Source organism: Saccopteryx bilineata, chromosome 2 (genome assembly GCF_036850765.1).
Source record: "Saccopteryx bilineata isolate mSacBil1 chromosome 2, mSacBil1_pri_phased_curated, whole genome shotgun sequence".
In the NCBI taxonomy this organism is placed as follows: Eukaryota; Metazoa; Chordata; class Mammalia; order Chiroptera; family Emballonuridae; genus Saccopteryx; species Saccopteryx bilineata.
In genome coordinates, this window is record NC_089491.1 from 168,363,904 (window position 1) to 168,508,082 (window position 144,179).

The window sequence follows — 144,179 nt, forward strand, 5'->3', positions numbered from 1 at the left end:
CTCTCTCTCTCTTGCTAAATAAAAGATATATATATATTTTAAACAAATTTAGTGAAATACAGTTGACACAATAAAACTGCACATATTTAAAGTTTATGATTTCTTAAACTTTTGGGAGGGATGGACCATGTACATTATCTCAATTGTGATAATAGTTTCATGGTTAAATATGTATGTATGTCAGAACATATATTTTAATAGTTCAGTAATATTTCATCTTATGAAGGCATTCTAACTTGTTTTCCATTTCTCTAATATTGAGTAATAAAATTTTTTTATTTTTTCTCCCTATTATAAAAAATTATCTCTGTTAAGTGTTGAGATACAATACGGAGGAACAAAAAATAATGGATATGATTTGTGGAAGACAAGATATATGTTAGGTTGTTTGGCAATGCCATCATGTGAAGAATGAATAACAAGAATGATGCATGGGATGATGAGGAATACTCAAGCTGCACTGTGCTTCAGTAATGAGCTGTCATGTGTTTAGTTCTTAAGTGATAATATATGCAAGCAGCATGGCAAGAGGTGGTTTAGGGTGGTGACTGCTGCCTACTTTGGGTGAAATTGACTAAAGCAGGGAAAAAATGGCTCTCTTCTTAAAAATGGCTTTTAATTACATTTTAAAAATCAGAAAAAAGAGTCAAGCCTGTTTCAACTTTTAGCTGGACCTCCCCCCCCCAAAAAAAGATACACCCTGTTACTCCTGAAAATATCTGACTGGCATATAACATAACATATATTTCTTCCTCCCTTTAAAGACAAAAAGGGTTTAAATCCTAGATTTTTTAAAATAGTAATTTTCTCTATAATAAAACATAACTTTTCTACTTATCTACTGTTTGGGAGAAGTGAACAGAGACCAATCATTCTGGAAGGAAAAATAATTCCTTACAGCAAAATATATTGCCATTATCATCAACACCAAATTCAACTGCTGCAGAAGAACCTCACTTAGAAGAATTTGAATTAGGAGGAAATTTAGTACCTCTTTTTCTCTACCAAAAATACATTTCATGAAGGATATTTTTCAATTACTAGTATTTGATTAGAACAACCTGTAGAGGGCGTCCTTGCACCAAGAGCCATAGAGTTTTGAGCAATACTAAGGGAAAATTTTTCAATCAAAACCACACTTCTGTAGTCAAAGAATATGTCTATTGTGATGTGAAATTATCTTTAACTGGGAGACAACTAGCATCAGAATGCTGGTGCTTTAAAGAATGCTCAATGTATGCAAGTACATTACACAAATGAATAATTCTCTGAAATAAAAATTAAAAATTTTTTTAAAAAAAGGTTAACTATTTTTATTTTAAAGTTGTGAAGCTTTGGATTCAAACACTTAATTATGATTTACTTGTATGTATAAAGCATAGCAGCTAAGAGCATGGGCTTTGAAACCAGAGCACCTGGGATTTGAAACCTAATTCTGCCACTTACCAGCTACGTAACCACAGTCAACTTATTGGACCTTTTTGAGCCTTGTTTCCCCATCAATAAAATGGAAATAATTATAGTTCCTACTTAAGAGTTGTGAGCATTAAATAAGCACTTCAAATAAAAGTATCTTTAAATTTAAGGCACTGCAAGTTCAAATAGTTACAGTCTTACCTAATTCTCTTCAAAGATCAACAACTGTACAGCATATTCTGTTCTTTTTAGTAACTTCTCATCACCGACCATTTACTTAACTAGATGTGTATGCACATATTTAGTTTCTCCTCTGTTGTTTCTGTTTATTTTTCCCTCTTGAAGTGTCCACTCCTCTACAAAGCACTGAGTGAAACACCACCCCAGCCCAGACACTTAATCTTTGGGGCATTTGTCACAGCATCTGGGTGCTAAAGAATAAAGAGAAGGAAACAACCCTTTTCTGAGTCTGAAGTCTTTCTTTAAATAAACAAACAAACAAACAAGTAAATAAATGGAAATAAATAAATCTTTTGCTTCTGTTTTCTTTGCTCCTCTGAGGGATTAGTTAAGGGGAAAGTTAAGTCCTTTCTGCTGGGGACGGGTAGATATGTTAGGTTGTAACAGCTCACTGCCAGACAACTACTCTTCCCACAGGCAAGGCCAAAGCCTTGGTCTTGTCCTCAAGCGCTTATGATTTCAGTACCAGCACGTGCCTCCAAGTTTTTTGAACCGCCAGCAGCTATAAAGATATTCACAACTTCTGGGAGCCCTACCTGTCCGAGGTCAGGGACTCCTGTCATCCAGAACCCAGGGAACTCTTCCCGTCGCTGCAGGGTTAGCAGTGAGAAGGGCCTCCCCAACTGTTAAAGCACTCTCCATAGCAGGGGTCCCCAAACATTTTACACAGGGGGCCAGTTCACTGTCCCTCAGACCATTCGAGGGCCGGACTATAAAAAAAAACTATGAACAAATTCCTATGCACACTGCACATATCTTATTTTAAAGTAAAAAAACAAAACAGGAACAAATATAACATTTAAAATAAAGAACAAGTAAATTTAAATCAACAAACTGACCAGTATTTCAATGGGAACTATGCTCCTCTCACTGACCACCAATGAAAGAGGTGCCCCTTCCGGAAGTGCGGCGGGGGGCCTGATAAATGGCCTCAGGGGGCCGCAGTTTGGGGACCCCTGCTCCATAGTGTCTGACAAGTGTGGAGGGAAAGCCCTACGCCCCAGTCGAGCCCAGTGTCTGCATTCAGAGCACCACTGGACGCTGGAGTCTCGGCTTTTAAATGCGTGGCAACAGGCAAAACGCCAGCATAGCGCAGACCAGAAAGGGTAGTAGGGTAGGGCTTGCTGAGAAAGGAAAGGTAGGCGGAAAAAGAGAAGTGGAAGACTATTTGTCTTCATTTAGCACCGGGGTAGAAATGAGAGTCGTGGTGGTCACCACACCACCACCATCGTCATCATCAGTGCTCAATCAAGCCCTGAGTTCTCAGCTTACTCCATTTCCCTCCACTCACGCCTCGCCTTCCTGGAGGCACAGGCGAGTGTACTCCCAGGAATGCCTCCGAACACCCTTTACCGCAAAACCCCCGCCCTCGCGTCCCCTTTGCGCGCGCTTGCACTCGGCCCACCGGGGCCTGAAAGCAGCCTCCGGGTCCCGCGCCGCCCCGCCCCCGTGCTCCCCTAGCGCCCCCAAGCGGTGGCCGGCTGGGCCCCGTCACTCCTCGCACGTACCTCTCTGGCGCCCGCCCTTCCCGCTCTTCCTCTCGCTGTATTTAACCCCCTGACTGTGGGTCTCGCCGTGCATGCTGGCTTCTGCTGTTCTGCCAGTCTTGCAGCTCGGCTGTCCCCTCTCCCTCCCGCGCCTCTTCCTCTGGCCCGGCTCGCGCCCGCTCTTTCCCTCCTTCCTACTTCGGCTCTCCTAGGCTCCCTCGCACCCGAGCGGGAGGCTACGCGCCCAGCCGTCTAAGCCGGAACCGCTCCGGCTGAGGGCGAATTTAACCGCTGCAGGTTGGGGTAGGTGCAGCAGGAGTTTCACCGGCGAGAGCCACCAGCGAGAGGAGGTCCGGAGTAGCATGGCCCAGAGAAGCGCCTTCCCTGCCGCCGCGCTTGGGCTCTGGAGCATCCTCCAGTGCCTATGGGTGCTGCGGGCGGAGGTCGGGCAGCCGCGGGAGGAGAGCTTGTACCTGTGGATCGATGCTCACCAGGCAAGAGTGCTCATAGGTAAGGCTCCAGAGCCCGGCAGCTTCTTCTGCCTGAGTCTTCGCTCTCTTTCCAACTCTTCCATTAAAGGAGAGATTCATTCATTTAGTATGCTTTAAAAACTTAATTTCCAAGGAAGATTGCTCCCCTTTAATTAGCTCCTTTCCACCTGAAAGCATATCAATTTCTCTCTCAAGAAACCTAAGCTGATCAGTGTTCTGATGGTGCTGTTGCTAGTTTCTGCAACCCTCCGTTTTTAGGTGGACCCAGCATTTGTCAACACCAGTTAACTCCACGTCCGCTCCTTTTCCCTGAAAGTGTGTGCCTGTTGGCAAAGGAAAATTAATTGATACCAAGGCAGGTGCTTTGTGAAAAGAAATGACCCATACTAATTCTTTGGTATTCTTCTTGTATGCAGTTGTTGGGTTCTTTCAAGTCCACCTAGTTTGATAGTTTCGTTTATTTTCTTAAAACCAGGATTTGAAGAAGATATCCTGATTGTTTCCGAGGGGAAAATGGCCCCTTTCACACATGATTTCAGAAAAGCACAACAGAGAATGCCAGCTATTCCTGTCAATATCCTTTCCATGAATTTTACCTGGCAAGCTGCAGGACAGGTAGGTTCTGATAACCAGAAAGGGTGGAGAAAATTACCCTCTGATATTTCCACTGCCTAATGGCAGGTAGAAATAATATTGTAGTCTGGTACATTTTTATAATTTTTTAGAGTGACTTCTCATCTGATCTCCAAAGCAAATAAAGAATTAACTCCCATTTACTGGTGTTTAAACATGTCACATAAATTAAGGATTCCCCTTTCAAAAAGGGATAAGTATTGTGCCTAAGCTCACTATTTTGGTAAGACTCAGTGTCTTCAGACTGCTGGAATATAAAGACCTTAAATATCAACATCATTTCTTTCTGTGATTATTGACATTAAAATTTAACATAATATTTAAAACGCTTTTTCCATAGCATGTACTAATAACATGACATTTGTACTTTACAACCAATTTTAAAGCTTGTAAATATTATTGACATTGTGCATTTGAAAAAATTGGTATGTTGAATGTTACTCACTGGAATGATGTAAATGCTATCTATGTATTTCTGGTAGAAGTTCACAGACTCAAAAAATATCATTTAAAAACAGTTGTAAAATATTTTTGTACAAATTTTACAAAATTTATAAAAAAAGATGATTGACTTTTTAAAGTTACCATTTAAATAATTTTTATATGGAAGTATTCTTTTTATTTCCTAGTTCATTAGCATCTTTAAAATGTTACATTTTGTACAGTTTCAATATCATGTAAATGACCTCTAATGACAAATGGTAAGTAATCAGTTCTTTTGCTCATTAGTTGGTAAAATGTATCTACTATGAAAATCATTGTAATTTTAATAAAAATCACATTTTCAGTTCTTTTGAAATTCTAAAATTACTTAAGTCGATATTTTCATGAAGATTGTGATCCAGAAAAAACACTTTATAGAAAGTAACTTTTGAATTGAGAAACTGCTTTGGTTCCCTTTTAGTATCTCTTTCTCCTCAGACCTGTTCTCTCATCTTTTTCTTTTCTAAAGTAGATCAAATTTAAACCCTCTAACACTTCCACTGTTGAGATAGAGAGAGAGAGAGAGATGTTTTCTATCTACCGAAGTTCATAGCAAGAAAGCCATCTATTCTGATACACCCATTTTGCACTGAGGCTCTTACTGCTTTATGAGGAGATTATTACTTTTCTTCCTACAATTCCCTCTTTATAGATACTTTATGAACAATAAATTTTGGAATATTGTGAAACTAGTAATAAATCAATAAATTGCCTTTTTATTATCTTTGTGCTTCACCTGAATCTGTGTGCTTGTGTTTGACCAGTGTCAGATGGGATCAATATTAATTCTGTGTTTTTAAAAAGAACACTTTCTATATGTAAAAAAAACAACAAAAAAAGGAACATTTTTCTTACCTATACTTCTATACTTTATGGATTCACAAGAACCATTAGAAGGTAGCTTGACTTGCTCTCTGACTGAAAGGCTTTGGTAACTGTAGGAGAAACAGAAAATGTCAGTGGCTCTTATTTATTTATTATTTATTTAATATTTTTCATCTGAGTTTGTCTTCCAAAGAATGAAATTTGAAGCAAAGACTTAAATTTTATGTTATCTCCCCTGTTGCTTTATAATATAGTATATGTTTGTAAACATTGGCATATTGTTGAGTACAGAATGGATTGCATATCAAACAACCTCAGGAATATTTCTTGTAGAGAATTAGAGAAGATAGTAGAACTAGCATGGAGATGAAGCTTCTTTTTCTCTCCTGTTTGTGTGTTGATTATCCAGATTGGTTATCTCATTATGCAAGACAGTATTAGCAGCCTGACCAGGCGGTGGCGCAGTGGATAGAGCGTTGGACTGGGATGCGGAGGACCCAGTTCGAAACCCCAAGGTCGCAGGCTTGAGCACAGGCTTGTCTGGTTTGAGCACAGCTCACCAGCTTGAGCCCAAGGTTGCTGGCTCGAGCAAGGGGTCACTCGGTCTGCTGTAGCTCCATGGTCAAGGCACGTATGAGAACACAATCAATGAACAACTAAGGTGCTGCAACAAAGAATCGATGCTTTTCATCTCTCACCCTTCCTGTCTGTCCCTGCTTGTCCCTCTCTCTATCTCTCTCTCTGTCTCTGTCACAAAAAAAAAGAAAAAAATATTAGCACCTCAATTAAATTATCCACTTCTCTGTGCTCAGTCTGCTATGGATAAGTTACCTCAGGTAACTGTGAAATCTGATGTCTGTTTTTTTTTTTTTAGGAAGGAGGGTACTGAGGGTGTAGGATCTTTACAATGCCAAACAGCAAAATGTTTTAAAATATTATTTTTGACCCATTTTACACAATAAAGATATGTGATTCTAGCACCATAATTTTTTAAATGCTTTGAAAGTCTGAAGTTGGGAAAAATAATGACTTCAAAGCCAATTAAATATTTTGAAAGGCATCTCTGGCTAAAGCCAAACCACATCAAAACATCTACATAGAAAATGAAGAGTTTATCCCATGATCTAGTTATTTTATCCAAATAATATCAAACATTTAGGGATTTCAACACAAACAAACCATATAGCTGATTAATGAAAATTTAAACTAAATATTTAAATATTTTTGCAACAATGTGAAGAAAGTTAAAATAACTTTAGGATTGAAGACCTCGTAGAAGCAAAAGGTATTATCTACTTTTAATAAATGATTAGTCCAATAACCCAAAGTATTCTTTGGGGCCATTTAAAATAACTCATTGCCTACTTCAAACAAACAAATTACAATTACAGTGACATTCATTTATCCACATCAAGTTGGTCAAGTTTTTTAAAGGTGTATTTTAGTATGTGGAGAATTGTACATACTCATATGTGGCTAATGCATGCTAGCCTTGCTGCAGGGTAATTCAAATCTGATGGCAAAAGGTTTGATCTCAAAGATCCTTTGAGTGGGAAATTTTACTTCCAGTATTTCATCCTAAGGAAATAATCATGGATGAGTAAAAATTTAAGTGCAAGACTGTTCTTCATCATGCTAAGTGCTCACAGAAATTAGGGGACCAGGGAACGTGCAGATACTCCAGTACTTTCAGCCTTTAGTAGAGTGCATTTTCACCAATGAAATAAAAGTTGGTTTTGCATTTCATTTGCATAATTGAACAACTTTCTTTGACTTGTCATTTGCTTTCCTGGTGTTCTTGTTTAATTAAAAAAAATCGAGTGCTTTTTTTATCGCTTCATATTCATTTTGAAATATCCTCTAATTTTTGTGAGCAGTATATTTATAAAAGTAAAAAATGGGTAGTGCCTAGAGGACTAGTAATAGCGGCAGGAGAATGTAATGAAGCATTAATAGAAATATTTGAGACCCTGGCCGGTTGGCTCAGTGGTAGAGCGTTGACCTGGCGTGCGGAAGTCCCGGGTTTGATTCCCGGCCAGAGCACACAGGAGAAGCGCCCATCTGCTTCTCCACCCCTCCCCTTCTCCTTCCTCTCTATCTCTCTCTTCCCCTCCCGCAGCCGAGGCTCCATTGGAGCAAAGATGGCTCGGGCGCTGGGGATGGCTCCATGGCCTCTGCCTCAGGTGCTAGACTGGCTCTGGTCACAACAGAGCGACGCCCCGGATGGGCAGAGCATCGCCCCCTGGTGGGCATGCCGGGTGGATCCCAGTCGGGCGCATGCTGGAGTCTGTCTGACTGCCTCCTCGTTTCCAGCTTCAGAAAAATACAATATATATATATTTGAGACATCTACTTTAACCATGGAAAGATGCTCATGACAAATTAAGTCAGTTGTCCATACAGCATATTCTGTTTGATTGCATTACACAATCTGTAGGCAGACATAGGAAAAAACATTTGATAAAGGTCTGATCCTCTGAGATAACGATTTTCAACTTGTGTGCCTCAGAATTTCTAAAACATACAATATCTTTCTATTTAGTCAGGGGCACTGAACTCTCTTCCCTTAGATCATTAGATTAAAAAAGTGACAACAACCAACACAACAATTGCTGTCCTGTGTTAATGAATCAAAATTATACCTGTTATTTTGTCAGATTGGGAAAAAAATTTTTGTGTGTGCTGCAGAATTTTATTGATTAGCTTATGTGTGTCATGAGATGAAAAAGGTTGAAAATTGCTGATCCAAAGTATAAACATTAGTTATATCTGCACATATTATACTTGGTTTTTCCACAATGAATGTGTATTGATTTATAATTTTAAAAATTATTTTACATTATGTGTGTAAAAGGGTACAGAGTTTAAAGTTGTATGTTGTTCTGTATTATAGTTTATGTGTATTTATCACCTAGTATTATTTTCATACTATGCGTCACTCAGCAAAATGGTAAAACAAATGGTTTTCATGGCTGATCATAACTATGAATCCCAAATAATTCACTAATATTTATTGGATCATCACCATTATCTTTTGAGATCCTCCAAAATCTGCTTTGCAAGGCTTTCCTTCCTGAAATTAAATTACCAACCTCCTCCTTTCCCTGAAATCCACATTTTCCATGCAAAACCCTGTCTCTGCTTATCATCCATTTAAAATACTCATCTTATATCTTGACCCTTCTCAAAGCTCTTAGTTGAATTTCTACTAAAGAAGCTTACTTAGGCTTAAAAGATTTTTGGTAATTAAGGAAAAATACTCTTTGTTTCTGTATATAACTTTAAATAGCTGATATTTTTCAAGGAGGCATTCCTTATTCTAACTTTTTCCTGAATTTGAGACAGATTGGGACCATAAGCAACCATTTTAGTTTTTTAAACTATACACTGATTAAACATTTTATCTGAAAAATAACCCTTTCTAAACCTAATGGCTTTTAAATAAAATTGAATGAGAAGTTTTGTTGGACAAATCTGATTTCTAATATTAGGACACCACCACTGATTTCTATATGAATCAATTTAGTAGAAGGCCAAACTTTTAAAATTTACATAGGTCATACAATAAATGTTTCTTTAATAAAATCATAAAATTTATGATCATATAGACTTGATCTTAATAATTATAGTATATTCTATCACCTGCATTACAATGCTACAGTACTATGAAATCTAGAACCTAGGTAATAGGACATCGCTTTTTATGTTTGCTTTTTTCAGCAGTGGTAATGGATTTATGCTGAGCAATCTATACTGATTTTCCAACCTCCTTCTGACCAAATGCCTGGACTTCTGAGATGGTTGGGAAGGTCTGGATGAAATTGATGTCTATGAAATAGAAATTCTATGGGTGAAGATAAACTGGCCAATTAACTTCAAACCTACCACTGGGATTGCTATACAGAAACATGTCAAGCTGATATTTCAGAAACAATAGAATGATTCTATTTTTTAAAAAACAGCAAAAAATGTAAATCAACTGGGATAACATAGTAATCCCAGTTATACCACTTGTACCAACAGGCGTAGATCTTAGAATAAGTTTTTTTTTTATCATTTATAGGGGTCACAGTTCTTATAACCAATAGAAGTCAGTGATATAACTTCATTTTTCTCAATTTCAAGATGTTTAAAAACAAAAATTGGAAGTATTACTGTGGGTACAGGAAAGGAAGAGCAGAATTTTGTCTGCTGTCCTGGGGAGGTGGGTGGTCATGTGTATACTATTGTAGAGGGATTTATGTTATTGTGTTAAACTGCAGAATGTGTTCCTTTGTTTTATGTATAACCATTGAAAATAAGAATATTAGATGTGCTAAAGATACAGTGTATCAAGTGAAATATTTCCCCAACATGTAAGGTTAATTATAAATGTGTTCATAACCCTTACTAGCTCTCTATTAGTTAAAAACAAAACTTCTTGAATTATTGAAAAGTACCCAAAATAACAATAGTAATACAAAATCAAGTCTAAAGAAAGCTTGAGAACTTTGCTTAGATAGTCATATCTTTGTGAATGATTAGTTTTTATTTTTATTTTCTGAATGATTACTGTTAATAGAATGCAAATTCAGCTTTAAAATGAGGGAATGATAAGTTTTTATTTTTATTTTTTGAATGATTACTGTTAATAGAATGCAAATTCAGCTTTAAAATGAGGGAAATTTCATTGGGAAAAAAAAAGTAATAAACAGGCTATTTTCCTGACAACTGATTCACATTTTTTGCTAATTTAAAAAAAGTAGAATCATTCTATTGTTTCTAAAATATCAGCTGGACATGTTTCTGTAATACAACTGGATAATTCGATTCTGTCATTAAAATGACACTAAAGCTCAGGATAGCTTGTTTTGCTATGTAGTGTTTGATATGATGTAACAATGGTCCCATTAAATTGGCTGCAGTGTGCAGTCTCAAATTTCCCATTAGACTGGTTAAGGAGATCTGTATTAAAATACTTTTCCCCCCCTCCTTTATCCCCTTGACTAAAATCAAAGAAAAACAATAATGAATTTAAATTCAAGTACCTTCTCTCCCTCTTCAAAGGAACTGCCAAATATCCTTAAACACCTCCTTTCAACTCTGAAGTTATGGTAACACTATTATTATTATTATTATTATTATTATTATTATTATTATTTAAAGCCCTTAATGTATACTGTCCACGTTTTTTTCCTAATGGAGTTATGGTTTTTTTGGTAGTTACAATCCAAGTGGCCACATACCTTTGCACCCATGGGGTTTGCCGACATACCTTTGCGGTGGTTTCATATCACAAATGGAGGAAATGCCTTGTGTTTTGACCTCTGTTCCATGGTTTCAAAGTGGGAATGTGAATATGTTTACATACTGTGGGCACAATTTTTTTTTTTAAAAGAAGGTACTCCTATCAAAAGTGCAGCTTTAAACCTTTAATGTTTAGATTTGCTGTGCTGTGGTGTTTTGCATTGTGGTGTTGTGGACATGCCACTAGGGATCAAAGAATAATGCAGAGAGCCCATTTCATTTAGCAAAGCAGGCATGTGCCAGCCATCTGTTGTATCTGCTGATAGAAAACAGCAGTAAGTTCTCAAACTTTTTCAGAGAAAAATAAAGAAAGGCTTTATTGCTTAGAGGAGATGAGTTACAAGGTACCTTGTAAGCAACATCTGGTTCTGTAGCGATTTACATGGCATAACTGTAAACTCCACTATGTCTTCTTTACACAGTGGTGTAAGGCACGTAAACAAACCCTTCACCGCTCTCCTCTGTGTTTATTCCTGACTTTGAAGTGCTTGCACAAATAAAAATCTTTGATATTGTTGTGGTGAAGTGAAAGGTATGATATTCAATAAAGCATTTAGTTTTGGATTAAATTCATTTAATTTAAATGCCCCTGATGAATAAGATGGGTGTTGTAAAGGGAAAAACTTTGGGGATTAAGAGTTTAGTGAAAATGCTTTATCCTGTAGCCGGAGCTCTGTCAGGTCAGGGCTTCTTTTGCTACAGTAATTTAACCAGCTTGCCCCATTTGCCAACATGGGAGTAATTTGATTACATTCCCTAGTGGATGGGGAGTTGTTTTCCCATGCCACTTTCTGTCTGCCTCAAGCACTCACTCAATCAACAAACACAGATACTGAGTCTGGGAAACAAATATTCAATATTTATCACACTCATTGAAATGGTGTTAGAAAGTATAGAATTGACTGAGAGCACAAAGGAAAGGCCACTCTTTACCCTACTTGGAGGAGGAAGGGAGCCAGAAGCACTTCACTGAGCTCACTGAGCAGGTGTTGTCTGAAATAATTCCTGAAGGTGGTGTAAGCTTTCATTAAACCAGCAAGGGAGGCAAATGCCTTAAAAGTGTAGAGCCCAGAATGTTCAAGTGCATGGAAGTCTTTTTTTTTTTTTTTTTGTATTTTTCTGAAGCTGGAAACCCGGAGAGACAGTCAGACAGACTCCCGCATGCGCCTGACCGAGATCCACCCGGCACGCCCACCAGGGGGCGATGCTCTGCCGCGACCAGAGCCACTCTAGCGCCTGGGGCAGAGGCCAAGGAGCCATCCCCAGCGCCCGGCCAGCGCCCGGGCCATCTTTGCTCCAATGGAGCCTTGGCTGCGGGTGCGGGAGGGGAAGAGAGAGACAGAGAGGAGGGGGGGGTGTGGAGAAGCAAATGGGCGCTTCTCCTATGTGCCCTGGCCGGGAATCGAACCCGGGTCCCCCGCATGCCAGGCCGACGCTCTACCACTGAGCCAACCGGCCAGGGCCTGGAGATCTTAAATAGGAAGGCATATTCTAGGTAATCACGGGAGGGACCTCATATCTCATCTGAGAGGTAATGGAAATGCACTGAAGGAAACTTCAAGGTGAATAATGGAGAAAGATTCTGGAGGGGATAAGGAGATAGAAACAATGTAAGGAGCTTTCTTTTTTGCTGTGAAGAGAATGGGCTCAACATTTTGCAAATTTGTCCCACGGATGTATTAACCCTTTGGTTTATGTGTTGGGTGGACAGTGGCTTTTTCACAACCATTATTTAGCTCTTCTTTTTTTCCCCCTAAAATTTTGGAAGAGTTTATGATGATTGGTATTAGCTCCAGATTAATATTTTTAGCTGATTAAGACATGGAACTATAAAAAATTGCTTTTTTTAGTGCATAGGATTTTAAAAATCAATTCTATTTTCTAATGGAAGCTAAAACTTTGAATTTAAGTAAAACAAAGCTTAAGTAAGGACAATAATATGTTAATTTGAAAAAGAATTGACTTATCCTTTATTCTCAACTCTTATATTATGTAAAGTATCATGAGAAGTATAATAAAGGTATAGAAATTACATTTGGCTGGGGATTTTTTTAGTTTAAATAATGAGAGGTTGAACACTAGAAATAGATTTATTTAAAATAAAAATAATAAAAAAAATAAAATAGGCCTGCTTCCGGAATATTACTTGGGTGTGAAAAAGGAAATATTACCCATGGATGGATCTGGAGAGTATTATACTTAGTGTAATAAGCCAGTCAGGGAAAGACAAGTACCGTATGATTTCATTCATATGTGGAATCTAATGAACAAAGCAAACTAACAAACAAAATAAAAACAAACTCATAGATAGAGAATTGACTGACAGCTGTCAGAGGGGAAGGAAATTACAGGGTTGGGTGGAAAAGGTGAAGGGATTAAGCAAAAATAAAAAATTCATAGACACAGACAACAGTATGATGATTACCAGAGGGAAGGGGGAAAGAAGGAGGTAGAAAAAGTTGTAAGGGAGGGATAGTGATGAAAGGAGACTTGACTTGGGAATGGTGAACATACAACACTATACAGATGATGTATTGTAGAATTGTTCACCTAAAACTTACATAATTTTATTAACCAATGTCATCCCAATAAATTCAATGAAAAAGAAAGAAGAAATAAATGTTAAATAAATAAAAATAAAAAATAAAATAAACCTGCTTTTTCAAGTATCTTATATTTTTTTTAAACTTAATTAAACCTTGAAATTCACAGAACAATTTCTGTTCTTCCCTGTTTTTCTCAGATAGACATCTGGATGTCCATCCTTCTAAGCTATACATTTTGTCTTCTTTTTTAATTTTATAAATGAATAGGATTAAAGACTCTTGGAAGTTTTCAGACATCTTTTGAAGCCCATTCACCTAAATAAAATATCACAGGGCAGCTGTGTGTTGTGGGCCTGGGACAATGGACAGATTAGGGAGTAAGTTCTTAGCTGGCAACATTGGAAAGGAGATAAACCCAGTCATTGCTTAGCTAGCAGCTCTTGGCTAAAACTCAGATCATGCCCTGGGAAAAAATATACTTAAGAATTAATTCCCTACTCTTGAGAAAATTACAGGCTAACTGGAGAGGCAGATGTATATAAACAGATCACCTTAATAATTCCTGGTAAGTGGTATTGTAAAAGTACCCAGGCATTTCCAGGTTATAATGGGCACACAGAGAAGTTACTCTGAACTGAGCCCGATTTGAGATAGCTAAGGAAAAAACTGGAAAAGGAATGATTTTTAGGGAATGGAAACAGCTTGAGATAAAGCATAGAGCCCAGAAATACATTATTTGGGGAACTAGTACTCTGGTGTGGCTGGAGTGTATGTACAAGGTAGGAAATGAAGAGGTAGGGAGGAGCTAGGTCCTGATAGACTTTGTCCAGCATTAGGTTTTGGGATCTTACTCTATTATCAATGTTAAGTCAATCCATGGAAAGTATAAAGGAGAGAACAATAGGGTCAGAATTACATATTTAGATCATCTTGTCAGCAGGATGGAAAATAGCTTTGAGGGGAGTTGACTGTATGGGGAGAAATCCAGAGATAATGAGATATAGGATGAGGGAAGAAGAGAAGGGGGAAATGGATTGGGGAAACATTTAGGAGATAACAATTTGAAAGTCTTGGTGCTAGGAAGGAGTGCCTTATTTCTTCCGCTCTCTGCTTCACTAATTGGACAGTAGCCTTGTTAGCCTTTCTGTCCCCCACTCTCAAACTCATCTTTTCTGCCTCAGGGCCTTTGCACATGAAGTTTCCTCCACCTAAATGCAGTCCTGCCTGATTTCTATGTGGCTTGCTCCTGTGTTTCCCCCATGTCTGATCAAATGTCCCTTCTTTAAGAGAGTTTTCCTGACTTTCCTCTCTAAAAGAATCCCCACCCCCATCACTCCGAGTCTCCTTGTCTCCTATTTTTTTTCATGGCACTTAGTATAATTATAATACTTGATTAGATTTAATATTAGTTGTTTGTCCCATTCAGTGTAAGCTCATGACAGCAAAGACTTTGTCCTGTTAACCATAAAACTCGAGGTCTTGGAACAGCTCCTGACACATAATAAGCAGTCGATAACTATTTCTTTAATGAATGAATACATGAGGTAGGTCCCATTATTATTTTCATTCGATAAATAAAGCAACTGGGACAGAGAGGAGCAAAGGAAACACAGGTAGTAAGTGGCAGAGCTGGGATTCAAACCTGGGCAGTTGGTATTCAAACCTAGCCCTTGCTCTGATAAGTGCTAAATAGAGGTGTGAACACAGAGAGCACTCTGGGAATGCAGAGGAGGAAGCAGCTAATTTTGGCTGAGGAAGTAGGGGCTTCATCAGAGAAGATGTAACAATAGAATTAGGACTTGAAGGACATGCATGAAGCTGTTTAATCAGCTGAGGCTGGAGTGAGGCACAGGAAGAAGAGCTGTCTCAGAAAGAGGCAAAGGAGTTGTGAGAGTGCATTCTGTGAAGGGCTAATAATGGTGCTCAAGTCTAGGGCTTGAAATGTGTGGCAGGAAGAATACTGAGGATCAGGGCAGAGGACGACAAGGCTGGACAGATGGAGAATCACTAGAAGTAATGAAAGGTTATTTAATTCTTTTACCTATGAGCAAAGCAGTTTGGATTACCTCCAAACTCCTTCCAAATTCTAAAATATTATGATTTTATTAAGTAAAACATCTTCAGTCATATAACAGTTATGGTAATATCTTTAATACAAACTGAACCATCTGTTTCTATGTCTTCTAAAATCAAGAAAGAAAAAATTCTTCCTCCAAAATCTTGTCAAATTTAAAAAGATTCATTTCAGGATATTCCTTATTTATATCATGTTAATAATACTAATCAAAACTTCCAAAATGCATATTCTGGGCTGGACATTCTTCTAAGCACTTATACATATTATCTCATCAGAGCCTCACAACAATCATGAGGTAAGCGTTATTATTATTCCTAATTTATAGATAAGGAAACTAGAACATAAGGAAAGTCAAATTACTTGCCCAAGACTCTCTAGTTAAAAACTTACATACATTTTTATTATACACCTTGGAGATCTTTCTTTGATAACTTCTCATTTTAATTTCTTTACTTATTTGAGAAAGAGAGAGAGAGATAAGAGAGGGGGAAGGGAAGCATTTGTTTATTATTCCACTCAGTCATGAATTCTTTGGTTGCTTCCTGTGTGCCCTGAGTGGAGGGAATCAAACCTGCAACCTTGTTGTTTTGGGATGACGTTCTTAATGGACTGAGCTAACTGGTCAGGGCTGATAAGTTTTAAAATATCTTCTCATTTCAAAATATAACAGCTCAATAAATATTTATCAATTTTTACTAGGTCCGAGGTTCTGAGAATACAAATTTTAATTGCTCTAACTGCCTTCTAGGAATTCACCTGTTGGTGGTGAAGACTGTGGCATCAATAAGACAGTCATAATAATTGTGATAAGTTCTCAAAGCTGACGTGTACAATTAGCAAGGCTTTTCATTGCATAAGGAAACCTGACCAAAGCAGCAAATTAAACCCAACCAGGTTGAAATCTAGCCCACACTTAATTTGTTAAGTCTTATAGCTGGACACAGCTTCACTGCCCAGAAGGGACACTTCTAGGTAATTTGCACAGAGCCTTCATATGGGCTATGGCCCTCATTAAATAACCTAAGAAAAGGCCTAGGGGAGCATAAAACCAGAGGATTTGCCATTGATCAGGTAAATTTACAATTACATATATTCTGGAGAAGGAATCACAGAGGAGGTAACATCTAAACTGGGACACAAAAGATGTTCAGTGGGCAGAAGTGGCCACAAGGCAGGTGGGGATGAGATGGGCATTCTAAGGATATTGAATGAGCCAGGGAGGTACACAGGGTTCAGAATCATTGCAGTACTCGGAAAATGACAGTTTAGAATGGTTAGGTTTTATAGAACAGACCTAAATGTAGTAGATCTAAAAAAGTAAGTTTGGTAAGATTATGATGATGACTTGATGCCACAGTTGACTTGTCCTATAGAGAATGGGGAGCTACTTAAAGTTGATAAGAATGTGATAACTTTGTGGCAGATAGGGTATAATGATGGGGTGCCAGGCGGAGGAGTAGGAAGCACTTAGGAAGTTATTTAAGATACCACAGGAGATTATAAGGGTGTGGAGTAAGGCAAGCACTGGGCACAGAGAGAAGGAACAGATTTTAGAGCTATCTGTCAGTGTAGTTGACAAGACTTTGTGAATGTGGGTGTTATGGAAATGAGAGACTAGAGGATGACTCTGAGATGGTTGGACAGATAGTTTTATCTTAACTGACCATTTGATTACAGGAAATTGATTAACAGCTTGAGGTTCAAAGACAATGGGATCCATTTGGAAATTGCTGAACATGAATTTTGGCTCAACATTCAGATGGTAGTCTCACATGCATTTGAAAATGAGTCTGAAGGTAAGACATGAGGTGAAAAATACAAGTACTGGTTTTGGAAACCTTGGATCCTTCTCTTCCTTCTTCTCTTCCTTCTTTTGACCTCAACTCAATGAACATTTATTGAGGGCCTACCTGTGCCGAAGCTTGTGCTGAATGCTAAAAAACAAATATAAATTGTGTGTGAAGCTTGCCTGCTAGGAGATTACAATAATATAATTTTAAATGAGTTATAATTGCACTGTGAACAAGGTGCTATGAAAGTATGAAGGAGGAAAGCATTAACTCTTTTGGGAGAGGAGTGAATTACCTGCCTGGTGTTTTTCAGGCCTGAGAAATGTAAACCTAAGATATGCACACTTGGAACCACTTCTTTCCTTAACTTCATGGCTTGAGATAGTTTGGCCTAATGTATTCAGCCTTTCATTTTTTGGAAATGAATATGACAAGTTGACACTATGCTAGTAGGTGACAGTAAGTCAGCTGTCCCAAATTAAACATCCTGAGCTACTCTTAAGGAAACAGTCTGTGGGAGCTGAAGATAGGCTTGAATAAACTTACATTGTACAACTTGTTAGAATGCTCATTTCCAAGGGCCATTTCAGTATTAGTTGTGGATATAGCCGTGGAAGGATTCACCTTGGAAGTCAAGTCCAGGTAGGCAATAACCAGTGGATCCCCAATAGACTTGTAAACTTACTGTTATCTGGCTTTTGAGTACTTAGTGAAGCGATTTGATTCCTGTCATTTGTAAGTTCAGTTAATTTTCCTATTTCCAGTTGTAACTTGATGAGAATTTGAGATAATATTTATATTTGTCACTTATAGCAGTAGCCAGCAGATGGCAATGTAAAAGTTACTTCTTTGTGAAATTTTCCAACTTAACGTTTTTGAAGGCTGTGTGGGGGGAGGGGTACTCTCTAAGAGACCCATTTATAGGGTAATGTGATCTTTATGTAACTCATTTCAATAGACCATTAATATAGTCGGTAACCTAGAAAATAAACTTCCTCAAGTTCAATGCCCCTGAAAGCATTAAGACTCATCATATGTTGGAGATCTTATTCAGAATAACTAAAAACATGAATTATTTTAGTACTCACCAATCACCTGGTTCTTTCTATCAAATAATTGCTCAGTTTCATACAGGAATCAAGCTTTGAGTTATCTCTGTGTTGATCCAATTTTTTCTTTGCCTTTTCTGGCGGTATTTTTAGATGTTACAGAATAGCACAGTTGGAAGAGATCCCAGAGTTCATTCACCCCATCAAGCCCAATTTTTCCCTGAGCATTCATGAGTTATGGTCTGTCAGCCTCTAATTGAACATGCTCAGTAGCAAGGAACTTACTAAAGCAGAATTTATTTCATAATTTTGACTGGGTTAAACATAGAAAATTCTTCTCTATTTTGGGTCAAAACTTGGCTTTTCAGTGTAACTTGAATATCCCAAGACTACCAGTCTACAGACTTACATTTGAAGAGTCCTACCTTGAATTTATACCCTCACACTGGCTGATTGGTCACTTCTAATGCTGATGTAGGGCCTCTGATTCCTTTATTTCTCCTACTCCTCTAACAAAGACCAGCTATTTCTGTGACTTCTTAGAAGGACTTTGCATGCACCATCCTGGAGGGAGATGTCTTGACCTCTGCTGCTGTAGTGGGCCCTGGTTCAGGCTGCATCATAGGCCTCCCCACGCTTCTATGCTGTGAAGACTCAAGGGGATAAGCTGGTCTGCTTTCTCCACAGGCCTTATGGCCTCAAAGCAGCTTGGTATTCTGTGCAGAAATGAGGAGTCTAGCCCTTTCCTCAGTTTGGCATTGAACTTTGTCTCTTGGTACATAAAGCATCATGGCTTAAAATCCTAACCCTGATTGAAGACACCAACATTAACTTCCTACAACCCATGTCCCCAAAGAGGTTAGGTCGTGTCCTTAGGGCCACGCCTTAGACTCTGTCAGTGCAAATGTGCACCTCTGCCTCCCCAAGCCGCTGCATAAACAAACACCCTGTCAACAGGTCCCCTGAACCCCTTGCATGCCAACGGGTGCCACAGACCACTAGAGACAAAGCTGAACTCCAAACCTCAGTTGAGGCTCTGCTGGAATGTCTAGTCACATCTATAATTCCTGGCCTCTGTCCTCTCTCTGACCTCTGGAGCCTGTGGGAGTATGTTTTAACTTTTTTCTGATTGGCAGCCAGCCCACAGGCATTTGAGGACAGCTCACATCCCCTTCATATTGTCCCTTTCTCTGTGCCAACATCCCCAGTTTCCTCAGCTACTTCACATGAGCAGTGTTCGATTTCTTCAACCTTGACTCCTAAGTATTCATCAGAATTATTAAATTAATGATGAGGGATAAGCAATGAAATTTATTGGTACTTTACTCATTAGACTCTGATAAGGAAAGAGTTCATTGCTAAATTAGAGATTAACTTTCTTCCTTCTAGAATTGTGAAATCAGGTCTTTTGTCTATAAATCTTGTGTGTCGTAAAGGAGGAGAAGAAGATAAAAAGAGGAAAATAGCTAACACTTATTAAGCATGTTCTACTTGCCAGTCATTGTGTTAATCACTTTTTATCACTTTCTAGTTTAACCCTCACAACAACCCTTTGAGATAAGCATTTTTAATATTCCCATTTTACAAAAATGGCAGTTGGGTCACAAAATAAGCAACTTGCTTAAAGTCCCACAACTAATTAGGTAATGGACCCAGGATTTAAACTCAGGTGGTCTGACTCCAGAATTCATGATGAAACTGCAACTGGAAATTCAGATTTTCCTGAGCCTGCACATACATTAATGAGGCATCATATTTCATGTGTGCTGTGTGCTGTGAAACATGAGTGAGGTGAAGACCTTGACCAATGTGAACTCACACTGTTTGAGGAGGTTAAAATATCATGACTTTAGTAAATATTAGGTCTATTCAGTTGAAATTGTCATTTTTAGTAGGTCAAAATGGATGAATATCATGTAATTTCACCTAATAAGAACTGAAATTTATTGGGTGTTACTGTGTGCCAGCAATTCTTCCCAGTAATTTACATAAATTATCTCATTTAATATTTGGATCAATTCTATGAGCTGAAGCTAATATTTTTATCTCTACTAAAACATGTAAGAAGACTGAGATGCAGAGGAATTAAGTAACTTGCCCCAGATCATAACTTAGTCACCTGAGAGCCTGGCTGTGAACCCTGGCAGTCATATGGCAAAGTAAACGTATATATGTGTATATTATTTACCTCTCTGTTATAAAAGAGTAGCCAATTTGTCTGTCCAAATCAGTATTTGAAGGAAAGTTTCATTTGGAGAGTCCCACTTTACAAGGTAAATATTAAATCATCTAAGTCAAGATACAGTTCAGGAGCCAGATAGAACTAATAACAAAATTCACTTGACTACAGAATGGCTGAATGTCTTTAGTTCTCAAAGTTGAGTAATTAAACTCACTGATTTCTTGGATATCTGCAGGCTGGATTTTGGAGTTATCATTGCATGACCTGTGTTACCCAGGATTTGAGGGAACATTTACTCATAATTGAGGGAGAGAATATAAATTGTATAGCTCCCTTGAATTGAAGTAAGAGTTGTCCTATATTCTGCTAATAGCAGTGATACCTTTCTATAAAGCACTTAATATACCTCTCACAAAAATTAGGGGATATTTCAAAGTGAATATGAAGCAATAAAATATCCCCTAATTTTTGTGAACAGTATAGTTTAAACATGCTTTTATTTGTATTATCTCATAAAGTTCATTTAGTCCTCACAATAACTGTGAAAAATCACACATTAATGAAATTGTAGATAACTAAATGCAAGGAATAACTGTATAGTTTGCAGTGAGTGGCCCTTTGCCAAAAGCAAAATAATTCAAACCTGATCTTTAATAGCTATGCATTTTTCTGTAATGCACAAAAGATTTTTGTGTTTGTGATTTTATAGAAATGCTCTTGCCTTTCAATAAGAATAAATAAGAGTCTGCCCTGGCTGGTTGGCTCAGCGGTAGAGCGTCGGCCTAGCATGCGGAGGACCCGGGTTCGATTCCCGGCCAGGGCACACAGGAGAAGCGCCCATTTGCTTCTCCACCCCTCCGCCACGCTTTCCTCTCTGTCTCTCTCTTCCCCTCCCGCAGCCAAGGCTCCATTGGAGCAAAGATGGCCCGGGCGCTGGGGATGGCTCTGTGGCCTCTGCCTCAGGCGCTAGAGTGGCTCTGGTCGCAACATGGCGACGCCCAGGATGGGCAGAGCATCGCCCCCTGGTGGGCAGAGCGTCGCCCCTGGTGGGCGTACCGGGTGGATCCCGGTCGGGCGCATGCGGGAGTCTGTCTGACTGTCTCTCCCTGTTTCCAGCTTCAGAAAAATGGAAAAAAAAAAAAAAAGAATAAATAAGAGTCGATTCAATGAATACTATTTAGATTATAAGGAAACTTTCAGTAGAAAATGTAAGTAGATTACCATTTCATTCTACAGTAAGCATAGAAATAATTACCCTTACTCTGTTTTCATGCTTGGTATTTCAGATATTCTTTGCCATCAATTCCTTGAGAAATTGTGCATACCCAAGGCTCTTCTAGTTTGGTATTTATATTATTATAGAAAGTTGTTTCCCCAGTATAAAACACTTCAAGTTCAGAGAAGTGACTGACTGAATCTACCCTTCTGAGTGGGACATTGCGCCAGAACTAGGGTGAGACAGTGGGGCACTAAGGTGCCTGTGTGAACCAAGGAGTTGGTGCCTCGATAAATGTGTGCTCTGGGTGCCTTGCTTGCCTCCCCCCTAGTCCAGGACCTGAACATACTGGAAAGCACAGTGTATGATGGGTAATTTTATATGTCAATTTGGCTGGACCCCAGGGTGCCCTGCCATTTGGTGAAACATTATTATTGGTGTACCTGTGAAGGCATTTTGGATGTGATTAATACTTGACTTGGGTGGGCATCATCCAATCAGTTGAAGGCCTGAGTAGAATAAAAACACAGACTCTCCCAGGAATAAGAGAGAACTCCTGTCTGCCTATAAACTGAAACCCTGGCTCTTCTTTGGTCTTGAGCCTTCATGCTCTCAGACTGGGACTTACACCATCGGCTCTCCTCATTCCAAAGCCTTTGGACTCTGATCGAACTACACTGCTGGCTCTAGTTTGCCAACTACAGCTCTTGGGACATGTCAGCCTCCATAATCACATGAAGCAATTTTCTTTCTTTCTTTCTTTCTTTCTTTCTTTCTTTCTTTCTTTCTTTCTTTCTTTCTTTCTTTCTTTCTATCTATCTATCTATCTATCTATCATCATCTATCTATCTATCATCTATCTATCTACCTACCTGCCTATTTACCTACCTATTCTACTGGTTCTTTTTCTCTGGAGAACTGACTAATATACTGTCTCCACCGCCTAACAGTGGGAGAAGTTACTGTCAAAGAGGCAAACACGGCCTAGCGTGTGGAGGACCCGGGTTTGATTCCCGGCCAGGGCACACAGGAGAAGCGCCCATTTGCTTCTCTACCCCTCCGCGCTTTCATCTCTGTCTCTCTCTTCCCCTCCCGCAGCTAAGGCTCCATTGGAGCAAAGATGGCCCAGGCCCTGGGGATGGCTCTGTGGACTCTGCCTCAGGCGCTAGAGTGGCTCTGGTCGCAACATGGCGACGCCCAGGATGGGCAGAGCATCGCCCCCTGGTGGGCAGAGCGTCGCCCCTGGTGGGCGTGCCGGGTGGATCCCGGTCGGGCGCATGCGGGAGTCTGTCTGACTGTCTCTCCCTGTTTCCAGCTTCAGAAAAATGAAGGAAAAAAAAAAGAGGCAAACAGTAGCATGGGGCCAAATCTTGATCAACTTAAACTCTTGCAGAGACTTGGTTTTCAAGTGCTAGAAGGAAATCATTTGCTGTTTGCAGCAGCAGCAAAATGCCATTGCATAATGTGTACAAAGTACTTGACACATAGTAGACACTGAAAAAGTAGGGTCTTTTCTTTCCTGTGTATTAATGAGCTGTTAGTGCTAAGTGGGAGCCATGAGGCTGAGGAAAAGGAGTCTGCCAGACTCCTGGCTGGGGAGTGCGCTGGCAGGATGCCCAAATTCCACTCTAAGTGGTGGCGTTCCACTCTCTGAACTCAGTGTCAGACTGAGCCAGCCTGAGGAGACCTGGCTTCCGGCCGGCTCCCATACCGTCTATCTGGGACCTCAGACAAGTATTTTGTTTTCTTTCTCATCTGTAAAATAAGAGGGTTACTTTTGGTACTAAAAGGTCTGTGATTTATTATTAGTCATTATCATTTCCACATTGTTCTTGGTTTTGTGTTTGAATTCATGTCACAGAAAGAAATATAGCTTGGACAGTGAGGTTCATGTTAATAACAAAAAAATCTTTGAGCAGAATTAACTTTTCAAAATACTGTTTACCTGAATAATGCTAATAAAAGTTACTGAAATCTATTTTAGGCAACTTTTATCTGGTTTTCCTGTTAGCTTGGTTTCAATCCATTTAATTTAACTAATAAACTGACTTTAGTAAAAGACAAAAGATTTATACGATCTGAAGAGAACCCAGAGTATAGTAAACTGACTTAAGGAGTTACACTCTGAGGCAGCTAAACAGGATAGCTATATTACTAATATTTACCCTTTAAGGCCTTCTCCAAATACTGGCTCCTTTGTAGATACTTGAAACAGTTATTTCTGGCATGGTCTTTACAAAGAATTTAGGAATCAACTCTGAGATTGCCTTTCTGTTGCACATTGAGGTTTTTCACATTTTGAGCTGTCTTTGTGGTAGTTATAACTTGGAAAACCTGTTACTCACTCAGGAACATAAACTGGACTTCATTAGAGTTTGCAGTACTGTACTTAATTTCCTGGATATAACTATTTCTTTTTATGAATACTTACAGACCTTTATTTTAAGTTCATTACATTTTTCCATTGTAAATATACCCTCTAAAACATTTTGAAAAATACAGAAAAAGCAGAATAGGAGAGGAGGATTCATGTATAGTTAGCTCTTTTTTTTTATTTTTTAAAGACTTTATTCATTTTAAAGAGTAGAGAGAAAAATAGAGAGAGATAGAGAAAGAAGGGGAAGAGGTAGGTCTGGCTGGTTGGCTCAGTGGTAGAGAGCATTAGCCCAGCATGTGGATGTCCTGAGTAGGATTCCTTGCCAGGGCACACAGGAGAAGTGCCCATCTGCTTCCGCACCTCTCCCCTCTCACTTCTCTCCTTCTCTCTCTCTCTCTCTTTCTCTCTCTCTCCCTCCCTCTTCCCCTCCTGCAGCTGTGGCTCACTTAGAGTGAGTTGGCCCCAGGTGCTGAGGATGGCTCATGGCCTCTGCCCCAGACACTAGGAAGAGATTGGTTGCTGAGCAATGGAGCAATGCCCCACATGGGCAGAGCATAGTGGGCTTGCTGGATGAATCCTGTTTGGGGTGCATGCAGGAGTCTGTCTCTGCCTCCCCTTCTCTCACTGAAGAAAAAAAAAAGAAGAAAAAGAGAAGGGAGGAGGAGCAAGAACCATCAACTCCCATATGTGCCTCGACCAAGCAAGCCCAGAATTTCAAACTGGTGACCTCACTGTTCCAGGTCGACACTTTATCCACAGCACCACCACAGGTCAGGCTATAGTTAACTCTTGTAAGAAAACTTTACTATTTTGGTGTTTTTCTTCCCTCTAGTGTTTTTCCATTGAAGTAACAATTTGTCTTATTTATTTACTTATTTATTTATTTATTTATTTTAGCGAGACAGAGAGACAGAGACAGACAGGAAGAGAGAGATGAGAAGCATCAACTCATAGTTGAGTCATCTTAGTTGTTCATTGATTGCTTTCTCATATGTGCCTTGACTGAGGGGCTCCAGCTAAGCCAGTGACCCCTTGCTCAAGCCAGAAACCTTTGGGCTTTAAGTTAGCGACCTTTTTGCTCAAGCCAGCGACCATGGAGTCATATCTATGATCCCACACTCAAGCCTGTGACCCTGCGCTAAAGCTGATGAGCCCATGCTCAAGCCACACTTTGGGGTTTCAAACCTGCATCCTCTGCATCCCAGGTTGACGCTCTATCCACTGTACCACTGGCTGGTCAGGCTGTATCCTTTTTAATTTTTGTTTGCTTAAAGACAGTGGCAGTTTCTCATGTTATTACATATTCTAGAAATGATTTTGTAACAGCTGCACAATATTCTGTAGTTTATTTAAACATTCTCTTATTTATATTAAGTCTTTGGATAATTTTTCACTTATAAATAACACTATAAATACCAACTTGATACATAAAACTTTTTCTATATTAGGGTTACTACTTTGTTAGGACTGAGTTCCACACGTGGAATTTCTGAGTCAAAGCATCTGATCATTGTACAGGCTCTTGGCATATACGTTATGCTGAATGGCTTGTAACAGCTACTCTATACTCTCAACAGAATTATGCAAAGATATCCTTTTTGGTGTTCTTTTGTGGCTTATTTTTAAATCTTTAAATGAAACTTTGAAAATGGTATTGATGATTGTCGATTTGTGTCTGCATTTTTAAGTTCTGACAGGTTGATTTCAGTGGGAATTTCATACTGTAGGGGGCAGTGAGTGATCAGGGAATGACTCTGCTCCTTCTCCATAGAGGATTCTATCAAGTCTATCAAGGTGAAAATTCTGCATAAGGATGATTATTAATTGTGAACATAGGACTCTTCACATAGATATTAGTTATAAATTATATTTCTAGTCTACAAATACAAAACTAGTCCATGATTTCTAAAAAAAATACAATAGGTAATTTTTTTCTTTCAAATCAAGTGAGGGGCAGAAAGGTGGAGAGACAGACTTTCATATGCGACCTGACTGGGATCCACCCTGCAAGCCCCCGTCTGGGGCTGATGTTCTGCCCATCTGGGGCTGCTGCTCCACTGCTCAGCAACCAACCTATTTTAGCACCTGAGGTGAGGTCATGGAGCCATCCTCAGAGCCCAGGGCCAACTGGCTCATTCAAGTCATGACTGTGGAAAGGGTAGTAAGGGGTGGAGTGGAGAAACAGATGGTCACTTCTCCTGTGTGCCCTGATTGGGAATCAAACCTAGGACTTCCACACGCCAGGCTGATACTCTACCACTGAGCCAACCAGCCAGGGCCACAGTAGGTAATTCTTTTTAACAGAGCAAGGAAACGTTTTCTACTAATTTTAAGTGAATATGAATAAATATTTACATGAGTTTCTCTACACATATGACACTGTATTTATCCGTGTATTTTGAAATAGTGATTGGAACATTTCTTTTTGCACATATAGTCTTTCATTTCTTAGATAGTAAGTAATTTATTCTCCCAACACTCATTAGTTAATTTCCTTAATTTTCATAGGGGCAAAGCAGACAGAGATTAGCAAGTAGAGAGAGAACTTGACTGTCATCAGTGGCTAGCACTTTCTAAAAGAAAGAATGGTATATTTGCTGCATTTATCAAATTAGGGAACTCTGAGCACATAAATATACCTCTTATGGGTGTTCCATATAAAGGAAGACAAAAATTCATTTGCCAATCAGAGCTCCCAGAGCTCTGATCCAAGTTGAAGAAGGGGAGAAAATAGCAAGATATAAGGAAGACTTTAAGAGAAAGTACTCAGGCATCCTGCAAGTTGGTTTCACTTGAACCAGCAGTCTTGATATCTAAGTGAATACTCTGCATTTTAGCCTTTGAAGTGTCTGTTCACTTCTGCTGAATTTACTCTCTGTGGAATACAGTATTTCAGGGCATCAGAAAAGTCTGGTACGTAGACACAAATTATTGTGTATAAACTGCTGGCTTCCCTGCTGCAGAGCATCTTCTGCAGCCACTTCAAAGACAGGGGCACTCATGTGCTTCTTTGAGCAAAAGTTCCTGTGGAGGACACAAGACAAACAGAGGAGAAATAGGCAGGTCCAATGGATGGAGATCACTCTCAGCAATGCTATATGTTTCACTCTGAGTGATCTTGTCAATTGTTTATTTAAATGTATCTCTACATTTTGAAAATACCAGAAATTAGTAAAGGCAAAAGTGTGTACCCAAAGACACCTGTGCAGCAAATTTCCAGGTTTGCATGGTTCTGAGGTCACTCATTAGGTCTAAGATCACTAAGAGGACAAAACTAATATACTGAGACTTTAATATTGAGGATTAACTCTTGACTGGGCTGGATTCTCTACCTTGTTATCTGTGTGCAGAGTGAACTAAGTTCTTCACAAACACCCCGACTGTTTTAAACCTTGGAAGAATTTGTCAAGGGTTACATCCACTTAGACTTATAAACTCTTAAAATGGAGTGAATCTTAAAGAATCCTTCAACTGGCCGCTGGCACTGCCGCCACCATAGAGACTGTAGCCGTGGAGATTGTTACTTACCAACGGAGACCAACAAGCAGCAGAAGCCACCGCCACTGCCAGGGGAGCCGCTGCCTAAACTCCCGACCCGAACTCCAGGCTGCATTAAACACCCTGTCCAAACATGTCTGTGCATGTGTGTATGGGGTGTTGGCAAGTTCCTGGAAGGAGATTAGAAGATGGCAGTGGAGTAGGCGAATGCACAGACGCCCAGCTCTCACCATAAAACTGGAATACAAATCAATTTAGGAAAAATCAGCATGAAAAACCAACTCTGGACTACAAGAACAGCTCTCAAAAACCAAGGAGCAAAGAAGAAGCCAAAACAAACCTGGTAGGGAGCGCCTGAATCTCCCCTGCTTACAGGAATGGAGGGGGAGTGGTGAGGCTGAGAGCCCAGAGGGGATCTCACTCCAGGGAAAAGAGCAGAAAATACTGCTCACAGCCACTTGCCTGGTGACAAGGGAGTGAGGTGTGTTGAAAAGACCAGCTTATCTCCCAAGTGGAAAGGAGGGAGAGAGGGACAGACTGTGAGGGGCTAAAGAATGCAGGAGATGACCTAAAAAAGCTGACTCATCCATGCTGGAGGTGGCCATAGCTGGGGGAGGGACTGCCCCTTCCACAAAACAGTACTGAATTGCTTCCAGATCAGAGATCTCCAGACATCTCTCCAGCTCCAATCAGCACAACAAGACACAGCTGAAAACAAGAAGTGGGGAGGAGGGGCAGTAACTCAGGTCTCCATGGAGATCTGAGATACACCTCCCCCTACTGAAGCTGAGAAAACACCCTGCCCCTAGAGAGATTAGTTGGTGGAAGAGGCCTTCAGAGTCTCAGGTTACACCAGGGGTCTCAAACTCACGGCCCGCGGGCCGCATGCGGCCTGGCCACCAATTTTGCGGCCGCCCACAGACTGGCCCGCAGATTAATCCACGAAGTTTGATTAGTCTGCAGGCCGCACAAAATTGGTGGGTGGGCCACACGGCCGCGAGTTTGAGACCCCTGGGTTACACCCATTGCATTCCTGGATACAGTTTCAAGGAAGCCCCCTGCTGAGATCAGTAAACAAGACTATCACCTGTTAAGAAAACAAACAAATCAAGACTTCAAAGCTGCCCAAATCCGAAAGTGAATTACAAATAATAGCTGGTACCAACCCAAGAAGACCTAGAAATAACACAACTGAAAACTGGAGGCAGACAACACCAAGCCTAGACTCAACCAACTCTACAATAAAACACCCAAACACAGACAATGAGAAGACAAAAAAGTGCAATTCAAATGAAACCACAAGAGACACCTTCAGGAGATGAACTGAGTGATATGGAAATAATCAAACTTCCAGATGTGGGGTTCAAAATAATGATTGTAAGCATGCTTAGGGATCTGAGAACAACAATGGATGGTCATTATGAACACCTAAATAAAGAAATAGCAAGTATAAAAAAGAATCAGTCGGAGATGACAAATACAATATCAGAAATAAAGACCACAATGGAAGGAATTAAAAACAGGATAGATAGAGCTGAGGATCAAATCAGCGAGTTGGAGGACAACTGGAATGAAGGCATGAAAGCAGAGAAGAAAAAAGAAAAGAGACTCAAAAAGTCTGAGGAAACTCTTAGAGAGCTCTGTGACAACATGAAAAGAAATAACATCCGCATCATAGAGGTTCCTGAAGAAGAAAAAGAGCAAGGGATAGAGACTTTGTTCAATCATATCATAGCTGAAAAGTTCCCTAAATTAATGCAGGAGAAACTCTCACGAGTTCAAGAAGCACAGAGGACTCCATTAAAGAGAAACCCAAAGAAACCTACACCAAGACACATCATAATTAAAATACCAAAGCTAAGCGATAAAGAGAAAATATTAAAAGCTGCAAGAGAAAAAAAAAGCTATCACCTACAAAGGAGCCCCCATAAGGATGACATCCGACTTCTCAACAGAAACATTTGAGGCCAGAAGGGAATGGCAAAAAATATTCAAAGTAATGCAGAACAAGAACCTACAACCAAGACTACTTTATCCAGCAAGGCTTCGTTTAAAATCGAAGGAGAAATAAAAAGCTTCCCAGACAAAAAACAACTCAAGGAATTCATTACAACCAAACCAATGCTGCAGGAAATGTTAAGGGGCCTATTGTAAACAGATCAAAGTGGGAAAAGAATATAGCAAAAAAGGAATACAGCTTTAAAGAATAAAATGGCAATAAACAACTACATATCAATAATAACCTTAAATGTAAATGGATTAAATGACCCAATCAAAAGACATAGGGTAGCTGCGTGGATAAGAAAACAGGATCCGTACATATGCTGTCTACAAGAGACACACCTTAGAAAAAAGATACACATAGATTGAAGGTAAAAGGATGGAAAAAAACATTTCATGCAAATGGAAATGAAAAAAAAGCTGGGGTAGCAATACTTATATCAGACAAATTGGACTTTAAAACAAAGGATATAGTAAGAGATAAAGAAGGCCACTACATGAATGATAAAGGGAGTAATCCAACAGGAAGATATAACTATTATAAATATCTATGCACCTAATATAGGAGCACCTAAAGATATAAAGCAGACTTTGATGGATTTAAAGGGCGAGATCACAGCAATACTGTAATAGTAGGGGATTTCAATACCCCACTAACATCACTAGATAGATCCTCAAGACAGAAAATTAACAAAGAAACAGCAGACTTATTGGACACACTAGATCAACACAATTTAATAGATATCTTCAGAACCTTTCACCCTAAAGCAGCAGAATATACATTCCTTTCAAGTGCTCATGGTACATTCTCTAGGATAGACCACATGTTAGGGCACAAAAGTGCTCTCAACAAATTTAAGAAGATTGAAATCATAGCAAACACTTTCTCCAATCACAGCGGCATGAAACTAGAAATGAACCACAACAGAAAAGCTCAAAAATTCTCAAACACATGGAAACTAAATAGCAGGTTGTGAAATAACGAATGGATTAAGAATGAGATCAAAGAAGAAATAAAATTCCTAGAAACAAATGACAATGAGCATACCACAACTCAAAATTTTGGGGACACAGCAAAAGCAGTGCTGAGAGAGAAGTTCATTGCACTACAGGCACACTTTAAGAAGCTAGAAAAAGCTCAAACAACTTAACCCTGCATCTAAAAGAACTAGAAAAAGAACAGCAAGTAAAGCCCAAATGTAGTAGAAGGAAGGAAATAATAAAGATCAGAGCAGAAATAAATGACATAGAGGCTAAAGAAACACTACAGAGGATCAATGAAACTAGGAGCTGGTACTTTGAAAAGGTAAACAAGATTGATGAACCTTTAACTAGAATCACCAAGAAAAAAAGAGATAGGACTCAAATAAATAAAATTAGAAATGAGAGTGGAGAAATAACAACTGACACAACAGAAATACAAAATATTGTAAGAAAATACTATGAAGAACTATATGCTAAAAAACTAGACAACCTAGATGAAATGGACAAATTTCTTGAAACATACAATCTTCCAAAAATCAATCTGGAAGAATCAGAAAACCTAAACAGACTGATTACACCAAATGAGATCAAAACAGTTATCAAAAAACTCCCAACAAAGAAAAGTCCGGGGCCTGATGGCTTCACAACTGAATTCTACCAAATATTCAAAGTAGAACTAACTCCTGTCCTCCTCAAGCTATTTCAAAAAATACAAGAGGAAGGAAGACTTCCAAGCTCCTTTTATGAGGCGAGCGTAATTCTGATTCCAAAACCAGGCAAAGAGAACACAAAGAAAGAAAATTATAGGTCAATATCTCTGATGAATATAGATACTAAAATCTTCAACAAAATATTAGCAAACCAGATCCAACAATATATGGAAAAAATCATACACCATGATCAAGTGGGATTTATACTGGGGAGTCAAGGCTGGTACAATATTCGTAAATCAATCAATGTGATTCATCACATAAACAAAAAGAAGGAGAAAAACCATATGATAATTTCAATAGATGCAGAAAAAGCATTTGATAAAATCCAGCACCCATTCATGATCAAAACTCTCAGCAAAGTGGGAATGCAGGGAACATACCTCAACATGACAAAAGCCATCTATGAGAAACCCACAGCCAACATCATACTCAATGGGCAAAAATTAAAGCAATACCCTTAAGATCAGGAACAAGGCAGGGGTGCCCCCTTTCACCACTCTTATTTAACATAGTTCTGGAAGTCCTAGCCACAGCAATCAGACAAGAAGAAGAAATAAAAGGTATTCAAGTTGGAAAACAAGAAGTAAAACTATCATTATTTGCAGATGATATGATATTGTATATAGAAAACCCTAAAGTCTCAGTCAAAAAACTACTAGACCTGATAAATGAATTCAGCAAAGTGGCAGGATATAAAATCAATACTCAGAAATCAGAGGCATTTTTATACGCCAACAATGAACAGTCAGAAAGAGAAATTAAGGAAACAATCCCCTTCACAATTACAACCAAAAAAATAAAGTACCTAGGAGTAAACTTAACCAAGGAGACTAAAGACTTGTACTCGGAAAATTACAAAGCATTGATAAAAGAAATCAAGGAAGATACAAACAAGTGAAAGCATATACTGTGCTCATTGTTAGGAAGAATAAACATCATTAAAATGTCTATATTACCCAAAGCAATCTATAAATTCAATGCAATACCAATTAAAATACCGATGACATACTTCAAAGATATAGATCACATATTCCAAAAATTTATATGGAACCAAAAAAGAACACGAATAGCCTCAGCAATCTTTAAAAAAAAGAATAAAGTGGGAGGTATTACACTTCCGGATATCAAGTCCATTGTACTACAAGGCCATTGTACTCAAAATAGCCTGGTACTGGCATAAGAATAGGCATATAGGATCAATGGAACAGAACAGAGAACCCAGAAATAAACCCACAGTTCTATGGACAACTGATATTTGACAAAGGAGGTAAGGAAATACAATGGAGTAAAGACAGTCTCTTCAATAAATGGTGTTGGGAAAATTGGACAGCTACCTGCAAAAAAATGAAACTAGATCACCAGCTTACACCATTCACAAAAGTAAACTCAAAATGGATAAAAGACTTAAATGTAGGGCGTGAAACCATAAGCATCTTAGAAGAAAACATAGGCAGTAAACTCTCCAACATCTCTTGGAGCAATATATTTGCTGATTTATCTTCACAGGGAAGTGAAATAAAAGACAGGATAAACAAATGGGACTATATCAAACTAAAAGGCTTTTGCACAGCTAAATACAATAAGAACAGAATAAAAAGACAAACTACACAATGGGAGAACATATTTGACAATACGTCTGATAAGGGGATAATAACCAAAATTTATAAAGAACTTGTAAATCTCAGTACCAGGAAGACAAACAATCCAATCTAAAAATGAGCAAAAGAAATGAATAGACACTTCTCAAAAAACAAAACAAAACAAAAAAACAACAACATACAAATGGCCAATAGGCATATGAAAAAATGCTCAACATCACTAATCATTAGAGAAATGCAAATTAAAACCACAATGAGATATCACCTCACACCAGCCAGAATGGCGCTCATCAACAAAACAACACAGAGTAAGTGCTGGCTACGATGTGGAGAAAAAGGAACCCTCCTGCACTGCTGGTGGGAATGCAGACTGGTGCAGCCACTGTGGAAAACAGTATGGAGATTCCTCAAAAAACTGAAAATCGAACTGCCTTTTGACCCAACTATCCCACTTTTAGGAATATACCCCAAGAACACCATAGAACAACTCCAAAAGGAGAAATGCACCCCCATGTTTGTGGCAGCATTGTTCACAATAGCAAAGATCTGGAAACAGCCCAAGTGTCCGTCAGAGGACAAGTGGATTAAAAAGCTTTGGTACATATATACTATGGAATACTACTCAGCCATAAGAAATGATGACATCCGATTATTTACAATAACATGGATGGACCTTGATAACATTATACAGAGTGAAATAAGTAAATCAGAAAAAACTAAGAACTATATGAATCCATACATAGATGGGACATAAAAATGAGACTCAGAGACATGAACAAGAATGTGATGGCAACAGGGGTGGGAGGTGGGGGGAGGGGGGATGGGACGAGGAAGGAGAGAGGGGTTGGGGGCAAGGAGGGGCACAAAGAAAACCAGATAGACGGTGACAGAAGACAATTTGACTTTGGGGGAAGGGTATACAGCACAATCAAATGTCAAAATAATCTGGAGATGTTTTCTCTCAACATATGTACCCTGATTTATCAATGTCACTGCATTAAATTTAATAAATTTTAAAAAAAGGAATCCTTCAACCATCTAATTTTTCAGATGGGAAAACTGGGAACCTGAGATGATGACCAACTTTCTGAGGATCACAGAAAGCTGGCAACGTAACAAGTAAAGACTGCCAGCTCAGAGCTTTCCACTTGGTTTCAGTCTCAAACAACACCACATCACAATTCAAAAGTACCATAAAATACAGGAGGAAAGATCTGCCTACAATTTTTCTTCCAGAATGGAGTATTAGGATGTCTGTTGATCTGTTACCCAGTCTAATAAACACACATACACACATGCTCTCTCACTTTTTCTCTATGTACCATTTTGAAGTGATAGCTGGATGGGCTGGTCACAGGCAGTGCTCAGTTTTGGCTGTGATACATTTCACCCAGCATAGTGCCTAGGATGTGGTAGACCGCAATGGTAGTCCCGCAAATCTCAGCTAATATCTGTGTTGGGTATTTTCCCTTTCATTTCAACATTGACATGATGGAAATGGTTGCTAGGGCAGCAATATGGTATCATGAAAAGCATATTGAGCCAGTCCTGATGGATGGGACTTGGAAACATAACTTCACTTCCCTGACCTACAGTTTCCCCACATGATCTAGAGTTTTTTCAGCTGTGAAGTATCTTGTTCTGTCATTTTACCTTTGAGGGTCTTTGTGAAGACTGACTTGTTTACAGAGATCTCTGAGATCCCTATTATGGAAATCCTAGCAACATCAAAAGGAACTACAGCCATGACCAGTTGGCTCAGCGGTAGAGTGTCAGCCCTGCGTGTGGAAGTCCTGGGTTCGATTCCCGGCTAGGGCACACAGGAGAAGTGCCTATCTGCTTCTCCACTCTTCCCCCTCCTTTATCTCTATCTCTATCTTCCCCTCCCGCAGCCAAGGCTCCATTGGAGCAAAGTTGGCCCAGGCACTGAGAACGGCTTCATGGCCTCTGCCTCAGGCACTAGAATGATTCCAGTTGCAACAGAGCAACACCTCAGATAGGCAGAGCATCGCCCCTTGGTGGGCATGCCGGGTGGATCCCGGTCGGGTGCATGCGGGAGTCTGTCTGTCTGTCCGTGTCCCCCCCTCCCAGCCACCCCCCCCACTTCTCACTTTGGAAAAAAAAATTTTTTAAAGGAACTACATATACAGATATACAGATTTCTCAATGAGAGTTGGAAAATGTTTAATATTAGATGATATATATCTTTTAAAGTAACATTGTTTTTGTATAACTTTGAAAAGTTGGGCTGACCTTGTGCTAACCTGTTTCTAAGAGCTGGGTTCTTAGATTGACTTTGTCTTTTATCTGCTGAGTATGGAGGAAGAATGACTATGTCAGCACATGTGCTGACCCTTATGTTCTGTTGTTGTTCTCTTATTCATTTTTAAATGTTGGTTTTCTTTTCTTTTTTGTGTGAAAGAGACAGGAAGGGAGAGAGATGACAAGCATCAACTTGTTGTTGGGGCACTTTAGTTGTTCATTAATTGCATTCTCATATGTCCCTTGACGGGACGGGGTTGGGGGCTCCAGCTGAGCCAATGACCCCTTGCTCAAGCCAGTGACCTTGGACTCAAGCCATTGACCTTGGGCTTCAAGCCAGCAACCTTTGGGCTCAAGTGACCAAGGGGTCATGTCTATGATCCCACGCTGAAGCCAGAGACCCTGCACTTTAGCTGGTGAGCCCACACCAAGCTGGATGAGACTGTGCTGAAGTCGGCGACCTCAGGGTTTTCAACCTGGGTCCTCAATGTACCAGGTTAATGCTCTATCCACTGGCCCTCATGTGGTCAGGCATAATGTTGGCTCTTTCTTGGAGATGAGTTCTTTTCCTCAGAATCCATCAATCCTAGACTTATAACCCCTCTCCTTTTCCTTCCTTCTTCTATTTAATAAACATGATTTTCTCCCATGATACTACAACTTCTATTACTTTAATTTCCTCTAATAAGTTTACCCAAAGTCATGTGGATGATATAGCACAAAAGAAAATTGAGGGAAAACACTAACAATAGAAATACATGAGATATAACTCCAGGTTGATTGTAAAAAAGGCTAATGGGAAACTCATCAATAACAAACAACAAGTGTTGATGAGGATGTGAAGAAAGGGGAATCCACATGCACTGCTGGTGGGAATGCAGACTAGTGCAGGCACTGTGGAAAACAGTATGGAGGTTCCTCAAAAAATTAAAAATGGAACGGCTTTATGACCCAGTGACTCCACTTCTAGGTATATATCTGAAGATAACCAAAACTCTATTTTGAAAAAATATATACAATACACCCCTATATTCATTGTAGCATTTACAATAGCCAAGATATGGAAGCAACTCAAATGTCCATCAATAGACAAGTGGATAAAAAAGTAAGTGGTGACACATATGTACAATGAACTATTACTCAGCCATAAAAAAGAATGAAATTGTATCATTTGTGATGGCATGGATAGATCTAGACCTAGAGGGTATTATGCTAAGTGAAGTAAGTCAGACAGAGGAGGGTGAATACATAGGATTTTACTTTTATATGGACTCTAAAGAGCAAAATGTACAAACAAAATAGAAACAGACTCATAGATACAGAGATCAGACTGATGGTTGCCAGAAGGGAGGCGAGTTAGGGGAATGGGTGAAGATGGTTAAAGGATTAATATTATTTAGTGACAAACTGATAGTCACAAAGTAGTCACAGGAATGTAAACTACAGCATAGGGAATATAATCAGTACTATTGTAATAACTATGAATGGTGCCAGATGGGTATTTGAAATATCCGGGAGACCTACTTGTAAAGTATATGTCTAACCACTATGCTGTACACCTGAAACTACTACAAAATAATATTGATGTAAAATGTAATTGAAAAATAAAAGTTAAAAAAGAAATGTTAAAAGAAAGTTCTGTGGAAATATTACTCTCTGAGAGGGAGATAATTTAGAAATAATTGTTAAGGAAAGATTTGACTTTAGGGAACAAAGTGATTTTGGAGAAATTGGGAAGAGTAATAATACAGAGTAGCATGAACAAATGATAAAGCTTGGGAGTGAATAAAGTAGAAAAAGAAGTAGACAGTGTATCAGTCCAGAGCAGAGGGGAGGTTGACAGGGGGGCTACTTGTGAATGCAAGTCTTTTTTTAAAAATTACAGTTGACATGTAACATCATATTATATATTTTCCTGAATACAACACAGTGACTTGACTACTGTATGCCTTACAAAGTGATCACCATGTCAAGTTTAGTAACCCTCTGTCACTACACGAAGTCATTACAATATTGTTAACTGTATTCTTTAAGCTGTACTTTATATCCTCCTGACTTACTTATTTTAAAACTAGAAGTTTGTGCCTCTCAACACCTTTACGCTGTTTCCCTCACTGCCCTGCCTTCCGGCAACCATCAATTTGTTTAAAAATAAAATGAATGAATAAACAAAACAGAAACAGCAAGAGTCTTTTAAGGTCAGCCATAGATCAACAGAGCAGGAAGGGATCTCTGCCTCTAATGGGAAAATAGAGGACAGATCTTGAACTGGTAAGAACCCAACCGTCACTTTGGCTATCCAGTGTTTTAACATTTTGATGGCCCACCTTTATCTCCATCCAGAATCTTCCTTACTACAATGAAATCTTATTTCTTTCTGTTATACTTTTCAGGACTTGAGAACAATGGCCAAAAATTTATTTATATCAAAGCAGTGCTGGTTTTTCAGAATGATATGTAGAAAAGAAAAGAAACCCATCAAGAACTATAGACAACAATGAACTTGAAAAACTGATCAACCTAAATGCTTAATTTTCAAAAATACTTCACTAGACTTTTTAAATGGTTTTCATAAACTTTGATATGTTTTTATGAATCCTTCTAATTCATTCATATCTTTAAGATTAATATTAGTGTTGTATCCAATGCATGGCATGAAAGAAGAATTTTATACACAAATTTCATAATCAAGTTGACTTCTTCCATGTACCATAAGATTGCTAAGTCATATTCAGCTGTGGTAAACTATGATTCTCCAAATCTGATCTGCCTTGTCTCAGTTGCCCCACTATGCTTCCCATTATGCAACCCATTATGCAGTTGGCTTTTTGAGCTTGAAAATCTTATTCTAGTTTTAATGTTATATTTGATTGGTTAAAAATTTTTAGATACTTCTTTCAGAGTATTAAAGTCTAATTAATTTAAGAAAGTCTACAGCTTTTGTGAGCACCTTCACATTTTGTATATAAAAGTTACTAATAAGAATATCTAACAGGTCGGTTTCCAAGACCGATCTGAGTTAAACATCACCCAGTATGTATACCAGGCTGACATAGGTTTATGCTTTGGGTGTGGCTCTTAAATTGATTGTTTAGCTATCCCATAGAAAGGTAAAAACTGGACTTCCCCATTGAAGGAATCAGTTGTGATTTTGAAATAGAGGTAAGATACTCTCTATTGCTTCCTGTCCTGTCTTTTGAGGAAGAACAATTTAGTCAGGCACTGTTTGCTTCTTGTTACTCTATGTTGATGTAAAGGTTATTCTTTTTTTTTTACATTCAATTTTTATTAAATTTTTAAATTTATTGTGTTAATATAGATTCAGTGTCCCACTCAATATAACACCTCACCCCCCCCCAACAATGTGTTCCCATTACACTCCCTTCCCTCTGCGGTTTGCTGTCTTGTTCTCTGTATCTCTGTGTTATGTATATGTAATTTTACTAATCTCTTCACCTTCTCTGATCCCGTCCCCTCATCCCCCTTTCCTCTGACTGCTGTCCCTCTGCTCCCTGTGACCCTGCCTCTGCCTCTATTCCATTTCTCAGTTTACTATGTTCATTAGATTCCAATATAAGTGAGATCATATGATATTTGTCTTTGCCTGCCTGGCTTATTTCACTTAGCATAATAATCTCCAGGTCCATCCATGCCATCACAAAAGGGAAGATTTCCTTTCTTTTCATGCTGCATAGTATTCCATTTTGTATATGTAAAACAGCTTTTTTATCTACTCGTCCATTGATAAACACTTAGTTATTTCCAGACCTTGGCTATTGTAAACAATGCTGCAATAAACACAGGGGTGCATATCTTCTTTTGAATTAGTGTTTAGGGATTCTTATGATATATTCCTAAAAGTGGGATAGCTGGGTCAAATGGCTGTTTTATTTTTAATTTTTTGAAGAATCTCCATACTGTTTTCCACAGTGGCTGCACCAGTCTGCATTCCCACCAGCAGTGCAGGAGGGTTCCCTTTTCTCCACACCCTCGCCAACACTTGTGTGCTGATTTGTTGATGAGCGCCATTCTGATAGATGGTATCTCATTGTGGTTTTAATTTGCATTTCTCTGATAATTAGTGATGTTGAACATTTTTTCATAGGCCTATTGACTTCTTTGGAGAAGTGTCTTTTTGGCTCCTTTGCTCATTTTTTGATTGGATTGTTTGTCTTCCTGGTATTGAGTTTTACAAGTTTTTTATAAATTTTGGTTATTAACCCCTTATCAGATGTATTGGTGAATATGTTCTCCCATTGTTTGGGTTGTATTTTTATTTAGTTAATGATGTCTTTTGCTGTGCAAAATCTTTTTAGTTTGATGTAGTCCCATTTGCTTATTTTGTCCTTTATTTCACTTGCCTATAGAGATATATTGGAAAAAATATTGCTACGGGAGAATCAGAGAGTTTACTGCCTATGTTTTCTTCCAAGATTTTTATGGTTTTATGATCTATATTTAAGTCCTTTACCCATTTTGAGTTAGTTTTTTTGTGAATGGTGTAACTTGATGGTCTAGTTTTATTTTTTTGCATGTACCTATCCAATTTTCCCAACACCATTTATTGAAGAGACTTTCTTTACCCCATTGTATACTGTTGCTTTTACTTCCTTTCTCAAATATCAATTGACCATAAAGGTGTGGGTTTATTTCTGGGTTCTCTGTTCTGTTCCATTGATCTATATGCCTGTTCTTATGCCAGTACCAAGCTGTTTTGATTACAATGACCTTGTAGTATAACTTGATATCAGGAAGTATGAAACCTCCCGATTTGTTCTTCTTTTACAAGATTGCTGAGGCTTTTTGGACTCTTTCTTGGTTCCATATAAATTTTTGGAATATTTGTTCTATATCTGTGAAGTATGCCACTGGTATTTTAATAATAATTGCATTGAATCTGTAGATTGCTTTGGGTAGTATAGATATTTTAATGATGTTAATTCTTTCTATTCATGAACATGGTATATGCTTCCACTTGTTTGTATCTTCCTTGATTTCTTTTTTCAATGTCTAATAATTTTCCAAGTACCAGTCATTTTTTTTCTTTTCAGTGAGAGGAGGGGAGGCAGAGATAGACTCCTGCATGTGCCCCAACTGAGATCCACCTGGCAAGCCCACTGGGGGGGCAATGCTCAGCCCATCTGAGGCGTTGCTCCATTGCTCAGCAACTGAGTTCTTCTTAGTGATTGAGGCAGAGGTCATGGAGCCATCCACAGTGACCAGAGCCAACTCACTCCAATTCAGCCATGGCTGCAGAAGGGCAGGAGGAGAGAAACAGAGAGAGAGAAAGAGAGAGAGAGAAGTGAGAGGAGGAAGGGTGGAAAAGCAAATGGGCATTCTTCAATGTGTCCTGACTAGGAATTGAACCTGGGATATCCACATGCCAGGATGATGCTCTACCACTGAGCCAACTAAGTACAAGTCTTTTACCTCCTTGGTTTCCATATTTTTCGCTCCATAAGATGCACCTGACCATAAGACATACCTAGGGTTTTAAGGAGGAAAATAAGAAAAAAAATATTCTAAACCAAATGGTATGTTAAAATATTTAATAAAATACCATATTTTTTGCTCCATAAGATGCACAGGCATTTTCCCCTCCACTTTTGGGGGGAGGAGTGTGTCTTATGGAGCGAAAAATATGGTAAATTTATTCCTAGGTACATTATTTTTTGTTGTTGCAATAGTAAAGGGGATTGTTTCCTTAATTCCTCTTTCTGATTGTTGGTGTATAAAATGCCGCTGATTTCTGAATATTAATTTTATATCCTGCCACCTTGCTGAATTTATCTATCAGGTCTAGTAGTTTTTTGACTGAAACTCTTGGGTTTTTTATGTACAGTATTATATCATCAGCAAATAATGACAGTTTTACTTTTTCTTTTCCAATTTGGATGCCTTTTCTTTTTCTTATCTGATTTTTGTGTATGGAACTTCCGGACTTATGTTGAATAAGAGTGGTGAAAGGTGTTATTGATTTGTGAATATTGTACCAGCCTTGCCTCTCCATAATAAATCCCACTTGATCATGATGTATGATCTTTTTAATGTATTGCTGGATCTGGTTTGCTAATATTTTGTTGAGAATTTTAGCATCTATGTTCATCAAGGGTATTGGCCTACAGTTTTCTTTTTTTGTAGTATCTTTACCTGGTTTTGGAATGAAGATAATGCTTGATTCATAAAATGAGCTTGGAAGTCTTCCCTCCTTGTACAGTTTTTGTAATAGCTTGAGAAGGATAAGTATTAGTTCTTCATTAAATGTTTGGTAAAATTCACCTGTGAAGCCATCAGGTCCAGGACTTTTGTTTGCTAGTTTTTTGATAACGGTTTCCATTTCATTTGTTGTAATTTGTCTGTTTGGTTTTTCTGATTCTTCCAGATTGAGTTTTGGAAGATTGTATGTTTTTAGAAATTTATCCATTTCACCTAGGTTGTCTAATTTCTTGGCATATACATCTTTATGGTATTTTCTTACAATCCTTTGTATTTCTGCTATGTCTATTGTTCCTTCTCCACTTTCATTTCTAATTTTATTTATTCGGATCCTCTTTCTTTTTTTCTTGATGAGACTTGTTAAAGGTGGTCAATCTTGTTTACCTTTTCAGAGAACCAGCTCTTAGTTTTATTTATGTTTTATACTGCTTTTTTAGCATCTATGTCATTTATTTCTTGTCTGATCTCTATTATTTCTTCCTTTTACTTCCTCTGAGTTTTATTTGTTGTTCTTTTTCTAGTTCTTTTAGGTTCAGGGTTAGGTTGTTTATTTGAGCTTTCTCTTGATTTTTAAGGTATACCTATAATACTATGCACTTCCCTCTTAGGACTGTTTTGCTGTGTCCCATAAATTCTGGGTCGTTGTATGTTTATTTTCATTTTTCTTCAAGGAAATTTTTTATTTCTTCCTTCATTTCATTGTAATCTCATTCATTATTTGATAATATACTCTTTAACCTCCAAGTGTTTGAATGTTTTTCAGCTTTTCTATTGTAGTTGATTTCTAGTTTCATGCTATTGTGATCAGAGACGATGTTTGATATGATTTCAATCTTCTTAAATTTATTGAGACTTGTTTTGTGTCCTAACATGTGGTCTATCCTAGAGAATGTACCATGAGCACTTGAAAAGAATATATATTCTGCTGTTTTGGGGGTGAAGGGTTATGAAGATATCTATTAAATCCAGTTAGATCTAGTGTGTCATCTAAGGCAGCAGTTTCTTTGTTAATTTTTCTGTCCGGAGAATCTATCTATTGATGTTAGCTGGGTATTAAAATCCCCTACTATTATAGCATTGCTGTCAATCTTGCCCTTTATGTCCATCAAAATTAGCTTTATGTATCTCGGTGCTCCTATATTAGGTGCATAAATATTTACAGTGATTATATTTTCCTGTTGGATTGTTCCCTTTATCATAATGTAATGACCTTCTTTGTCCCTTATACTAACCTTTGTTTTAAAGGCTATTTTCTTAGATATAAGTATTGTTACTTCAACTTTCTTTTATTATTTTCCTTTGTATGAAATATTTTTTTCTAACCCTTCACTTTCAGTCTATGTGTATCTTTTGTTCTGAGGTGGGTCTTTTATAGACAGCATATGTATGGGTCTTGTTTTCTTATTCATGTCACTACCCTATCTATGTCTTTTGATTGGAGCATTTAATCCCTGTACATTTAAGGTTATTATTGAAATGTACTTATTTATTGCCATTTTATTCTTTAAATCTACAATCCTCTTTCTATTTCTTTTTCTTTTGCTCTTTTTATAGCAGGTCCCTTAACGTTTCTTGCAGTACTGGTTTGGTTGTAATAAAGTTTTTGAGTCATTTTTTGTCTGGGAAGGTTTTTATTTCTCCTTCAATTTTAAATGATAGCCTTGCTGGATAAAGTAATCTTGGTTGTAGGTTCTTATTTTGCATCACTTTGAATATTTTTTTGCCAATCTCTTTTAGCCTCAAGTGTTTCTGTTGAGAAGTCAGATGTCATCCTTATGGTGATCCTCTATAGGTAATTAATTGCTTTTCTCTTGCAGCTTTTAGTACTCTTTCTTTGTCTTTTAACTTTGGCATTTTAATTATAATGTGTCTTGGTTTAGGTCTCCTTGGGTTCATCTTTAATGGGACTCTCTGTGCTTCTTGAACTTATGTAACTTTTTTCTTCAATTTAGGAAAATTTTCAGCTATGATTTTTTTTAAAAAATTCTCGGTCATAGAAATGGCATCGTGAGGACACGGACCAAAAAATCTCCTGAAAATTTCAACAAGTTCAACAACGAGAGACAGAAAAACGTATTCTTAGAGCATCTGAGAGTTTCACACCCTGAAGGGAAAGGGAGAGGCAGCAGCAGCCTCATAGCTGGATCATCAGGCTGCTAATTCAGGAAGGAGAGACTAGGAGAGAGGCTCCGGGAAAATGGACTCTCTCATTGTTGGAGCCTGCAAACGCTAACAAGCCTTGACTACCAACAAGACTGAAGCCTAATATATGACATTGCCGTAGAGTCTCAACTGCAAATCCTTACCTAAGCATGCCACAGGAGCAGAGCCTGGGGTACAGAGTCACTGACTAGGAAGAGGGAGAGGAAAGAAAAGGGAAGAAGAAGTTAACCTCTCAAATTCAAGAAAAATCCACAGACTTTATAATTTGTTCCACTATTTCTTTTGTTTCTTTCTTTCTTTCGTCCTCTTGCCTTTATTAGTATTATTTCTATTTCTTCAACCTTGGTCCTGTTATTCTCTGCCCATCTTACTCTTTCCTTTTCTTGAACTACACTACCCATAAGTGATTTATTTTATTTCTTTTCTTCTTCCTTACTCTCCATGAGGGTTACACTCCAAAACCCTTAACTATCCCTCTCTTTTTTTTTATTTTCTTTTTTCTTCCTTTCCTTTCCCCTTTTTCTTGTTTCTCCCTTTCTATTAGTTTCTTCTTTTCTCCTTTTAATTTTCCTTTCATTCAATCCTCAATCACAAACAAATTATTTAATTTGGGACTCAAGGTTTTTTGAATTTTTTGTGGCATTTTGGGTGCTTTTTACTTCGCTTTTTAACTCAGTAGCATTGCTCCCAACCCAGGATCTCCATTCTATTCAGTCTTTGCTCCACTTAATACAATAGTTTGGTTTTTTTTCCCTTTTTCTCATTTCTCTCTTATCCCTCTCATTATATCTCATAGTTGACCATTACTTACAAGCAAATCATTTTATACTTGACCCAAATTTTTTCCTTTTTTCCATTTTGTGGGTCCCTACTTCCTTTTTGGCCCCTTGAAGAGTTCCCTGCAACTCAGGCCCTCCATTATAAGCAGTTGTTGTTTCATTTAGCATAATATAATTCACAGTTTATCACGATATTTTCCTAAGGAGGAGAGAAGAGGAGGGGAAGAGAAGAAAGAAAAGGGGAGGAAATAAATTATTATTGGGTTTTTTGGTGGGGTTTTTTTATTTTTTATTTTTTTTATTTTTTTCTACTTTTTATTCTTTATTAATTCTCATTAGTGCTATCAACAAGACCACTCTCAGATGCCATTAAGAAAAAGGAAATCAAATATCATGGATACAAAAGAAAGAGAAGTAACACAGATAGATGTGGAAAAATCTATGGAGAAAAAATTTAATATATTGGAAACCTTGGAGCTAAATGACAGAATTTAAAATAGAAATCTTAAAAATACCCAGAGATATACAAGAAAACACAGAAAGGCAATATAGGGAGCTCAGAAAACAACTCAACGAACACAAAGAATATATTAGCAAGGAAATTGAAACTATAAAAACAAATCAAACAGAAATGAAAAATTCAACTCATGAACTGAAAAACGAGGTAACAAGCTTAGCTAATAAAACAGGCCAGATAGAAGACAGGATTAGTGACATAGAAGACAAGCAACTTGAGGCACAACAGAGAGAAGAAGAGAGACTCAAAAATTAAAAAAAAAAAATGAGAAAGCCCTACAGGAACTGTCTGACTCCATCAAAAAGAATAACATAAGAATAATAGGTATAGGCCCTGGACGGTTGGCTCAGTGGTGGAGCGTCGGCCTGGCGTGCAGAGGTCCCGGGTTTGATTCCCGGCCGGGGCACACAGGAGAGGCGCCCATCTGCTTCTCCACCCTTCGACCTCTCCTTCCTCTCTTTCTCTCTCTCTTCCCCTCCCACAGCGAGGCTCCATTGAGGCGGGGATGGCCTGGGCGCTGGGGATGGCTCCTTGGCCTCTGCTCCAGGTGCTGGAGTGGCTCTGGTCGCATCGGAGCAATGCCCTGGAGGGGCAGAGCATCACCCCCTGGTGGGCAGAGCGTCGCCCCATGGTGGGCGTGCTGGGTGGATCCCGGTGGGGCGTATGCGGGAGTCTGTCTGGCTGTCTCTCCCCGTTTCCAGCTTCGGAAAAATACAAAAAAAAAAAAGAATAATAGGTATATCAGAGGGAGAAGAGAGAGAAAATGGAATAGAGAGTTTATTCAAACAAATAATAAATGAGAACTTTCAAGCCTGTGGAAAGAACTAAAGCCTCAAATTCAAGAAGCAAACAGAACACCGAGTTTTCTTAACCACAACAAACCTACTCCAAGGCACATCATAATGAAAATGGCACAAACCAACGACAAAGAAAAAATTCTCAAGGCAGCCAGGGAAAAGAAGAATACAACATATAAAGGAAGGCCTATTAGATTATCATCAGATTTTTTTAGCAGAAATTCTACAAGCTAGAAGAGAGTGGACCCCAATATTTAAAGTCCTGAGAGAGAGGAACTTTCAGCCAAGAATACTATACCCATCAAAGTTATCCTTCAAGTATGAAGGAGAAATAAAAACATTCACAAATACAGAAAATATGAGGGAATTTATCATCAGAAAAGCCCCACTCCAGGAAATACTAAAGGGGGTTTTCCAACCAGATCCAAAGAACAAAACAAAACAAAACCACAAGTAAAAGCTCCAAGAAGAACACAATAAAACCAAATTTAAATTGTGACAACAAAAGCAAAAAAAAAAAGAGGGAGAGGACAGAGATTAACAGTAGCAAAAGACAAGAACTGCAGAAACACTCGCAAGATAGGGTACTACAATGAATACGGTAAGTACCCTTTTCATTACTTAATGGTAACCACCCTTGAAAAAACCACCACAAAAGCACATGACTTAAAAAAGGTAGCATCAGAGGAAAGAAGTATGGAATACAAACAAACAAAAACAAATGAAAGAAAAACAAAAGAGAAGAATCAAACAAGATAAAAAACTAACAGAAAGCAATTTATACAATGGCAATAGGGAATCCACAAGTGTCAATAATTACACTAAATGTAAATGGATTAAACTCACCAATAAAAAGACACAGAGTAGCAGAATGGATTAAAAAAAGAAAATCCAACTGTATGCTACCTACAAGAAACACATCTAAGCAACAAGGATAAAAACAAATTCAAAGTGAAAGGCTGGAAAACAATACTCCAAGCAAATAACATCAAAAAAAAAAGCAGGCATAGCAATACTCATATCTAATAATGCTGACTACAAGACAGAAAAAGTACTCAAAGACAAAAATAGTCATTTCATAATGATTAAGGGGATGCTGAATCAAGAAGACATCACAATCCTTAATATATATGCACCAAACCAAGGAGCACCAAAATATATAAGACAGCTACTTATTGACCTTAAAACAAAAACTGACAAAAATACAATCATACTTGGAGACCTCAATACACCACTGACGGCTCTAGATTGGTCATCCAAACAGAAAAATCAATAAAGATATAGTGGCCTTAAACGAAACACTAGAGAACCTGGATATGATAGACATCTACAGAACACTTCATCCCAAAGCGACAGAGTATACATTTTTCTCTAGTGTACATGGAACATTCTCAAGAATTGACCATATGTTGGGCCTCAAAAATAATATCAGCAAATTCAGAAAAAATGAAATTGTACCAAGCATATTTTCTGATCATAAAGCTTTGAAACTAGAATTCAACTGCAAAAAAAGAGGAAAAAAATTCCACAAAAATGTGGAAACTAAACAACATACTTTTAAAAAATGAATGGGTCAAAGAAGAAATAAGCGCAGAGATCAAAAGATATATACAGACAAATGAAAATGTCAATACTACATATCAGAATCTCTGGGATGCAGCAAAAGCAGTAATAAGAGGGAAGTTCATATCACTTCAGGCCTATATGAACAAATAAGAGAGAGCCCAAGTGAACCACTTAACTTCACACCTTAAGGAACTGGTAAAAGAATAAGAAAAACAACCCAAAACCAGCCAAAGAAAGGAGATAATAAAAATCAGAGCAGAAATAAATGAAATAGAGAACAGAAAAACTATGGAAAAAATTAATAAAACAAGGAGCTGGTTCTTTGAAAAGATCAACAAAATTGACAAACCCTTGGCAAGACTTACCTAGGAAAAAAGAGAAAGAACTCATATAAACAAAATCCAAAATGAAAGAGGAGAAATCACCACAGACATCGTAGATACACAAAGAATTATTGTAGATTACTATAAAAAACTTTATGCCACTAAATTCAACAACCTAGAAGAAATGAATCAATTCCTAGAATAATACAACCTTCCTAGACTGAGTCATGAAGAAGCAGAAAGCCAAAATAGACCTATTAGTAGAGAAGAAATAGAAAAAAACATTAAAAACCTCCCCAAAAATAAAAATCCAGGCCCAGATGGCTATACTAGCAAATTCTATCAAACATTCAAAGAAGACTTGGTCCCTATTCTACAGAAGGTCTTCCAGAAAATTGAAGAAGAAGCAATACTTCCAAACACATTTTATGAGGCCAACATAACCCTCTTACCGAAACCTGGCAAGGACGGCACAAAAAAAGAAAACTACAGACCAATATCTCTAATGAATACAGATGCTAAAATACTAAACAAAATACTGGCAAACCGAATACAACAACATATTAAAAAAATAATACATCATGATCAAGTGGGATTCATCCCAGAATCTCAAGGATGGTTCAACATACATAAAATGGTTAACGTAATACACCATATCAACAAAACAAAGAACAAAAACCACATGATCTTATCAATAGATGCAGAAAAGGCATTCGATAAAATACAACACAACCTTATGTTTAAGATACTCAACAAAATGGGTATAGAAGGAAAATATCTCAACATGATAAAGGCCATATATGATAAACCATCAGCCAACATCATATTAAATGACCTAAAACTGAGAACTTTCCACCTTAAATCAGGAACAAGACAGGATTGTCTACTCTCTCCACTCTTATTTAACGTGGTGCTAGAAGTTCTGGTCAGAGCAATCAGACAAGAGAAAGAAATAAAAGGCATCCATATCAGAAAAGAAGAAGTAAAGGTATCACTTTTTGCAGATGATATGATCCTATACATCGAAAACCCCAAAGACTCCACAAAAAGATTACTAAAAACAATAAACCAATACAGTAAGGTCGCAGGATACAAAATTAACATACAAAAGTCCATAGCCTTTCTCTATGCCAACAATGAAATATTAGAAAACGAACTAAAAAAAAATAGTCCCCTTCACGATTGCAACAACAAAAAAAATACCTAGGAATAAACATAACAAAGAATGTAAAGGACCTATATAATGAAAACTACAAAGCATTGTTAAGGGAAATCGAAAAAGATACAATGAGATGGAAAAATATTCCTTGTTTGTGGGTAGGAAGAATAAATATAATCAAAATGGCCATATTACCCAAAGCAATATATAAATTTAATGCAATTCCCATCAAAATTTCTATGACATTCTTTAAAGAAATGGAGCAAAAAATCATCAGATTTATATGGAACTATAAAAAACCCCGAATAGCCAAAGCAATCCTAAGGAAAAAGAATGAAGCTGGGGCATTACAATACCTGACTTCAAACTATATTATAGGGCCATGATAATCAAAACAGCATAGTATTGGCAGAAAAATAGACACTCAGACTAATGGAACAGAATAGAAAGTCCAGAAATAAAACCACATATATATGGTCAAATAATTTTTGATAAATGGGCCAACAACACACAATGGAGAAAAAGAAAGCCTCTTCAACAAATGGTGCTGGGAAAACTGGAAAACCACATGCAAAAGAATGAAACTCGACTACAGCTTGTCCCCTTGTACGAAAATTAGTTCAAAATGGATCAAAAACCTAAATATAAGACCTGAAACAATAAAGTACATAGAAGAAGACATAGGTACTAAACTCATGGACCTGGGTTTTAAAGAGCATTTTATGAATTTGACTCCAAAAGCAAGAGAAGTGAAGGCAAAGATCAATGAATGTGACTACATCAGACTAAAAAGTTTGTGCTCAGCAAGAGAAACTGACAACAAAATAAACAGACAGCCAACTAAATGGGAAGTGATATTTTCAAACAACAGCTCAGATAAGGGCCTTATATCCAAAATTTACAAAGAACTTATAAAACTCCACAACAAACAAACAAACAATCCAATAAAAAAATGGGAAGAGGACATGAACAGACACTTCTCCCAGGAAGAAATACAGATGGCCAACAGATATATGAAGAGATGCTCATCTTCATTGTTATTAGAGAAATGCAAATCAAAACTATAATGCGATACCACCTCACACCTGTTAAATTAGCTATTATTAACAAGACAGGTAATAGCAAATGCTGGAGAGGCTGTGGAGAAAAAGGAACCCTCATACACTGTTGGTGGGACTATAAAGTAGTGCAACCATTATGGAAGAAAGTATGGTTGTTCCTCAAAAATCTGAAAATAGAACTACCTTATGACCCAGCAACCCCTCTACTGGGTATATACCCCCAAAACTCAGAAACATTGATACGCAAAGACACATGCAGCCCCATGTTCATTGCAGCATTGTTCACAGTGGCCAAAACATGGAAACAACCAAAAAGCCCTTCAATAGAAGACTGGATAAAGAAGATGTGCCACATATACACTATGGAATACTACTCAGCCATAAGAAATGATGACATTGGATCATTTATAACAAAATGGTGGTATCTTGATAACATTATACGGATTGAAATTAGTAAATCAGAAAAAACCAAGAACTACATGATTCCATGCATTGGTGGGACATAAAAACAAGACTAAGAGACATGTAGTGGTTACTGGGGGTGGGGGAGAGGGGGGGGCATGGGAGGGAAGGAGGAGAGGGGAGGGGGAGGGGGAGGGGCACAAAGAAAACTAGATAAAAGGTGACGGAGGACAATCTTACTTTGGTTGATGGGTATGCAACATAAGTGAATGACAAGATAATCTGGACATGTTTTCTTTGAATATATGTACCCTGATTTATTGATATCACCCCATTAACATTAATTAAAATTTATTTAAAAAATTCTCTATTCCTTATTCATTCTCTTCTCCTTCAGTAACCCCTATGATGCAGATATTGTTCCCTTCATGTTGTCAGAGAGATTGCTCAGAGTTTCCTCAGTCTTTTTAAGCCTGTTTTCTTTTTGCTTCTCTGCTTCTGTGCTTATATTTATCTTTTCCTCTATATCGCTGATTTGATCCTCCACTTCATCCAGCCTGCTGTTGAATCATTCTAGTGCAGTCTTCATTTCTGATACTGTATTTGTCATTTATGACAGGTTCTTTTTTTTTTTTTTTAATTATTTTTTTATTTATTCATTTTAGAGAGGAGAGGGGGAGAGAGAGAGAGAGAGAGAGAGAGAGAGAGAGAGAGGAGAGGAGAGACAGAGAGAGAGAAGGGGGGGAGGAGCTGGAAGCATCAACTCCCATATGTGCCTTGACCAGGCAAGCCCAGGGTTTTGAACCGGCAACCTCAGCATTTCCAGGTCGACGCTTTATCCACTGTGCCACCACAGGTCAGGTGACAGGTTCTTTTTTATAATTTTAATGTCCTTTTTGATGCTTGCTATCTTTTTCTTACATTCTCATTATGACCATCCATCATAGCTCTAAGATTGTTGAGCATCCTAATAATCATTATTTTAAAGTCTGCCTCTGGTAGTTTGGTTACTTCCATTTCATTTAGTTCTTTATCTGGTGGTTTCTCTTATTGATTCATTTGGGTCATATTCTTTGTCTGACCGTTTTGTCTATGTATTAGGTAGCTCTGCTCTGACTTTGAAATTTACTGTGGTGTCTTTATGAGGAAGATGATCTCAGTGGTATTGACCTCCAGGCCATCTGAGTTCTTTGCTCTAGGAATGCTTCTTGAGGGTAATATTTTCCCTCCTGTTGTATGTGAGTATTGAATGCAGTTGGTCCTTTCATGGGTACAGTTATCCTTTCAGGTTGGCTGGCTCTAAGGGTTAACCTTGAGCATGTATATTACACACTGTTTAATGTCTATCCTGTTGGGTGTATTTATTCTCTGCAGTGTCTGGTGCCTGCTGGACTCCTCTTTTGGGTGTACTAGCTGAGTTGAATGTTGGTGCTGTCTGCCACTCTCTACTGGTTGTGTTGGTTCCAGGTTCTTAGGTTGGCATCAGCAGTTGTTTGTAACTTGCCATGGGCTACCTATCTGGAGCTACTGCCCTGTTTGCTGTTTATGTCTGTGCTTTCTGTGCCTGGGTAGTGTGAGAAGGGCCAACTTATGTATAAGGATCAGCTTTCTCTTGCTTAGAAATGACAGCAGCTCTGTAGAAGCCCTAAGTTCTGTAAGATTTGCCTCCACTTTTCTGCTACTCTACCTCCTCTTGCAGCTGCCTGGTCTTTACACAGTCTTCTGTAGAAAGACCATAGTGTGGCCTCTGACTGGCCTCACCCATCTAACCACTCTACAGGTTGCAAGTTTGGTAGGTTAGGGTAGCTGAGGTTGGGGATACAACATTAGTGAGACCCCTTACTTCAGGGGTCTCTTGGTCATGAGCTCAGTACAGGGAAAGCAGCCCCTACTCCAGAGCCTGATTCCTCAAACTGTGCTGGATACTCCAATTCTATTTCTCTCTAGCAAACTGAGCAGCAGGTTCCGATTGAGTGGGGACAACAGTCTCCTTTGTAGAGATTCTTCCAGCTGGTGAGCCCCTGGTCTCAGGGAAGAAGACTGAGGGAGTCCTCCCTTGGGGCTGACTGTGCCTCCTCCAGGAGGTATCTAAGCCCCTTGACCAGACCCAACAGTAGGCTCACAGGGACCCATACTTTGAAAGTCCATGGTCCCATCTCCTCTCCCTTCCCTCTGTGGAACATATCCCAGTGGAGCAGGATATCCAGCACCCAGGCCAACCAACTGTGAAATTCCACCCTGTCCAGTCATCATGAGTCACTGTGCTGGTGCTGATTACAGAAAGTGGACCTTGCCTGAGCTGGGCCCAGTGTCCGATGAGCCATCTAGTAGGGCATGCCACCAACAAGATTCGTTAGGTTCTGAACCAGTGCTTTCTGCAGCTGGCCTCTGGATGTGCTGGCCCTGGATCTCCCTGGAGGGAACCTGGCACAGACCAGTGGGGGTACTGCCTGTGACTGGCCCTCAGCAACCTTCTTGGAGCTACAAACAATCCAGAGTTTGTGGCTGTCTCTGCTGGGCCAGGTGCACATGGAAATACCAAGCCACACATCTAGACTGACTTTTACCCACACTGGACCTGGGGGAAGGTCAGCAAATGGCCAAGGTTTCCTAATATCAGCTAGCCTCTTTGCAACCTCTGTCTGCTGGCTGCTTGTTGGGCTCAGCTACTGAAATAAAACCTCTGGTAGAGTCTAGAGCCTGGGGCAATTCAGGGATTAGGAAGGGTGATGTGTGTGTCTCCCACCCCTTGGCTCAGATGTCAGTCTGTCCTTTTTTCATAGACCACAGTAAGGTGTGGCCCCCAGGAGTCCAGTGGGTGTGGCCTCTGAGACCCAGATGTGTGGTTTGCTCACAGTCTAGACAGTTTCTACTGAGTCTCCTGTGAGGTGGAAGCACCAGTCTTAGACTTGGGAGTGTGTTGGGGATAGTTCAGCCTAAACACCAGAAAACTGAGTCACTGACGTGCCCCCTGCTTCCTGGCTTCTCAGAACAGCCTAGCCTCCATAGGGTGAGGCTGGAGAGATTCGTGAGAGTGGGGCAGTTGCTTTCCCCCAGGGTGATGCCACACAGAGGGACTGCTCCACCCAAGAAAGATGATGACTACAGTACTAGAGAGTGACTCAGCACAGGGGTTCTGGTGGCCACCCCCCAAAATGTCTCTCTCTGGGCCTCCAACTTTATTTACACTCTCCTCACGCAATTCTAGTCCTCTCAGCCCTCCGCTGCCAGTGTCCCAGGTAAGTGACTAGTGTGAATCCTTTAAGATGGAGCCTGCGTCTCTGAGAGCTCCCGTCTCTTTCTTGTAGACAGAAACATCGGCTCTTTTCACAGCCAAATGCTGTGTGGGCACCTCTTTTAGGCTCTGGGGCTCTAGGTTGGGGCTCTGGTCCTGGGGCTGAGCACCCACACCTCTTAGGGTGACCCTCCCCACAGTACAAGTCCCTCCGGACCCTCAGCTGTCCCTCGCTCCTGGGAGTGGGGCAGCCCTTTCCACATTTCTGCCCTTCCTACTAGTCTCAGTGTGGCATCTTCTGTGATCCTTGGTTATAGGGTCCGCTTGCTTTAGTCCAAAGTTGGTTTTTCAAGATGATTGTTCTTAAGTTGTAATCCAATTTGGTCCTGGAAGGTGGCAGTTGGAACCTCTGCCTAACTCTGTCACCATTTTGGAATCCTAGGTTATTCTTCTAGATATTAAAAAAGCCATGAAAGCAGATAGATGCTGATGCTGTCTGGTCTGTAATTTCCAAAGCCATCTTTTTTCTTTTTTTTTCCACACACACACAAAAGAAGGTGAATACAGGAGACCCATTTCTCGGTGCCTTTTAGCTTCCACATAGTCATACAAATCACGATTCAGATCAAATCAGCCCTACCAACTTGCACAAATCCAGTTTTCCCATCAGTTCACTTCTTTTCCTTTTTTTGTAGCTTGTTGTCATCTGTCACAACTGTGGACCAAAACCAGTTCACTGACACTTTTAAAGAAAGTCAAACTGAAGATGTTAGAAACTTATTCCTTCTCCCCATATGTGTTACTGGTCTTCTTTGATCATCCCTTCTTTTCCATGAGTGCAAGACATTTGAGATTAATTTTATAAAATAAAATTGGGCAATTGAAAATAGGTTGGTAAATTGTTACTTACCAATGTATATGTCTCTGCCTTTAGGAAATATAAACACATAGAAGAGATATGAGGCCAAATATTTCTTTATGTAGATGGGGACAGTGAATGAGTTGAGTCAGTAGTTAAAATTTTAATTTGAAAATATGAACATATTTTCATATGAAGAAGTACTACAGTGATAGTAGAATCAAAAAGATTAGCAATGATATTTTGAACTAAAGAATCTAAAGGCATATTAATTGGCTGTAAATTAGCTTTGGCAACCTTTAAATATGTTTTAAAAGAAAAAAATTATGATAACAGGTAACAACACTGTATCAGCTGACACTCGGGTGGGTATAGTACTAGTTGAGAGGGAGCAGGTCACAATGCAAAAATAACTTCTTTGATATATACCCTTATTACTTATTGGTTTTGACTTTTATCTACTCATTTCACTTTAAAGACCTGATGGTTAGTCCAAAAAGATGAGGCTAACCTTTTCTGGATATCTTTACTCTGTCATTAATTGTTCCTTTAATTCAGACTTTTCATCCTCTTAGATCAGAAAAATTGGGCGGTTCTTTTGTTTGTTTTGTTTGCCTGTTTGTTTTAAACTACTGTTGGCCTGGATCCGGTACTTTTCTTTCCAAATATTCTCTTGTAAGCTTACTGCCCTTCTTCTCAAAGTGAAGCCAATTAAGTTACACCTAAACACTTACATTTTAAATTGAATAATAGTATAATTTTACTGAGAGGGGGAGAAAGAGAGAGGGAGAGAAGTAAATATAAATTTTAGATAATGACATAATGGCTTCCTCGCCAGGTCCCAGTCATTTGAGAACTTCACATGAGAGCCTACCTTTGCTAAATGAGTATATTTTCCACTTATGTTTTTAACAATGATTGTTGGAAAAGTCTTTTCTTTTGGCCAATGTATTTTTTAAAGCACACAAGGAAGGCAATTAAGTAAAAAGTTACTGACTTTGATTAAATTGCCTACCCAAATATATGTCTAATGGATTTGGGTGAAATATTTATTCTTTTAAGCTTTTCCAAAATCCTGCCCATTAGGTGCCCACACCTAGCTTAGGGGCCTGAGCAGTTCAAGGCTGACAGTAGCTGTGAAAAGTTTCATAGCCTTTTAAGAAAGTTCAATGACTATGTTTGGAGAAGAGATATATGTATTATGCAAGACTGCTAGCTAATACAGAAATTGTTACATATGGGATTCATAAAGGTCCAATTACAGGACCGTCACTGTTTGCCATGGTTTTAACTTATGGAAGTTATTGATTATACTTTCATGAGATCATAATCAAAAGGTTATTCTTTGGTAATGGTGTGTTAGAAGAGCTTTATCCTGAACTTCAAAGCTGTCCTCTGAACCCCAAGAACAAAGGCTTAGATGTTTGAACCAGGGGCAGGATCAGTTGGTATGAGTTAATGATGTTCCAGACCATCCGGGAGCTAAATCAACCCACCCATGTGCGTGATCTTTCTCTCATCACATCAGAGCAACAGTCATCACTAAAAGATGACACAGAAGAGAATGATTAACACCGACTAGGTTTACAGCTAAGAAGGGGAATTGCAAGTACTAAAACATTTACGGAAAATAATTCTTAGAAATGAGAAAACTGTTTGTAACATATAATAATAAAAAAGTAATAAAGGAGAGTTCAGGTTTGTCCCAATATTCTGGCATGTTTTAAGTGGGCAAAATAGAAAGACTATGAGTTTAGCTGCCATTACAATGGAAAATATGCTGCCTCCTCTTTCGTTCTTAAAATCCTAACAAGGATCTAAGGGCTTTAAACTGTGACACCGAATCAGCAGAATGCCACTGTGGATAATCACAGAGCAACCTTTCCTCTCGCATGGCACCCCCTACAATCTACCACGCAGGCTGCTTCCTCCTTGGGCCTTCAGATGAATCCTCAGGCAGATTCTGGAATTTCTCTAGTCAGCTGGAGATAATAAAATGTCTTCTGATTCCTTTAATGCTGAGATTATTCTCATTTCAATAATTAAAATACCCATATCTGTTCCTAGTTTAAATTCTGATCTTTACTTGTATTTAAAACTCCTCCCCACCCCTAACAGCAGCCTGGAAGGCACCAAGGTTGCCTGTTCTCACTAGACCCCCTCCTGCTTTTCCAGGGCTGGAAGGCTGATGTGCAGGTGAGGGACATGGAAAAGAGAGATAAGAGACAAGAGGCAGAGCACTGATGTCACCCACAGTGTTTAACTGGCCTCAGAGGATGTTTAGAGCTGGTCTTGTTATCATGGGCCCATTCCTGGGTTTGTGCCCTTGGAGCATCTGACCCTTTGCCTGTGATAGGGCAGTGCTTCCCTCTGGCTAGTTACTCAGAACCACAGTGCCTCTAACACTCTGGTCTTGCACACTGGCCTCCCTGTTATTCCCTGATTGTTCCAGGTACCATCACACTGGGGCTACATGACACTAAGTATTCCTTCTGCTGGAGTGCCAAATATTTGTTCAGTTATTTACAAGTTTTCTAACATTCATATTCACCTACCTGTATGGCTATAGAGCCTTTATTGACAAAAACAACAACAGATAGTATGTTTGGGTAGGAGGGATTGTGACAGAGACAGAGAGAGTCAGAGAGAGGGACAGATAAGGACAACCAGACAGGAAGGGAGAGAGATGAGAAGCATCAGTTCTTCATTGCAGCACCTTAATTGTTCATTGACTGCTTTTTCATTTGTGCCTTGACCAGGGCGCTACAGCAGAGCAAGTGACCCCTTGCTCAAGCCAATGACCTATGGGCTCAAGCAAGCAATCTTGGGATCATATGGAGGATCACATGCTCAAGCCAGTAACCCACGCTCAAGCCAGTGACCCTGCACTTAAGCCAGTGACCTTGCGCTCAAGGTAGTGAGCCCACACTCAAGCCAGTGACCTCGGGGTTTCAAGCCTGGGTCCTCTGTGTCCCAGTCCAATGCTCTATCCACTGCGCCACCACCTGGTCAGGCTTTTTATTTTTAAATACTGGTTTCAGTCACTAGTATTTATTGCTTATATTGTGTAGTACAGTTTTAATCAAGGTGTGTGGTACTGAAGTCGTAATCCCCGTCTTTGAGAAACTCTGATGTATCTATAAAGATATCTTTTTTAAAATTCCTCAAAATAATTAAAAATCAGCCTGAACTGTGGTGATGCAGTGGATAAAGCATTGACCTGAAATGCTGAGGTCATTGATTTGAAACCCTGGGTTTGCCTGGTCAAGGCACATATGGGAGTTGATGCTTCCTGCTCCTTCCCCTTCTCTCTCTCTCTCTCTCTCTCTCTCTCTCTCTCTGTCTCTCTCTCTCCTTTTCTCTCTAAAATGAATAGTAAAAAAAATTTTTTAATCATTTCTTATACAGTCAAATATCCAACTAAATTTCCAACTGTCTCTCATAAATGCCATACATTTAAAAAGATGAGCATCTGAAAAATGTCCACACATTATAACTGATTGGTAAGTCTTTTTAGGTCTCTTTTAATCTATAGATTTCCCATCTAGCTCTCTCATTTTTTTATTCCTATAGTTTTTTGTTGTGTAAACTGAGTTTTTGGTCTTTGAAGTTTCCCATAACCTGGGTTTTGCTGATTACATCTTTGCGGGGTAGTTTTACTTGTTCTTCTGTCCTCTAAATATCTTGTAAATTAATAGTTTGATAAGACGTGTCTAATTTGTTTTAAAGCCAGAGAAATAAGGTAATTGCAATTTTGCCTACATCTTCTAACATGAACTGTAGACTCTCACCTGCAATAAGCATAAAAAGAAAAGATGGTTTAGTCTATATTCACATCCCCTGTTCTTCTTTTGAACTTTTCTCCCTACACTCACAGCACGTGGCCAATGGCCTTCAGGGCTGTGGGAGCCCCTGGACCACCCTCCTCCAGTCCCCAACACCCAGAAATCCCCAGGCTGCTCTTGTCTACTTAGGGGTTCACCCACTGTCTAGAAACCTCTGCTGCCACACTCCACCAACAATGTCCAGTTGGCATTTAGGAAGAAAAACTGGATGATGGTATAGATTGGAGGGGATAAATATTTTTTAATGTTTTATTTTTCCATTTCAGTTGACATTCAATATTAGTTTGTATTAGTTTCAGGGGTACAGCAGACAAGTTAGACAATTGTATATTTTACAAAATGTTCCCCTTGATATTCTAGTACCCACCTGGCACCATTCATAGTTATTTCAATATTATTAACTATATTCCCTATGCTGTACTTTATATCCTTGTGACTGTTTTGTAACTACCAATTTGTATTTCTAAAAAGAGAGAGATAAATCTTGAGATCATGAGTTAATGGGGAGATACTTTAAGGACAATTACATAAAAATAGGTGAGAAATGTCTGAATCTTGGTGGTAATAGGAAGAAAAAGAAGGCAATAGATCTGAAAATTAATGAGAGTTTGTGGAGATGTTTGGTGAAAGAAAAGTTAGTGTGGAAAGACTAACAAGTTTATGTATACAGGAGATCAGGTATACAGTGCTTGCTGTCTCATGAAAGATAAGTAAACAGTTTCAACTGGGAAGATAATGAGTTTTGTTCAAAAAGTTAAGTCCCAGGGGGCAGATGTTTGGTAGACTACTGTCAGTATGAATCTAGAGCTCAAAAGAAGGGTGAAAACTAGAGATTACAAATGAGAGGTTACTGAAATATAGGTGTGAAGTCACAGAAACAAATAAGATACTCCAAGAACAGAGAAGAAGCAAGAGAGCAGACAAGAACTTTTTCCTGGAAACATCAACATTTAAGGCAGTAGTTCTTAACTGTTTTTTGAGTCCTGGGCTCCTTTAAGAATATGATGGTATAACTGAGGTCTGCTCTCCCCTGAGACATATACATATGAACATAAAGCTATAGATTCTCTAAGGGTGCATTGGGCCCACATTCAGAACTCTTGTAAAGTGCAATTATACAAAGAGAAGCACATGAAGGTTATTAGAGGAGGACTGATCGGAGAACGAAAAGGAAAACTCAGAGACACTGTGGGTGCTATATATAGGTAAAAAAATAAGTGAAAGCGAAGTTGATTTTAATAAAAAATTTTCAGAGACTACAGGAGAGATTAAGTGGAAAAGTGTTCAATAGATTTAATAACTTGGATGTCAATGGTGACTTTTTATAAAAATATTTTAATAGTAATGGGAGCAAAAGCCATACTGTGTTAAGCTGAAGACTTGAGCAAGAAAACCGAGGTCATAATTATAGGCTCCTGTGGAAGCACTGTAATGCCAGGAAGGAAGAAACACAGCCTGGTAGAGACAGAGTTAGGTTTTTAACCTTTTCATCATATAATACATATAAGGAGAGATGACATTATTTCCGGAGCCAACATCAGAGGCTATGAAAAGGAAGTAGGGTTGAGTGTGGATGTGGCCTTTTTGTAGGCAGATGTAGGACAGATTGAGAGGATTCAGATCTAGCAATCTCTGTTTTCTTTGAGGTCACCAGTTGAGTGAAGGTAGAAGAAATGGGGCAGAGGACTTTGTGAAATCTGTGGAATTATTGTGTGTATCTGGGAGAGACTAGTGAGCTTTAGAGGTATTAGGGGGCAATTGAAGTTGGCCACATAGGTTTAGCCAGTCCTCAGATTATGGATTTTCATCATCAATATTTTCTAGGGAATTGCTTAGGTTTCCCCTTAGTTTCTCTTTTTCTTAAGGAAGATGAATTGTGCATGTATGAGTAACAATTTTAAAACAGCAGATATCTAGAGGAGCTTGAAAATTAAAAAGGCTGTATGTTCTAGGCAATGGCTTTTTCTGAAGTATAAAAACAATTAGTGAGGACTATTAGTTGAGTCTTCTGCTACTAAGACTTCTTCCCTAAATTTTGGACTTTAGAAAACTGTTGCCTGACCTGTGGTGGCGCAGTGGATAAAGCGTCAACCTGGAAACGCTGAGGTTGCCGGTTCAAAGCCCTGGGCTTGCCTGGTCAAGGCACATATGGGAGTTGATGCTTCCTGCTCCTCCCCCTTCTCTCTCTCTCTCTCTCTCTCAATCTCTCTCTCTCTCTCTCTATCTCCCCCCTCCTCTCTAAAATGAATAAATAAATAAAAAAAAATTAAAAAAAAAAAAAAAAAAAAAAAGAAAACTGTAACTACGAAGTTATAAACTTATTTTGTTCTGTCTGGCCTTTGGATAGAAACAAAATGAATGTTTACTGAATATATCTTGCAATACAGTATTTTGAAATCTGAAATTGCAGTTATATGAACAAAGAAGTAAAAATAAAGACTATCTTATACCTTTTATCAAAGTAGTTTCATGCATTTTTTTTTCAAAATATAAAGTTAAAAGTATGGGGTTTTTTTCTGGTTTTTATCAAAAAAAGTAAGTTAATACTGTCCATGTGGATCCATTAAAAATATATCAGGGAATTTCAGAAAACTACCTGAAGCTGAAACTAAGAAAAATATGACCTAATGTTAAATCATTTGAAAGCCGTCACTGGGAATATCTCCTGACATTTCTAAGACAGTTAAAATTTTTCACTTACTTTTTAATCAATGAAGTAAAATTATACCCCTAGAGATAATAAGACATTATAAAGAACTCTGGGGAGAAATGGAGCATTAATTTTGCCTCTTTAGAGCTATGCATATCTGCTCCCCAAATTTATTTGTACATTTTATAAATGTCATTCTGTTTTTTAAATGTGGTGTGCTGAAATATGCTACCATGTGCCTTGCATGAAGGAGAGAGAACAAAGGGATGAGATACTGATGAAGAACAAATATACCTCATGAGATGTAAGAATAATGGCTCAGTTTTTAAGTGATTGTTAGAGAAATAGCTCTTAGCACATTATCTCCCCCCATAAATGAATTCCAATGATTGATGCTTCTGAAGATATAATAAAAGAAATATTCAAATATAAATCGTGAGATGAGACAAAAAAATAGAAAAAGTATTCCTTTCCTTTTTCAGAACTGAAAGCTTCCTCTCTTATCACCTCTAGAACACCTGCATTCATTAGCCCTCTCCTATTCTCCAGTAATTATTCCATCTTAGTATCCAGGAGAAACTGACATCTGTGCTCCCAAGATCTTCCACACTGTTTCTTTTCCCACATCTTCCATTTGGATTGCCCCTAGTCCCCAAAGTGCCAGCTGTTCCCCTTGTAATAAAGTTTTCTTTCCTTGGTCCCTTACTTTATCCCACCCACAGTTGCCTAGTACTGCCCTTCTTCTTGGTGCCCAGCTGTTAAGCTGGCATTGACCCAAAATTATGTAAATACTTGAATTAGGGCAGACATTCTCCTCCCAGAAGCCTGGAGGATTAATGAGGAGTGAAGTTTTCAGAAACCCCACTGCTGCCTACATTGCCCTTTCCATGGGGCAATGTTGGCAATCTAGTAAAAGCAGTGTGCTGAATGGGGACTATGTTTTGTTCAGAGCTTACTTTTTTTTTAAAGTTTTAAAAAAACTTTTCCATTCCCCAATGCTTCCTTGTGATCCCTCCCTCACTATTTAAAACTAAAATCATAGCCTGACCTGTGGTGGCACAGTGGATAAAGCATCGACCTGGAACGCTGATGTCGCTGCTTTGAAACCCAGGGCTTGCTTGATCAAGGCACAGATGGGAGTTGATGCTTCCTGCTCCTCCCCCTTCCCTCTCTTTTTCCTCTCTTCCCCCATCCCTCCCCCCTCCTTCCCCCCTCCCTTCCCCCCTCCTTCCCTCCCTCCCTCCCTCCTCAATAAAATGAATACATTTTAAAAAATAAAACTAAAAACTCTAGCTTTGGGTTTTATCTAATCCAAAGGGCAATACAGCACTGTGTTGCTTTCATATCTTAAATGAGAGGGACGAGCCAGTGATTTGTCAGATGTCCTGGTCTGTTTCTGCTTTGCATGAGCAATGGTGATTCCAAACTGTAGGAAGAAAAAAAAATAGAAATGTCTTTGGTATTTCAGATTTATGTGAAGCCAAACCGTGTAATCTCCTGCCTGTGTTAGTTTACAAACCTCTCATCTTGGATGTATTTAGTTGGACTTTAAGTTTTAATATTACCCTTATATGTCACAGAGACAATGACTACTCGGAGACCACATGGCATGCACCAAGGGACCTAGGGAAGACCACCTCATAATCCCCTATACAGGTTTCATGAGACAGCCCTGACCCTCAGTCCTTACCGGTATTTATTGATACACACGAATAGAAGCAGGGACAAGAATGAGGAAGTCAAGAAGGAGAGCATCTTTAGAGCAGATTAAAGGACAAGCAAAGTAGCTCAAATGTTGATTAATCAGAATTGCTTCCTAACCAGGCAGTGGCACAGTGGATAGAGCATCAGACTGGGATGCAGACGACCCAGGTTCAAAACCCTGATGTCACCGGTTTGAGCGCGGGCTCACCAGCTTGAGTGTAAGGTCGCTGGCTTGAGCGTGGGATCATAGACATGACTCTGTGGTTGCTGGCTTGAGCCCAAAGGTCACTGGCTTGAAGCCCAAGGTCCCTGGCTTGAGCAAGGGGTCACTGGCTCTGCTGTAGCCCCCTCCCCCTCGGTCAAGGCACATATGAGAAAGCAATCAATGAGCAATTAAGGTGCCACAGCAAAGAATTGATGCTTCTCATCTCTCTCCCTTCCTGTTTGTCTATCCTTATCTGTCTCTCTCTGTGTCTCTGTCTCTCTCTCTATCTCTGTTACCAAAAATAAAAATAAAAAAAGAATTGCTAATTCTATCCCTATTGTGTGGTGTTCAGCACAATACTGTGTTCAGTACTTTTGTCAGTAAAGCTAATATGGCCTTTACAATTATATTCCAATAACTTCACTAACTCCACCCAGCTCTCTATGGGCTAATATGAATAAAACCAATTATCAGGACAGAAGAACTAGGCTGACTGAGATTCTTTCTTTAAGTAATGTTTACTTAAATGTGAATTGAAGCCAAGACTAGTAAAAAAATGAAATCTCTGCAAAAGAAGGTGCTTTTTCTTTTTGTTTTTGAAAGAAGTTCTTCTTAGAGCCAATTTTAAAAGAAATCAAGATAAAAGTCATCATTGGTATTTCAGTTTTCGAGTGATGTTGCAATTACATATTGTGATCTATAGAAGACAACATTTATATAAATTTATACAACTTTATAAAATTTATAAACTTTTAAACATATAAACTATACAAAATTACAACTCTATGTAACATAGAAAGAGACCCAAGTGGGTGTGATGAACCTGAAGAGCATTGGGCAAAGTCATGTTTCAGAACTGGACCTTGTTTACACTGCTTACATTCTTCTGGGAGCCTCATTACCTATGTTTTGTCCCAGAACAAGCATAAAATAGATAGAAACTACTCATTGGCTGGGTATCAGTTGTTAATGTTCCCTTAATTGCTCTTTTTTTAAAAAAAAATACTCTGTGGTGACTAGACACACAGCAAAATAAAAGAAATGGAACTGCTTTATGATCCAGCAGTTCCATTTCTGGGAATATTTCTGATGATATCCAGAACTCTAATTTGAAAGAATATATGAACTCTTTATGTTCATTGTAGTATTATTTACAATAGTCAAGATCTGGAAGCAGCTTGAGTGCCCATCAGTGGATGAGTGGATAAAAACAGCTGTGGTCCATTTACACAGTGGAATACCAGTCAGCTGTAAAAAAAGAAATAAATCTTACCTTTTGTGACAACACAGATGGACTTAGAGAGCATTATGTTAAGCGAAATAAGCCAGTCAGAGAAAGAGAAGTACCCTATGATTTCACTTTAATGAGTCAAATAAAAATATATAATGAATAAAAAAATTAACAAAATAGAACTAGAATCATAGATACATAGAATAGACTGGCAGCTGTCAGAGGGGAAGAGAGTTCAGGGGCTGGGTTAAAAACGTGAAGGGATTAAGAAAAAAACACAAAGACACAGACAATAGTATAGTGATTGCCAGAGGGAAAAGGGGTAGGGGAGGTGGAAACGGCAAAGTGGAGATAAATGGTGGTGGAAAGAGATTTGACTTTGGGTGGTAAGCACACAATGCAATGTGCAGATGATGTGTCATTGAGTTGTACACTTGAAATCTGTATGTTTTTATTAACCAGTGTCATCACAATAAAGCCTATACACACACACACATATATAAAATCTTTTGACCTATAAAACTAATTTAGCACTCAGTGGAATCAGAATTCACCACAACTTTGTGCTCAGGAATGCCCTGGCTTATGCATCTGCATGCTTCTTTGTAGATCATTCATTCACCCAACAAATACTTATTAAATATCTTGTTTGTGCACAATACTGTGTGACTCACCAATAGAGTGTTAGAAAATATGCGGCCTCATCCTTAATCACAAAGAATTCAAAATATATGTGATGGCACATGACCTACCCCTGTGAAAAGTTTAATAATAATGCATGGTGGTGTATGTTTAAGGGCCAAGTGGATTTAAGTCCTATCACAGGTCAATATAGCTGAAAACACCAGAATAGAAGCATGGCCATGGTATGTTCAGAACAGGACAACTGAGTTCCTAAAGAGGACTCCTGTTGGAGAGTAGTGATCTAAAGAACAAAAATAAATGGACAAAATTGAAACAGGCACAAAGAGTGGACTGGTGATTACCAGAGGGGAAAGGGAGATGTGGGACTGAGTGAAAGAGATGAAGGTATTAAGAAGTAAAGATTGGTAGTTACAAAATAGTCACAGGGATGTAAAGTACAAGATAGATAATATAGTCAATAATATTGTGATAACTATGTATGGTGTCACCTGGGTACTGGAAACATGGGGGGGACACGTTGTAAAGGACATGATGTCTAACCACTGTGCTGTCCACCTGAAACCAATACATAATAATATTTCAAGTAAACTGTAATTGAAAATTTAAAGTTAAAAAAAAAACAAATAAATACAATTTACAGCCAGACTTTAGGACATTTACCAGGCTAAAGGCCTTATCTTTGAGAGAGACAGGAAAGGATTGTGACATGGCAAAAGTTATGTTTTAATTGGATATCTTAGTTTATATTATGGCAGCTATTTTAAAGAGGAAGGCAAGATGCATAGTTCAGAAAATGTTATAACACCAACACGAGGAAATAAAGTCTGAGTTAGGATGGAAGCCCTGGGAAGGAGAGGAAGGGGCGGCATCAGAAGATGTGTAATGAGGAAAAATAAGATGTTGGTGTCTGACTCTTGGGAGATGAGGTAGAGGCAAGAAACAGTAACAACTCTGAGTTTCACTATCTTTCTTATTGGAAAAACAACACTTTTGACAGATAAAAAGAAATCGGGGAGAAGCTGCTTTGTCAAGATAACGAATTAGGCTCCATGCAGGCAAGCACAGCCACGAGACACGAGACAGTGTGAATTGTTCACATTTGAGCATCGTTGCCCAAAAGGAAATAGCTCCATCTGTGAGAGTGCTTAAATGTTATGGCAGAATATAAAGAGGGAAGAGCTGTGGTCAGAGTCTTAGCGATTTTGTACAATCATGAGCTGAGAAGAGGAGAGTTAATGAGGAAATATAAAAAAATCAGGACATGGGAAGAGAGTCAGCAGTGTGACAAAATCCAAGGATGATGAGTTTTGAGTTTGAAGGATGAAATTTTGCAGAGGTGACAAAAATGCTGAGGAAGAATGTGAGATCTGGCAATTTTTGGTCTAGACATTCAGGCGTCAGCTTGTTTTAAGCCTTGGGCATGCTGATATGTTTTGTTTGGGACTTTCACATTGAACTATTTTTCTTTCTTAGTCATTTCAGTAGATTTCTTCTTGTCCTGCACATACAGCATAGAAGCTGTTTTATATTCCTTTAGTAATTCTCACGCTCCATGCCCTGCTGATCTGGACACACTTGTATGCTATAAAAACAGTAGGTTGTTATGAGAATGAGATGAACAGTGACTGGAATATAATAAACATGCAACAAAAATTACTTCTAAAGTTTCAAACCTTAAGACATCTGTATGTGTTGCATCTCTAAACTGCCTGAAATTATCTTTGGGACAAATAAGATACCTTTATGGCTTCAGTGTTTTCCCATGAGCGCCTAGGTCAGCATCAGGATACATGAAGTTAAAAGAGGTTTGAGAGCTCTTATGAGAGCCTCCATGGTTTTATGAAGAACCTTAACTCAGAGGTTCCTACAATTATGGTGCTTATTAGAGTAATATACCCTAAATCCAGAACTTCAAAGGTGGAAAAGAAATGCTGGATTTTCTCCATTCCTCCCAATGATTAATACAGTTCTCTGCTTCCTTTTTGCATGTCTACCCCCCCCCCAAAAAAAAAAGAGTGCCAGGGAGAAGGCCTTATAAGTTGTTCCATTTTGTTGTTTAAATGATATCTTCCTCATTTCTGGAAGGAACAATCCTAATATTCAGCCAAATCTCTTAGAAACAAGCTAAATGGCCTCCAATACTCTTTTCTTGATAAAAATTTGTGTGGCTTTTATACTTCACCATGAAAAGAAAATTTACTGCATGGTAAACCAAGCCAGAAAGATTTTTCACCAATTTCATTTAGAAGTGAATTATTCTCTAAGTAGACCTATTCTTTGTTTGAATACAAGGCAATCCTTCATGTGTTTCCCAAATAAGCACCCTACTTGCCTCTACCTGAGTTTCCACTAGTGTCATTTAATAAACAAAATGTACTTTTTTCCTAATAGAGGTTTCATGTTCTCCAATATGGCACCTTCCTATTGCAGCTAATGCTCTGACTGCCTTTTATCTAAATAATAAATCTACAATTTGTGAAACTCATTACCGAACTTTAAAGCTGACTCTCTGTTCTCTTTGGCATACAATTTAGGGGGGTTTTTTGACCCCAAATAAGTTTCTCTCAAGGAGAGGTTTGGGACTAGAATATTTATTATATTATAAATAAAGGAAAAACAGAGTCCTGCCTAGAAATTAGAATATGACATTACAAATCTATCATTTATTTCATCAGCCATTTTCTATGATTTTGAGGGAAATATTTCAATTTTTAAGTTCAAAGAGGAATAGATTTTCTCTCTACCTTATGATGATGATTATCTCTAGAAGTATTTATACAGTATTGGTGGTTTGGGTAGATCTCTTCATTATGAAGAAGTGAAAGATAAGTGATAAAGAGATGGTCAATTTCTAAGTAGTTTTCAAGTTGGAATTCTCAATAAGGCAATGTAAACAATACATGGACAAACCCTTTTTAAAAAATATACCAAGTATGAAAAACTATATATTTCAGACATTATAAAAACACTACCATCTTTAACAAGAAAGACAAACAAAAATGTTAACTCGGGCAACTGCCTTTCACTGGTAAGATCCAAGTAAGAAACTGTTAAACCAGTTTGTGGCCTGTGAGACAGTCTGGGAACTGCAGGAAATAAAAAAAACATGATGTTTACTGATTTTCAAAGAGCTCAGAGGGACACCCTAAAACCTCTGTAATGTGAAATTTGTTATTGATAAGATCAGAGTGTTGGCTGTCCGGAGAAGTCCTCTAAGCCTACCTGAAGGCATCACATTGAGCAGTCATGCCAGCACTAATTACAAACTTTGATACTGAGCATAGTGAACTCTGTGGAAGCTGTAACAGGAGACCCAAATGTTCTATGGCAGCAATTTTCAGCCCATGTGCCATAGCACACTGGTGTGCCACAAGAATCTTTAAAACAGGCAGTATCTGAATACTAGTCAGGGGTACTGACCTATTTTTTCTTAGATTTTCAAGTAAAATATGACAATAGCCAACACAACAATAAGCCATCTAATGTGAATGAAGCAAAATTATACTATTTTTTTGTCAGATTGGCAAAAAATATTTTTTTAGTATGCTACAGAATTTTAGTAATTAGTTTATGTCTGCCATGAGATGGAAAAGGTTGAAAATTGTGGCTCTATAGAGTTATTTCTGGACTCTGAGTGAAATTCGTTCAGTTCCACATTCTTTGAACATCATCAAAGGTTCTTTGAATATACATTCAGAAGCTGCTTTAATAGTGAGTATGTGTGGTTTTGTTGAAGCACTCTCAAGGAGACACTTAAGAGTTTTAAATGAAATTATTATATGAGCTCAGCCACTCCGAATTATTTTACCTATGATCAGAAAATTATACAAATATCATTGGGCACTTAGAACTGAAATGGTACATGATTAATGTTTGTTTTTAAATAAATGTATTTATTTCACTATAAAAATATGGAATCACATGTAGAAAATTTGAAAAAGAGAAAGGGAAAAAATTATTGTTTTAATCTTTGTCTAATCTTTCATCCTTTTACTTATTGTACATAAAATGATTTTTAAATTTACTGGAGTACTAATAAACAATGGAATACTACTCAGCCATAAGAAAAGATGAAATACTACCATTTGTGACAACAGGGATGGATCTTGAGAATGTCATGCTAAGCAAAATAAGTCAGATGGAAAAAGGACAAGAACCATATGACTTCACTTATATGTGGGATATAAAACAGAAAGCAACAAATGAACAAACAAAACAAAACAAAAAACTCACAAATACAGACAACGGTATGAAGGTTACTGGGGGGAAGGGAGATGGAAGGAGGTTGAAGAGGGTAAAAAGGGTCAGATACGTGGTAATGAAAGGAGTCTGGACTTTGGGTGCTGAGCACACAATCCAAAATACAGATGATGTATTATAGAATCATACACTTGAAACATATAATATTATTGAGTGTCATCCCAATAAATTTGATTTTAATAACTTACTGAAATTTTATTAGTTTATGCTCAGTTCCTGAAATTAGCATTGCAGCAGACAGGCAGCCAAGATGGTGGAGTACTGAAGGAGAAGCCAGTTTGTGCAGAGTTTGTGCAGAGAGAAGGAGATGGGGAACAGAGGTGAATAAGGCTGGTGAGGTAAAAACCTTTGATTCTAGGAAACTCGGATAAGTCAGTGGCTTTGGGAGCCCTGAATGGAAAGGGAAGTGTTTTCCCACTGTGTGTATTTCTCGCCTGCCTGGTGTGAACTAGGATTAAAGGTAATGGCCCACTAAAAGAAAAAAAAATTTATTAGTTTATATAAATGTAATTTTAAATCTATTACTCATATAAACATAGATTTAATTTCTGTGATAAAGTCAAAAGATGTAATTATGGAACAATAAATAACTAATTTGAGGGTATTAGAAATAATATAGCCACTGAAATGTTTTATTTATAAAGTGTTTGCATTTCATTCACAAAATGCTTTTTCAATCATTATATGTGCTGTTAATACAAATGTTTAGAATATGTCCTGGTACATGGTATATATTACATGGATGCTTGTTGTGTCATTGTCACTAGTTGTCATTACTGTACTTGGTAATATAAATAATCCAAAGTTATTAATTATAAGCACATCTACCACTCAATTTGTTCATATATGTTTTGGAACAAAATGTTAAATGATAAATATTATCAGTAAAGTGTAAAGGAAAGTATAGCTGGGAGAAGTCATTTAAAATACCAGGATTTATGAAAAACAACTTTTAATAGTGTTCATTTTCCTTCAGGAACAGAAATAATGTTTCCTTTTTTAAAGGAATTTATTCCAAATTGAATTACATTTCCTGATAACACTCTTTCAACAGATTTCTTGCAATCTTCTGCCTTCCCTTAGATGGGGTAGGAATTGTCTGTCTAATGAATGATCCTTTATCCTCAGAGCTCTCCTAGTGAATAAATTTTTAAAAATTCACAAAAATTTTACCCTCCTAGGGGACCCTTCAGAGTAGTCTTCTGGAACCACTGCCACAACTCAAAGAAGGGGCTGCAGTGAGAATTTGGTCAGTGAATGTGCTCCTTTGGACCCAGTGAAACCAGGAAGTGTTTTTCACCTCACTGCAAGTGTAGACAACGCCCCTATAGCAACTGAGGTCATCATCCCTTTATATTATCATCCTCACCTGACCTGTGGTGGTGCAGTGGATTAAGCATCAACCTGGAACACTGAGGTCACTGGTTCAAAACCCTGGGCTTGCCTGGTCAAAGCATATATGGGAGTTGATGCTTCCTGCTCCTCCGTGCCCCCTCTTCCTCTCCCCTCTCTAAAATGAATAAATAAAATCTTAAAAATATATATATTTTTAAAAAGCTCATAAACTTATTTTAAAAAAATATCATTCTCATATGATTTTATAACTGAATACATTTGATACTGTCATTTTGAAGCAGAAAGTTGTGTGAATGTCTACAAATCTCTTAATATTGTCTATGTCGGAAAATAAATTTTATACTGCATATAAGAAAGACCATATTCTTTTTTTAAATTCCTCTAGCCTATATTTATATAATTACTTTCATTTATTAACCCATCCAAATTCTAGTTATCTCTACAGATAACTACAGAATCGGTCAATTTGTATAACTCTCATTTTAGCATCTGCCCTATATATTGATTGTTCTGTATTCCAAATGAGACTATTTTGTTTCCATTCCAAACTCTTTTAATAACCTAGTTGAGAATCAGTTAACAATAAAAAATAAAGCTCTACAGTGAGATTAGGCATCACTACTTCCAATGTTTCATGGTTGTTCAATCAGCAGGAACCATTTTTTTCAACTAGACCTAGTGGAAAATGAAAATGTTCACAATGTAATACTTTATAGCTTGTCATATTATGATGATGAATTTTGCATTTTTAGGCTTTTCTCTCTGTAATTAAGTTGAGACCTTAAAAATAAACCTCTCAAAGGGAATGACACAGAAAAATGTTAACAGTGAGATCATTAAATTTTGAACTTTAGGCCCTGGCTGATTATCTCAGTGGTAGAGCATTGGCCTGGTGTGTGGATGTCCTGGTTCAATTCCCAGGACACACAGGAGAAGTGACTAGCTGCTTCTCTACCTCTTCCCTTCCCCCTTCTCTCTCTTCTTCTCCTGCAGCCATGTCTTGATTGGTTCGAGCACATGGGCCCAGGTACTGAGGATGGCTCTGTGGAGCCTTCCCCTCAGGTGCTAAAAATAGCTTGGTTGCGAGCATGGCCCCAGATGGGCAAAGCATCACCCCAGAAGGGGGTTGCCGGGTGGATCCTGGTCAGAGTGCATGTGGAAGTCTATCTCTCCATCTCCCTTCCTCTCACTTGGAAAAGAAGAAAAAGAAAAAAATTTTTTGGACTTTAATATCTTTTTTTGTCAATAGATTTCTGCTTTAATTATTTATTATTATTATTATTACAGCTTTCCAAATTCTGATCAAAAGACTCACTGAAGATTTGAAAATAATTAAAAAATTATTCAAGAGGTGAAGGTGGATTTTTTTAAGGGTTAATTGATTGTTTTGACACCATTTGTTTCCTCAAGGGCATTTGTTTTCAATCCTTTTAAGAGACAGCAACTAAATAATATTATTTAAATTAAAAGGGATATTTTTTATAAATGTTATTAATGTTTTTTGAAATATTACTTTTCTCCAAAGAGAGCCTAATTCTAGAGCTCTAAAGCCCAGGAGGCTGAATTATGCCTACATAAGATTTTAGACGTTGTGTGCTCCAGAGTTCCTGTAGTGAAAAATGTCACTCTCCCATTGAAGGGATGATGAGTTAAGAGGTACCTTCTCACTCTCTGTGGTTTCCTTGGTACTGACAATGCCTTTTGTTGTAGGCAGAGTACTTCTATGAGTTCCTGTCTTTGCGCTCTCTGGATAAAGGCATCATGGCAGATCCAACCGTCAATGTTCCTCTGCTGGGAACAGTACCTCACAAGGCATCAGGTGGGTGGTCTTTGCCTCAGAAAAAGATTTATCCTCAAAATGTAATGGTGGTGGGAATAATACTTAAGATCCAGATTTCACCCATTAGAGGGATTATGGAATATTTTTCTGAAGAGATCACTTGATTTTATGGCAGTCCAGTTGTTATATCTTTATATCTTTGGGGCAAAAAAATTAGGATGGGAATGAAGAAATGGCAGTTTTATAAATTGCTAAAAAACTCTAGGTAGCCCCAGTTCATATAATTCCAGATTTAAAAAAAAAAAGTCGCCAGGTGAACTATACCTGGCCATTGAGTGTGGATTAATATAGTGTACACAATATGTGGCAAAGATGCAAACCAAGTGATTGGGGGCCAACAGGGTAAGTCAACAAAAACTTCACCAAAGTGAGCACCCCCCATCTTCATCTCTCTTTCTGTGGTTTTAGTTACCCTTGGACAAGGGTGATCCAAAAATGTTAAGGGGAACATTCCCAAAATATTTATAAATTTTAAATTGTGCACTGCTCTAAGTAGTGTGATGGAATCTCACGCTGTCCTCCTCTGTCCAGCCCCCGACGGGAATTGTCCCGTATCCATGCTGCAGGTACTGCCCAGCCGTGTCAGTTATCAGATGGTCTATCACAGGGTTTGTGCTCAAGTAACCCTTATTTTACTCCCTTATGTCCCCAAAGCACAAGAGTAGTGACGTTGGCAATTCAAAGGGAAGTCATAAAGTGCTTTCTTTAAGGAAAAAGGTGAATATAGTACAGTAAGTTATTTTGACAGAAAGACTGCATTTACATAACTTTAAAAAAAAATTTTTATTATTATTAATTTTAATAGGGTGACATTGATAAATCAGGGTACATATGTTCAGAGCATAACTTTTATCACAGTATTTATTATAAATTGTTCTGTTTTATTGTATTTGTTGTTGTTAATGTCTTACTGTAGCTAATTTATAACTTAAACTTTATCATAGCTATGCATGCATAGGAAAAAACAATGTATATAGGGTTCAGTACTGCCTGGTTTCAGGCATCCACTGAGGTCTTGGAACATATCTCTCACAGATGAGGAGGAGATACTATACTAAATAGGAATTTTCCATGTAAACAAGCGGAAGAAAGGGAGTTAGTCTTTCAGATCTAATCATTCTTCTTTGCTAAGAAAATAATAGTATGGATATTTATTTAGAGCTTTTAGTTTTCAAAGTTCCCGTTCATGCATTATCTAATTTGAGTTTTGGGAGGCAGTCAAGACCAGAATTACAGCTCCATTTTACAAATTAAAAAATTAAGGTTTATGAGGTTTAACTGAATTTATCTAAGTCATCTAAGCAGTGGAGTTGAGACTAGAACCCAGGCTTTATGACTTTAAAAAAACATAGATTATTTATGTTAACATGTTTAAATATTTCCAACTAGTCTTTTTTCTATGAACATATGTTTTTTTATAATTGTGGAAAAAGTATATATTTGGTTTTGCATCATGACTTTTTTGCTTTTAACATTTTAACACAAGCATTTTCCTGTGTCATATATTTTTCCAAAACTTGTTTTTAATGCGCTTATAATATTCTATTTTATGAACATATGATAATTTATTTACTCATTCCTTTATTGTGTGTTAGATTGTTTTCAGGGTTTGAATTTAGAAATACCACAATACACATCCTTTTATGTAACAGATGGTCACTGAGCAAGAGTTCTGTTTATTTTATTCACCACAACTGCCAACACAGGGCCCAGAACAGAGCAGGCATTCAGAAAGCACTTGCTGATTAATGTGTGTATCAAAATCTTGGTGCTCATCTCCTTATTTTGGTCAAACAGATTTTTAGAAGTAGAATTATCGTGTCAAAGGATATGAACTTTTTAAAGGGTTCTTAGAACAAACTGTCAAAATGCAATTACTTTGCACAACTTGCACCGATTTGTACACTGGCTGTCAGTGTGGGAGAGTGCCTAGCTTACTGTATGTAACCTCATCAACATGAGTTATTGATCAAGTCAACTATTTTGCTGACTTAAAAAGTGAAAAGTGGTTTCTCAGTGTTCTTTTAATTTGACTTTTTAAAACTCATAGTAAGGCAGAACATTTTTTATCTACTAAACAATGTAAAATATCTTTGCACCATGCTCATTTTTATTTTGAAATAATAGTGTTCTTACTGATTTGCAAGATCCCTATATGCTAAGTATATTTATGCAGCTCTTTTTATTATTTTCTTTTTTACTAAATTTATTGGGGTGACATTGGTTAATAAAATAGTATAGGTTTCAGGTGTACAGTTCTATAATGCATCATGTGTATGCTGTCTTATGTGTTCACCACCTCAAGTCAGGTCTCCTTCCATCACCATTGACACCTCCTTCACCCTCTCCTACCTCCCCCACACCTCCTTTGCTCTGGTAACCACCATTCTGTTGTCTGAGTTTATGAGGTGTTCGACTTTTTTTGGGTTTTGCTTAATCCCTTCATCTTTTTCACCCAGCCTCAAAACCCCCCTCATCTCTGATGGCTGTCAGTCTGTTCTTTATCTATGAGTCTGTTTCTATTTGGTTGGTTAGTTTATCTTGTTCATTAGATTTCACATATAAGTGAAATCATAGGGTACTCACTTCTTTGTTTCTTACTGGCTATTTCACGTAGCATAATGCTCTTCAGGTCCATCCATGTTGTTGCAATGGTAATATTTCCTTTTATACAGCTGAATAGTATTCTATTATGTAAACATACCACACTTTTTTTTTATCCACTCATCTACTGATGGATGCTTGTGCTGCTTCCAAATCTTGTCTATTTTAGGTAAAGCTGAAATGAACATAGGGGTGCATATATTCTTTTGAATTAGTGCTTCCATTTTTTTTTTTTGAGGGAGATAGATTTGCAGGGGCTTTAAAAGTATACATGGTCAAACTTATCTTCTCTTTTGTGATTTTTTAAAAAATTACTTTTATGCTTGAAAATTAATTTCTATCCAAAAGATCAGTTAAGTGATAACTTACATATATGTAAAATTTATTTTGACAATAGTATGCGGCAAGGCTCTGACCTGAATTACTTTTCTGAATCATCAACTTTAACAATTTGAGAGGTTGAATTGATCCAAGATATGCTCTTTAGTTTATATTAACTTCTTTTGTACATAAGGGTTGTTTTAGAGTATACTGTTTGTTTTAACACTGTAATATTTGTAGTCATAATATTTTTAAAAAACAATTTTAGCACAACCTCTTTCTTTAAAAGTGAGCCTTATTCTTCCGAAGAATAAGAGGAATGAATCTAGAGGAATGTTAGAATAATTTTGTCAGATGTCAAATGAAGATCTCATAAGGAGTTCATTTAAATCTATGAAATAATCAGGAAATCGGACACCCTTAGAAAGCCCATTTTTAATTTTTCAGTTACTGCTACTTCCAGTGGCTCAGTATTGCCACATTCCAGCTTTATAAGAGTTGGAGACCAAATAAGCGCAAAGTTTTCCTAATTTTCTAGCAGAAGTGCCAATGTGGATATAGATGGGAAGAATGAATTCGAGTTTCTCTTGGGTCATCCCAGTACTGTGGGTGTGACTAGCAGCCCTCCCTCCAAATATCTGCTTCCAATATAGGCAGATTTGAGTTTCTAGGAAGCTCATGGGAATGACTGAGGCCTGGGCTGTGGAGATTCATTTGCTGTGATCTGTAGGCCCAGGAACATGGATATCCCATTCTAGAGATATGGATTACCCAATTCCCCTCAGATGTCATTGCTGGAGCTTTATTACATTACGGAGACAAGAAAGCCACTCTGGACACCAAGTGGTTGAATATGGCCATGTCACGTGTCATGCCCTATTCCTTTTTAGTAAGAGATCATTTTCTATAAAATTTTTCTTTAATCAAATATTTTGCTCTTATTTTTTTAAATAGAAGCTGTGTAGAATAAAACAAATACATAACATGTCTCCCAATTTCCATTTGCATTTTTGAATATTTTGCTTTGCTTTTTTTCTGATTAGTAAAGGAATATAAGCTTATTGAGCTCCTTAAAGTGCATAATTAAATAAATTAAATTTACACCTGCTTAACTTCCAATAAGTAGTGAGTTTTTGAATTTCACATTTAATGCTGTATCTTAAATCTTTCCAGCTTTATTCACTTTTTATGTGTAGTAAAAAAAAAGCTTACTGAAATTCTCCTTCTTTGGATATTGAAACAATAAGAGTTTGAACATGTGATGTGAGAATATTTTAATGGCTTGTGCTTAGAAACATCATGTTCTAATAATTTAGAATCTTTATAAGTAATAAAATTTAAAGGAAAAAAGTGGGTGATGCTTTAGGATCAGGTGAGTTGTGCACATGTATGCACAGGTATGTGCATGCACGCACACACACATATACACTCTTTGCATGTACAACCCCTCCCCTACATACATTGATTTTGGAGACAGATGTAGGATTTGTTTGCAAAAAATGCAAGTGCAAGAAGTTTGTGGGAATTTCAGCCATTGTGGGGCAGTTACTCATTAGCCTTATTAGTTCGGTCCCCACAGTGGGAGCAGTGAAGGTACCTTTAATTTTAAAAAGTAACCAAATCAGTGTGTCTGTGCTCCTAGGCACTCAGGTAGTGTTCATTATTCTACTGCCCTAGTTTAGACCCCCAAGCTGCTAATCTGTTCTTTTATCCCACAGACTCCTTATATGCTGAAACATTGAAAAAGAAAATTCTTGATCTTTAACGGTTATGAAGTTCCTGCCTCCTGGCATCTGAAGAGAACAAAAACAGGAAATACAAACTGTAGGGTGGTTCCATAAAATTAATGAGTTGGATAACAAAGAACATAAAGTTTCCATAAAGCCAAGGCTGTGCCTCTTTGAACACTCTGTCTCTGTCATACAATGAAACCAACAGAGCAGTGATGTTTCTCAATGAAGACTTTCAAGACTCCAATGTCTAGAAACTTTAAAATAGGTGCTAATGCTGGAAGGAACATCTTCTTGGTGACCCAGTCCTTAGCAAATTGTAAAGGCCAGAGTAAATGTTCAGTGTTTGCTGAGAGAATGAATAGCTGTCAGCACAGATCAGGGCACTGAGGACTGTCCGTGTGAGATGATTATAATCATGCGCAGTGTGTAATCACATGGTGTTGAGATTGAGCTTTCTCCCACCTTTCTCACCTTTTCCATTGTGAGGACGCTGGCTTGGGTGACCAGAGACCAGAACTATGTGAGCACCATGCACATCTCAGTGTGGAAGAGGTATCTAATCAGAATGCGTGTGTTGTTTACTTCTATATGAGTTTGTTTATATGCAATCAATTCAATTGCACATTGTTGTGTACTTGAATGCCATGTGAGTCATGTTCAATCTGCTTTAGTTTTTCTGAGTTGTTTTAATTTATCTCGGTTTCGATTATACAACCTAGATTGCACTGTATTTTATAGCAGCTGACCTAATTTCATCTAGCTTTTTGTAAAAGTGGCTGTCCACTCATGTGCTTATTGTTGTAAAAGCATAACATAACTTTCACATTTCTATTATTCCTTAAAAGAAGAGAGACTATGCTTTTTCTGTGTTCAATGTCTCTTTTTCTTTGTTATATGGGTTTTTCTGAGTGCTCGTTGTTAATTTTTTTTTTACAGAGACAGAGAGAGTCAGAGAGAGGGATAGATAGGGACAGACAGAAACAGAGAGGAGAAGCATCAATCATTAGTTTTTTGTTGCGACACCTTAGTTGTTCATTGATTGCTTTCTCATATGTGCCTTGACGGGGTGGGGGGAGGCCTTCAGCAGACCAAGTAACCCCTTGCTCGAGCCAGCAACCTTGGGTCCAAGCTGGTGAGCTTTTGCTTAAACCAGATGAGCCCGTGCTCAAGCTGGCGACCTCGGGGTCTCGAACCTGTCCTCCGCATCCCAGTCCGATGCTCTATCCACTGAGCAACCTCCTGGTTAGGCCATGTTGTTAATATTTTATTTTCTGTATCTCCCACTGTCTATGGTGAATTTTGTCTCTTTCTGTGTACATGTGTGAGCGTGCATGTGTATATGTGCAAGTGTGCACCTGTGTATATAAGGGTATATGGGTGTTTCTCCCATAAGGTATATCTTTGTTGTCTGTCAGTACCTAGGTTGTGACAGACATATACTAGATATACTAGATGCTGCAATTACAAAAACAAAGAAGATACAGTTTTTTGCATTTGAAAATCTCATGTCTAGCAAAGGATGTAGAATCATTAAATCATGATATGATGTAATCATAGAGAGAGGTGTTTGTGCAATATATAAATGAAATGATGTAGGCAGGGGTTATGAGGAAACGCTACACAGAAAGCAAGTACAGTTTAATTTGCATCTCATAAGGTGAAATGGAGGATGTTGGACAGAAAAGAGAAGAACACTTCACACAGCAAGATGAGTGTGCAAAGACAGGGTGTTTTGGACATGTGTCACATCTTTGGGAACTGAAAGGAATCTAATCTGGGTAGAGCACAGGGTTCGCAAAAGTCAGTTACTGAAATGAAACTAACATATACACTACTCACAAAAATAACTCAAAATGGATTCAAGACTTAAATGTACAACTTCAGATCATGAAACTCCTAGAAGAAAACACAGAATAAAGCTCTTTGACTTGGGTCTTGGTAGTGATTTTTTGGATATGACATCTAAAACACAAGCAATAAAATAAAAAATATACAAGTGGCACTACATCAAATTAAAAAGCTTCTGCACAGCAAAAGAAACAATCAACAAAGGGAAAAGAAAACCTATGGAGTGGGACCCTGGCTGGTTGGCTCAGTGGTAGAGCGTCGACCTGGCGTGTGGAAGTCCTGGGTTCAATTCCCGGCCAGGGCACACAGGAGAAGCGCCCATCCGCTTCTTCACCCCTCCCCCTCTCCTTCCTCTCTGTCTCTCTCTTCCCCTCCCGCAGCGAGGCTCCATTGGAGCAAAAGATGGCCCGGGTGCTGGGGATGGCTCCTTGGCCTCTTCCCCAGGCGCTAGAGTGGCTCTGGTCGCGACAGAGCGACGCCCCGGATGGGCAGAGCATCACCCCCTGGTGGGAGTGCCGGATGGATCCCGGTCGGGCGCATGCGGGAGTCTGTCTGACTGCCTCCCAGTTTCCAGCTTCAGAGAAATGCAAAAAAAGAAAAAGAAAAAGAAAACCTATGGAGTGGGGGAAAATAGTTGCAAACCAAATAGCTGATAAGGGGTTAATATCCAAAATATATAAAGAACTCATGCAGCTCAAAAGCAAAATGAAAATAACTTAAAAATGTCCAAAGACCAGAGTAGACATTTCTCCAAAGAAGATATATGAAAAGCCAACAGGTACTGAAAAGATACTCAACATTGCTAGTCATTAGGTAAAAGCAAATTAAAACCACAATGAGACATCACCTCACACCTGTTAGAATGGCGCTCATCAAAAGACAAGAGGTAACAAATGATGACATGGATGTGAAGAAAAGGGCTCATTTCTGCACTGTTGGTGGGAATGTAAATAAGTACAGTTGCTATGCTACTATGGAAAACAGTGTGGAGTTTCTTCAAAAAATTAAAAATAATACTTACCTGGCAGGGGAGATACCATGATCACGAAGGTGGTTTTCCCAGGCGAGGCTTATCCATTGCACTCCGGATGTGCTGACCCCTGCGATTTACCCAAATGTGGGAAACTCGACTGCATAATTTGTGGTAGTGGGGGACTGCGTTCATGCTCTCCTCTACAAAAAAAATAAAAATTAAATTAAAAATAGAACTACCGTATGATCCAGCTATTTGACTTCTAGGAATATATCCAAAGGAAATGAAAACACTAACTCAAAAAGATAGCTGCACCCACATAGTTATAGCAGCATTTTTTTTGTGTGTGTGTATATTTCTGAAGCTAGAAACGGGGAGAGACAGTCAGACAGACTCCCACATGCGCCCGACAGGGATCCACCCGGCACGCCCACCAGGGGCGATGCTCTGCCCACCAGGGGGCGATGCTCTGCCCCTCCGGGGCGTCTCTCTGCCACGACCAGAGCCACTCTAATGCCTGGGGCAGAGGCCAAGGAGTCATCCCTAGTGCCCGGGCCATCTTTGCCCCAATGGAGCCTTGGCTGCAGGAGGGGAAGAGAGAGACAGAGAAGAAGGAGGGAGTGGGGGGTGAAGAAGCAAATGGGCGCTTCTCCTATGTGCCCTGGCCGGGAATCGAACCCGGGTCCCCTGCACGCCAGGCCGACGCTCTACTGCTGAGCCAACCGGCCAGGGCCTATAGCAGCATTATTTACAATAGCCAAGCCATGGAAACAACCTAATTGTCCATCAATGAATGGGTATTTTTCTAGATTTTAAGTGATTAATATATTTTCACAAAATGTCTTCAAAATCAATGACTGAAACATAAGCACCGGAGGTAGCAGGGGTTTTGATTTGTCTTCTTTACTAAAGTATCCCCAGAGTTTAGAACAGTGACTGGCACTTAGTAATCACTCAATAAATATTCATTGAATGGATGAGCCCTTTAGATTTTTGACTCTTACTTGTAGTTAACCATTTAGAGGGGAAAATTCATCTTGAAAACCCTAAAGAAAGTTACTTATAGTGTGTTTTCCTTTTTGAAGTTTCTATTGGATTTTGCATTCTTGTTTTTTTCCCCTGGGGTTGATCAGAGCCATATATATTAATATATTTTAGAACCACAGGCCAGGGAACTCTGTGCATCTCCTGACTTTCACTGACTTAGAGGCCGTGTTAGCGTGCGCTCCAAAACCTCTACAAGTGCCCCCAGGTGACTGGAGTATGTGAACATGTAGTCACACCTTAACCAGATTTGTAAATGGTTTGATTTTAGTACATCTGAAAATATGGATGAACTATTAATCGTTCTTAACTGAATTTCCCATACATATAAGACAGTTTTTAATATGCAACATTTTGAAATTTGACAATGCTGATAAACAGGAAAGAATCATTTACTTACAAATGTCTCTTTTATACTAAGATTCTGAAAGCTAAAGTAAAACTTAAAGCCTTTTTTAAAAGAATTAGGTGGGCTGCAAAGTAGATCCTGAATAAGGACCCAAAAAAAGATACACCTGGAACATAATAGTTTGGATGATGACATGTGATGAGGAAGATTCTAAACATTCTATTTTTCAGTATCTTTTCAGTTTTATCTTTTTATACTTCAGAGCAATTATTGGCCCACCCATCCATGCAAAAGATTCATGAGAACAGGCTTGACTTGGAGGAAACATTGATCTAAAGCTAGTCAGTCACTGGTGACGGAAGATTTGACTGGGTGGTGGGCACACAATACAATATGCAGATGATGTATCGTAGAATTATACACTTGAAACCTATATAATTTTATTAGCCAATGTTACCCCGATAAATTTAACTAAAAGTAATAAGTAAACAAAAAAAATCATGAGAAAGATAAATTTTATAATTGAACAAAGTGAAAATTGTAAAAAGAGTTAACAATTGAAAGAGATTGTTTACTCCTTTGCTTCCTTCTGAAATGTAAATCCCTTCAATGGATTTCTGTGTTTTGTAAATCAGTATTTTCATATATAAGATTTCATTAAACCAAGGCTTTTATTGAAATAACAATTTTATTCTGGAACTTTAGACACAACTTTGGCTTTCTCTTTTTTACTTCTGTTAAAATATCTGTATATCTTTTTCATCATTTAATTGATTATTTGCAATGCTAACATTTTAAGATTTAGGAGAACTGGAAATCCATGTTATTTTGCGACTGGCACAGTAATGAACACTGACAATGCCAAAACCTTGAGGGGAGTTGTTAGTCGCCAAAGCACATTAAAAAGATTGAATGACCAGTTTGTGTACAATGCCTTACAGAAATGAGCAGACCAATTGCCAGCTTGAGTTTTCTTATAATCCTAGGGAAAGGTTTATGAAATCTCTCAAGGGAAAGGATTTTTCTTAGCTTGGTATAATCTTCCCAAACTAGGCAGTCACTGTTTTCTGCCATACAAAAAACAAAATGAAGCAAAATTTCACGTGTATGCCTATTAACAATATTTCTTCTTATTTATTAGGAAGAACTAAAGTCTAGTGGATTAACTACTATAAATCAGTTCCAGTAGATATATTATGATAATCAGTGACTTATGAGTATACCACAATCGGTGGCCTTATCCTCTCTGTACAACAACATCTCTGTTAGTTCCTAAGTCAACACATACACACCCTAAGTGATCACTGGACTCACAAAATAGAAGTGGCCTCCTCTTTAGTAATCTAAACCTTTAGATATAAGGCTATCATGAGATTATTTCATCACACCACACACTCTTCTAGATCTGCAAGATATGGACATTTATTAATATTAACAAACAACTCGAGAAAATATTAACTTCATTAACTCAGTTCAATGATCGGGGTTTCAGTTATAGAATGTTTCCAATGAAACTATTTTGTACTTTTACACACATAAAGTAAAAATAAACTAAATGGGGTATTGCTCATAGGGCTTTATTTAATGGATTCTGAAATGTTGATTTTTTTTTTTAGCTGTTTTTTGGATTACATGGAAGCAGGTGAACATGCCCACAAAGTTTCTTCCCCTGATTAATTAATCTATGCTGCCTATTTGTAACTTTAATTTTCAGAGAAAATCTTTTCAATATAGTACAAGCCAGACTACAAACAATATATCCCCAATCTGGTGTTAGTAGGGAAATTCATTCTTTCTCCACCCAGCGTCAAATACAAGTTCTATAGAGAATGCCCAGGTGAACAAAATACACTCCCTACTCCAATGGAGGTACTAGAATGTCAAATAATGAAATGTGAACATTGTTGCTTTGTTCTTTGTTTCTTTTACCAAGATTTCTGTAAAACTGCAATGAACTGGATAAACTGTTTCTCAGTATGTTCTTCTTCTTTCTTTAGTTGTTCAGATTGGTTTCCCATGCCTGGGAAAACAAGATGGAGTGGCAGCGTTTGAAGTGAATGTGATTGTAATGAATTCTGAAGGCAACACCATCCTACAGACGCCTCAAAATGCTATTTTCTTTAAAACATGTCAACAAGGTAATCAGTGATGGTGATTCAAGAGAAAGCTCATAAGGCTTCCAGGTGTTATTTGGGTCAAAAATTACAGGTGAATAGGTAGATAGGTAGGTAGGTAGGTAGATATGTTTTGTATAATTATAATCACACCAATGGGTTGATAAACACAGAGGCCAGTAACAGTGCTAAGAAAGACTTTCTGTGCTTTGAGCCCACTCAAAATTTTAAGAATTCCAATACCTCCTTCAAAATGCACCGTTTCTACCTCTTGCTTTCTCCTCCTTTAACACGGTCTTTGGGGGTACTAAGTCTATCTCTGCTATGGTCATATATTTTCCCCCTCTTCTTATTCTGGATCCTCATAGCGAGGTTATCAGTCATTAACAGTAACTGCCACCTGTCGAGGCAATACTCCCCACCCTCCTGTCCAAAGTTTGGTGCTTCTGACTTTCTTGGAGGATAGGGTACCAGCATTAAGATAGCAATCTCTGCTAGGCAAAAGAACCCCACCACCACACCCAGGATGCCCATTTAAGCATGGAGACCTGGCTCCTTTCCCATCCTGATAAAAGTTTTTCTAGCATAGAATTTAAGCTCTGGAAGCTTTCAGTGCTATAAAGATATATCAAAAGGTCTTTCCACCCTCTGAAAGTGAACCTTGAGGGCATAGACTATTTCAACATAAATTTAAGGAGGTAGAGTAGATTGATAGGTGGGGTGAAGGCAAAATAAGGCTTGCTTTGCCTTTCATGAGCCCCTTACCATTAGAAGTAAGATTGAGAAATGCAGCATCTCACTTAAAGAAGACCTAGTGAAGTACAAGTGGTGTGGAGAGAAAGTGATAGAAGTATTGTTATTTAATAAGTTAGGATCATTAGCACATTGTGGGAAAAATTATCACTACCTCCTCATGCTCGCTGTAATTCACGCAGTATGATTTCAAAGGTGCCCATTTAATCTGTTTCTCTTTGGTGAAGCTGAATGCCCAGGAGGGTGCCGAAACAGAGGCTTTTGTAATGAAAGACGTGTCTGTGAGTGTCCTGATGGGTTCTACGGCCCTCACTGTGAGAAAGGTAAAGACAGCCTTCCTTGCTTGCTCCCTAATGAAATGAATGTCCCATGGGAGCCCACAAGTATTTTTAACACTTCCCCTGAAATTATTTTTTCTGGTCACATTATAAGGATTAGTAAAATCTTTAAAAAGCTACAGAAGAGCTACTGGAAAGTATTTCTTCTAGGATTGGTGTTCTGTTAAATCTAAATATGTGGTGACAGAGTTAGAGAACTTTGGCACAATGTTTACATCTTTGTGGACACTCCTCACCCCCCCAAAAAAATATTAACTGTTATATACACTATGTTTTGACATAATCTTATAACAGTTTTGAGGGATTTTTTTCCCTCTACTTAAATTGCTTTTTAAAAGCTAATTGGGTGCCCATCACACAATGTAATGTGCAGATCGTATGTCATAGAGATGTACACCTAAAACCTGTATGATCCTGTTAATCAATGCAACCACATTAAATTTAACTTAAAGTAAATAAATGTTAGCATTGTGGCTGATTTGAAAGTTTCTTCTCCAATTAAAGGTGGCTTAATTCATAATTAAGTTTACACCTGAGTTGTGAAGTTGCTATGAGGCAAAAAAAAAAAAAAAGGATGAATAAATATCATTTGTGTAGTAACTACATCCATTTAAATAAAATCACTAATAAGGAAGGTATATGAAAAAAATATAGACACAAAGAAATGTGTATTAACCACAAGATACTTAAATATTAAATACTAAGAGCTTATTTGATCAAAATAATCAAAATATTTTTCATCTTCAAAAAATAAGAATTTTTCTTATTTACATTTTTTTTTTTTTTTACAGAGATGGAGAGTCAGAGACAGGGATAGACAGGGATAGACAGACAGGAACGGAGAAATGAGAAGCATCAATCATTAGTTTTTCGTTGCACGTTGTGACACCTTAATTGTTCATTGACTGCTTTCTCATATGTGCCTTGACCGCGGGCCTTCAGCAGACCGAGTAACCCCTTGCTTGAGCCAGCGACCTTGGGCTCAAGCTGGTGAGCTTTTGCTCAAACCAGATGAGCCCTCACTCAAGCTGGCAACCTTGGGGTCTCGAACCTGGGTCTTCCACATCCCAGTCCGACGCTCTATCCACTGCACCACCGCCCGGTCAGGCTACATTTAGTTTTGAATTAGAAAATCAAGGAATAAGGGCAGGGAAATACATTTACCATCTAAGAACACATTTTAGTTGTAATTATGATTCTGGACAAATTTTGATCAGCCATTCCAATGGAACAATTCCAAAATTCTTTTTCATGAAATTGGTTAATAAATAGTCTGATATGAAAAAAATAGTCTGATTTAGAGCACAAAAATAATTTTTAATATAGAGAACTTGTATCACTAAAGAGTGACCATTTTTCAGTCAGTCACAAAGCTTGAAAATGTAGACCTGCTATATTATTGACATTTCTTACATGCTCCTAGTCCAACACCCTATTAGGCCTTAATCAGAGTTCTCTCTACCTACTAGCCCTCTGTACACCACGATGTATGAATGGCGGACTCTGTGTTACTCCTGGTTTCTGCATCTGCCCACCTGGATTCTATGGCATCAATTGTGATAAAGGTAACAGTTGTTTTTAAAGAACAGAGTTCTTTTTACTTTTTAAATATTTAGTAAAAGACATATGTATATCATCACTCTTCATAAAAGTACTGTAAACAGGGTGTATCACTTAACTGGCTACTGTAATAACTTTAATCCCAACTTTTAGTGTAGTTTAACACAGTAGAAATTTATTCTCACTCACAGAATGCTCTTGTGCCAGAATATGGTCAGTGGCAGGGAAGCTTTTCTCTATGCAGTGACTCGGGGACCCAGGCACCATCCATCTGTGGTCCTGCCTAGAGTTTTGGAACTCTTTGGATCCAGCCAATAAGCAGAGAAAGAGACATTGGAGTAGGCACTGTTCAAAAACAAAACACACACACACAAACCTGCCTCAGAAGTGACCCACAAAACTTCCACAGGTAGAAATTAATGCCATTGCCCTACCTGGATGCAGGCAGGAGAAATGTCATCCCTGTGTGGATGGCTGTCTCCCACTGACAACTTTATGAGAGGAGAGCCTAGATTTTTGTGAACTGTCCCTGCCACATGGGTTTTGGTAGGGTCATAGTCAGTGTTATGGGTAAACTTCTAAGACGGAAATGAAACAACTTGATCCAGTTTCCTAACCTAGAAGTTCACTGACCCTCAATTCAATGCTCTGCTTATAGATCACATCCCTGAGAGGTCAGGTTCCTCCTACCTGTAATGCAGTATCACAGCCAGACTTCCTTCTTAGAAAGTGAATTCAAACTTGGTCTTAAACTATAATTGACTGATTCATACTCTTTATAAGATACATCTCTATTTTGCTCAGTTTCCATCTTTTATGAAAAAAAAATTAAATAATATTCAGCAAAGTGTATGCATTTAATGATATTGTCCCTGTATCAAAAAGGTAATTCCATGTGTAGAGCTCAATTTTTTTTTTTTTTTTTTGTATTTTTCTGAAGTTGGAAACGGGAAGGCAGACAGACTCCCCGCATGCGCCCAACTGGGATCCACCCAGCATGCCCACCAGGGGGCGATGCTCTGCCCATCTTGGGGTGTTGCTCTGTTGTGACCAGAGCCATTCTAGCACCTGAGGCAGAGGCCATGGAGCCATCCTCATTTCCCGGGCCATCTTTGCTTCAATGGAGCCTCGGCTGCGGGAGGGGAAGAGAGAGAGAGAGAGGAAGGAGAGGGAAGGGCGGAGAAGCAAATGGGAGCATTTCCTGTGTGCCCTAGCCGGGAATCGAACCCGGGACTCCTGTATGCCAGGCCAACGCTGTACCACTGAGCCAACTGGCCAGGGCCAGAGCTCAATTTTTTAAAATAAATATATGGTTGAAACAAAATTAGTGTTATTTTTGAGAAATGTCTCTTCAGTGATAATGCCATAGCACCAATTAAGATTGAAATGAGCAATTTTCAAAACAAACAAACAAACAAAAAAGAATGGAAAGAAAATCTAAAGGAAAGAGCCCTTAGCATGAGTCTAAGTAATAGTCTTGGTTTCCTTCTATTTTCTGATACATAGTACTATCATACAATTACTGGTATCTGATTTCATTCTCAACAACCTTTTAGATATGTAGTTTTGTCTAATGTATTCCCATATAAATGAGGTTTATAGAGCTTGAGTAGCTTGATCCAAATTCACATCTTCCACTGTATCCTGTTGGCACGTAGGCTACCTGTTTCAGGTCTCAGTTTCTGCATGTGTAGCTCTGAATCTGGACAAATAACTTCATCTCTCTGTGGGTCATGCTTTTTCCATTTCTAAACTGGAAATTAAGCCATTGACCCCAGGTCTCTTACCCCACAGCTAATTGAGATAATATGTGAGCATTGGATTTAAAACAGCTTTAAAAATTTGTATTCATAAAGATTAAGCCCTGATGACACTGATAATAATTAACAGCCAGTGAATAAATTTTTTGTGTGTGTGTGACAAAGACAGAGAGAGAGACAGATAGGGACAAACAGACAGGAAGGGAAAGAGGTGAGAAGCATCAATTCTTCATTGCGGCACCTTAGTTGTTCTTTGATTGAGTTCTCACATGTGCCTAGATGGGAGGAGAGGTGGTGGGGAGGGCCTACAGCAGTCCGAGTAACCCCTTGCCCAAGCCAGCGACCTTGGGGTTTTGAACCTGGGTCCTCTGCATCCCAGTTTGACACTCTATCCACTGCGCCAACGCCTGGTCAGGCGTGGATAAAATTCTTGATTGTGAATCGTTTTGGGGTTTTTTTACTTGTCTAAATTTAGCATTTAGCATCTCTGTTATTTCAAAATTGGGCATTTATTGAAGCAGAATTAAACTCATGTTACATAGAAGCTATTAGGAAATAAACAGATTTGAATGAAGAACTCGTATTGACAGGTTTAATGAGAACATTACATAGATATGGCTGTTATTGATGTAATTTGCACAGTGGAATGTCAAATGCATTGTTTTTCTTTCGTTATGGTTTCACAAAGACTACATAATTGTTATTGAAGGAAAATAAAATCTCTATCAGTATTCCCGTACATTTTACATTTGGTAATATTTTACCTTTTAGATGAATATTTTACCTTTTCTTCTTTGTTGGATTCCAATAATTTTAAAAATCCATTTAGAGGCCCTGGCCGGCTGGCTCAGTGGTAGAGCGTTGGCCTGGCGTGCAGAAGTCCTGGGTTCGATTCCCGGCCAGGGCACACAGGAGAAGCGCCCATCTGCTTCTCCACCCCTCCCCCTCTCCTTCCTCTCTGTCTCTCTTCCCCTCCCGCAGCCGAGGCTCCATTGGAGCAAAGGTGGCCCGGACGCTGGGGATGGCTCTGTGGCCTCTGCCTCAGGCTCTGGAGTGGCTCTGGTCGCAACAGAGCAACGCCCCAGAGGGGCAGAGCATCGCCCCCTGGTGGGTGTGCCGGGTGGATCCCAGTCGGGTGCATGGGGGAGTCTGTCTGACTGTCTCTCCCCGTTTCCAGATTCAGAAAAATACAAAAAAAATACAAAAACAAAAATCCATTTAGAAAGTCTGTTGAAATTTCATTTGGTCTCACTGGAGATCTGGGAACATTAAAAAACAATTCTTTTACTACCTCAACAAAAAAAATGCTTATATTGTTCAGGAGGGAGCATAGAGCTTCTGAAAAATGGTTTAATTACTGTCATGGAGCTAAACCTTAGCACTACATATTTAAAGAAACATTAAGGATTAATTTTCATTGGCTCTTGGGACATCAATCACAAACTTCAGGAACTGACTAGTTAAGCATTGGCCTAGCGTACCCTCAGTGCTTGTGAAAATAACTTAGTTTCTGTGGCTTATTTTTCTGGTCAAGAACCATCACACGACAGAAATATAGAGGAGCTCGGTCAGGAAGGCAAAATATTATGCAAATGCTAAGAGTGTGGCCAAATTCTATAACACCAGCTTTGTCATATTCTAGAACTTTCAAATGAGCTCCTAGGTTCATTGCATTCCACACATTAATAAGGATAGTGCCCAGAGGGCTGCAGCCAGGTGGACACTGATGTTTTCACATCTTATCGTCCCCAGGAGAAACAAGGATAAGTGGGGAGACAGCACAGGCTCACAAACACGACTGTCAGCCCTAACAACACTCGCACCAGGTAGCAGAGAGGAAACTCAAAGAGCTGGTTCTCCTAAACCCTATACCCAGATGCTGCTGCTCCCCCACCCCCAGCACTTATGCTAGGAGGCTTGATTTTGCCAAAATGACTACATCATTGTTTTAAGCTAAGGATTTTAAACAGAAAAACTTTCTCATTTAAGAAGCATGATATTTATAGACCATTCTAGTTGGATTTCTTTTCCACAGAGAAAGCACATACTTACAACTTTTGGATTCCTTTCTAATTTTCGAACTGGAAGCTGGCTTTAGTTTTTGTTTGTCTATAGCCAACTTGGGCCTGTTTCCTATGGACAAGAAAAAAAAGCCCATATAACTGGACTTGCTAAGAATCCAAGCACATATTTTAATCACTTTTACAGAATGATCCAACTTGTCTATTTTTAGATATTTGCTCTTCCCCTATCTCCATTTCTATCCTTCTTCTATTTTAGATGCTAGTGAGCTGTCAAATTCCAGAAGTTGACACCAAGAGAGAAGGTGTAGGGTGAACCACACACAGTCTGGTTTTTACCTGGGTAATACAGTTAGTTGGATCTCCACAATAATATACCCAGGTTCTTCATCCCTCTGGCCCATGCTGCTGCCACTTCCCTGTCTGTGAGGTCTCACAAGGGTCGACAGGCTGTCTTTTCCTGAATGCAATTATCCCTTCTTCCAAACATCATAAAAGTCAATTTTTTTAAAAAGTCCCTATTCTATAAGGTGAATCTCTGTTCTTATTTGGGAAAAAAAAAAGTTGCTTCCTCCTTTGTCAGATCCTAATACTTAGGATTTTTCTCACTTTTTATCTATTTCAACTTTGAAAGTCTTCTCTTTGAAAGTTTTCTCCATTTTCCTCTTCCTTTATTTTAAAGAGAGGGTTCCATAGAGCATTATGTGGAAGTAGGACATTCCTTCCCTTTAGCCGTTGTCTTTCCCCTTTCATTACTGCAAACAGCTTTTAAGGCAAATCTGGCTCAAGAATATAAGTGAGAAGATTGATGAAGAGTCCACTAAGTGACCCCAGAACTGCAGAGGAGGGTGACATGAATTGGGTTAGGGAGGGGGGAGAGCTAAAGATGTAGTCCAAAACAAATTTCTTTGAAGGACTATGTTTTATCTTTAAAAATTATGCAAAATGTCTATTGTATCCATATAGCTTTTATTTGTTTTAATATAGAAATTTCTAAAAATCAATTGGGGGATTATAATTATCTCCTTTTAAGGTTATAGATGTTTATAAGAGAATAGAAAAGATCACTTTTTTATACACTGTGCCTCTTTTCACAAAGATGTAACCCCTTGGGGTGGGTACTCTATAACATGTATGGTATCCTGTTATGTTGTTGGGAGTCTGTAAATAGTCAAGAAATTGGTTCCAATTCCTATAAAGTGGCTTGTTTTACTACATAAGTAAACAGGCAAGTAGCAGATAACTCCAAAGTATCATTTAACTGTAAGTGCAGTTTGGTTTTTTTTAAGATTTAACCTGTCTAGTGTTATTCATTCGAACAGCAAACTGCTCAGCTACCTGCTTTAATGGAGGGACCTGTTTCTACCCTGGAAAGTGTATTTGCCCTCCAGGACTAGAGGGAGAACAGTGTGAAATAAGTGAGTATTGAACTTCTGCATTCTCTTTGATTTTTAGAGACCTTAGAAACTCCATTGAGCTCTTTCATTTAATCAATGAGCAATCTGAAGCTCAGAGACAATGAATTGCTTGTCTAAGGTCTCAGGCCAGTGGTTTCCTTTCACTAGACTCCGCCCCCATTCATTTAGCTAAAGGTAGGTAAAGAGTAACATAGTTCAGCTCAGATGGCTCAGAGCAAATGCTCTCTGATTCAGTTATGACTGGGTGTGGATTATTCAGCATATTGTGTTGTTCTTATTGGTGATTGTGTCCCCTTCTCATTGTGCAGAGCCCATAGTTTCAGTCTAGAAAGGTAAACCAGAGCTTTGGGACAGCTGAAATGTGTCACCTACCTACATGCATGGTTTTGTTTTTTTTTTCCCTGCTCTCACTGCCACATTTCCTAAACTAGACTGAGCCAAGTAACCCATCTAAGAGAAAAGGATAGACTCAAGAAAAAGCAGAAAAGGGTGCACAGCCATGAAGAGCAAATTCATATCACATACAACATGAATCAATATCACAGAAATAATGTTAAGTAAAAGCTGGACACACAAAGAAGTGTGTACTGCATCATCCCATTTTTATGAAGTTCAGGACCAGGCAAAACTAATGGATGATGGTAGAAACCAGATTAATGGTTGAGGGCACAAGGAAACTTTATTTGGGCTGCCAAAAATGCTCTATATCTCAATTAATGAAGTATCGCCTGAGTGTTTTATTTATGTAAAAAGAAATAGTTGAGCCTGACCTGTGGTGGCGCAGTGGATAAAGCGTCAACCTGGAAACACTGAGGTTGCCGGTTCGAAACCCTGGGCTTGATGCTTCCTGCTCCTCCCCCTTCTCTCTCTCTCTCTCTCTCTCTCTCCTCTCTATAATGAATAAATAAAATCTAAAAAAAAAAAAAATTAAAAAAAAACAACTCATTTATCTTTAAAAAAAAAAAAAAAAAGAAATAGTTGAGCTATAAATTTGGGGCATGTTATGCCTTCACTATATACAGTGTGTCTGTAAAGTCATGGTACACTTTTGACTGGTCACAGGAAAGCAACAAAAGATGATAGAAATGTGAAATCTGCACCAAATAAAAGGAAAACCCTCCCAGTTTCTGTAGGATGATGTGACAGCATGTGTGCATGCACAGATGATGACATAACACCGTGTATACAGCGGAGCAGCCCATGGCCAGTCGAGATGTGGACGGTACAGAGGAAAGTTCAGTGTGTTCTGTGGCTTGCTAAATTCGAATCTGTGACCAAAGTGCAACGTGAATATCGGCGCGTTTATAACGAAGTGCCACCACATAGGAATAACATTACTCGGTGGGATAAGCAGTTGAAGGAAACCGGCAGTTTAGTGGACAAACCCCGTTCTGGTAGGCCATCAGTCAGTGATGAGTCTGTAGAGGCTATATGGGATAGCTATCTAAGAAGCCCTAAAAAATCTGTGCATGAGCCCACATCGAACTGCACTGAATAGGTATGAAACTGGGAGAGTTTTCCTTTTATTTGGTGCAGATTTCACATTTCTATCGTCTTTTGTTGCTTTCCTGTGACCGGTCAAAAGTGCACCATGACTTTACAGACACACTATATTTGTCATGCTCCAATACAAAAATAAATATTTACAGGAGGGATGTGGTATCATTGTTTTGGGAATCAGAATATCAAACTGTTTGTCCTGACTTTTCTACCTACCACCTGTGTAATACCCTCAGCAAGTCACTAAAGTAGTCTAGAAACTCAGAAATGAGCCAACCCCAGTCTAGTTTGCTTTACGATCCAGAAGGCAGATAGATTAACATCTCAGCTCTGCCAAGGAAGGCACAAAAGCAACATGAGCACGTCAGCGGAGGGCGCTGTGTCCCTGCCTTCCCGGAGGTTCTGGGACATGGCGTTTGCATTCCCAGCTGGACTATATATGTAAAACACCACTGGGTTTGGTACAGTCAGAGTTTCTGAAGTTGTAGTAGGTTCAAAACTGAATAATACTGACTTCCTATTTTAACTTTCAACCTCTAATTTATTTGTGGGTTTTTGTACTTTAATGAGGGCTAGATGAAGTAACCATTTTTTATAGAGTTCAAATGAAATACCTCTGAAGTTTCCATAGAACATGTAATTAATTGTCAGGATGTGGTTTAGCTCCCCAGCCCTGATAAAGATATTGGTGAACTCATTTCCCTCAATTTTCTCACTGAATTTACTCTCAGACTTTGCATAGTTAGTTGGTTCATGTTTATGGATCTTTGTTTACAGGCTCATTTCTCTTCGTGAAAGTGTGCCCTTTCATGCCCTTGGGTTTATGACCTTTCCATTGGCAAGGACCATGTTTTCTATTTCTGTTTCCTTTTGTCTCTAACTGCACCAAAGATGTAGGCCTTTGAAAACTCCTGATTATCCCTATCACAAGTTATACACAAAGTCTTTTAGGGAATTTTTGGGGGTTTTGTTTGTTTTTACAGGAACCATGTTACCAGAAAGAGAAGGGAATGGGTCTTGAGTAAAAAAGTACTTCCGGTGTAATAGAGACAAAAAGTTGAATTATGTATTTTTTTTAAGTGACAACCAGTGCTTTTATAAGACACACCAGAAGTAAAGGAGAAATTTTAAAAATACACAAAAGAAATAACTTCTAACTGTAATAACTGCTTTACAATCTCTTATAATTCTTTGAATTCTGGGATAGTCTTTCATGGCTAGACCACGGCTGAAACAGTTCCTTGGGCTATATAATGCTTTTTTTAAATGTATTTTTATTTTTAAATTGAGATATAATTCACATACCATAAAATTTACCATTCTAAAGTATACTATTCAGTATGGTCAAAATCATGTAGCACTTCTATCTAAAACCTGAACATGTCATCATCCCCACAAGAAACCCTGTACTAATAGGAGTCTTGCTTCATTGCCCTCTCCTCAAGATGCTGGAAACCACTAGCCTACTTCCTCTGTCTTTAGATTTTTCTATTCTGTCTCTAGATTTCCCTATTCCTGTTCATATAAACAGGAGCATATCAAATCAAAACGGCAATGAGATACCACCTCACACCTGTTCGATTAGCTGTTATTAGCAAGTCAGGTAATAGCAAATGTTGGAGAGGCTGTGGAGAAAAAGGAACCCTCATCCACTGTTGGTGGGACTGTAAAGTAGTACAACCATTATGGAAGAAAGTATGGTGGTTCCTCAAAAAACTGAAAATAGAACTACCTTATGACCCAGCAATTCCTCTACTGGGTATATATCCCCAAAACTCAGAAACATTGATACGTAAAGACACATGCAGCCCCATGTTTATTGCAGCATTGTTCACAGTGGCCAGGACATGGAAACAACCAAAAAGCCCATCAATAGATGACTGGATAAAGAAGATGTGGCACATATACACTATGGAATACTACTCAGCCATAAGAAATGATGACATCGGAACATTTACAGCAAAATGGTGGGATCTTGATAACATGATACGAAGCGAAATAAGTAAATCAGAAAAAAAGAGGAACTGTATTATTCCATACGTAGGTGGGACATAATAGTGAAACTAAGAGACATTGATAAGAGTGTGGTGGTTACGGGGGGGAGGGGGGAATGGGGGAGGGAAAGGGGGAGGGGGAGGGGCACAGAGAGAACAAGATAGAGGGTGACGGAGGACAATCTGACTTTGGGTGGTGGGTATGCAACATAATTGAACGACAAGATAACCTGGACTTGTTGTCTTTGAATATATGTATCCTGATTTATTGATGTCACCCCATTAAAAAAATAAAATTATAAAAAAATAAAATAAAATAAAATAAAATATCTATTGGTTATGGAGAAAAAAAAAAACCAGGAGCATATAACATATGGCCATTTGTGTCTGACTTCTTTCACTTAGCATGATGTTTTCAATGTTCATCCCTATTGTAGCACATATTATTGCTTCCCTTTAATTGCTGAGTAATATTCTATTGAATGGATATGCCAACCACACTTTGTTTATTCAGTCAACAATTGATGGACATTTGATTGTTTCCACTTTGGGGCTATTATGAATAATGCTGCTATGAATATTTGTGTATAAGTTTTTGCGTGAACATGTTTTCAGGTCTCTTAGGAACATACGTAGGAGTAGAATTGTCAGACCATATGTTAACACTGTTTATTTTTTGAAACTATTTTCCAAAGAGGCTGTACCATTTTACATTCCCATTAGTAATGTTCAGGGTTCCATTTTCCTCCACATCCTTGCCAACACTTGTTATTTATTGTCTTTTTTTATGAAAAATACATATTTTGATATTTCTATTTTCATTTTTTCTGGCCTGTATTAGGATCAATATCTTCTCAGACTTCATTCTAACTTGATTATAAGATGCACTTGTAGATTAACAAATAAGACTATGATTAGAGGTATCTGGATATAATATACTTTTATTGTTATTTAAGGTTTATAGATTTTATAAAAATTTTTAATGAACTTTCAATTAAAAATACCACACAAGTTATTTCTACTATATGATAACTGGGTTCTTAAAATAACTTAATGGGTTCTTATTATTAAAATTCTTCATAGAAAATTTAGAATATTAAATGAAACCCTTCCAAATCTCACATAATCCTAAAACCCAGAGATGATGGTTGTTGGTACTTATTGTAAACCTTTAAAATTTTTTTTCTATGTGAAGCAGATTAGCAAGTTTAAGTTATCCCACAATAAAAAGAAAGTTCTCTTCACCAAAATCATTCTCTGCATTGTCCTTGGTTACAGTACAGTGGGTGGAGGAAATTCAATGTCTTTATTTTGTCAATACCTTATCTCTTTATTCTCACTGAACTCACCCACCAGTTAAAGTAAAAATGCTAACTCTTTAAACTTAGTCAAGTTTGTCTTCCAGCAATCCTTGGATTCTTTGAGGTAATCTCTCTCATTGACTCAATTTTCCACTGTCTAATGGATAGTTTGTTTGCAAAATATTTTCACGAAAAAGAAGTCAATATTAAAAGATACTTAAGATACTTAGAAGACTCTGAACTTTGAAACAATCAACCCTTCATAAGCTTTTGGCTTCATGATATTTGATCTAAGAATGCGGTTGCCTGTAGCCACATTTCTGTTGTGTGATAACACAACACACATTTCCAACATTCACATTTCTAACAGTTGCCTGCCATCACATTTCTGTTGTGTGATAAGCAGGAGAGAAGGTCCTCCTTCCTGGCTGCAATGAACCTAGGGGTACTCACTTGCTTCTTGCCAAGAAAACAGAAAGGCCCAAGGAGTTAGTGAGAAAGTTCTCTTCACCAAAATCATTCTCTGCATTGTCCCTGGTTACCAAATTCACTCCTCATAGAACATATGGAAATTTGGGCTCACCAAGTATTTCACACTCAGTAGTTTATCTTTTCTGCCATGTAATTTGTCCCACATCGTGCTTCCTTGAAAAACCTCAGTGCATTGCAGAATACTGTGAAATGATCCAATTTTGTGCATTTGATAGAGTCAGCTTTTCTTTTTTTTTTTTTTTCTTTTTTTTTTTTTTTTATTTCTCTGAAGCTGGAAACGGGGAGAGACAGTCAGACAGACTCCCGCATGCACCCGACCGGGATCCACCCGGCATGCCCACCAGGGGCGACGCTCTGCCCACCAGGGGGCGATGCTCTGCCCCTCCGGGGGTCGCTCTGCCGCGACCAGAGCCACTCTAGCCCCTGGAGCAGAGGCCAAGGAGCCATCCCCAGCGCCTGGGCCATCCTTGCTCCAATGGAGCCTTGGCTGCGGGAGGGGAAGAGAGAGACAGAGAGGAAGGAGGGGGGAGGGGGGGGGAGAAGCAAATGGGTGCTTCTCCTATGTGCCCTGGCCGGGAATGGAACCCGGGTCCCCCGCACGCCAGGCCAACGCTCTACCGCTGAGCCAACCAGCCAGGGCCAGCTTTTCTTTTTTTTAATGCAAATAGAAATTCAGAGGTAGGTAGGTACTCCTTTTCTTTAGATAAGAGTTAGGATCTTGACCAAATAGTAAACACTATTCTTTGTGTCAAATCCACCTAGACACTTTTGGATTTTTAATAGTAAACAAAAAGGGGGTATTATGTTATTAATGTTGTTTTAATATAACTAAGGTTGTTTCTGTTTCTGGAATACCCCATGCATCAGAAAAACCTAGAGGTCTAATGGCATTCTGGGTTTCTGAGAGACCAGCATCTTGATATTAACTCTTTATTGTCTCTACCATGACAAAATGCTGCTTCATGTGGTTTATATATGAAGAAAATCCTTTTGGATAAGTAAAAAGAAAAGTGTGTTTTAGCAAAATTATTTTCATAATGGAATTCACTTCATGGTCATCAAGCATAGTGCTTGCCAGTAAAATATAATAGTAATTCACTTCTTTCAAAGCTTCATTTGACCATAAAAAGAAGAGCTTAGGGAATGAAAGGTGGGTTGTTTTAGGATAAAGATTTCGTTTCCTCTCCTTATGTAGTGAGGCTTTTGTAATGATATTCTGCTAAAGTGGAAAAGAAAAAGAACAGCAAAACACATCCCAATTTCTCCACTACCCAGATCTAATGGCTGTTTGCTCCCTTTGCAACATCATTGAGCCAGTTACAAGATGTGGATTTAACTCTGGATGGACAAACCTTTCTCTTCTACTTCTTCAAAAAAGTCAGCGTTAGGATGGCAAATTCTAGATTGCAGAAGGAGAAGAAGTAGCTTCTGGAGTAAGAAGAAAATAATTATATAGTTTTTACATGTAAGGCCCTATTTCAGCTCTAAAATCCTGTGATTCAAAGATGTCGGCATGTAGATAAAAGGAAGAATGATGTATTATTAGGATCTGAGACATTCTAGATGTTGGAATCCATGGGAGTCCGAAAGACCAGAGTAACAGGCTTTATTGAAAGGAAGAAAGGAACCCTGCCGGGCACTTCTCAGGGGAGAAGAGCACCAGTTACAGACTAGGGGCGAATTATATAGTGTTTGAGAGAGCCTTAGGGGATACTGAGGCAAAAGTCCTGGTATGTCTGGAATGCTCCTTCTTGGGGGGCTTCGAGCATGTGGGTGTTGAATCAAAAGTCCTGGTATGTCCGGAGCCCCTCCTTGGGGCAGCTTGTCAGCTTTTTGGAATTCCTCTGTCTCAGGGGCGATAGTCCAGTAAGGGTGAGGTCTGACAGATAAGCAGAACATGAAGAGGGCAGTTTGGAATACACATATCTATCATTTCTCAACTCTGTGGTTACATATAAAAGAAAGGCAATTATTAATTTTATAATATATGTTAAGGGGTGAAGAGGAGAAAGGGGAGGAAAAATTGGAAAATTATTGCTTCTTCTGGAGAGAACTCAAGAAAAGAACCTTGCCAAGCCAAGTTCCTCATCCAGTTAAGGAGGTCATCTATTTCCAGGCTGTGAGGTCTGAACCAGGCGATGTCCTCAAAAACTTGAATGAGGAAGTAAAAAAATTTGGCGAGATAATAATTATTAGTTGCTTGCTGCAAGTGCCGATTGGACAGGGTGACATGGTGATACATGGTCTCCTGGATGAGCCTCATGAGACGTGCTGGTCTGGTTCCTCTCGAATGGGAGGACATATGGAGATTTTTAGAGACAGGGAACCTGTTGGTGTAAGTTTTTAGAAGGACTGAATATGTGTGGTTTAAAAGGAAGAGGGTTTGGAGAACATTCAGGAGGGAACTTCTCGGGCTGAGGGGCAGCTTCTTCCTGCTGTCATCCCTACCTATTTGATATTTCCCTCGTGAAGTTCTCATTGGGATATTGGGGAATAGGAGTGTAGGAGCATTTGATTGTAGGTAATCCTAGAGATTTCTGTCATCTGGGCCTGTAGGAACTTGATAAAGAAGGCAGCAAGTATTTGGAGATTAGGAATGCAGAGATAAGGAGGGTTGTATTGCTGTAAGAGGGTGAAAGTTCTTCCATGGTAAAGTTAGAGGTATTCTTTCCTGGCAGCCCTGGAGAGAGCAGTTAGCTTGAGCTAAAAGAAATGTTTCGTGTCCATTTGTAGGCTCTTTTTTTAATTTTTTTTATTCATTTTAGAGAGGAGAGGGAGAGACAGAGAGATAGAGAGAGAGAGAGAGAGAGAGAGAAGGGGAGGAGGAGCTGGAAGTATCAACTCCCACATGTGCCTTGACCAGGCAAGTCCAGGGTTTCGAACCAGCGATGTTAGCATTTCCAGGTCGACGCTTTATCCACTGCACCACCACAGATCAGGCCTGAAGGCTCTTCTTCCGCCAAGAAGGCTCAGCGATCTTGTCCCCTTACTATGAGAAGGGTAAAAAGACTGAGAAGCATTAAGAGGTGAATGCTATTCATTCTCCTAGTTCTTCAGGGATATGGGAGAGCTTTAGGGTTAGGGAACCTGTAGAGGTTGAAAGATAGGATTTAGGAGGTTTGCTGATATAGGGTTTCAGATTTAACTGTTTCGCGAGGGCAGGTTTCAGGGTTGGTGTGTAGGGTTAGGTAGATTTTTCCAATTTTCTGATTGGCAAAGGTCTGCATGTGGTTCTGTAAGAAACTAGTGAACAAACATAAGAGGCAGGGTCCAAAAGTTAGAAAAATAAATAGGAAAGTGAGTGGACAAATGAAAGGCAATAGTCAAGACACCCAGTTTGTATACAAATTCGCTAGGCTTCCTAAAGCAACAAGAAGAGAAATTACCTGTATAGCTCGTTTGGTCCATCAGGGTAGTGTACTAGGAATTGAAAGAGGCTTATGGGCTGGGATTAGGTTGATATTTTGGGTGAGATAGATTAGGGTACAGGTTTCTGTCCAATTAGTAAGGAGTATCTAGGTGTTGTTCCCATATGAGTAGAAAACCCCTGATTGGGTGAGGCAGGCTGAGAGGTGAATAGAGAATAGAAGGACAAGGAGTCGGTTTTGTTTCTCTGTTTCTGAGCTCCAGCAGTGGGAGTTGTCAGGATCACAGTGTGTGGACCTGTCCATGTGAAAGTCAGTCCTTGGGTGATGTGATGCTGGAAGCGCCTCTTGGACAGTTTGCTGAGTAACCCTGCAAGTACTTAGGGAAAGGGTGGTTACATTTCTACACTTTGCAGTTAGAGTTTAGTTAGCTGGAATTAGCAGCAGGTCCCAGCCCACAATAGGCATGGGGCATTGAGACAAGAGAATAAAGGAGATACTATACATTAAATAAAGCAACAAAATCAAACTGTCAATACCCACAGTAGAGATCTTCGAGGAATAAATAAAACTCAAATATTCAAATATTCAAGCAAGGCATAGTAGATGGCCCTTGTGTTTACAAGAAATGAGATTAGTTTATCTGCTATTTGGAAGAAATACCTTAGTCTCCTGAACGATGTCCTTGGGCCTTCAGTGGCAATTCCCAGCATGCTGGGCAAGGTCAGGTCACAGGTAGCTGGAGCAGGGCTAGAAGAGACTGAACCCTCCCTCCATGGAGCAAGGGAGCAGCTTACCTTCTCATGTCCCTCTTTCCACAGCAAAGATCTATTCAGTTCAATGACCTTTCCTTCCACTCTTGAAGTAGGGCTCTGATAGAATCCTATGAAGCCCTTTAGGGCACTGGAGCCAAAAGCTGGTATTTCCTGACCTCTTTTGGGCCTTATTTGCCTTTTTTGTTACTTCCTTGGCCATTATAGACCTTAAAAGCCATGCTCAGAAGATCTCACTGAGGGGCTTGACTAAGAGAGCCAAATTGGAAATCCAGTGTTTAAAGAAGCCTATTAGACTGAGGAGAGAAAGGATTTGATTTGTGTGGTAGGTGGTTGGAGACTGCAGAGGGTCTGAGTTCAATCTAGGTGAGACTTCAGGTGGTGGGGGTTAAGGCAATGCCTAGATAGACTATGGACTGGGAATGAAGTTGAGCCTTAGCAGAGAAGACACGATATCCATTCATGGTGAGGAAGTTAAGAAGGGTGGAGGTGGGTCTCCTTGAGGCAGGCAGGGAGTGGCTGCAGAGGAGTAGGTTATTTACATATTGTAAGAGAGTACTAGTTCTGAGATTGCATGCTGTTAAATCCTGAGCTAGTGCCTACCCAAACAGGTGTGGGCTGTTTTTGATCCCCTGGGGTAAGACAATCCAGGTAAATTGCTGGGCTGCATTAGTGTCCAGGTCAGTCCAGGTGAATGCAAACAGAAAGTAAGAGTCAGGGTGTAGAGGAATGGTAAAGAAGGCATTCTTGAGGTCTAGGACCCTGAAGTGAGTGGTGTTTGAGGGAATATGTGACAGTAACTTGTAGAGATTAGGGACTACTGGATGGAGGGGAACTATTACCTCATTGATTAGGCGTATGTCTTGTACGAGGTGATAAGCCCCTGAAGGTTTTTGAACAAGAAGGATGGGGGTATTGCAGGGAGAGTCCATGGGGATGAGTAAGCCTCATTTTATGAGGTGGGTAATTACTTGTTTAAGGCCTTAGAAACAGACACAGTTACACAGTAAACAAAGACTTCAGATACACATTATGAATTAAGGAATTTAAATGAGCGCACTTTACTTGTTTCAATCAAAATTATACTAGAGATATTTTCTGACAAAGAAACAAGATGGATTACTTACTCACATAACTTAATATACAATTCTGTTTTTTTAAGTTTTTCGAGATGGCAGGGAGTTGCCAGCATAGAGGGGAGGAAGAGAGAAAGCAGACGATGGACAGTGTGAGCAGCTGGACCTGAAGTGAGTGGAAAAAGAAGGAGGATCAGAATCTGCAAGAAGAGGAGGAGGAGATTAAAGTGCCATGTAGTCAGAGAAGTTAAAAAAGATTTAGAGCTCTGAGCAGAAGGGAGAGGGCAAGGAGGAAAGAGGCACAGTCAGTTTGTAAGGAGGGAGGGGGGGTCAGAGAAGAGACACACTGCAGCCAGAGCCACAGCTTCTAATAAGGGGGAGGGATTTAAGAGCACAGTGGAGCAGGGAGGGGCCCCTGGCCAGCAGGGGAGGAGAAAGAGAGAGTTGGGAGTCCGCAGAGAAGGAAAGATTAAGAGCGGAGGTTTTAGGTGAGGTTTCTTTGGCCAAAAACGACCTATGTGTAGAACAGAAGGCACAGAAATTAAGGACAGGAGAGAAGGGAGATGAAAAGCCCGCACGTAAGGAATCTCTGATGTTCTCCCCGTCCGGTGGCAGAAATTCTCAAGATCTCTTAGGATATTGTAATGGTATTAGAAAGCAACCTGGCTAGGTGCCTAGACTTTTAAGGAAGTCTGTAGAAACTAGTCGCTCGGAGTAGAAACCTCCCAAACTGTGAACCTCAGAGAGTAGAGGAGTCCCGAAGGAGTAGTCCCGAAGAAGTAGAGGAGTAGTCTCTGAGGCCTGAGATTGGGAAGAGCTCATATTTTGAGGGAAGCCTGGCTGGATGGTTTGGACTGGGAGGAGCCCACAGTAGAGGAGACTAGTGAGAGGAGGGGTGTCCCTGCCTCCAGTCACAGTTCTGAGAGGAGAAAATCTCCATAGAGAGAGTCTCAGACAAGAGGTCGTCACCCCAAGGCTGAGATCCCAGGACGTAGGAGAGTGGCCGGGCTAGGCACGCCTAGACTTTCGTAGAAGTCCATAAAGGACTAGAGGCAGACCACCCGTAGATATAGGGTCCGAAGACAAAACCGTCTGACCAGGAAGGGGTGTTTTGGAGTGAAATTTGGAGGCCAACTGGGGAAGGGGAGGGAGAAACTCCTTACCTTTCTGGTCCAGCAGGGGTTCAGGACAGGGTTAGACTGCCGGCCAATCAACCTACAATTACACGTCCAAACAAAATCGGAATAAGCCCGGGACAAGCTGCCACTGCCCATTGCTTCCCTGGTTGTAAGTTTGAACAGCAAAGAGGGATCGTCCAGGCAGTTAGTACCTTGTCCCGGGTTTTGGCAACAAATGTTGGAATCCACGGGAGTCCGAAAGACCAGAGTAACAGGCTTTATTGAAAGGAAGAAAGGAACCCCGCCGGGCACTTCTCCCGGGGGAGAAGAGCGCAGGTTACAGACTGGGGCAAGTTATATAGTGTTTGGGAGAGCCTGAGGGGATACTGAGGCAAAAGTCCTGGTATGTCTGGAATGCTCCTTCTTGGGGGGCTTCGAGGATGTGGGTGTTGAATCAAAAGTCCTGGTATGTCCGGAGCCCTCCTTGGGGAGGCTTGTCAGCTTTTTGGAATTCCTGTCTCAGGGGCGATAGTCCAGTAAGGGTGAGGTCTGACAGATAAAGCGGAACATGAAGAGGGCAGTTTGGAATACATGTATCTATCACTAGAAAATACATACATATGGTATTTTAGGCACCTTTTGTGCCCCGCCTGACATCCTCCTCAGCCAGCCTTTCACTCCAGTTGCTGCTACAGCCACTTGTTTTACACAGGTATAACCTGACTGTACCACATTGCTCCTGCATTCCACTCAGAGACTCCTCTGAGTCCGAAAATGTACTGCCCGTACTCACACACTTGCCCAATGGAAGTGCAAGGAAGTTATTCCATGAGGCGACCCTTGACCAGTGGGAGAAGGGTACTGATGAGAAAATGCTGCCCCTCCCTTCTTCCAGAGAACTTGAGCTCCTTGGAAGGACAGAAGGATGCAGCAGGATAGAACCTGAGGGCCATAGTGCTGACCCACCCACAAACATACTTGTGTCGGCTTTCCTTCTTCCTTTTTTCCCTCTTCCCATCCCCCTATTCCTGTTCCCTAGGATCACTTCCCCAAATAAACTATCTGCACGCAAGCCCTGCTTTCTGGAGAATCCCCGGCTCAGACTGATGGTATCAGGTACAGGTGTCAGCCTGCTTTCAGAAAAAGTGACATTCAAAAGCCAGGACTCAGAGAGATCATTGACAGGGTCATCTTAACTTAGCTTTTAGTATATCTTAAGTTAGAAGTGCTTAGGAATCAGTTAAAATATGATTCTGTTCATAGAAACGTACTGTAAATATAGCATTTGGGCAACACATTTATTGTAGAAGGTATATATTAAAAACTATAAGTAAAAGTACTAGCCTGTTTGTTCCAAAAATGAAATTCAAACAGAATCAAAGCCAGATAAGATCTGAAAAAAGTGGAAATAACTGCCAAATAGCTTATCCTCCCCAAACCTTGCAATTTCTTTGAAAAATGTAATTACCTTTGAACACAGCACTGAGTCCCTCACTTATTTGCATTCTTCTCTATTTCAGGTAAATGCCCGCAACCTTGTCGAAATGGAGGTAAATGCATTGGTAAAAGCAAATGTAAGTGCTCCAAAGGTTACCAAGGAGACCTCTGTTCAAAGCGTAAGTAACCCGTACAGTCAGTCTGGGCATGGAACGATGAAAGTAGCCATAGTCTCATACTACGTAACTTCTGTGCCTACTGTGTGTTACCTAGGCATCACAACTAACCTTGCTTCACTGACTTATATGTTTCCTTTCTGTAGGAAACACACTTATTCGGTAGGAAATCCACACATGTATAGAAAGTTAGACAGTCATACACTCAGCTGAACCTTTTAACCCTTAGGGGCTTTCTTAAGGGAAATAAACTTCCATTGCGCAGCAGTTTCAAAGTCCTGATGATTGTCTTTTATGAATGAGATGCATCAAGGTATAAGACACACCTTTTTTTTTTCAAAAAATTTGAGGTCTAATAACTGGTTGTGTCTTACACAGTAGTTGTGGCATTTCAAATGCCATAGATGTAACTGAAGACAAGGCAATATATGAAGACAGTGATTCTTCATCAGACACAGATGAAGACAAGCTAATGGATGGGAGTTTTTTGGGTTTTTTTGGAGAGAAAGATGAGAAGCATCCATCATTAGTTTTTTGTTACGACGCCTTAATTCGGTGTTTCCCAACGTGGGGCCCACGCCCCACAGGGGGGCAATTCGATAGTTAAGGGGGGCAATTTGAAAATGAACTCAACACGACTTTAACTCTTTCGCCCCGGGCCATTTAAATGCAATGCTAGATATCGGTGCCAAATTTAACAAAAAATGCAATTCTTAAATAATTACGGTAAATAATTATTAAGTATAATTTCGATTAACGAGACTAAAATATCAACTGGGTGATTGGCATCGTCAAGTAAACTTCGTCCTGGGTTCACCACGGAGCATGCCGTCTGCTGCGGGGAACCACGGACGTTTTAAAAACTCGCTAAACAACGCAGTTATTCTCACCTAATTGGACCATCGCAACTTCTGTAGTGTTTCACATCATTCAGTTGGTGTTAATTTGAAATAAGTGTCAGTCAAAACTGTTGTAAAAGCTCGTTGATTTAATAAATATACATATATATTGTATAGATATAATTGGTAAGTATTTGATTTTATTTTTATCAATATTAAACTCTTTATTAAGTACTTCTTGCATTGGGGCTAGAAAGCACTAATATTTTATAAATATTATTGGGGCTATAATAGTGCATGCATGACAATTTTAATTTTAGAAGCATAACTTTCCAGAAAATTTTGTCAAGTGGAAAAAATATAGATACCTTTTGATTTGCAGTGGTAGTGTAGTAAATGTGTTATATACATTTAAATAAACATGAATTTTTAGTATATGTTTACTCTATGTCACATTGAATATATTTTAACACATATTTTAATATTAGTTTTTAATTGATCTTATTTTTATTATAGCCCATAGTAAAATGAGTGGTGCAAGCAAGAAAAAAACTCGTCAATATTCGGAGGAATATTTAAAATTTGGGTTCATACCCGCTGTTCATGATGAGCGGATTCCTTTTTGTCTTTTAGGCCAGCAATACTTGACCAACGAATCAATGAAACGAGGTCGTCTTGAGGCACATTTGAAGGCAAAACATAGTGCTCATATTAATTTAGATTTGTTACTTTAAAACTTTAAAGAAAAATTTTGAAAAAAGAACATTAAAGTCTATTTACTGCTCATACTTCAACTAATAATCGTGTTCTTGAGGCTAGTTATCAAATTTCTTTATTCATCGCTAAAACTGGAGAAAATCACACTATAGGAGAGAATTTAATAAAACCGTCAATATCAGCATTTCTTAAAACGGTTCTTGAAAAAGATGACAAAGATGTAAAAGCTATGCCACTCAGTAACAATTCTGTTAGCAGAAGAATAGACAAAATGAGTGAGGATATTGAAAAACAACTTATTGAAAAGCTGAAAACAAGAAAATTCTCCTCGCAAATGGATGAATCAACTTTGAGAGACAGTGAGGCAGTATTGATAACTTACATAAGATATATTGATAAAGGACATTTTGCTGAAGAAATGTTGTTCTGTAAAAGATTAGAAAGCACCACTACCTCCAAAGATATCTATAATAAGCTAAAAAACTACTTAGATGTCAATGATATACCAATGAAAAATATAACATCTTGTGCTGTAGATGGTGCTCTCAATATGATGGGCAAGAAAAATGGCTGCTTAAAATTGATGAAAGATGCGAATCCAGAAATGATTCTTGTGCATTGTGTTATTCATAGGGAAAACTTGGTAGCTAAAAACATCTCGCCTGTTCTGAATGAAGTATTACATACAGTAATAAAGTGTGTTAATGCTATTAAAGCTAGTGCCAAATGTGAGCATCTTTTCAAACTATTTTGTGAAGAACAAAATGAAGACCATGTGAGACTTTTACTTCATACTGAAGTAAGATGGCTATCTAAAGGAAACCGTTTGAAAAGATTTATGGAACTGTTTGATACTCTTAGTGATTTTTTAAGCAACAAACCTGAAATAAAGTATCTGTTAACAATAGATGGTAAAGCATCTGTGAGTTATTTAGCGGATATCTTTGAAAAACTAAATATATTAAATAAGCAACTTCAAGGAACAAATAAAACTCTTGTCGATGCAAAAGCAAAGATATTTGGTTTCATTACCAATATTGAGTTCTGTCAGAAACATATTAACAACAAAAACTTTAAACAGTTTCATTGGCTCCAAAAATGTGAAGTAACTGATACCACTTTACTTGTTATTGTCAATCATTTGAATATTCTATCGGCTGATTTAAAAGAAAGATTTTCTTATTTAAAACAAATTGATTTCCCAACATGGATGATGCAGCCAATGTTAGTGGATTTGTCTGATATATCAAATATGCAGTATCAAGAAGAACTCGCAGAATTGCAAAATGATGAGTCAGTTAAAGCTTTATTTAATATCAAAGGAGTGATGGCATGGCTTTGTGAGGAAACAGAAATCAAATACCCAAATTCAACCAAATGTGCAAGAAAACTATTGCTACTGTTTCCATCTTCATTTTTAGCTGAATGTGGATTTAGTGCTGTAAATGATTTACTGGTAAAAAAAAGAAATCGGCTGGATATAACACAACATGGAGACTTGAGACTAAAGCTAACCAAATTGGAACCTAATATAAAATCTCTGTGCAGCAAACATCAAGTGCAAGGATCACACTAAATTAAAATAATAAATTAATATAGAAAAATCTGTATTAAAATTATTTGGAATTTAAATTTCTGTTTTTCATTATATGTTTTGAAATTTTACTTACTGTGTTTTGTTAACAATTTCATAGTGATTTCTTCCTAGAACCTATCATTTATGTTTATTAAGTGAACAAATCAATTTTTTAATGTTAAAAATTATGTATGTTACATAGGGGGGACATAAAAATTTCAGAAAGGTTAAGGTGGGGCATGGCACAAAAAAGGTTGGGAAACATTGCCTTAATTGTTCATTGATTGCTTTCTCATATGTGCCTTGACCGTGGGGCTACAGCAGACTGAGTAACCCCTTGCTTGAGCCAGCAACCTTGGGTCCAAGCTGGTGAGCTTTGCTCAAACCAGATGAGCCCGTGCTCAAGCTGGCAACCTCAGGGTCTTGAATCCCAGACCTGGGTCCTCCGCATCCCAGTCTGATACTCTATCCACTGCGCCACTGCCTGGTCAGGCTGAATGGGAGTTTTGACAGTAATGAGTTGTATGAATTTTATGGTAAATAAAACTTGAACTTAATAACTTTATGTAATACATTTTTTTTTCAAATTTCAGGCCCCAAAATTAAGGTGCTTCTTATACATGGGAGCATCTTATACATAGGGAAATAACAGCAGTTTAAGAGCACTCTTAGGACTTTTTTAGTAAGTCCCAAACCAACTTGTAGCTGAAGATTGACTTAGAAAGGAAGACAATTAGGGGACGAAGCCAAAACTAACACATTCTAAAGAACTTCAAGAAAACAGCTGTGTGATTCTGTTGAAAAATGAAATCTCAAGAAACATTCTTTGTACCTCCTTTGATTCTAGCTGTCTGCGAGCCTGGCTGTGGGACACACGGAACCTGCCATGAGCCCAACAAATGCCAGTGTCAGGAAGGCTGGCATGGAAGACACTGCAATAAAAGTGAGTGGGAGCACAGCCTCTTTCACATATCTTTCTTGGCTCCAAAGACTAGAAGACAACTCCTAATTCAGCCTGCTTTCCATTAAAAGCAACTTCTCCGCCTCTCCCCAGCGCTTCCTCTGCTGCCCACAACTCTCCACACTTCAGAGTCCAAGCGTTAGAGTGTAAAGAGAATGCATCATCATAAAATATCACATCTGTAAAATATCGCCACAAGTGTTCTCTAGATTCACTTAGTAAAACAGGTTGATTGGATAATGCAGTCTATTAAGTATGAAAGAAATGACAGGTAAAGGGAAGATTGTAAATCAAAGGTGAAAGTAGTATCTACTTGCCGCTGATTTTGTTACCCAAGATTTTTCAACTAGCATATAAAACATGAGTTTTGCTCTTTAAAATCTTCACATTGTATTAGAATGGTGTGTTTTAAACGAGTTCTTTAGAGGAAAAGAACGGGTCTATGAAGTATGGGAGAGATGTTATGATGATGTTGCATTTTTTTTTCAAATTTGCTATAAAAAATGAACTAGCTATCGAGATAATAAACCACTAGACTGTTTTATACACAAAATGAAACTTGCTAAATGCAACCATGTCATTTTGATTGATGTCTTGTCTGTGCTAAGCATGGATCTGGACTCTGGGACACACCTGTGAACAGACAAAAAAGGCTGTGCCCGAGGAGCACAGGTGCTAGTGGGAGGACAGTCGATTAGCAGGTGAACCAAAGAAACAATGCAGTTTCAGTACAACTGGCAGCCAGAACTCAGTCTCCTAAGCATGGGCCCTATCTACACTGCCTGAGGAAAGGAAGACTTCTGTCATACAACGCCTACAATAACAGAAGTCTCAGCTGTGTCTACCACAGCCATTCTCAACCTTTATCATCTCATGGCACACATAAACTAATTACTGAAATTCTGCAGCACACCAGGAAATATATTTTTTTCTAAGCTGACAAAAAACATGTATAATTTTGAATCACTCACGCCAGAGAGCTATTGTTATGTTGGTTATTGTCTTTTTTTTTTTTAATTTGCCAATCTAAAGGAAAGTAGGTCAGTGCCCCTAACTAAATACTCAGGTATTGCATGTTTTAAAAATTCTTGTGGCACACCAGTTGATAATCTCTGGTCTATCATGTTGTGTCTCCAAAATAATGGATACAATTGAATACATTATTTACACATCAGATGTTTATATCTAGTTCAAGAATCTGCAAAGGGTGATACATATAGCCCAGTGAATGTAGAAATGATCAGCTGAGGTGCTGAATAAAAATATTAGTTTAAAAAACACGCTTTATATTACTTGATTTATATTAGTATAAATATGTGGGTAACCTATAAATATTTACATTTATATTTCTCAATCTCAAATTTCTTATTTTTGTGGATATTTAAAATGCTCACATTATATTATTCTTATGTATATATAATACATTTATATTAGGTATACATATTTATTTGTTTGTTTATTTGAAGGTCATTGGTCTCTGGTTTAGGCTACACTAAAGCACTGATTTGATTCTTTTTCACCCACTGAATTGATTCAGTGGTAGATTAAATGGGCTTCAGGTGGGCACAGCTTAACAAGCAATGGTGGCTCCTCTGGAATATCGCTCCTTTACCCAGGCGGTAATGGTTGAATGGCATCCCTGTTAGGACATACGTACCAGGAAACCTGTTTTGGACTAAAAGACCTGCAGAAAACTCACCATTCCTAGAGCTATTTGGAAAAGAGTACTGTAGACCAAAGCTTTTGTTTTACCCTCACCTGAATACAAACTTTGAGGCTTGTCTCAAAATCCAAGAACCTTTTCAGAAGTCCTAGGGATGAGGTCAGACCATACATCCCAGGATTCAATTCCACAGATATTCTGGGGCTCATATCTGGAGCCTGGTGACCACTGAGAGCGATGGGGGTAGGGGGAGGTGGATAGCATGAGGGGCACTGTTCTTGCTGACACTCCCGGTCACTCACCCAAAGAGGAGGCAAGTTAGGGACAGTTATGGAGCATAAATGAGCACTTCTGAAAGGTCTGCCAACCCCAAATAGCATCCCCACTTGTAGACCACACTGCTGAAACCTCTGTTGTCAGTGTGTCTCCTCCAGATTAAGGCATTGTGTGTCGGGAAGATGCCCTGGTGCTTGATTAAAATGCAAATGTGTTTTCCAGAAGATGCCACCCAGGCATTGTGTACATTCACTAAGAGAATCAGGCTGGAAGATTGAGGTTTATTTTGACCAGAGGGAGGTAACAAGGAAGCTATAAGGCATGGAGTTCTTCTACGAACAGATTCCCGGTGGTTGGCATGTTGGGAGGTCCCAGGCACCCAGACATCTCGGTGGGGAGGAGAATACTGGAGGCAGACTCCTCTGCTTAGGCTCACATTCACCAGCAGGGAAATTTGGGCTTCATGGGTGGCGGGGCAAGCAGTAGGGTAGGGATTTTCTCCAGCACAATGTTGGCTTATGTTTTGGCTGTCCCATGAACTACTAGCCTACATATTAACAATTCAAAGGAACACATTCAAGCACAAAGTATGTATTCTGTTCTCAGTAGTTATTTAATGACATGGTTGCATTTAAAAACCACAAGGAACAAGTGAAATGCTGAACTGGATGCTAATGCACAGGAAGATGGAAGCAGATTTTTTTATATATATATTTTTCTGAAGCTGGAAACGGGGAGGCAGTCAGACAGACTCCCACATGGACCCGACCGGGATCCACCCAGCACGCCCACCAGGGGGCGATGCTCTGCCCATCCGGGGCATCGCTCTGTCGCGACCAGAGCCACTCTAGCGCCTGGGGCAGAGGACAAGGAGCTATCCCCAGCGCCCAGGCCATCTTTTGCTCCAGTGGAGCCTCGGCTGCGGGAGGGGAAGAGAGAGACAGAGAGGAAGAAGAGGGGGAGGGGTGGAGAAGCAGATGGGCACCTCTCCTGTGTGCCCTGGCTGGGAATCGAACCTGGGACTTCCGCACGCCAGGCCGACGCTCTACCACTGAGCCAACCGGCCAGGCCCGGAAGCAGATTTTTACAGTATGATTGTTGTCTTGGATCTGTTTGAGGAAATCAGTACAAATGAGTCTGTGCTCTGAGAGCCTCCAGAAGATCACAGGTAGGAGGGAAGGAGGTCTCAAATTGTGTACGTCTGTGCTACACTCTACTTAACAGCAACTGAGCTGGATATAGATGCCCATCTTGAATAAACTCACAAATCTCCATTGACAAGGAGTCCGTTCACATCATAACCTTTTCTCTAATACGCACAATGGAAGTCCTTAATTCTTACAAAATTCCTATTTTGTGTAAGTGCAATAGCCACACCGATCATATGGTCTCTATGAAGAGTGGAGGTTGTTATATTGAACAATATAATTGATACTAGTTTTGCAATGCAGTGAAAAGGATCAATGATCAAATCCTCTGCAAAAGTATCTCTATATTCGAGACCTTAGTGCTAGACCCTTACTGGCCCTTAGATGGTTCCTTGGGTGGTAACAGGAATATTCTTCCATTTAGTCACATTCATCCAAACTATATCAAGAGCTTGTGCATGGCCAAAATTCATAGTGAATCAGTCATTCCGTAGAAGCTGGATTTTATGGAGTTAGTAAAATGGGTTTCTTTTAACGGATTTTGAACCTGTAACTGTTTCTCTGCCTTCAGGTAGCTTTTTGTGGTTGTTGTGGTCTCTTATTCTGGGTTGAAAAGGGAAAATGGATTTTATATGAATGGTTAATGATGAATCTGAAGAGCCTGGTTTTGTAGTTTTTCTTTTAAGCTGTGAATAATTTTGCAGGGTATGGAGCCAGCCTCACGCATGCCCCAAGGCCAGCAGGCACCCGGCTCAGGCAGCTTGCGCCTTCACCTAAAAAGGCTGAGGAGCGGCAGGATCCACCTGAATCCAATTACATCTGGTGAACTCCGACATCTGAAACGTTTTAAGTTACACCAAGTTCATAGCCTTTGTTAACCTTTCATGTGTTGAATGTTCAAATATGTTCATTACAGTTAAGAATACTGGCCTGAATTTTATTAGCTTCATTATAAATCACTGAGCTGATATTTACTCTTCCTTTTAAGTTTTCTAAGTGCCTCTGTAGCGAGATGGTATAGATTTTCTTGTTTCAGTGCTTTGGGACAGATTTTATATTATGGCAGTTGATCAGGTTAAAATTTTGTCTGAAAAGTGTGTAATTGGCAGGTTACTTCCAAAATCACAATGCATTCATGGTGTCGAAGGGCTCAGGGAACATCAGAAAAGGTAAAGGGTACAAATGAGCATAAATCACAAGGGTTTCGATGAAGCAGTTAATCGTGCTGAAGTTACAGCATTTTAAAGCTTCTCATCATGTATTTAGACATTTGTCATATTTTTTAATTGCCCTTATTTTTAAACTCTCAACACAATATATTTGGACCTTACCATGATGCCAGAATTCACTATTAAAAAAAAAAAAAGAAATAACACTATGGTAGTGGCATTTAAACAATATAATATATTGTAAACACAATAAAATAGGGAATATAATGTATGAACTTTTGGCTTTGGTTTGAAGCAATATAATATATTGTAAACAAAACACAGCTCTTACATAATAAACATTTTATACGATTTGTATGTATAAAATAAAGGTGCTGCTTTAGTTTTCAATGTGCTGTATGGAGTGGTCTTTGCATGTTTTATCTTATGGGAATAAAGTTGTTTGCAACTGAGCGGTGGTTGAAACTCTTAAAAAGAGAAGCTATTCTGCCTGACCAAGCAGTAGCACAGTGGATAGAGTGACAGCCTGATGCTGAGAACCCAGGTTTGAAAACCCAAGGTCATCAGCTTGAGCGTGAGCTCATCCACTTGAGTGCAGGGTCGCTGGCTTGAGTGTGGGATCATAGACATGGCCCATGGTTGCTGGCTTGAGCTCAAAGGTTTCTGACTTGAAGGCCAAGGTCGCTGGCTTGAGCAAGGGGTCACTGGCTCATCTGGAGCCCTCCGGTCAAGGCACATATGAAAAAGCAATCAATGAACAAGTAAGGTGCCGTAACAATGAATTGATGGGTCTCATCTCTCCCTTTCTGTCTGTCTGTCCCTCTCTCTCTTTCTTGCTTAAAAATGAGGGAGGAAGAGAAGCTATTGCATCCCACACTTGGTCCCAGCTCTCCAGGCTCATCTCTGCCTCCCAGCTCTGTCCGGCCACGCCACACCATACCCTATTGTCACTGCCTGCAACGTTCCTATTTAATGTCAGCTTTTAGCTTAGTTGCCATTTCTTTCACGAAGCCTTCTTCTCTAACTAGAGTGTATTAAATATCCTATTTGTGGAAGACTTTCCAAAGGTGTCAGACTATCACAAATGAAAAGTGCAGTTATTTATTAAAAACCTGTTGTTTCCCACAAACATCATGTTACCGTCAAATCCTCTGAGGTGGGTATTATCGTGCACTTTTACAGAAAAGAGACTGAGTCATGGTGACATGAAGCAATTTTCCCAAGATCACACTTGTTAGAGTATGATCTCAAATAATAAAGACAGGTTTCGATCTGCGACATTGGACTCTGAAACCTTATGCTCTGCTGTTTTCTCCTTCCTTTTTCTCAGCAAATATAGTAGAAGGCAAAACTCCACACATCCTATTTTATTCTCATTCTCTAAGGGAATGTGGATTTTATTTTACAGGTATTCTAAAGTCTGTAAATTTGCTTATGCTAGGGAGCGGCAGTGATCAGTTGTGTGATTTAGGGAAATGTCTGTTACAAGAAACAAGGGCGAGTCTGGAAGCACAGTGAACATGCCTTGTTCTGGTGTTAGACCTCAGTGATCATCATCCTCTACCAGCCAGAGCCCAGAGTGTCAGCCTATGGTCACAGAACTGACAAAGCAGACCAGGAGCCAGGGAGCTAACCTTGGGATCTTCACATGAGAACCAACTTAATTATTTAAGACTTTTAAGTAGAAATTCAATTGTGTGATAATGGGGCTTTAAGTGGCAGAAAGTTAAATTTGGGTTTAGAATGAAAATTATGATAATAATAATTAACATTAATATAGTACTTAGTTTATTCTAAACACTTTACTTATATTAACGCATAGATGAAAAATAGAGTGGTGGGAAGTTAGACCGGAGGCAGGATGGCAAACTGCTATAGTTTAGGTTGGTCATCCCCAGGCCAATCTGACCACATGCCCTATTAGAAATATTTACAACATTATGGACCTTGAGCACATTATGCTGAGTAAAACAAGTAAATCAGAAAAAGCTAAGAACTATCTGATTTCACACATAGGTGGGATATAAAACTGAGACTTATGGGCAACAAGAAAAGTGAAGTGGTTACCAAGGGGGAAGGAGTGTGGGGGAAGGGGAACGGGACTTGAGTGAATGGGGAGGGGGAGGGATGGGGAGAGGGTATAAAGAGGGACAAATAGAAGGTGATGGAAAATTATCTGACTTTGGGTGATGGGTATATGATATAATCAACAGTTCAAATGCTATAGAGATGTTCATCTGAAACCTATATATTCTTATTGATAAATGTCACTCTTAAAGTCAATTTTCTAAATAAAATTTAAAAATTAAAATTTTTGAGCACCTAGTTTTACATATACATGACTATTATTTACATATATAACTATCAATATATGCATTATAAAAGCCAGTAATGTTAAAAAGAAGAGACAAAAATATAAATAGAAGCTCTAGTATTTTCTTCACTTACCTAAAAGATAGTTTTGTGTACACCCTGGAGTACATACACACCACATAGGAGACCTCAGGTAAAGGGGAGAGATAATAAAATCTGACATGACTTTAGTGTCAGAGAGGAGAGTTTGGACTCAAGAGAGATTTCAACTCTAAGTAGGGGACTAGACTAGATGGCTGATTGAAGACAGGGGTTAAAAAGAGAGAGTAATCTGGACAGTGATTCTAATTATCAAGGAGGAACAAGTTTGGGTTTCCAAAGATGTAAGTTCAGTTTTGGAGATGTTGAGTTTAAAGTACCTTTAAGACATCTTTGTGGACAGCCCTGGCTGGTTGGCTCAGCAGTCGAGTGTTGGCCCGGCTTGTGGAAATCCCTGGTTCTATTCCTGGTCAAGGCACACAGAAGTGCCCATCTGCTTCTCCACCCATCCTCCTCTTCTTCTATCCTATCTCTCTCTTCCCCATCCGCAGCTGTTGGAGCAAAGTTGGCCCCGGGCTCTAAGGATGGCCTTGGCCTCAGGCTCTAGAATGGCTCCAGCCACAATGGAGCAATGCCCCAGATGTGCAGAGTATTGCCCCCTGGTGGGCATGCTGGGTGGATCCCGGTTGGACGCATGTGGGAGACTGCCTTGCTGCTTCTAACTTCGAAAAAATACAAAAAAAAAGACATCTTGGTGGAAAATGCCTTGGAAATACAGTTAGGAGGTTAGGCCAATAATAAGTATTAATCACATTATAAATGAATGAATAATACTAATTACATATTGAATTACTTTTAATAAAATATATATGTAATAGCTTTAATGAAGTGCAGTAGGATTCACTTGTGTTTGCTGTGTTTTTAAGTTCCATATACTGTACAGTGAGCATCCTTTGCCACTTACCTATGTATATCTTTATTTGTATAACAGTACGGCCTTTATTATTTGGCAAATTAATTGAGTACTTCATCCTTCCCCTCCCCCCATAACCAGATGTATTATGAATTCTCATCAAAGATATACCCTTTGATTAATTTGTCAGTCTATGTAGAATCACAACAGTGGAGACCAGCTCTTAAAACAAAGGCTGTTAATCTGGAATATGAAATAACTGTTACTACCCATATTAAGTTACTCTAGAAGAGGAAAGGGAAGGAAGGGGAGAAGAATGTGTATATAAAATACCTCTAAACAATAATTTAAAAGTTAAATTGGTAAGGAGTGAAGGCAGTCTGAAAAAATGTATAGCATTTGGCAGGATAAAATTAGTAGAAAAAATGAGGCTAAAGGAAATAAAGGTTAGACCATAAAATGGATCCAGGAGGGGACCCTGCACACTTGTGAAAGGTAGACTATATGGCTCAGCTCTGAGCTCTGCTCCGGCTCCCAAAGACCATAAACACAAAAATGAACTAGTTGCTCAGAAGTTAAACTATACAGAGCACTTACACTTGGGCTGGATCAAGACAGGTCTGTGTAAAAGCTACGTATTGGCATTCCTTCTGTTTGCTAGTTTTTAAAATGTCTCTTCCACATTTTTTATAGAAAAGCTACATGAATAATGGGTTAAAAAAGAAAGGTGATGGACAGAATTCAGCTTCTTATCCACCATCTCAGGTAATTTGTCTCTGACACCAAAAGTTCTGTGCCCCAGCCAGCAAACAAAAACTCTCCAGTTAAATCCATGCAAGCGACTTAGAGGGAAGTTCATTAAGCACATTGCTACTTGAGCATGCTCCTTGAAATTCTTAACACCTCCACAAGTGGCTCCTCAAAGTGTTCCCTTCAATCATATGCAGGACTCCTTCTAAAAAGGTTTTGATGACTAAAATTTTTCCCATCTCAGTCAAGTCCAGTGAGGCTTATGACACAATTTTAGTTTTATATATTTAGGCAGAGCCTCAGATGAACTAGCCCTTCCTCTGCTCTAATTGAGAGCCGCAAGCAGTGTCTCCTCTGGGTTCTTATAAAGAGGTAAGAGTGCCATATGATACACAGTGCTCTCAGTAACACAGAGTAGTAATACATAGGACTGTTTCCATGTTCTTGAAGATCAGCACAATGAAGTGCAGCTTACTAAAAGCATTTCTTTTAAAGTAGGGGAGGGGAAGGGCATATTGTGAGGTGCAATTTTTAAATTGGATAAATGAGAAACATGGCCATTTCAGAAGAATTTTGTGAGGCAAATAAAAAGAAAGAAAGAAAGAAAACAAATGACTATCCAAAGACAGGAGTGTCGTCGTCATAATTTTTAGGGGGTTTATGCAAGTGGTACAAATATAAAAGTTTAATAAGCATATTGAATAAATGTCCTCCATATGGCTTACAATAAAAAACAGAAACCACATTCAGGAAACTGACATCATAAAACAAAGTATTCAGGTGTTCAGTAAGATTTTTTAAATTATAATGTGAACTCCAAATGTAAATTGATTTTTCACCTGTTTACTGGCTTTTTGTCAAGAAGAGTACAAACATTACAAATGAAAGTTAATTTTTATTAAGCATTGGCAGTGCAGGTTTTTTCCTTGGTAACACCTTTCTCTTCCTAATTATCTTCACTTTGCATAAATGTTGAAATTACCTGGCATTTCTCAAAAATCAAACCAAGAAAAACTACTCTGAGATGACAGATAATCCATCAAATTCACAGGAGGATCAATGAAACTTGATTCACTGCAGGGTGAACACCAGCATCCTGCTCCAGTGGACATGGCACAGGACAGTCCAGCCTTGAGCATGGTCCTAAGGCTGGATTGGGGACCGTGGCTGGGAGAGAAAAACAAGGGAAAACAGGGAGTGTTGGTCAGCTCTAATCCAGGAAAACAACCAGTTATATAATTTAAAGGGCCCAGAGAAAAGTTTAAATGTGGGACCCCTTGTTCAAAAAGCATTAAGAATTTCAGGATGGTGCCTGACTGGTGGTGGCACAGTAGATAAAGCACCAACCCAGAATGCTGAGGTCACTGGCTCTGAGAGCAAGCTCATCAGCACAGGGTCACTGGCTTGAGTGGATCCAAAGCTCACCAGCCTGAGTCCAAATGTCACTGGCATGAAAAGCCTATGGTTTCTGGCTTGGGCAAGGGGACACTGGCATAGCCTCAGTCTAGGCACATACAAGAAGCAATCAATGTACAACCAAAGTGAAAGCAACTATGAGTTGATGTTTTTTACCCTCTTTCTTCTTTCTCGTCTCTGTCTTTCAAAAAAAAGCGCATTTCAAGATGGTGACAGCAGTGCATTAAACCAAGCCTGGAGGTCTTCTCAGTTAAGGGCTCTGTGTAGCTAGCTGCACAGTTCACATATACATGAACTTGGCCTTGTCCAGGAGCAAGTTCTTAGGTCCATGTACCAGGAAGTTTAGGTAAAAACATCTGCCTCTCTTAAAGCATTGGCCAGATGAGCTCTTCTTTTCCCTTACCTTTCCCTATCTCAACCTCAGCCTCATGGTAGATGGTCACAGCCCAAACCCTGAGAGGGCAAGGATCATTAGCCATCAAGCCAGTTAAGTCAGTGACCATTTACTGAATTTCTCCTGTTATTAACATTGCAAACACAAAAGTAGGAAAAAAAAGTAGAGGACAAATTAAGCGGACACAATTTATTGCTTTATGCTTCAATCCAGTCAGGTTCTTGAACCTTAGTTCCTGCTTAAGAAAGAAAGAATTTGTAGCCTTAAGTTTATAGCTCACAAGGGAAAGATATTTTTCAGGATTCTATGAACAGTCCATTTTAACCAAAAAAGATAATCTTGGGTTATTCCAACTTATAACTGCTGTTTTTTATTAGAAAACAGAAAGGCAGAAACCTGGCTGGAGTTGGGATCTTAAACCTTGTGACAGAAATTAAGTTCATCTCCACCCATGGAAAGCTGACTTAATGAAGAGCCTTATGATACTCTCCAGAAACCCCAAAGACAAATGTCCCTAAAGCCCAAATTAGTTTTGCCTCACTTAAGGAAATACTCAAAACTAAAAAGCAAATCTGTGATTTTTTTTCTGCTTTGTAAAGACAAGTTTTGGCTCAGAGTTTGCATGTGCAGCCACGACATACCACATTTTGGGAAGGAGCTAATGCTGCCCCTGCAGAAGCCAGCCAGCCACGGGCTCCTTGTCCATGGGGCTTCTCATTGAATAATGAATCCTTGGCTTGTGTCACAAGAGCTAAACCCTACTGGGGTTTTAAAGCTGCTTTGCAGTCATTTGGGTAGTGTGCCATGGCTTGTTTATTTGGATTACGCACTACCTCGTTTCTAAACCAAAACCAGACTTGAGAAGGCAGCTTCAGAGTAACCAGCCAAGGTGAGCCTTAAGGCTGCAGCCATCCTGGCTCCACATTCAAGCCACCCTTGAAATGATGTGAACACAGGCTATTTCATGACAACTTGTCTCTCTCTAAATGGTTAAAAGCATACTAAAGAAAATTACTACAGCAGTTGTGCCTTTAGAGGAAAAAGAAATGACCTTTGAAACAGACCATCAGGTTGAAATTGAAGCAAGTTGTAGCTTCCCTGGCTTTGCCAAGTGTCCGTAATTTTACGGGTATGCCAACCTGAAACCGAAATCTTAAGGGAGGTGCCTTACTGAGAGTCCTAGCAGAATGGAGCAACAAGAAAACCAATAAGGTGGTTTTCTGGTAATGAACTTCAGCCCAACACAGAAACAGTATTCCAAAGTTTATAGAGAACCCTTCTGTGGAAATTCTGGTTCACAGCATCTCTGTGAGGGCTTTATGAATTCAAAGGAGAAACTGAGGCCAGGATTTGAAGATCACCAAACAATTTGGAAGCAATAATAACCCTGGTGTGGAGATTCCAAAATCATGTCCTGGAGAACTCCAGTTGCTTGACATTATATGAAAACAAGATTCTGGGGTCAAGCGAGCCTAAGAGATGAGGAATTCCATTAAATGAGGGAGATGTGTTTCCAGTAGCTCCACTCAGAGCCTCAACTGTGCTGCTGTGCGTTGTTCATCTCAAAACAGGGCATGAACATGCAGCATTCCCCAAACTTACTTGATCTGAGAAAACTTTCTTCCCTAACGCACTTCCCAGGATTAAAATTCCACACAGCACACTTTGGGGAATATAGCCCTAGAATAGACTGAAGTTGGGTCTTTACTACATCCTTTTATTTTCTTTCAGAATTTTTAATGTTATCCGATCTGTTTGAAGCTAATTCAAGGAAAATGGAAGCTTGTAATTTGCAACACAAAGAACTTCCATTTTAAATAGTAAATCAATTGGCTTTAGGTAGTTTGCTTATTTTTTCCCTATGTATTAACATTGTTGAAAATCTTTCTTAAAATGATGAATTTCCCTGTATTTACAATCAACCGGGCACTCTAATCTAACCTCAGCTTAATTACCATACACTAGGGTACACATAAATGAAGAAAATTTACTTGTCATAAGTAAAAAAAAACAAGTCTGAAACCTTCCAATGTAATAGGAAACAGAGTGAAGGTGGAAATGATGTCCTCCTCTTTCACGAATCTGTGTCTTAGGATCTTGTACAAAGCAGACTCGAAATAGATGCGTATTGGATTGGTTCATTCAAAAAACTAATAACCACATTCCCTTTTTCTAAAATTTCAGACTCATATAATCACCATCCAACTCCCCTTGGATTCTGGAGTCTGACCGAGAAAGTCATTTATTGAACAAATGCTACTGGGTTTCTTCATGAGACAACCCCTCTGAGAGGAGGCGTTTACCTTGCTCCAGCTGACACTTTCACATGTGAATGGTTTCTGCACGAGCTAGAATGCCACTGGTCTTAGACTTTCTACTAAGGTAACAAGGAAATGGCCATGGAGATAAACTCTAAAAATGTTTCTTTCATCCAACTATTAATGATTTTTTTTAACTCTGAAAGACCTTAGGACTGACTTCAGAAATTAGATAACTACTGTCACATTGCAATCTAACAGGATTACAGGTAAGTTTTGGGTCTCTAGTCACATGTTTTAAAAATCTTAAGGCCATCATTTGGAGGAACACAGTTTGTAACATATACCGCAGTGGTTCTCAAAGTGTGTGCCAGGGCACACTGGTGTGCCCTAGAAGATTTCCAGGTGCGCCTTATGGTATTCCAGAGAAATATGTGCCTATTGCGGACCAAAAAACCAACAGAATTTTTGGAGTTTAGATTTTGGGGGACAGAGGTGTGGGGAATTGGCTGTAAGCTGACAGTCTGCCCAACCCCCCACCTCACTTGCCTGATTAGGTTGCAAAAGGTTGTTAAGCTATGGTGCTGGATTGTTTACACTACCCCCCCATGTTCCCCAGAAAGACTGGAGACAATTTCTTCTATTCTTTGTTTGGTGTAAAGTTAAAATGATATGTATGGTAGGGGTTTTCTGCACTCAGTAAAATTCTTGGGTTGCCTTGGAAACAAGATCAGAGAGCATTGATTTCCTAATGGCCTCACTTTGCCTTATAAATAAAGCAAGATACAGTTTTGGGGCACACTTTGTTCTTCCAGCAGCAATTACAGGGCTCTCCCGATCTCGTATTTTCTTAATTCCGCACTGTTCCCACTCAGAACCTGGAATTATTAGCTGCGCTGGTTCACAGCATGTGGCCCAGATATAAAAATAAATATAGTTACTTTATTATATCATTTCATTACAGAAACACCACTCTTTTTGTTAACACATCATTATTATATTTATTATTAACACAGCATTATATTATTTTTAGATAAAGACATCCAAATAAAATGGATAGATTTCTCAAAAAGAAGCATGATATTAAAGAATCCAATTCTGGAAGTGAGCAAAAGTTAAGTGTAAATAAAATAGGAATTGAAGGCTGACAGGCAGAATTTAATTTTCCATTACTTAACACTGAAAGATACAATTAGGTTAGAAACCCATCATGGAAGCTCCAAGTGATTTTGGTTTAACATTAACAGAAGAAGAAGAACTGGCAGTTATATCCACTGATCGTGGATTGATGATTGAACATAAGGAATTGTCTCTTGAAGCCTTTTGGATTTCTATAAAAGAATAATATGTGGCAATATATAAAAAAGCTTTGAACATTTACTGCAATTTTCAACATCCTATTTATGTGAATTAGGATTTTCTATTCTCAACACAATTAAGAGTAAAAAGAGGGATTCTTCAATGTATTGATGAGGAAATGAGAGGTTGCCTTTCAAATATATGCCCAAACATTGAAGAAATAGCTAGGACACATCAGGCTCATATTTCTCATAAATACAAGAATGAAAAAACTTAACACATTTGTGCTGGGACCTGTCAAATTTACTAAATCTTACTAAGAATGTATCTCTATATATAAAAAGATAACTTTTTGTTGTTTTTTTATTATTTAACCCCTCTTTTTATGAAAAAAGCATAAAAATGTAACATAAAAATGTTTTTTAATGTCAGAATAAATTTAATTTTGTCATATTTATTTCATTTAATTACCATGAAAGCATGCTTGGACTTTATATATTTTTTCTTTAATATTTGACTTAATTATTACAACATATTTCTCAGAAATTTATATATAGTGCACCTATAAGTATTTGTAAGCTTTTAAATGTACCCCAATTTCAAAATGTTTGAGAATCACTGATATACTGTGATAACAATCTCTCTGGGGCGCCAAAATATTATGGTAATTACCTCATAAGATTGATGAAGGGATAGCATGTAATGTGCAAGGATTGGTCCACACCAAGAGGTATCCAGCGAATGATTGTGGTAATTATCGCTCTTTAACTATAAAGAAAAAGAGGAGGAAAGATAAATAGCCAACAATCACTTGAAAGGGCATCCAATCTCAGTAGTTAGCAAACAGGTAAATGCAAATTTAAACCAAAATGGGATACCATTCTTTAGTCACTCCAGCATAGTATCATGAATCAGAGAAACTGTGAAGCAACAGGGGTGCCCATCTACTGGTAGTGGGGACATAAATTGATACAACTGAGTTGGCAAGGAGTTGCACATTATCTCTTTTTAAAACTTTTTATTTATTGATTTCTAGAGAGGAAGAAGAAAGGAGAAAAGAAAACATTGATCTGTTGTTCTACTTATCCGTGAACTCACTGGTTGACTCTTGTATGTGCCCCAACTTGGTAGCCAACCTGCAATTCTGGCATATTAGCATAGCACTCCAACCAACTAAGCTACTTGAAAAGTTTAGTATACATATTCTCCACAACCCAACAATTTCTACTCTTAGGTATATCCTCTATAAAGAGGGACAAGATCTTTCTTGTCCATGTTGTTTATAATACCAAGGAATCAGAAACGACCCAACTGCCCATGGACACAGCAGTAAAAACTAATAAACAAGAGCTATAAAAATCAGACATTGGTGAATTTTGGACATACAATGTTAAAGTGCAGAAACCTACACACAGTATAGCTCCATTTTCAAAAGAGACAAAACTAAATAATATGCCATTTAGGGACATGAAAAACCAATGGTTTATTTGTGAAGATGCTGAAGAATGAGACTGGGATGCACCCACTGGGGTTTCAAAAGATTTGGTGGCCCTAGTCTGTTGACTCAGTGGTAGAGCATCAGCCTGGTGTGTGAAAGTCCTAGGTTTGATTCCCGGCCAGGGCACACAGAAGTGCCCATCTCCTTCTCCACTCTTCCCCCTCTCATTACTCTCTCTCTCTAGTTCTCCCTCTTCTTCTCCTGCAGCCATGGTTCAGTTGGAGCAAGTTGGCCTTGGGCATTGAGGATGGCTGCACGGCCTCCACCTCAGGTGCTAGAATGGCTCCAGTTGCAACAGAGCAATGGCCCAAATGGGCAGAGCATCACCCCCTGGTAAACATGCCTGGTGAATCCCAGTTGGGCGCATGCGGGAGTCTGTCTCTCTGCCTCCCCACTTCTCACTTCAGAAAAAAATACAAAAAAAAAAAGGATTTGGTGATGTCATATTTCTGAAGTTTGGTGGTAGGTTCAAGAGTGTTTATTTTATTTCTCTAAATATATTCTCTGGCATGTACAAATTATTTCTAATAAAAATTAAAATAAATCCTAATATTCACAACAGAAAAATCAAGAAAAAATATGATCAGGTAATCCCCAAAAGAAAAGATGCCAATGACTAATAAACTTATCTTTAAATCTTCAAATTTACTACTAATCAAATAGTTGTAAGGCTGGCTTTAGCTCAGTGGTTCCTTCAAGTCCACTTGCAAATCATTGTAAAAATTTTTATTGTAAATTTTAAATGAGTAGCATTTTTCATTTATTTTAATTTTTTTTATAAATAAATTTTTATTTTAATGGGGTGACATCAACAAATCAGGGTACACATATTCAAAGAAAACATCTCCAGGTTATCTTGTCATTTAGTTCTGTTGCATACCCATCCCCCAAAGAGAGATCGCCCTCTGTCACTCTCTATCCAGTTTTCTCTGTACCCCTCCCCCTCCCCTTCCTCCTCTCCCTCCTTCCCTCCCCCCACCCCCCATAACCACCACACTCCTGTCCATGTCCCTTAGTCTCGCTTCCATGTCCCACCAATGTAAAGAACCTGCAGTTCTTGTCTTTTTCTGATTCGCCCATTTCACTCCGCACAATGTTATCAAGATTCCACCATTCTGCTGTAAGTGATCCATTGTCATCATTTCTTCTAGCTGAATAGTATACCCTGGTGTATATGTGCCCCATCTTCTTTATCCAGTCCCCTATTTTTTTTTACAGTGATTCAAAGCCTTTAAGCAAACTTTTGGCCAATACAGCAAGAATCCATAAAAGAGTAGTGTCCTTAACATGTTCACCAAGTCCAAATTGGCCCCATCACCATGCCAAATCCCTGAAAAAATGCAACCCAACCACAGTTCAGTCTGTTAGGAGCTGTCACAGGGAGCAGGAGTCCAGGAGAAGTCCACACAGGAAAAGTCCGCATGGCACTAGAATTGTTGTCACCATTCTATACTTTGCAGCTCATGTCCAAGTCCCAATGACCACTGCTTTTAGCTGGTAATGATTCAGGTAGACTGGAAAAGCCATTTGTAGCATGCGTGGATATGAAGCTTCTGTTCTCCTCTACCTGGAGAGTTGAGACCAGGTTGCTTTTCCCTGGAGCTCTGCGACTGTGGCATGGTAAAGAGAACCTTGGGATACACTGGGTGGCAAAGGTAAATTCATAATACAAATTGGCAAAAGGGGAAAGAGAGCTCTAAATTAGGAGTAGGTCCCAGCCTGAAATATGAGTGGGACGTTGAGGTAGGAGGGATAAAGGAAACACTATATATTAAGCATAGTAGCAGAAAATAGGACTATCAACACCCATAACAGAGATCTTTGAGGGAAGAAAAAAAACCTGACTATTCAGGCAAAACATAGTTAAGTGGCCCTTTATTTTAATTTTTTTTAAAAAACTTTTTTTTTTGAGAAAGAGGGAGGAAGGGAGAGAGATGAGAAGCATCAACTCATAGTTGCATCACTTTAGTTGTTCATTGATTGCTTCTCATATGTACCTTGACAGGTGGGGGGGGGGGTCCTCAAGTTGAGCCAGTGACCCCTTGCTCAAGTCATTGACCTTGGGCTTCAAGCCAGTAACCTCTGGGCTCAAGCCAGAGACCATGGGATCATGTCGATGATCTCATGCTCAAGCCAATGACTTCACACTCAAGCTGGCAAACCTGCACTCGTGCCGGAGATCTAGGGGTTTTAAACCAGGGGCCTCAGCATTCTGGGTTGATGCTCTATCCATTATGCCACCACCAATCAAGCTTAAAAAGTAGAATTTTTCATCAATCTGATTGGCAAAGGTATTTTAAAAACAATATTTAATGCATGGGCTAATGCAATGAGATGGACGTAGTTGTACTATGCAGCTAAAAATGTCAGACTTTTAAAATTTTTTTATCTATCTATCTATCTATCTATCTATTTAGAGAGACAGTGACAGACAGGAAGGAAAAGAGTTGAGAGGCATCAACTCATAGTTGCAGCACTTTACTCACTGACTGCTTTCCCACATGTGCTCTGGCTGTGGGGCTCCAGTTGTTCCAGTGACCCCTCGCTCAAGCCAGCAACTTTGGTCTTCAAGCCAGCGACCTCAGGGTTCGAACATGGGTCCTCAGCATCCCAGGTTGACACTCCATTCACTGTGTCACCACCTGGTCAGGCTTTTTTTTTTTTTTTTTAGCTTTTAAAAAACTTATTTATTCATTTTAGAGAGGAGAAGAGAGAGAGAGAGAAGAGGGGAGGAGCAGGAAGCATCAACTCCCATATGTGTCTTGACCAGGCAAGCCCAGGTTTTCAAACTGGTGATCTCAGCATTCCATGTCAACACTTTATCCACTGCGCCACCACAAGCCAGGCTAGAGAAATTTCTAAAAAGCTATTTAATGATACATATCAGGAAGACTTGACGTTTGTTCTTTTGATTCAGGATCAAAAAATATTACAAAAGATTTAGTCAAAGATTTGGATTCAATACAGCCTTGTTCACAACAACCAAAAATGCAAAACATGTATTCATTCATTTAACAAATATTTGTTGACACCTACGATGTGCCACATAGTGTTCGGGCACCTGCAACACATTGGTGAGCAAAACTAACAAACATCTCTACCCTCAGGGAATTTACATTATAGAGGAAAGAATAAATAATAAATTTAGTGCCATAAATAACAAGTAAAATATCAAGAGTATATGAGAAAATAATGGGTGCAAAAGCAGAGCAAGATAAGGGAACTCAGAAGTGGCTGGAGGCAAGATGGAGAAAAGTATGTTGCTTAATTAAGCAGATAACAACACATGAGCAAAGATTTGAAGGAGGGGATATCTGGGTAGTGAGTACAGTTTGTGCAAAGGCTCAGGAGCACTAACCTCCTTGGCAATTAGAGCCACAGTAGGGAGTCTAGTGTATCTAAAGTGGCCTGAGCAGCAGAGACCAGAGAGGTAAGTGTTAGGAACAATTGTGAAGGGCCTTGAAGCACTAAAGCTTTTAATCTTAGCAAAAATAGGGAGTCTGTGCAGAGTTTGGAGCAGAGAGCCATGATGTGACGTATTTTTAAAGAATCCTAATGTTCAAACAATCAGAAAATAAATAAATTACAATAAATCCTGTGCTTGTTCATAGTAGAAACTCAGAAAATATTTAAAGAACAAATGAATATAGTGGAATATACAACTATTAAAAGTTGTAACTTTGGCCCTGGCCAGTTGGCTCAGTGGTAGAGTATTGGCCTGGTGTGTGGATGTCCCAGGTTTAATTCCCAGTCAGGGCACACAGGAGAAGTGATCATGTGCCTCTCCATCCTTTCTCTTCCCATTTCGCCCTCTTTCTCTCTTTCTCTCTTCTTCCCATAGCCATGGCTCAATTGGTTCTAGCACATTGGCCCCAGGCACTTAGGATAGCTCCATGGAGCCACCACTTCTGGCACTAAAAATAGCTTGGTTACGAGCATGGCCCTAGATGCGCAGAATATCGGCCCAATATGGGGTTGCCGAGTGGTTCCCAGTCAGGGCTCATGCAGGAGTCTGTCTCTCTCTCTCCCCTCCTCTCACTTTAAAAAGAAGAGGAAAAAAAATTAAAATTAAAAAAAAAGTTGTAACTTCAAAGAATGTTCAGTGACAAGGAAAAATGTGTATTATATATAGTAAATGAAAAAATATGATTAAAAATTACATGTAAATTATGACTTTAATTTTGGATAGGTAGATATACAGACAGATAGATAATGGAAAAAGAAATAGATAAAAACTATAATAAAATACCATCAATTATGAAATGGTTTTAAGTAAGTAGTAAAATTTTAGGTGTTTTGATAACATTTGTTGTACTTATGAACTTTCTACAATAAGAATGTATTACTTTTATAATCAGAACAATAAATGCAAATTTTTAAAAACCTACCATAATGACATGATATTCTTTATGACTTTTATGGTGATTGTCAGAAAATACATTCATTGATCAAAATTTTCTGGGTTCCTGGGAAAATAGCAGGTATCTGATATCCAATGGCTTATTTCAGCAGCAGGCAGCCTGCAGTTCATCAGCAAAGCTGTCACCAGTAGTTCAATAAATCCACTGGAATCACTACAGAAGAATTTCTAATGGGATCATGGAAACAATTTGGCCGGTAAAAAACAAATGATTAAAAAGTCATTACATTATCATCTACACAGGCAGGAGAATTGCCTAATTTAATCATGAAAGTCACTACAAAAGACCAAAATAATTACAGTGTAAATGGATACCCAAAATAAGGGAATCATTTGATTTTAATGATACCTTGAAAGAAAATTATGGGTACCGGGTGAGTTTGCCAGAACCATGTAAAACAGCTCATTAGCACCCTCATTGCACTCAATTGAGGGCTCATTTGGATCTGAGGCACCCCATCCCCCTCCTGGGAGTGCCTTCTGGTTAATTTCATTTTGGTGTCTGGGTCTGACGTCTTCAAATGTCTAAGTCTCTCTTAAGGCGTGCCAAGGACAGGTTTCCCATGAAACACATCTTCTTTTAAGTTCCTACAGGGCTCAGTTTGTATCAGGCTTTCAGCCTTCAGTAGCCAAGAACATGTTGAACCATCAGAAAAAAAAACACAAAAAAAACCTGTGGTAAATTTGGTTCATGGGGTATACAGAGGGATGAATAAGAAAAAGAGTTGTAATGCGAACCAAAAGTGGGACTCGCTCGAAATATTTGAAAAGCTCGCAGCAATTTGCTTTCCCTACTTAAGGGAAGTTTCCATGTCTACTATTTCCTGAGGAGCTGGTATGACTCCCTTTCTTGTACAGCCTAATCTTCAAATCCAACGTGTCTTACCTAGCAAAGGTGACTGCAGAATTAAATTGTTGCTTATTTATTTAATCACATAACTCATATTCATTGAGTTTCTACCATGTGCTGAAGTTAAAGATAAATGAGTGCCCGCAGTAAGAAGTGAATCGTTGGGAGGGAAAGCAGATCATTTATTAGCCTTCTGTAGAGCACACACTGAAGAGGCGTGAGCTAGGGTGGGTCAGTTTCCTTCTACAGGAAATGCCTCAAGTTAACTCCTAAACAAGTTAGACAGGTGGAAAGGGGGCTGATGGGATAGTTTTTATAGTGTCTGACATAAAACATTCCACAAATAAGCCTGAAACTGCTGGCATTTATTGTTATTGCTGTTGTTTTATTTATATGAAAACAGCTTTTTCCTCTAATTATAAATGTAATGCATGCTAAGTACACAGTTCTTATATCTCACTAGTTGGAGATAATAAGTCTTACACTCTGAAGATCTTAATTTGGGTTTTTAGTCTGCAAATAAGATCATTTTACCTTTTTTTTTTTCAAACAGCCAAGATTCTTACAGGAAAGGTTAATTAAAACAGAAAGCAGCAAGTTTTTATATTAAATTCCCTCTTTTGAATAAAGAGGCAATAAATTCTCTTCCTGCAGTGCTTAGAGGCAAATATTTGGAGCTACCATGGTCATATTACTAATACAGATCCAGGAATTCCAAATCCTTCCCTGACCATCACCTTCCTCATCACAGGAAGTACATCACTTTCTGTACTCATAGGAAACAGACAAACTGGAACAAAATTCCACGTTAATAAGATCTATGCAAGGGGTAACATCCAAATACCCCAACATAGGGCTTGTTTGGATGTAGAAGTTTAAATAAGACTTCTTGTTTTCTTTGTCTATTGTCTCCAAAATCTAAATAATGTTCAAGTGTGATTTTCAGAAGAAAGAAGCTGAGACAAAGATAGAGAGTGAGGGAAAGAAACAAAGAGATAGAAATTACAAATTCTATAAGCAACTGTTATCTAGTTTACTTTCCCAGCTTTTTCTTCAAAAAAGATGTATGTATTATTTAGAGCAGTGGTAGTCAACCTGGTCCCTACCGCCCACTAGTGGGCATTCCAGCTTTCATGGTGGGCGGTAGCAGAGCAACCAAAGTATAAATAAAAAGATAGATTTAACTTTAGTAAGTTGTTTTATAAAGATTTATTCTGATAAACTTAGTGAAAATCTGACATAAAGTACTTGGTAAGTAATTATTATTATATGCTTTAACTTGCTATAACTCTGCTTTATAAATTTTATAAAGTCAAGTTACTTCCCTACTTTATAAATCACCATTATTGTGGAACCGGTGGGCAGTTAGAAAATTTTACTACTAACAGAGATACAAAAGTGGGTGATAGATATAAAAAAGTTGACTACCCCTGATTTAGAGTATCACCAGCTGCTATAATTAAAATTCCCACAAATTGAGAGACTTATGAAATAAGTATTTCTGGTGGGTGCCCACCTGATGGGTGAGCCACTTTCCTCCCACAGTGACCTGGGGACCCAGGTTCCTTCCATCTTCTAGCTCTGCCTCCGGACTTTGATATTTTTTCAATCATAGTCCATTGTGGTATATACATTTATATTAATTTTGATTAGTTTTTTAGATAATGAGGGAAGAAGTTTAGTTAATGGAAGAGGAGGCAACATGATCAAGTAGAAAAGACACAGGTTGAGAGGCATAAATGATATTAATCCCTAATGTTGCCCAAGTACTGACTCTGTGACAAGTTTTAGTCTAAGTGCTTTGCCTTCATGAACTCTCTCAGTCCTCATAACAGCCTATAAAACTCCTGAATACAGACAGTAGGCTTCAGAACCTATGCACTTAACAATTGCAGGCAGTTTTTTCTCTAAATAAGTTAGAAGTCAGGGTCTACCTTTTAAAATCTATGCATACTTACACAATTCCTAAATTTTTCAGAGCCTGTCTCCCAATCAATAAAATTAGTTGTTATTAGGATTAAATAATGTGAAGTCTATAACATCATAACAGGTGCTCAGGAAATATAAATTCATTCATTAAACTATTTTTAAGCTCTATATGCAAAGCATTGTGCTAAGCACTGAATTATTCAAGCTTCATAGAATTCATATCCTCAGGAGCCAAGAGTCTAGAAAAAATACAGCCATTAAATAAGCAATTGTATATAACAAGTCAAGGGCAATGGACTCAACCTTGTTCAGAGGTGGGATGATCCATAGCCATGCTATGTGTAAAGCCAGTGGCCGTGGCTACCATCACAGCAGCCTGGCCCATGCAGGTTCACATTGGATTCCGACAGTCGGTAAAGAAACAACGGAGCCAAAAACTGGTGGGCCATCATCTTTAATCCTAGCTTGCACCCGGTGGGCAAGTAAAAACACACATTGGGCTCCAAAACCCACTCACATTCAGTGCTCACAAAGCTACTGACTTATCCGAGTTTCCTAGAATCAAAGGTTTCTAGCTCACCAGACTTATTCACCTCTGTTCCTCATCTCTTTTCTTCTCCCTGCACAAACTCTGCACAAACTGGCTTCTCACTCAACACTCTGCCATCTTGGCTGCTTCTCCTGACCTCCTCCACGTGGCCTTTCTCTGCTCTCTTCTCTGCTCTCTCCTCTAATGATAATCTCAGGAACCAAGAGCAAGCTCCTGTTCTGCCCCCATTTTATAGTGTAGAAATCAAAACCTTTAATCCAATATACAAAATAAGGAAGGCTCTAATACAAAGTCACTTTCTGAGGCATGATAGGATTGTACCACCCCACATCAGTAGGGGTGGGAAAGGCTTAATCCTAAAACCAAGCCCCAGGCTACAAGAATCCTGCCTGCCCACAGCCCGCTCCCAACACACATTAATATCACCTGAGTGACGGCCTCCACGTGGGCAGCGCCATCTTTAACAAAGTGAGCATAATATATTTTATCTGCCCAACACTATGGAGACCCAATTATTTTAGAGTTTTTTAATTAAATGTATTGGGATGACACTAGTTAACAAGCAGTTATTTCAAATGTAGGGAAAATTGCAGAAGTCAGGATTCTCCAATGTACCAGCAAAAGCCTCCAAGAGAACTTTGGGACCCTGGAAAAATTTTGAAAATGGCAATACAACTGATGTTTTTGTTTTGGTTTTTTTTTTGGTTTTTTTTTTTTTTTTTTCATTTTTCTGAAGCTGGAAACAGGGAGAGACAGTCAGACAGACTCCCGCATGCGCCCGACCGGGATCCATCCGGCACGCCCACCATGGGGCGACGCTCTGCCCACCAGGGGGCGATGCTCTGCCCCTCCGGGGCGTCACCATGTTGCGACCAGAGCCACTCTAGCGCCTGAGGCAGAGGCCACAGAGCCATCCCCAGCGCCCGGGCCATCTTTGCTCCAATGGAGCCTTAGCTGTGGGAGGGGGAGAGACAGAGAGGAAAGCGCGGCAGAGGGGTGGAGAAGCAAATGGGCGCTTCTCCTGTGTGCCCTGGCCGGGAATCGAACCCGGGTCCTCCACACGCTAGGCCGATGCTCTACCGCTGAGCCAACCGGCCAGGGCGATGTTTTTGTTTTAGGACCCTGGATTAAGCATCTCAAATAGGAAAAGAGGCTTAAAAGCTGGCCTCAAATCCTGGGAGTGCCTTTAGGGTCTTTCTGAAGTGGAAAAAGATCAAGGATCCTGGAAAAACACAAGGGTGATAAAGTAGGTGTAGTGGGAGGGCAGTGCCACTGGAATGCCCTGCAGGCCAGCCCTCAGGGTTAATGAAAATGGACCCCGACCCTCCCTCATGCCACCCCTCTCCACAGCAACAGTGCAGACAGGTTCTTGGGTGTGAGCAGCATTCCTCTAATAGAAGGAAAGGCGGCAATCTGAGTTCTAACAATTCTCCTGAATGATAGCTACAAATTAATTCAGTCTTCTGTTCTCACTGAAATAGTTACCCACATCTTCAATTTTATGGATTAGCCCAGGGTTAATTGAAACCATAACAAGGTTTACATGGTAAATACTTTTCTGAAAACTGATTCAAAAAATCAGATATTTTACCTTGTCTGAAAGGATAGCTCTTTCTCAGTTATAAGTCAAAAGGTATGTGTGACCAGGCGGTGGTGCAGTGGATAGAGCGTTGGACTGGGATGTGATGACCCAGGTTGGAAACCCTGAGGTCACCAACTTGAGTGTGGGTTCACCAGCTTGAATGCAAGGTCACTGATTGAGCGTGGGATCTGTCAGTCAAATAAGTTTGTGAATATGATATATATGTTTGCTTGCTTACAGTTTGCATTGGGTGTGGGGGACAGGCTGTAAGCCGGCAAAGTCATTATAGCCTAAGGTTTAGTTTTAAGACTAAGCCTTTCTCACTCTTTTAATACTAAGATCTTTTCAAAACTAAGCTTTTCCCCACACCTCTGACTGTTGTATGATGTGGAGTGGTGCACTCTTAAGAAGAATCCCATTTATGCCTCAGATAAGTGACTTTGTTTCAGAGACTTCCTTATTTGTATATTGGCTTAAAGGTTTTGATTTCTACACTATAAAATGGGCAGACTGGGGACTCGCTCTCTTTCAGTTCCTGAAATTAGCATTGCATAGGAGAGGCAGCCAAGATGGCAGAGTGCTGAAGGAGAAGCCAGTTTGTACAGAGTTTGTGCAGAGAGAAGGAGATGGGGAACAGAGGTGAATAAGGCTGGTGAGGTAGAAACCTCTGATTCTAGGAAACTCGGATGAGTCAGTGGCTTTGGGAGTCCTGAATAAAAAGGGAAGTGTTTTCCCACTGTGTGTATATTTCTCGCCTGCCAAGTGCGAGCTAGGATTAAATGTAATGACCCACCAGTTCTCTTTTTTTTTTTTTAATAAATTTTTATTAATGGTAATGGGATGACATTAATAAATCAGGGTACATATATTCAAAGAAAACATGTCTAGGTTATTTTGTCATTCAATTATGTTGCATACCCCTCGCCCAAAGTCAGATTGTCCTCCGTCACCCTCTATCTAGTTCTCTGTGCCCCTCCCCCTCCCTCTAACTCTCTCCCTCCCTCCCTCCCATGTCCTCCCTCCCCCCACCCCTGGTAACCACCACACTCTTGTCCATGTCTCTTAGTCTCGTTTTTATGTTCCACCAATGTATGGAATCATGTAGTTCTTGTTTTTTTCTGATTTACTTATTTCACTCTGTATAATGTTATCAAGATCCCACCATTTTGCTATAAATGATCTGATGTCATCATTTCTTATGGCTGAGTAGTATTCCATAGTGTATAGATTAGCTATTATCAACAAGACGGGTAATAGCAAATGTTGGAGAGGCTGCGGAGAAAAGGGAACTCTCATCCACTGTTGGTGGGACTGTAAAGTAGTACAACCATTATGGAGGAAAGTATGGTGGTTCCTCAAAAAACTGCAAATAGAACTACCTTATGACCCAGCAATCCCTCTACTGGGTATATACTCCAAAACCTCAGAAACATTGATACGTAAAGACACATGTAGCCCCATGTTCATTGCAGCACTGTTCACAGTGGCCAAGACATGGAAACAACCAAAAAGCCCTTCAATAGAAGACTGGATAAAGAAGATGTGGCACCCACCAGTTCTTGGCTCCGTTGTTTCATTACCGTCTGTCCGAATCAAACCTGAACCTGCATGAGCCAGGCAGCTGTGATGGTGGCCGTGGCTACTGGCCTTACAGATCATAGACATGACCCCCAAAGGGTCACTTGCTCTGCTGTAGCCCTCCATCAGGCACACATAAGAAAGCAATCAATGAACAACTAAGGTGCCGCAAGGAAAAATTGATGCTTCTCATCTCTCTCCCTTCCTGACTGCCCCTATCTGTTCCTCTCTCCGTCTCTGTCAAAAATAAAGGTATGCGTGAACCATCTAAATCATGAATCCTTAAAACAATTATGTTGAACATATTTTTCTGAGCCAAAATTTAGAAGGGTCTTATTCCATTTCAACAGCTTCCCCTTTTTTTCTCTTTTGTTTCTTTCCTGAAGAATTCAGTCCTAAAGCTGTTGGATAGGCAGACCGAGGTGGGCTTCCACATTGGCAGCAGGAAAGGGAAGACTGCTGCAGAGCTGGAGTCCAGCTGGGATATGAAGAGGTCACATATACAGACAGCTCCTCCAGGGTGTCAGAGCCAGAGAAGGTGAGGAGGGAGCCACATTTGCGGACGGGCTGGCACACGCAGTGTCAGAGCCCCGTGAAGGGTGGGCAACACCGGCAGCCAGAGGCAGAGCAGGTGAGCATGATGCCCAACAAGCAGCAGTTCAGTGTGGATGTCAGAGCCCACGCAAGGCAAGGTAAGGAAAGGTCACATGGAGTGGTGACCCAGTGGAGGGTGAGGAGACCCAGAGGGTATGAGGATGTGGAGCATGACTCTACAGAGCAGGGAATAGCAGAGGAGAAGGGAGATCAGTTACATTCAAGGAGATCAATCAAATAAGCAACTATATTAGAGATAATAACGTCTCTACTTGTCAAAAAAAGGAAGCTACAAATATTAGCCCTGTGATGTTGGTGCAGGCAAGAATCAAAAGTATAGATGTGAACTCAAGTTTTCCATATACAAATAGAAATTTCTAAATTCCATATAGAAATAAAGGTGTGTGCATGCGTGTGTGTGTGTGGTTGTGTGGTTCCTTGGAAAAACAGCTTATTCTCCAGCTGGAGTAGAGAAAATACAAGATGAGCCCTGGAATATCTTTTTTTTTTTTTTTTTGTATTTTCCTGAAGTGAGAAGTGGAGGGAGGCAGGCAGACTCCCTTATGTGCCCGACTGGGATCCACCCGGCATGGCCACCAGGGGATGATGCTCTGCATATCTGGGGCATTGCTCTGCTGCAATCAGAGCCATTCTAGTGCCTGAGGCATCCTCAGTGCCTGGGCCAATTTTGCTCCAATGGAGCCTTGTCTGAGGAAGGGGAAGAGAGAAAGGAGAGGGGGAAGGGTGGAGAAGCAGATGGGTGCTTCTCCTGTGTGCCCTGGCCGGGAATTGAACCTGGGACTTCCACTGGCCAGGGCCAGAGCCTGGAATATCTTACGCCATGAAGTAAAGAAGTACTCAAAGAATGAAGAAGATTTGTCAAAAGGACACAGAAGCCAACTTGAAGGGGCTCCACTGACCAAATTGAAAGACAACTAAAGAGCATCTAAAGAAATAATGATAGTAATTAATGCATCATACATAGCCCACTAAATAAATAGGAAGGAAACCACGAGTTTGTACAGACTAAGTAAATGAATAAATTAAAAGTTTGATGATGAGTGGAATATTTACATAGTTTCAAATTACCTTTCCTCAAAATACCTATGATTATAAGTAACTATACAGTGGAGAAGCCAGGCATCTAACACCTTAATTGAGAAATCAAAGTGAACATTGCCTGTCATGGGGCAAATTAAAATCCTGTGCAACTGATAGGATGCAATGAGAGGAACACAGCCTCACTTCTGTAGTTCCGCTGCCATAGACAATGAACAAAAATCTAAACATGAGAAAACAACAGAGAAACCCAAATTGAGGGAATGTCTACTAAATAACAGGCCTATAATCTATTAAAAGTGTGAAGGTCATAAAAGTCAAGGAAAGATGGAAGAACTGCTGCAGACTGAAGGAAACCGAAGAGACATGATAACTAAACAAAGCGTGCGATTGTGAACTGGATCTTTGTGCAATGAAGAGTGTTACTGTGGCCCTGGCTGGTTGGCTCAGTGGCAGAGCATTGGCCTAGTGTGCAGGTGTCCTGGGTTCGATTCCTGGCCAGGGCATACAAGAGAAGTGCCCATCTGCTTCTCTACCCCTCCCCCTCTCCTTTCTCTCTGTCTCTCTCTTCCCCTCCCACAGCCAAGGCTCCATTGGAGCAAAGTTGGCCTGGGCGCTGAGGATGGCTCTATGGCCACTGCCTCAGGCGCTAGAATGGCCCTGGTTGCAACAGAGCAACGCCCCAGATGGGCAGAGCATCACCCCCTGGTGGGCGTGCCGGGTGGATCCCAGTTGGGCGCATGCGGGAGTCTGTTTGACTGCCTCCCGTTTCCAACTTCAGAAAAATACAAAAAAAAAAAAAAAGAAGAGCATTACTGAGACAGTTGGTGAAATTATAATGGACACTTAAATTTAGATGGTAGTGATGCCTATGTTGATATCCTGGATCTGATGGTAGTACTGTAGCTATATAGAAAAATGTCCTTCTGTACAATGCATGTGAAAATATTCTGGGATGGGCGGCGACAGATGGGTTACTTGAATAGTTCAGAAGAAGTGTTCTTATACCACAGTTGCCACCTTTCTATAAGTTTATGATTATAGAAAAGAAATTTTAAGTATTTTTTTAATACCAAGACAAATATAGCCTGTGTAACAATGGACTACCTGACAGCAAGGCCGCCCGGGAGACGTCAGGGTGTCTGGCTATTCTACCACCTGCTCTACCAGGGTGAGGGCTCCCCGAGGCAGCTCTTTCAGCTTTTCCAAGAGTGTCTGGGCTTTATGCCTGTTTCATTTTCTTTCCACCATGGAGCTCCTGTCCCGAATGAGTCATATTTATTATTAGCTTGGTTTCCTGGCCTTGAAAAATCCATCCTATGCTTAAGAGAACTTAAAACAAAGGAAAAACAAAAACAAAAAACAGGCACTTGTCCATCGAGTTTTCTCACCAGAGTAGCACCGAAGTGATGCCTCCAGTTGACCACTGGGAACTGTGTGAGTGCAGTTTCTCATGTCTGAAGCATGACAAAGGGCTGGTGCCAGGAAATCTGAGGAAAGGCATTCCTTCCTTTTTTTTAATTGAAAAAAATATATATGTACCTATTATGAGGCAGACATGGTGCCCAACATAGGGGATAGAGCTGTGCATAAAAAACACAATCTCTTACCTGACCAGGCGGTGGCGCAGTGGATAGAGCGTCAGACTGAGATGCAGAGGACCTAGGTTCGAGACCTGAGGTCGCCAGCTTGAGCGCAGGCTCATCTAGTTTGAGGGAAAAAAAAGCTCACCAGCTTGGACTCAAGGTCGCTGGCTCGAGCAAGGGGGTTACTCAGTCTGCTGAAGGTCTACAGTCAAGGCACATATGAGAAAGCAATCAATGAACAACTAAGGTGCTGCAATGAAAAACTGATGATTGACGCTTTTCATCTCTCTCCATTCCTGTCTGTCTGACCCTATCTCTGACTCTCTGTCTCTGTGAAAAAAACAAACAAAAAAACAAACAAAAAAAACCCCACAATCTCTCTCTTCAAGGAAAGCACAAGGGCACTTTTTAAAGACAACTTTTTTTTTTTTTAATTTTTTTTTTTTTATTTATTCATTTTAGAGCGGAGAAAGAGAGAGAGAGAGAGAGAGAGAGAGAGAGAGGAGAGACAGAGAGAGAGAAGGGGGGAGGAGCTGGAAGCATCAACTCCCATATGTGCCTTGACCAGGCAAGCCCAGGGTTTCGAACCGGCGACCTCAGCATTTCCAGGTCGACCCTTTTAAAGACAACTTTTTAAAATTGAACATGACATGCACACACACACAAAGCACACAGATCCCAACTGTGCTGCTCAGTGAATTTTCACAAACTAAACACACCTGTGTAACCAGCACCCAAACAAAAAAAGGAACATTCCTGGCAACCGGGAGCCATGTTGCTATTTGCAATGATTACCCCCCACCCCGCTGACCCCTGGGGTTGGTTTTGTCAGAGTAAGATTTTTAAAGGAGATTTAAAGAAGGAAAACTATCAGGGCGATTGCTTTGTCAGTTACGTAATGTTTAATCGTTGGGTTGTACTCCTGAAACTAATATAATAGTGTACGTCAACTTATAATGTTGAAACATAAAAAAAGATTTTAAAATAAAAACTTTTAAAGTGTTTTTTAAATAAAGAAGAAAAACTAGGTACTATTGTTTCTTCCAGAACTGAGCTAACTTCTCATCCTGGGGACCAGATTCACATGGCTCGTGTCATTTCCCTGTGCAGTAACCTGATTCTGCCTCTCCAAAGTGCTGGACTGCTGATTAATGGGTGCCAATCTGAGCCTTGCCTGGTGTGGACCTAGACAATAATTCTCATATGAGAGTTTGAGCAGAGCCGCCGAATTCAGTTGCTAGCAGGGGCTCCTGCTGAAATCCAGTCTGGTCTCTTTTGTCAGACCGGATGCAATGTGGCAGGATACTGCATTTGTCCATCTCCCACAAAGGCCTTGTGGCAATCCTGATGGTGCAAGCCCTTTGGGTTGGGAAAGTGAGTGGAGAGGTGTAGTGAGCTTTATCCATGGATCCAATGGGCAGTTCATGGGCTTGTGTGATTCTTGGGGGTCCCCAAAGGGGCCCAGCCCTGTTTCTTTAAAAGGAGGCCCCAAATTTCTCTTTTCTTTTTTCTTTCTTTTTTTTTTTTGTGAGAGGGGAGAAGGAAGAGACGGACTTCTATGTGCTGCCTGAATGGGATCCACCCGGCAAGCCCACGAGGGGGCGATGCTCTGCCCATCTGAGGCTCTTGCTCCACTGCAACTGGAGCCATTCTAGTGCCTGAGGTGAAGGCCAAGGAGCCATCCTCAGTGCCCAGGGCCAACTCGTTCTAATCGACCCATAGCTGCAGGAGAGGAGGAGATAAGAGAGAGAGAGAGAAGTAAGAGGAAGAGGGGTGAAGAAGCAGGTGGGCACTTCTCCTGTGTTCCCTGACCGGAAATTGAACCCAGGATATCCACACGCCAGGCCACACTCTACAACTGAGCAAACCGGCCAGGGCCTAGGAGTCCCCAAACTTCTATAATGGAGACTCCACAGGGACTGCTCACTTCTGTGTCAAAAGATCCCACTCTTGTGTCAGAAACTGTTAAACTCAAGGCTCTGTTATATGGGTAACATAAAGTTCCATAGAGCTCAAGAGGAAGTAGGTGTATATTCTCAGAGAGGCCAGTTAAAGCATCTCTAGCTTTTTTTTTTTCTTGAGAAATTTTGAATAATATGAGGGTTGTTGAGCCCAGAAAATGAACCCTGTCATCCCGTGGGTTGCCCAAGACAATGTCCATGCCCTATGGTGATTGTAGTTTCCTCCCTCACCAATCCTTCCCTCGGGTCCTCTTCCTTTCTTCTCATTTGGGCCAGATCTTCCTTTTCACTTTTCTCTTCCTTTCCTTCCTTTTCCCTCTCACTCTGTCACTGTTTTTAAGATTCTACTTGTGTCTCATCACTTGCAGTCATATGAAAAACAGAAAGAAATGAAGAAAACTTTCCCCTGGAAGAAAGACAGGAAGGAGAACACTCGTACAGATGGCAATGTATGTCATATGCATTTAGCAAATAAAAACTAGAGTCACATATTGCTATTGTAAGGAAAGAAAAATTTCTCCTCTACCCTCTTAGGGTCTCCAGCTGGATTGAAGAATTAAACTGACATAAGATAGATTAACAGGGGGAAAGCACACACGTTAATTATTTTTTACATGTACATTGGAGCCCTCACAAGAAAAATGAAGATCCAAAGAAGCAGCTAAAGTCGAATGCTTAAATAATGATGCTTGTACAGTATGTCCATAAAGTCATGGTGTACTTTTGACCGGTCACAGGAAAGCAACAAAAGACAATAGAAATGTGAAATCTGCATCAAATAAAAGGAAAACTCTCCCAGTTTTATACTGTTCAGTACAGTTTGATGTGGGCTCATGCACAGATTTTTTAGGGCTCCTTAGGTAGCTATCCTGTATAGCCTCTACAGACTCATCACTGACTGATGGCATACCAGAACGGGGTTTGATCACCAAACTGCCAGTTTCTTTCAACTGCTTATCCTACTGAGTAATGTTATTCTTATGTGATGGTGCTTTGTTATAAATGCGCCGATATTCACATTGCACTTTGGTCACGGATTCTAATTTAGTGAGCCACAGAACACACTGAACTTTCCTCTGCACCGTCCACATCTCGACTGACATGGCCGTGGGCTGCTCTGCTGTATACATGGTGTTACGTCATCATCTGCGCATGCGCACATGCTGCCACATCATCCTACAGAAACTGGAAGGGTTTTCCTTTTATTTGGTGCAGATTTCACATTTCTATCATCTTTTGTTGCTTTCCTGTGACCAGCCAAAAGTGCACAATGACTTTACGGACACACTATATATCAAGTTGGACAAGGAGTAGTAAGTACATTGTGAAAAAGTCACAAGGCAAGGGGCTTGGGCCAAGGTAGTTGGTTGTGGATAAGTGACTAGGAAGACAAGAATTATTATAATAAGATTTGTTTACACAAATTTTTCTTCGGCTTCAGCTACTTCTTCCTGGTGATGAGAATGTTTCTTTCCTCCTGGTAGATGAAGGATATCTTCCATAAGGGAGTTTCATCGCTTACGTTCAGAACGAAAAACAAGGTCAGAGGGCCCTTCTTGCACAAGCTGTTTTTCAAATGCTTTTAACTCATAATAGTTAGTATGCCCAAGCAGCATATTCTGAAGTCTTTCACTATATAGGGAATATTTTACATGACATTTCCCCTTTAAAGAGAATTTTGAGGAAGTTGTCGGAAGAGATGACTAAAAGCTATGTCCATGAGAAGGAATAAAACAAATGTAAAGTTACAGAATGTTAAATTTGAGATCATTTACAGAACTTGGAAGGTTTTGAAAGGCCACCTAACCCAACAGCTTTATTTTTTTAAAAATGTTTATTTACTGATTTTAGCAAAAGAGAGAGAGATAGAAACGATGATCTGTTCCTGTATGTGCCGAGATTGGGAATCGAACCAGCAATCTCTATGCTTCAGGACAATACTCTAACCAGCCAGGGGACAACAGCTTCATTGCATAGATTAAAGAGTAGATCTGGAGACACTGTCCGATTGGCCTCAGATCTCACAGGTCGTCAGTGCGGGAACCCACGTACACAGTCTCCCAACACAGTGCTCTTCCTCTCTTGATAGTTCTTGTAAGTTGGAACAACACACCAACCAACTTCATCCTAGGTGTCCTGTTTAAGTGGCAAGCTCCAGCAAGTTGAGAAATCCAGAATTACAGTATTATTTTCAAAGGCATCCATGAGAACTTATTCCAACCTTCAAGAGCAAAATACAATGCAACTTCTCTCTCACTACCTTAAATTATGGGCAGCACATTGAGGTTTTCCCAACTTACTTGTTTTGGAAGTGTTGAAACTTTCCTGAAGAGTCCAATCTTTTTGTCTTCCTGTGATTTGTTTGAAATTCATTACCCCGCCCTGGCCGGTTGGCTCAGCGGTAGAGCCTGGAGTGCGGGGGACCCGGGTTCGATTCCCGGCCAGGGCACATAGGAGAAGCGCCCATTTGCTTCTCCACCCCCCCCCCTTCCTCTCTGTCTCTCTCTTCCCCTCCCGCAGCCAAGGCTCCATTGGAGCAAAGATGGCCCGGGCGCTGGGGATGGCTCTGTGGCCTCTGCCTCAGGCACTAGAGTGGCTCTGGTCGCAACATGGCGACGCCCAGGATGGGCAGAGCATCGCCCCCTGGTGGGCAGAGCGTCGCCCCTGGTGGGCGTGCCGGGTGGATCCCGGTCGGGCGCATGCGGGAGTCTGTCTGACTGTCTCTCCTCGTTTCCAGCTTCAGAAAAATACAAAAAAAAAAAAAAGAAATTCATTACCCCCTTTCATCCCCTATGATCCCTTTCTCTCTCCCCCCCCCCTCCACTTTTCCATCCCACCCTAATCCCATGTCAAATCTGAAGGATCTTAAAGAGAACTATTACAGTCACTAAGGACTTATCATTACCAAGATTGATCCCATATGGTGTCAGATGAAGAGTGAGGCTACAGCTCTTATGTACTCCACAGGGACAATGTGGGAACAGAACTCCTTTTCTCTTCATTCCCCATCCCTGAGATGAGCTCAGCCTGCTAGAACCAAGAATTTCTACTCTCCTGGCTTCAATTTAGTTTCCAGCCATGCTTTTTTCATTTCTTCAACTCCATTTCAAGAGCAACAGAATTCAGAGGTTTGAAAGGCATACAAAAATACATTTCATCTGATCCTATGCCTACAGAATTCATGTGCCAATTTACCTTTGAGCTCTTGCCTATTTTTACTAATTTGATTGTTCTTTTTGTGTCGATAAATTACATTTGGATTTTTTTTCTTTCCTCTAGTTTGTTTAGTTTCTAGGATGGAAGAAATCTCATCTCAGACTCTAATTACAGCTCTAGCACTGATCTGTCATTTCTTTCCAAGATGTTTGAAGAGTTGTCTCATTGAGTTCTTTCACTTCAAGCTGGTTTCTCAGAATGCCAGTGGAGATTTCCAGAAGCTTCTTCCATTACCCATGCATTGATCTGGAATGCCTTCCACAAGGTGATGTGCTGCAATGGAGGCAGGGAGGCACAAAAGAGTAAGCCCTGGAAATTCTGGGCAAGGATGGCATCCAGCCACCCCCCTCCAACCTTATTCCATGGCAATAATAGTTTCTGAAGCATCTGTCCTCAACTACAAAATGGCAACTTTTTATAATGCTTTGAGTTTGTTTTCTTTTAAACTTTGTTTTCTTCCCAGGGTCTTTGGCCGGCTGTGTTCAGAGAACCCAGGAAAGCCTGGCTGAAGAAGGAAGATCTGTCTGGCTCGACTCATTGCTTGGCCATTTACCCCAACATTACAGCTCATGCCAATGGCCACACTCTTGAAGAGACAGCCAGAAATGGACATGAAAGGGAAAGGATGCATGAAAGCAAGTCTGCTCTGGTAAATGGCTTCATGGCGTTCAAGGGGTGAGAGAAACAAACAGCTCAAAATACAACCTATAAATGCACTCAGCAAGAAACAAACTGCACACTGGGGACCTCTGGAACTTTGTTCTGATGCAAAGTTCAATTACACACTGAAGTACAGAGTTATGGGAGACCAGGCAGTGGTGGAAGAGAATAGGTTCCCTTGCCCTATGGAGTGCAGCTCTGAAAAAATTCTATCACATAGATGATGGACTTGCCACATGTTGAGGATTTACTTGAACTTCATGAATTCTTTCCCTCCCCCTAACCCACACACAAAAATTGTAATTGTAGGTGCTAGAAAAATGTCTATAACAATTTTAACATATGTGGGATTACCCAAGAGGTGTATCATATTTAGAAAGTTTCGGAATTTCATTAATCCATCTTCTAGGATGTGATATTTTACATCTTGTACTTGTATACACTACAAAGACAGACAGCTAATTCTTAACAGACACTGAAAAGCCAGCCCTTGTTCTGCAACATGCGTCTCACATTTCTGTAGTTATTCAAACATAGTCAAATCATTTATTAGATGCTCAGGTCCTGGCTTTGTATACAGATCCTTTTCAGAAAACAACTAATTTCTCCTTGAATAAAGTTTACATAAGACAGGATTCAGGACCAGACGTTATGATAACTGATTGGATAGGAAAAGCACCCATTAGTTTCTCTTTCTTAAATTTGCTGCAAACTTCAATTTTGAAGATATAAAATATACAGAGGGACAGCTGTTGGAGGTGGGGTGAGGGGACGGGATCAGAGAAGGTGAAGGGATTAGTGAAACTATATATACCTAACACATAGATACAGAGATCAGGACAGTAAGTCCCATAGGGAAGGGGGTAGAGAGTTAGGGGGAGGAAGGAAAAGGGGGTATAAATAGGGACATGGGGGTGGGGGGTAGGGTGT

General features: G+C 39.3%; 1 protein-coding gene and 1 non-coding gene across 2 annotated transcripts; both read left to right on the forward strand.

Moving 5' to 3' along the window:
• Positions 1–3,106: 3,106 nt before the first annotated feature.
• On the forward strand, positions 3,107–112,768 carry WIF1 (WNT inhibitory factor 1). The gene is made up of 10 exons (XM_066258372.1): positions 3,107–3,653; positions 4,110–4,249; positions 71,838–71,946; positions 82,837–82,977; positions 83,934–84,029; positions 85,514–85,609; positions 90,708–90,803; positions 103,943–104,038; positions 108,015–108,110; positions 111,920–112,768. Exons 1-10 carry the CDS (start codon positions 3,506–3,508, stop codon positions 112,039–112,041), a joined length of 1,140 nt encoding a protein of 379 aa, XP_066114469.1. The 5' UTR covers positions 3,107–3,505; the 3' UTR covers positions 112,042–112,768.
• Positions 79,487–79,649, forward strand: LOC136327640 (U1 spliceosomal RNA). Its single transcript, XR_010729820.1, has one exon. It is a non-coding gene; the product is annotated as a U1 spliceosomal RNA (small nuclear RNA).
• Positions 112,769–144,179: the final 31,411 nt, after the last annotated feature.

Excerpts from the sequence above, each read along its gene's own strand:
- WIF1 (XM_066258372.1), top strand. The coding sequence starts at position 3,506 with ATGGCCCAGAGAAGCGCCTTCCCTGCCGCCGCGCTTGGGCTCTGGAGC. Across the intron at positions 84,030-85,513 it reads CGGCCCTCACTGTGAGAAAG|CCCTCTGTACACCACGATGT; the intron begins GTAAAGACAGCC and ends TCTACCTACTAG. Across the intron at positions 90,804-103,942 it reads GGGAGAACAGTGTGAAATAA|GTAAATGCCCGCAACCTTGT; the intron begins GTGAGTATTGAA and ends TCTCTATTTCAG.